The 143,351-nt window shown below is 45.7% G+C and overlaps 3 protein-coding genes and 2 long non-coding RNA genes across 12 annotated transcripts in view; 2 read left to right on the top strand and 3 right to left on the bottom strand.

The window, feature by feature from the left end:
• Positions 1 to 50,354, top strand: part of AK8 (adenylate kinase 8) — a 102,774-nt gene extending 52,420 nt beyond the window's left edge. For 3 of the 4 annotated variants that reach the window (XM_083485211.1, XM_083485212.1, XM_083485210.1), the window contains 4 exons: positions 217 to 306; positions 20,396 to 20,537; positions 48,756 to 48,836; positions 49,969 to 50,263. In XM_083485211.1, the coding sequence (XP_083341337.1) occupies positions 217 to 306; positions 20,396 to 20,537; positions 48,756 to 48,836; positions 49,969 to 50,224 (569 nt within the window). In that variant the 3' untranslated portion in view covers positions 50,225 to 50,263. Of the gene's footprint in view, positions 1 to 216; positions 307 to 20,395; positions 20,538 to 48,755; positions 48,837 to 49,968 lie in introns of all 4 variants that reach the window. The other variant, XM_083485209.1, reaches the window with a different exon arrangement.
• LOC310698374 lies at positions 11,360 to 13,261 on the bottom strand. 2 transcript variants are annotated; one of them, XR_014521472.1, is made up of 3 exons: positions 13,135 to 13,261; positions 11,711 to 11,984; positions 11,360 to 11,622 (listed from the first exon to the last, which is right to left on the bottom strand). It is a non-coding gene; the product is annotated as an uncharacterized lncRNA (long non-coding RNA). The 2 variants fall into 2 exon arrangements; XR_014521471.1 differs by having other exon boundaries at positions 11,360 to 11,984.
• On the bottom strand, positions 16,939 to 19,044 carry LOC310698379. Its single transcript, XR_014521478.1, has 3 exons — positions 18,469 to 19,044; positions 17,481 to 17,666; positions 16,939 to 17,141 (listed from the first exon to the last, which is right to left on the bottom strand). It is a non-coding gene; the product is annotated as an uncharacterized lncRNA (long non-coding RNA).
• An 11,918-nt stretch (positions 50,355 to 62,272) lies between the features above and the next one.
• GTF3C4 (general transcription factor IIIC subunit 4) lies at positions 62,273 to 76,107 on the bottom strand (the record flags this gene model as incomplete). Of its 3 annotated transcripts, XR_014521369.1 has the most annotated exons (6): positions 62,273 to 65,199; positions 65,251 to 65,743; positions 66,507 to 66,595; positions 68,625 to 68,755; positions 71,272 to 73,095; positions 75,607 to 76,017. XR_014521369.1 is itself a non-coding variant. In XM_083485063.1 (5 exons), 5 exons carry the CDS (start codon positions 75,593 to 75,595, stop codon positions 65,679 to 65,681), a joined length of 2,205 nt encoding a protein of 734 aa, XP_083341189.1. In that variant the 3' UTR covers positions 62,273 to 65,678. The 3 variants fall into 3 exon arrangements, 2 of the variants coding, with proteins under 2 accessions (XP_083341189.1, XP_083341188.1); XM_083485063.1 differs by having other exon boundaries at positions 62,273 to 65,743; positions 75,500 to 76,107; XM_083485062.1 differs by having other exon boundaries at positions 62,273 to 65,743.
• A 233-nt stretch (positions 76,108 to 76,340) lies between these two features.
• On the top strand, positions 76,341 to 141,263 carry DDX31 (DEAD-box helicase 31). 2 transcript variants are annotated; one of them, XM_083485115.1, is made up of 20 exons: positions 76,341 to 77,248; positions 79,042 to 79,289; positions 79,812 to 79,887; positions 81,492 to 81,535; positions 82,567 to 82,637; positions 83,863 to 83,927; positions 84,370 to 84,414; positions 85,878 to 85,919; positions 87,666 to 87,730; positions 89,732 to 89,851; positions 90,192 to 90,298; positions 90,901 to 91,142; positions 92,182 to 92,343; positions 94,438 to 94,497; positions 101,544 to 101,594; positions 104,606 to 104,745; positions 112,342 to 112,423; positions 122,917 to 123,028; positions 130,397 to 130,574; positions 140,692 to 141,263. In XM_083485115.1, exons 1-20 carry the CDS (start codon positions 77,138 to 77,140, stop codon positions 140,831 to 140,833), a joined length of 2,163 nt encoding a protein of 720 aa, XP_083341241.1. In that variant the 5' UTR covers positions 76,341 to 77,137; the 3' UTR covers positions 140,834 to 141,263. The 2 variants fall into 2 exon arrangements, with proteins under 2 accessions (XP_083341241.1, XP_083341242.1); XM_083485116.1 differs by having other exon boundaries at positions 76,369 to 77,239.
• Positions 141,264 to 143,351: the final 2,088 nt, after the last annotated feature.

Raw genomic sequence — 143,351 nt, 5'->3', positions numbered from 1 at the left:
AGAGAGAGGGGGGGGAGGGTTGAGATGGAGAAACCACCTCAAGCCCCCATGTCTTTTATTTTATTCAGTGCCCTTTTTCCAATATGCAGCTTCTTTGCCATTTCTTTCTCTCTCTGCCCTCCCCACAATCCACCTTTCCCCTCCCCTCTACTTTTGCTTTCTTACTTCCTTTTTAAAAATTAACCTTATGTCTTTTTTGTTCCTCGTTCCTCTCAGTTTGCTGCGGGCAATTGCTAAAGGAAGCTGTAGCCGACGAGACAAAACTTGGAGAACTCATTAAGCCATATTTTGACAGTGGTTGGCCAGGTAAGGCACTTCCCATGCAGTGCTTACAAATCTGTGGGGAGGCGGGGAAGTTGGGGGGAACGGACGACAGATGCATAATCTTGGGGTTTTGAGGGGGGCATCTTTGTGGCATGATTGGAGCTGAGGATGCATCTTGTAAGGCAGGGGAAGAAATTTGGTTCTGTTTGCGAACTTACTTAGTTTACTCTTTCTGAAATAATGTGCTAACTGAAACCCAGCTGTCCTCTGAAACCCTTGTACCCCTAAATTCTACTGTGTTGTTCTGTAGTCAAGTTGTGTGCACAAAAATGCTCTTGCTAGAGAAAAGCATCCATGACAGTACTTGTAAAAATGATGTACAAAAGATTAGTTATATTTGGGGGAAACGCTTTTCAAAAATATATGTATACTAGGAGCTGTGCCCCTGCTTGCTTCATTTGCCAGCCCTGCTACCATTCTTTCCACAGATGTCCACTTTGCTCCCCTATCTATCCTTCCCAATTCCTTCTCTTTGCCTCCCCCCCATCACCAGAGAACTAAAACTCCCATATTAACCTGCCCTCTCTCCCCCCTGCTCAATTGTCACACTGTTTTCTCAGAGCCACCCCACCCCACTCCTGCCTTTAGAACCTCAGAAAGCAGCTAATGAAAACAGAGTGATAACATCTTACAATTTTATTATGCAGTAAGATTAGTCAAAATTATACTTGAAATGTGTATATTAGGAGAGATTAGCACTAAAATGCTGTTGAGTTTTCATGAGGAAAAAATATTTTTAAAAAAATATTGCAAACTGATATGGATATGTGGAGCACCAAACTTAAGATTGGAACAATGAGAATCTGAGAGAAAGTGAAATGGACGGATTTGTCCATCCATGACATCTACACGTGGCTTATTGAGTACCATCACCAGTCATCAAATAATAGGGAACTCTGTTCTCTCAGAGTGGATCCATAGGTAAGCCAAAGAAGTACCGTCTGCACATGAGGGAGTGAATAATAAGCAGGGTTGGAGGAATCCCAAAGTTTCCAGAAGTAAACAAATAAACAATTTTTGGGGATTGTGGGGACCCTGAGAGAAGAGGGAATTTGAAACAGCCAATGAGAACTGAGCATGCTCAGCAAACATAGAATGTTGGCTGATTATCAATCGGGTGAGGGGCAAGAAAACTGGAGAGCAAATGGAATAGAGTTTGCTGAAAAGTGTCATTGCCAGCTGGCTGGAGCTGTGACAAGAACACTCCTCCTAGCAACCTTTTCTTGAAATGCCCACTGGTGATGGTAGTAATAATAGTACAGTGGTACCTCAGGTTACAAACACTTCAGGTTACAAACTCCACTAACCTGGAAGAGTTACCTTCAGTTGAGAACTTTGCCCCAGGATGAGAACAGAAATCGTGTGCTGGTGGCACAGCGGTAGCAGCAAGAGGCCCCATTAGCAAAAGCACACGTCTAGTTAAGAACAGTTTCAGGTTAAGAACGGATCTCCGGAATGAATTAAGTTCGTAACTAGAGGTACCACTGTAACAGTAATACCATCAACATCTAATAAAATGCTCATCAATACACGAAAGCTAGGATATACATAAGGGAGAGTTTTGCCTACTGTAGGGGGCCATGGAGGAGGCTGCGATGCCTGTGTGCTGTGCACACAGAGTGGCATTTCCCCTCACTCTGGTATTATCCATCAGTGGCGGCTGAATCACACAAGGGTAAGGAGAAAGGCTTGCATTTGTTGCATGTGTGGCTGCATACACACCATACATTTAAAGCACATGTACAGTGGTGCCTCGCAAGACGAAAAGAATCCGTTCTGTGATTCTCTTCGTCTAGCGGTTTTTTCGTCTTGCGAAGCAAGCCCATTGACGGATTAGCGGATTAGCACTATTAGAGCTATTAGCAGCTTTTAGCTGCTTATCTGCTGATCGGATCAGCTGATAAGCGGCTTAGCAGCTTAGAAAAAGGGGGGGAGGGGAAAAAACCAGCAGGAACTCGCAAGACATTGTCGTCTTGCGAAGGAAGCCCATAGGAGATTCGTTTTGCGAAGCACCTCCAAAACGGAAAACTCTTTCGTCTAGCGAGTTTTCCGTCTTGCGAGGCATTCGTCTTGCGGGGCACCACTGTATTCTCCTATTCTCCCTTCCCTGTTGGAGACAGCATGGCCCCTGAATAACCATTGCTGGGAATCACGAGTGGAGAATGTTGCTGTCACACTCAGGTCCTGCTTTCTGGCTTCTCATTGGGGCATCGGTTTGGCTGCTGTGAGAACAGGCTATTTGGCTGGATGGGTCCTCCTTTGGCATGATACGGCAGCCAGGCTCCTCTTATGTCCTTGCTAGATCAGGATGCAAGGGCTATCTTGTCCAGCCTCCCTGTTTCCCAGTGCCAGGCTATTTTGCACCCCAGGCAAGGATAGCTACATGCACACATGCCCCCCCCCTAAATTGCTAACTTCGATTTTCAAAAACAGATTCTTGTAGAAAAAAAGGGAAAGCACAAAACTTGAAACTGCTAAATTTGTTTAAAATTGCAGGAATAAGTAGTACAACAATCTTTGATTATCTTTCTCAAATACAAAAGAAAGTGTTTTAGCATACAAATCGTTTTGAATAATCTTGTGAATTACGAAGCTCAAAATGAATCTCTTAAAAGTTTCAATTTCAGGCACATCAAAATCTCACTTTGTGTGCAAATTTTTGCCACCAATTCCTTCTGGTCAAGGGCTGATGCTTGGGCAAGTCCAGTTAATATAGTTGCCAAGCCAACTAATCTCTTTTGCAACATTAAGTGTAAGTTTTTATAAGTTTGAGCTTTGAGAAACTGGACGTGTGAGAAGGATCCTTAGAGCAACAGAACCATTAGGCACATTATCCAGGTGTTTTTGTTGTAGTATGAAGAGAAGTACTCCTTGTGGTGGTATCGACTTTGGAAGTCTTTGAGATATTGCTGTAAGTTCACAGCACAAACCTGAACTTACAAATTGCATCAGCAAGGGCCTTAGCTTCAATTCGGGAAGCATTTCCAGATAAACCTTTTAGGCTTGTGTCATCAAAGATCTCTATTAAAGCATCATATATACTTCTAAGATTATATCTCAGTGGTTTCAAAGCATCAATCTGACTCTCCCATCTTCTTTCGCTCAGCAGCTTAACAGTTATACCTAAGTCTGATACATTGTTAGTTAGAATTTGCCAACGCTGAGTCGATGCATAGAAATAATTATAGATCTGTTGATCTAAACTGAGGAAACTGAATTGCTTTCAGACAACAGTGGCATCACTGACAACCAAGTTTAAAGAGTGTGCATTGCAGGGCACAAAAAAGGCACATGGGTTTATGTCCAGGACTCTCTTTTGTGTGCCATTTTCTTTGCCTTTCACAGTGCTGCACATTGACAATACGGATTCTTACTTGGTAATCCCATTTGCTCAAGCTGTCCAAAAGAGTTTCTGTCATAAAGGCACCTGTAGTCTTCTTTAGTGGAACAAATCCTGAGAAATGTTCTCTTTTTATAACCTAAGGCTCAGATATCTCATTATCTGATGGTTTGATTATATCAACAAAACATACAATCATTGTCATTTGTACAATATGACTAACATCAGGTTTGCAGTCCAAAATAATTGAATAGTATTGGGCTGCGTTTTCATGTGCTCCCCCCCTGCTTTATAGTACCTGCTAGAAGCTGTATAAGCTCATTTTGGATATCTTTTCCTAGGTAGTGAACCATTGTTTCTTGATCTTTAACTCTGTGCAAATGTTCATTCATGATGGGATCAAAAAGGGCTAGATATTCTACAAACTTCAAAATATTTCCACTGTGCAACTAGCACCATACAACTTTTTAGTTGTACCATGGAATGCCACGTTTTGTATGCCAAGAACTCTGACCAAAGCAATCAAGTGTTCCAAGATTTGCCCTCAGTAATGTTCTTCTTGTCTAATTTTCTTCATGTTAATATCACCAATGTTTTTGCTTTAGATAAGTGCAATTCAAGTTATTTCCAGGTCTGATAGTTTTCTAAATGGTCAGTATTCCTCTCATGTGAAGACAGTATTTTTGGTTTCTATGGTAGCCGCCCAGAGTGGCTGGGGAAACCCAGCCAGATGGGCTGGATACAAATAATAATAATAAATTATTATTATTATTATTATTATTATTATTATTATTATTATTATTATTATTCAATGTTCTTCCAGTCTTTTGAACCTGTTTCTTGTAGAGGTAGTGCACGATATTTTTGCCGAACAACTTACACACACCATATTTTGAGGCTGAATATATCAACCTCAATTGATATTTCTTCACCATTTGCTATTCTTCCCTTGTAGTGTAAAGGAGATAACTTTTTCTTTTTTTCTTTTTTCTTTTACTCTTTGGGGAAATCATGTGATACAACCTGCTGTGGTCCATGTTGTATTATAAGCTGTCACAAATTATCACTGCAATAGTTAGACCAGTTGGCAGGGTCACTGTAATTCAAGTCAGGCACAGTACCATCTTCTTTTACAGACTTGGTGGTACTCTCACTTTCCTTGACATCCTCTTTTTCCACTGTGTGTTTTCCATAAATATTTTCAATTTGTGAAAAAATTCCAATGTATCAGTTACTTCAAAAATGATAACATTCTTCAGAATTTAAAATAAAAGTAAAATAGTATCAGAAATGTATAAGATATAACAAAAACTAATCTCCATAAAACTGTGCTCCTCAAAGGTCATTACTGTGTCCCACTATGGTGTCCCACTGACACAGTAACCTACCTTGCCCCATCCTAAAGGGAAGCACACATGCAAGAGCTTAAGGCAATAGACTTTCCCTGCTAATTCTCAGCATCTCTTATCCAGAGGATGACTGGGTAGATCCTTCTCTTCCTCCTCCTTCTCCTCATCTATGAGCCCAGGGCAGCAAATACACAAGTAACAAAACAATCAAAACATCTGAAAAACAATTCCAATGCAGATGAAGAAAGATCTCAACTTTGAAATGCTTGTTGAAAGAGGGATGTATTCAAGAGGTGCTGAAAAGACAACAGAGACGGGACCTGATATTTAAAGGGAGGGCATTCCAAAGAGTAGGTGCCATAACACTAAAAGCCCAACAGACCTCCTGATAAGTTGGTACATCTGCAGAGGCCCTCACCTGCAGAGCACAGTGATTAATTGGGTAAATGGCCAGGTGTGTGGGGAGAGATGATATTTTAAATAGTCCTTTGGATCCTGGCCATTCCCATGGTTTAAATGCTAGGGTTCTCTACTAGGCAAAGATACTGTAACGTGGTCATAACAAATCCTAAGGACACCCATTGGAGCTTTATCTTCTGTCCACATGACCAATAAGTATCCCAGAGTTGTTTTTCTCCAAGTTTGTTTTGATATTTTTTTGCATCTATGTGGCTTTATGGCTTAAGTGGGGCATATCTTAGCAGAATGAAGGGATGCATCCTAGCCAATATTTATGCTGTAAGACAAATAATAAGTCTGATCATTTTGCTAATCCACTCCTCCTCAAGATAACAAAGCATGAATTTGCATGAGTAAATACTAACAAGAATTCATTAGTGGCTTTGCAGAAGACCTTGGGGGAAATGAAAGAGAGTTAGGCTACTTGGTGAACCTTTTTTTTTTAAAAAAGTCATATTAGTCAAAGACTGTAGTACTCCTAACTTCAGTGCCCCTTCTTCTGTCACTCCTCTTCCACTCTTAAGAATTTTCCCCACACCTTTTTTTTCTGATTGTTAAGATCACAGGCTCCTCCAGGTTGCTCCCCCAGGTGTAGGTAAACCTTTCTCAGCCTGAAGGCTGCATTCCCCTTTAGCCAGCTTTTCAGGGGCCATATGCAAGTGGCGAGCAGAGCCAGAAGCAAAAGTAGACAGAGCAACAAATGTTAGATTTTACCTTTGCAAGAGAGGATAGTTGCTATGCTATCATGCCTCTCACTGTCCCCCTTCCAGGAAAGCAAGAGACAAGAGCAGAGTTCCAAGGACACACCCCAGACAGACAAATGCATCCAAGGAAGGTGCAAAGTGGGGCTGGTGAGGGGTGTAGGCTGGGGGAAAGGGGTCATGAAGGAGGCTCCCAAAGGCCAGAGAAGGCCTGGAGGGCCAGAGTTTGCCTCACTAATTGTGAGGTTTCCCAGCCTGGTGTCTATTCAGAACCGATCTGGGGTCTAGTCACCCTCTTTTCTCCATTTGCTCCCCATCACTGGAGCTTGTGGACAGGCTGGGGCCTTGGCATGCTCTTGATTGGTGCTATTCACTTATGGTCAGAACAACTTTTAGTCTGACAAGAGAGATGAGAAAGGGTGGTATACAAATTTAATAGACAAAACAAAACAAAAGCAACGAAAAGAAAGATAAGGTCTCCCCCCATTTTTTGTCTCAAGCCCCATTGAGCTAGACACAAGCTCTCTGTGTTGGTGTCTTCCCCACCTCTGCTACTCTCCATTTATAAAATAGTAATATTTGAATCCATCCCAGTGGCTTTCTCTTCTTGCTTTATTGGCTGGGCGGAGGGAGAACAGGGAGGAGTAGAAGAAGGGGGATTTGGGAATCTCCTAATTTCTGCTATTACTAACAAAAAAAACCCAGTCTTTACTATAACAACATTAACTTTTCTTGCAGAAAAAATGAATAAACTGGGATGTTTCTGCCCCCCCACTCCCCAATGATTTACTTTATTCTCTCTTTTCATTTTTGCAAGTTTGGATGTCATGGTGGCCCCAAGATCACAGCTTTTCTTCCCCACCCTCATATTTATTTATTTTTGACAGTGAAATTAACATTCTTATCTCTAAAGTGGCAGCTTAAAAAATTGACAATAGAGCCTTCTTTCTCTTCTTATGAAGGAGAGTTGGGGGGTGGTAGCGGATCGTTTGCTATCCGTAAGTTGCAAATAATTTCTCAGTTGAAAGGCTAGGTAAATCTTTCTATCTGAGGAGATAAGCTCGGTTTTATTTCTTATTTTTTCAAACACACACACACACCAGCCAGCCATCCTGAAAGCAGCCTGCAACATTGCCGGAGCATCCTTTGGGGGACCCTCCGCTGGTTTTTTTCCAAGCGCCTCTTCTCACACGTGTGTTTGTACTAGCTGAAGACGCGCACGCATGGCTCTCTAAATAATTTACAAGTTGATTAATAAACTCACAGGGGTATAATTAGGAGAGAGAGAGACAGCGGCTACGGTAACGGGCACAGCACTTGGGGGAGCTGGAGACTCTTTCCTTTTCCTGTCTCTCTCTCTCCCTCTCGCTCTTTTTCTCTTTTTTTCAAGAAACTTTCGAGGGTGCTGGGCGTTTGAAGATAAGTTGGGAAGCGCACAGTGCCTCTCCTCGTTTGATGTGGAAATAGGACAGTTTGAATCCGTCGACTTTAATTTTTCACAAGCTGTAGGGGCCCTGCAGAGAGCTACTTTCTCTTTTTTATTATTGGGGGGTGGGGGAGGATGGAAAATCCCTCTACATTTTTCTTTCATTTTTCTTTCTATACACACAAGTCCAAACAGGAACGAAAAATCAGATTAATTTCCTCTTCTCCTAAAGTTCTATTTATCCACCCGTTGACCGGCCCTCTTCGAGTCTCCTGGTGACGGGGGGTAATTTTGCGATGGAGTTCTCCTGCAGCAAAATGTATATATTAGGGGAAAGTGTACCTGAAAAATGCATATAATTCATGAAAAGGAAATACAAAAGTGCATTATATTAGGGGAAATAATTGCAAAATCATATATATGTCAATCATCTCAGACTCCGCTTTCTCTTGCTGAGGCCTTGTGGGGGGCACTGCCCAGTGGTCTTAGACCCATGGCAGGGTCTCCCCTTTTGGTTCCCTGTTTGTGGAACGCTCTGCTTTTTATGAGGAAGCTTCCTGGAAACTCTGAAATTACTGGTTGAGTGAATGTGGTTGTTTTTAGTTGGTTTTAGAATGTTTTTGGGGACGTGGGTGGCACTGTGGGTTAAACCACAGAGCCTAGGACTTGCCGATCAGAGGGTTGGTGGTTTGAATCCCCGCGATGGGGTGAGCGCCCATTGCTTCGTCCCTGCTCCTGTCAACCTAGCAGTTTGAAAGCATTTCAAAACGCAAGAAGATAAATAGGTACCGGTCTGGCGGGAAGGTAAACGGCATTTCCGTGCGCTGCTCTGGTTCACCAGAAGCAGCTTAGTCATCCTGCTCAGAAGCTGTATGCCGGCTCCCTCGGCCAATAAAGCGAGATGAGCGCCGCAACCCCAGAGTCGGCCACGACTGGACCTAATGGTCAGGGTTCCCTTTACCTTTAACTAAAATGTTTTCGATGGTGTTATTATTAATGTGTGTGGTTCCCTGGGCTCCTCTGGGAGGGCAGGTAAGATGATGATGATGATGATGACAATGACAATGATAATAATGATAATAATTGATGATGATGATGATGACGACAACAACAACAACAACAACAACAACAACAACAACAACAACAACAGAAATGTGCCTTAAAAGGCAGACAAAGTCTCGTAAGGGCTTTCTAAAAAATTTTTTTGCAACAGAACTGGAAAAGTGGTGAGCTAACGTAAGTTGGGATGATCAGAACCTGAAATGGATAGGATGTTCCACCTTTAGCTCCATTGGCTGTTTAGCAGTGCTATAGAAGTAATTCCTTGCCCCCACCTGCTATTTGCTATTCTCAAGTCTGACATTTTGCACTAGGGAATTACTACAGAGTTTTCTTCATGGGGCTATGTCTGTCCTCCCAACCCCGGTGACAAAAACTGAGGGTTAGAGGAACAAATAAACCACCTGCCAGTGGATCTTCCCTTCTCTCTGTCTTTATTTCTGTCTCTGTATCTGCTTCTCTCTCTTTCTCTTTCTCTCTCTCTCTCTCTCCCCAATACAGTACTAGCTTGCCTTAACTAGGCTGTTGCAAGGGTCACTAAAGTATTGTCTAAAACATGTGTTCCCTTACCCTATCCTATAGAAAGCATTATTCAAAAACAGTGATTTGCTCGCGAAGGACAATAATAGCACAATATAATTCACACCAGTAACAATTAATTGCACATTTATTAAAAATTCAATTTAAAGTGTTTGGTTTAATTAATTCAACAAAACTGATGAACTTCATCCAGTAATGCCAGCTTTTCAATGTCTGATAGTCATTTGCACCTCCAGCACACTCTCTTGCCTTTTAGTACCCCCTGTGTAATCCCACAGGGATGTGGGTGGTGCTGTGGGTTAAACCACAGAGCCTAGGACTTGCCGATCAGAAGGTCGGCGGTTCGAATCCCCGCGACGGGGTGAGCTCCCATTGCTCGTTCCCTGCTCCTGCCCACCTAGCAGTTTGAAAGCACGTACTGCTCCGGCGGGAAGGTAAACGCCGTTTCTGTGTGCTGATCTGGTTCGCCAGAAGCGACTTAGTCATGCTGGCCCCATGACCCAGAAGCTGTACGCTGGCTCCCTCGGCCAATAAAGCAAGATGAGCGCCGCAACCCCAGAGTCGGCCACGACTGGACCTAAGGTCAGGGGTCCCTTTACCTTTACCTATGTAATCCCACAGCCCCACAAGCAAAGTGGTACTGTCCACTTAGGGGAACAACTGGTCTGAATGCTAAGAGTTGTTACTATGAACCAAATGCTCTTGTTGTGACAATTATTTTATTTTATTTTGTATTTAATTTCTATCCATCTTTCCTCCAAAAAGCTTAAGGTGGCTTACATAGTTCTCTTACCCATTTTATCCTCACAACACCCATGTGAGGTAGGTTAGGCTGAGAATGAGTGATTGACCCAAGGCGGGGATTTGAAGCTTGGTCTCTCAGGTCCTAGTTTAGCACTGTAACCACCATGCCACGCTGGATCTCATTGGGTGAGGTTTGTGTGAAGAAAGGGTGTTCAGGGCAGAAGGGCCCCTTGTGGGGAAGATCCAAGTGTGTCTTTACATGGTGGGAAATATTGCCCCTCTCTTCCCCCATCAGAACATTATCTATGAAGGCCGCTAGCCGAGGGCAGTCTCAGCATTAACCCTGAAAAGGGCAACAAATGGCCACACTAACACCCACTGCAGTATTTTATCAGTTAATGTTGGGGCAGGGAGCCTGTGGCCCACCTGAATTCCACTTTTCCCAGATTAAGGCCGGCTCAGCACTGAAGCCGATATTTAAAAACATTCTTAAGTATGTTTACCAGCATCCTGCCTCACAGTGCCCAGCCAGGGAGAAACCAGCAGGCAGGAGCTGAGCGCAAGAGGACTCTCTCCTCTTGTGGTTTCCAGAAACTGGTTTCCAGAAGCATTAGTGCCTCTGCTTGTGGTGGCAGAGGATGGACATTGTGGCTAGTCATCATTGATAACCTTCTCCATGAATTTGTCCAATCCTCTCTTAAAGATCATGGCCATTACTGCTTCCTGAAAGAGCAAGTGCCCTTGTTTAACTGTGCGCTGCAATGCTAGGTAGCCATAGCTCTGATGTAGCAGCTGTAACTGTTGTCTACTCGACACACACACACTCTAACACACACACACCCGCTCTGTCTTGGGGTAGAGGCATCTATCCTATTCTGTAAAATTCAGTCTTGGCACCCAAAAATGTACCTTTCTTCCTTCGGTGAGCGCAGCTCCACATTGCAGCAACCATGTATCACCTGCAGGTGGCGCTGCTTAATAAACAAACTCACTTCGCCAAGAGGTTTGCCTCTGATCACCACTGTTCTGTTTATTAGTACATCATAGGCAAACGTTAGCAAGCTACATAACCAGAGCCTCCATCGGCAGGACTCAAAAGCTGTAAAAACAGCGGTGGTGTTAAGGAAATAATGATTGTCTTAGATGCCTCCTGTACTTATTATGTTAGCCACACTTTGAAGGGCCTGGACCTCAATTTCTAATGGAAACTGGAGTTTACATGAATTCTCATAATGCAGACTTTAGACCAGATGCAGCCTTAGATGTCATCTTCAAAGTGGGAATCTAGAAAAATCTTCAGACGAGAAAAAAGAAACACCCACACGTGAAGAGACAGAAAATGGAGAATAAAAGGCAGCTGGACACGGGGGCAGGAAGTGGGGGGGGGGAGAAGAAAAACCTTGCAGACTAAAAGAGGTGCAAGTTTATCATCTTTATTCATGCAAGATAAAATCCCCACACTTAGAAGCTGAGGAGGAAGAGGAAAGGAATGCTTCACCAAGAGATTACTGCAGGCGCGAGGATGATCCAGACTTGGGTCTGTGAGCCGCTCTTGCCTGAATGCAAAAACAGACCTTTCCTGACCTGATGGTCTCTTGGAATGGAAATGGCGATGATGGATCGCTGGATCACAACTGCCCTCCATCCCCAAAGCAATTCTATTGCAGGCTTCTCAATAGCCTGGTTTAAAATAAGGTTCAACTTTTTAAAAATTGCTCACAATTTCCCTTGTAAGGAAGAGATGCAATGGCATTGGTGTCACACATACTTTTCTTCTTTCTTTTGAAGTGTCTCACATCCATCTTTAGATATATGCCTCTTCAAGTTCTTTCTGTTGTTTTCTGTTGTTTGCTTCTTGCATCAACATAGTTTTAGATTGTTCATCCATCACATAGGTGGTTGTCCCCTTGGTCTTTTGAAATAGTATGGTCTCAGTTTGACACAACTTTAATCAATTGGCCTAAAGGAAGAAGGGCCCATTCCAATCTGCAGTTAGGCCAGTTAAAGCTCTTTCATAATACAGTAGGATAAAAGAATCTAATCTAAATAAAAACAAAAAGAGAAAAGAAAACACCAAAGGAAAACTGAAAAAGAGGAAAAAAGAGAACAAAAATAAAAAGGATTTCTGATTTTCCATCAGTTACATAAAAATAAATTATTCAAAATATTCACTCTAGAATGACACCCAACTGATCTACTTTCTGTTAGACAATATTTTCCCAATCTTCCAATCCAAATAGATTAATTCATTTTGGTTTTTCCCCACAAAAAGTTCAAAAGGGGTTCTCTAATTATTATTATTAATAATAAATGTAAGCAATAATTTTTCTCTAATCAAACATATCAACTTTATCTCCAGTAACTTCAACATATTAAACAATAATAAGTCTTTCTGTCTTAGTCCACACAAGATTCTTTCTGCTGTGATTATACAGTATATTAACTATTCCATAGTTCTTTACTTATTATGCGTTTCTTAATTCGCACCTAGTTCCATATCTTCCGTTCCCATTTCCTGTTGTATGTGCTGTGGTGTTCCATCTTGATTTTTTTTTTTTTAGTTCCTTTTCCATTTATGCTTCTTCCATTCTTTTCCCAAGGAAAACACTAAAGTTGTAAACAGAGTCCTTTCTCTCTCTCAACTCTATCTCAGCCAGCTCAGGATGTCTTCTCATCTATCCATCCATTTGGCTGTTTCAAATACCTGTATGGAGGACTTCTCCATTTCACCATCTGTTGCATCCATTTCACCCTCCTGTTCTGACAATCCTTCATCCATATTTTTCTCTGAAGTCCCTGTGTCTTCTTTAATGCCACTTCCCATTTCATCCTTCTCTGGTCTGCTTTCATTCACCAATCTCAGCTCTAATCACTTTTATTTACTCATCAGACAATTGCTGAAGGACACCAACAGCCAATGGAGTGTCCAGCAATTTATCTGCCATACTGAATGTTCTTGATATTAACAATTCAGGCTCCACTTTAAGATCTTCACAGTCTCCTGTCTTCAACCCCCTGTCATGACCTTAAGATCTTTGTAACATTATCTGCTATCAAACCACGTTCCCACAAAGGAAATAAGAAGTAGCAACATTAGTTTTGATTTCAAGGCAACACTTTCACTGAGAAAACAAATTTAAAGAAAATAAAAATTATTAGCATTCAAAATACCCTTGATCGTTTAAAACTTACTTGGTTCAAACGGAGCATGCTTTTTGTTCTGGCTTCAGCCCTTTAATGATAAACTTTTCTTAAAGCCAGAAAGTAGCTGTAAATTTCAACAGTTGTAAATTTCAACCGGCAGACAGAGAAACCTCTCTCAGGCAGGATCTAGACACATCAAAAAGGCAATTCAGTTAAACTTGTTGTAAACTTCATGCAGGGAAATCTTGTTGGCAAAAGATGGGACTCCACAGCGCCATGTGGTGTCACAGTGTTATAACACATATAAAGCACTTTATCTTTATGAATGTAGCTGAGTCCTCAGTTGTAAATTATAAACTTCTCAAAGATAATTAGAGAAATTGAGGCTTTTGCAGACCCTTTGCCCTTCAGTGCTGTTACATGGCTTTTGGGCACAATGTTTATTCCTGCGCTTTAAGTCGCTCACCCCCATCTGGGTTCCCAGGAGTGGACAGCTTCTCCGTCTCTCAGTTTAGAAAATGGCTTTTTCAGAGTGTCAGAGGTTATTTCCCTGTTTCTGTTGGCAACCTGCCAGGCATGCCAAGATGAACAAAATAATGTTGGGGCCCAGGTAAGCCCCTTCCCACATAATTGATCACGTGACACAGTCCATACACCATTTGAATGGGAATGCCCCACCGGCCCCTAGGAGTTGTCTCCTTTGCAGCCTGCTGACAGAAGATGTTCAGTCCACCATATTCCTCCCCTGGAAGTCAAGGCCTAATAACTTCAGTAAATTTTCCATCTCTCTCTTTCTTTCTCTCTCTCTCTCTCTCTCTCTCTCTCTCACACACACACACACACACACACACACTTCCGTGGTGATCTCATGCACATTCTGGAAAGCCAAGAGGGCCCCTGTTCATTTACCTGTGGACAGATATGCCATGCAACTCAACTATTTTTCAGCCCTAGCTCCCAAACTGACTATAACTGCCCTGTTCCCACCACCACAGCTGTGTGGCTTAAATTGTGGTGCCCACATGGACCTCAACTCCCGTTGGCTCCAACCAGCATGGCTGATGGTCAAGGACTATATGGGAGTAGTAGTCTAGCCATGTTGACCTCCCCTGACTTAGATTTTCCTCTTAACCACAAGAATGGAGAATGGCCCAACTGTCCAACGATAGACAGCTAAGCTAATTGATGTGTTGCAATGGCTAGGCACCAACTAGGAGGCTTTATAGCTGCCCCTGGTGCCTCAGTCTTTCCTGGTGCATCACAACGGCTGTACTCAAGAGTAGGTTTCATTCTGGCTTCCTCTGAAGCAGGACTAGAAGGATGGCCTCATGCTACCATTAAATTGGCACTGTGCCACCATTTTTGCTCCTGGCAGTGACATTACAGTTTCTACAGCTGGAAGGGGACATACCAGTCAGCATGTTGGATTCCCTGGATTTGTCACATCCCTGAGTGGGGCACCTTCCTGGATAGTAGGTTCAGAGGGGTTTTCAGTTTCCACTGACTCCTCTTGAGCCGCTTATGTGCTAAGAACCAGCAATGGGATCTTCCTTCTCTGAGGAGGCCTTGTCTGATTCTGGCTCTGCTGCAAGAAGCTGTTGGGGTGTGACACTGCATACCCTCCTGAGCCAATCTTCCCATTGAATGTTCCAGCCCAAAGACTCATAGGTGTGTCAGGGCCCATAAATGAGCCCTGGATTGCACAAGCAACATCACCACTGGTGTGTGTGTGTGTGTAATGTTCATTTATTTATTTTTAAGAGGAGGGCAATGGAGGAAGAGAGAAAGGAGAGAAAGATAGACAGAAAGAGTAACTCAGTCTCCTGTTGCACATTAGGATTATAAAATTAGGAAGACCAGTGGTCTGCCTCAAGGCTTCTGCAAGTATGAGGCTGGCCTCCCTAAGAAGACCCTATAAGCCTTTTCTCTGAGGATGCCCATTGTGTTGAAATGGATTGAATGTTTGAAATAGAGACCTGAGCTTAGGAAGCTCACTGGGAACATTGGAAGCTGCCTTACACTGAGTCAAGCCATGGATCCATATGCTCAATATTGTCTATCCTGATTGGCAGTAGCTGTCCTGGGTTTCAGACAGGGGTCTCTCTCCCAGTCCTAATCAGATATACTTGGACTGATCCAAGAGGGCTGGACTTATGCTTCCGCTAGCAGAGAGCCTTAGAATGAGCATACTCGTGAATGGCCACCAGAGTCTGGGTCATGAGAGCCAATGGGAAATTGCACACTCACCAGTTTGTGGACCACTAGCCAGTAATAGCTTCTGCCAAATGTGATATTCAGGCTGTTAATAAGTTTTGCTTAGTGAGCGTTTGTGTCATTATTCCAAAAGCTGAATCTCATGGTGCAGCAACGGAGAGGTATCCAATCGTCTGCTCCCATGCTGTGCCTACTTTAGATTAGGCCAAGTGTTTCCAGGGTGCTGGTAAAGTCTGAGGGTGTTAGACTTGGAAGACAGCAGCAGTTATCTAAAAACCTATGAATAGCTTTCTGGATCAGGCCAATGGCCCATCTAGTCCAGCATCCTGTTCTCACAGTTACCAACCAAATGCCCCAAGGGGAAGTCCCCAAGCAGGACCCAAGTGCAAAAGCACTCTCCCTTCCTGAGGTTTCCAGCAACTGGTATTTAGGAACTTACAACATAGCCATCATGCTTACCTGGTAGCAGAAAGATTTCTATGCAACAGGTCAGAACCAGGTTATTCAGGACCTAGGATAGCTCCCAGGGGGTAACAGGTGTTGCTCCAGCAAAGGTCAGAACCCAGGTCTTGTCTAGTTTTGTCGTTCTTGGCTGGCCACATACTGTAACCAATAGACTATCCCTTCCTGAAACCATTTGTTAACAAAAAGAAATAACTCCTGCGAACTTCATGGTCAGCAGGAAAACTGGGGATTTCCCTGGAGGACTCAAATAATATTAAACCAATTTGACCTTTGTGGAATAATAAGGTATTCTGCTCTCACACTTTGCTGAATTTAGGGATGACAGGCCGATCCAGGGAAAGTAGCCGTTGGCGGTAGCTGGTATTCAGGGCAAGATGTTAACTGTCAAACCCTGAGATCAACCCTCAGGCATCTGAATTAATGTTGGAAGGCTTTAGACCTAATGGGGGAAGGAGGGAGAAAATATCTAAGAGGAGGGAAAAGGGTAAGTGGACAGCACTATCAAAGAAGCTTCTAACTTTCACCTGCTTAGAATGGAGAGCTCCTTGGACCTCCACCCCAAGAATGTAGTTATGTGTCTCTTGGATATTAAGGATTTATAGGTTTAGAGTGTAGGTCAATATATGTCAGAAATCTTTTCCTTTTTTCTAAAGGAGGCAAAGATATTGGGTTAGGAAAGCTTCACATGTGAATGCATGTGAATTTTAGAAGTTTTGCATCCCAAGAACATTGTTGTATGGTTCTTGGATTATCAAGGATTTATGGGTTTAGAGTGGAGGTCAAGAAGTGTCAGGTTGCTTCTTTGCTTTCTCCTTCTTTTGCACGAAAATATATTAGGGTAAAGCCAGTGGGGTGTAATGGTTAAAGCAACAGACAGGGACCCAGAGGAGACCCATTGGCTGACCTTGGGCCAGTTACTACCTCTCAGCCTAACCTACCTCACAGGGTTATTGTGGGGATTAATCCCCCCCCCCCAAATCAATTTTCAAGATGTAGTGATGACCACCAATGTGGATGACTTTTTAAGTGGATTAGACAAATTAATGGAGGATTAAGCTATCAGTGGCTACTGGCTACAATGACTAGTATGTTCTCCCTCAATTGCTGGAGGCAGTATGCCTCTCAATGAAGGATGCTGGCAATCCCAAGCAGAGAGAGCACTGTTATGCTCAGGTTCTGCCTTTCGACTTCCCATAATAGGCACCTGCTTGGCCACTGTGAGAAATGAATGCTGGACTATGTGGGCCTGTGGGACCTGATCCAGCAGCCAGGCTCTTCTTTCTGATCTTACATAGTCTTGAACATCTGGAGGGCACCAGGACAAAACAAGCTGCTCTGGGAGGTTGGTTTTTTCCCCCTGGCCAATTTTGTTGCCACTTTATATTTGTTTGGGGACGTGGGTGGCGCTGGGGGTAAAACCTCAGTGCCTGGGGCTTGCCAATCGCATGGTCGGCGGTTCGAATCCCCGCGGCGGGGTGAGCTCCCGTCTTTCGGTCCCAGCTCCTGCCCACCTAGCAGCTCAAAAGCATGTCAAAGTGCAAGTAGATAAATAGGGACCGCTTTATAGCGGGAAGGTAAACGGCGTTTCCATGTGCTGTGCTGGTGCTGGCTCACCAGAGCAGCTTCGTTACGCTGGCCCCCAGCCTCTTAAGTGAGATGGGCGCACAACCCTAGAGTTGGACACGACTGGCCCGTACGGGCAGGGGTACCTTTACCTTTATATTTGTTCAGGTCACACAGCTGAGGTCCCTCCCATTTCTGCAGGGCATTCACAACTTGACAGGTAGCCCTGTTTGTTTATCTGAGTATTTTATGCTTCTTCTTCTTTACAGTGGGTTCTGTTTTAACTTTCTTTTTTAGCCTCCTATTTCATCCTTATTATTAGCCACTCAGTGCTCTGTCTGAGGAAGAAAAAGAGAAAGGAATTGATTAATTAATTAATAGAAGGAGCATACAGAGATAATAGATCTAGGTAGCTGGCTTATAGAGTAAAGAGAATTTAGCAAGAGCTTAAGTGGCATCCTTCAGAAATTATTGTTGTTACTACATTTATTTATATTCCACCTTTCCTTCAGGGAGCTCAAGGTACATGCTTCTACTCCCTCCCTATTTTATCCACACAACAACCCTGTTGGGCAGGTTAGAGGAAGTGACTTCATGGCTGAGTGGGGAATTTGAACCCTGGTCTTCTGGGTCCTAGTCCAATAACCCAGGAGTAGGGAATCTCCAGACTGCAGGCCTCATTGGGACTTGCAGAGGTCCCAGTTTGGCCGAGGCCATTTTCCCAAAACCTATGCCCACCTGCCCCACACGTGACATCATATGTGGCATCAGGTGAGGGGCAGGTCACATGGCATCTAGTCAGAAGGTCACTGCCTAGTCAGAAGTCACTGCCAATCAGCTGATTGGTGGGGAGGGCAAGCCTGCTGGGATTGGCTGCACTACAGGTGCTGGCTTCATGCTCCCTGGGAGCTGCAGCCAATCCCAGTTGGCTTGCTTTCACTACAAGTGAGCTGAGTGGGCAGCTTCTTTGCATGGTAAGAATCAAGCATCTTGGGGATTCCCACAAGCCAGGATCCTATTCTTCAGTTTGGCTCATCTCCTGTGCACACACTCCCTTATGATCACCCCTGATGAATACTCTCTTTTTATTTTTTTAACCAAACATTGCCAGCCATTGGGCCCTTTCCACTAGAAATCTACCTTTGGACTTCTCCAAAGACCGAAAACCTCTGTCTGTAGAGATTCCCTTACACACACAACCCCTCTAGCTCCAAGACAGAGGCTGAAGACTCGCACACATTTAGGATGAAAGAGAACTGATGGTTTGAAATTCTCATGCATCATAATCCCCTTAAAGCAGGCGGATTGATGACTTCATCAGAAGGATTGTGAACTCAACTTTGCTAGCTAGTGGTACACTTGAGGCTGAGAGATCTAGGGCTAGCTTTTTAGTCTTACCCTAATGGCAATTACAGAGACTAGCCAATTTTCCCGACAACCTCAAGGAAGCCCCATGTGAGAAGATCTACCATACGTTACTGCCTCCTCATTTGTTTTAATCACAGGGAAATAGAAGTGATGTAGATTTCATCTCTTCTTCATCCTGGCCTTTTGAAAACCTGCTAAGATGTTTTCTTTAATGCAGCTGTTCTAAGTAGTGCAGTTCTCCAAATTCTCAAAAGATTTGTTCCCCTCTGAAAGTGGATTCTAGGGTTTTTATGTTTCTGTTTTATTTGGGGTACTATCTCATTTCTTTAGCAACCCTTACAACAGCCTTTTAAGGTAGGCTAGTATTTATTTATTTATTTTGAGGACGGCAGGGCAAGGGGGAGAGTGGGAGGGAAGAAGAAGAAATTTGATTTGGTTCACATTTAAAGTTGCACCTATGAATCTGCACTTTCCAAAACATGACTGTTCTTCAAAACGTACACTTCTCTGAATTTTTACAATTGTCTAGCCAAGTAATGTGCACAAAAATGAATACATTTGGGAAATGTGTGCATGAACAAATACGTATATTAGTGAAACTAACATAAGAAAACGAATTCTATTGACTGATGGGAAGCCTTCAAGCAGGACCTTAATGCTAAAAGGAGACCTTGTTTCCACAAGTAAGGAGACTATCACTAAAAAGGGTCTAGTCACCTGCCATCTTATCACATGATCCTGTGTGCTGGTGAAGCATCGTGTCCAAGAGTGTGAGTTGTATCCCCGGGTTTGACTCTCACCCCAGGAATTCCTGGGTTCAGATCTCATTCCAGTCACCAACGCAAGCCTAGTCTTCTGGGTTCAGTTCCTTGTCCCCTTGTACAGTGTGGGGATAAAAAATAAATGCTAGCCTACCTCAGAAGGCTGTTGTAAGGATTACTAATGCAAATTTGTTATAATGCAATTGAACCCTTGGCAGTTTGCTCCACTGATGATGATGATGATGATTCCGAAATAGCAAGCTATTTCTAGGCTCTGATCAGGGACAGATTAAGATATGTTGAGGACTGACCCAGCCCTCACCTGGCACTAGTGTGGTTTGACACCTTATGGGTACCTGGTCGGATGAAAATTTGATACAGGTATTTCTGCACAGGTTTATAAACACAGTATGACAAGTATATAACCACTAAGAATATTTTTGTCATATCAGAACGCTAATGACTGCTTTAGGGTCTGTTTTCCCATTTCCTTTATTTTTTAACCAGCTATATAAAACTTGATATTTAGTCATTTATGTGTGTGTATAGGCTTCTCACAATCCAAGGCCCTAAACTGTAGCTCACTTAGCCTGTGTATAAATTCATCACTTCCTCTGATATCTAGTCAGGTAAGGCTCAAGCAAATTCTAGTAACTCCAAAGCAAGGGCTTTAGTTAGAACATTGGTCTCTTCTTTGCTTTCATCAGTCTGGAGAACATCCCGAGTATGAAAAGATCTCGCAGACCATCTCTCCACCCCACCTCCTCTACCTTGACTACTGGCTCGGCATAACATTAGCCATGTCCAACGATCCCACCTAATTCACCTTCACTTTTATCAATGTAGGGTGCTTAGCTAGGACCCTTAATTAACTCTCCTGTGCTTTCATTTCCATGATGTCAATTTCCAGCATGTTCTCTCCAAATCTCTCCATCCAGTTGCAGACAACATTGTTGTAAAGATGCTGTCAGAGCGTTTGAACAGGCTGGACTGCCACATCCGAGGCTGGGTGCTCCACGGATTCCCTCGGGACGAGGACCAGGCAAAGCTGATGCAGCGTGCAAATATTAATCCAAACAGGTAACAAATAAACTTTTCTTCAGGGACATTCTATGTGTGAGTAACTCAGAGGCAGAGCAGTGATCTTTCCTTCACAGCCGGCCCTGAGGCAGTGGTGGGTATTTGTGCTCCCATAAGAACATAAGAAGAGTCTGCTGGTTCAGGCCAGTGACCCATCTAGTCCACCATCCTGTTTCTTACAGTGGCCAACCAGATGCCTGTAGGAAACCTATAAGCAGGACCTGAGCACAAATGCAACCTGTCCTCCTGTGGTTTCCAGCAGCTGGTATTCAGAGACATAATGCCTCTGACAGTGGAGGCAGAGATTAGCCATCATTAGCCACCTCCTCCATGGTCTAATCCTCTTCTAAACACACCTAGGTTGTTGAGCATCACTACTTCTTGTCCTGAATCTTCCCTCCTGCCCTGCCCCCAAATCTGTGTGTGAATACCCTCTGTTATCCCTGCACTTCTTCCCTGCCCACGACAACCCTCCATAAGCCATGGCCCTCCAGAGGCCACACTCCTCCCCAGCAATGCTCTGTCTCTGAACTGTTACCATGGCTCTCGCTTACCTGTGTGGAGGATGGAGATGTGGGGTGGTGCTGGTGGGGTGGAAGCCTCTGGATTTTGATTGGCTGGAATGTCAACCATGGTACAGAATGTATGAGCGGCAACTGTTGATCTGTCTGCTTTCACCTGTGGCCCCACCAATCACTGGCATGTGGCCCCTGGGAGCTTGTCCATGAAGGAATGTAGACTGAAAAAGGCACCCAGGCCATTCTCCAAGCTGTCATTCCTGTATAGACCTGTGAAGCCTCAGGAGAATAAGCCTTGCATGTGCAGAAATGGGACATCCAGACCATTAAATTAGAGGAGTCTGGATGTGCCTCTAGTTGTAGGGGGCACCTTTTGCCACAGGTAGGGATTATTGATGTGAATGCAGTGGTGTAATGCTGTGGGGTCAGTGGGGGCAGGGATTTCAAAGGCCTGTTACTATTTCCAGAGCATGATCCCTGCCTCTAGCATCCTAGAGCCACCCCATTAGCCACTGTAAGCTCCAAAACTAAGCATTTAAGTGTTCTGAAAATACAAAGTGCTTAAGTATCCAGAGAGTGGAGTGCAAGTTCTGTTACATAGACTAGAACTTCAAGGGAAACAGATCTTAAGCCACTCTGGAAGAAAATAATCTGAGCACACCAAATCATTTGGCTATGTACGTTTGCAGAAAATAGCAGATCTGGCTGAAAAGCAGCACATGGAAGCCTGCATTTGTTGTTGCAATGCATCTGTAATTACTCTTGTGCAGTTATAAGATTATTTCATCATCTCAGAAGGTTGTATAATCTTAGAAGGGGGCGTGGCTACAACTCCCACAAAAGGTCCCTTCACTTCTGAATTTGCCACTACACTCCTGCATGAGTGTGGAAATTCCTGAGTATGATGGGAGGGGTGTATGTGTTTTATTAGGGGACGGAGAAACTGATTTGATTCTGAGACTGATGCCCTCCACATACACACACAAAGCTGTTGACAAGCACTGGGCGAGAGAGAAACAATCGGTGGAAGCACAGCTAGCGGTCTGGTGGAAGCTGGGCTGTAAATCAGTTGCTTCTGGCACAGGTTATAAAACACACTGTCTGCAATGGAGTGTGATTTCAGCGGGGGAGGGGCTGCGGGAAACCCAGATAGAATTAGTGCTTGGAAATCAATCTGGGAATGGAAGTGGAAAGGTATAAATCACAGCCTGAACCAATTGCATCTCCCCTTCTGCCTCCTCATTTTTAGGTGGGCTCAGGTTGATGAAATTAGATTAAAATAAATTTACATATATATCAAGTTTTATTATTAAAACCCCGTCACATCAGTAAACAAAGTTATTGGTGGAAAGGTCCGTTACTCTGTGCTGGGAACTCCGAGTAGACCTCTCTGGTTGATCAAAAGGCAGAATTATTGTCGGGACATAAACTTGTGAGTCTGTTTCTTAGAAGTAATAAATGGTTTAGTGTTCAACTACGATGTTTTATCTGACTTCCATCTCATAAACCTGGTGCAAATAATACTGAATTATATACCTTTGAGCAGTATCAGTCTCTTGGCTCTCCCGTCTTATGGAAGAGTAGAGGAAAGAAACTCAGTAATTGATGGCAGGGAAGAATGAAAAATCAAGTTATTTGAAAGGGTGGGGAGGAACACCCCCACCCCCCAAACTACAAGGAGCAAATTGGACTATAAAGTTCCTTAATATGTAATAATAAAAAAGAGAGATCTCTTGCAACCTCAGGAACAGCACCCAGAGATCTGCCCTTAAAGCAAAGAAGGAAATAATGTATTTCACACTGCCAACAGAGAAGGTATTAAATTTTGTTTAAATCAGCGTTGGCCCCCAAAGCAAGATGAACAACGGCAGGCTCACAAAGGACATGCAGGCAACCCACATTTTGCACGGGGGTTACATTCCAGGTCATTGTGCACCTCGGTGGAGCATGCATAAGCCCTCCCTTGCCCCCGTTATGCCCTGTTATGCCCCATCACATCCTCCTTCTGGTCCGAAAACAGCTCGCGCATATATTGTCACTAGTTTTTGAACATGCACAAAACAGGAGTTGGCTGTACTGACAGACAATCAGGGAAGTACTTCTTCACACAGCAATGTAATTTTTAAATTATGGAATTCACTGCAATACCTGGTGATGGCCACCTGCCCCAAGGGCTTATAACAACGATTATATAGACACCTAGAGGATCAGTCTATCAAGCATAATAACAAAACGGAGCATCCCTATGAGGAAGTAGTATTCCACTGAATGGGACGGGGGGGGGAATGTGATTCAGTTTGCATTTTTTTTAATGATATTTATTGAAAGTTTAAAATTACAGAGAATAAAAAAGAGAGAAGGAGAAGAAGAAGAAGAAAAAGAAAAAGAAGGAAAAGAAAAGAAAAAAAGAAATATATATATATATAATCAGAAAAACAAGGAATTAATCAATACAAGTCAATAAAAAGAAAAAAAAAAATACAAAACACACAATACATCAAAACCAACAACAAAAAAGGAAAAACAAAAAATTTAACAACAAATCCAATATTCCCAAATCTTTTATCTTTCGTTAACTTATTTCATCGACTCCTCACACCTCCCTTTTTTGTATTCTAATTATTAATTATCTCAGCAAATCCTTTCCATCTTTCACTATATTCTATCATTAAATTACCTTAATTTATTTTAACCTTATCTTACCATAAAAAGCCCTAGAGCTTAAAACTTAAAACTTATTTATACATAATTCCTTATAGTATTTCTACTAAAGCCAAATAGTTTCATTCCAGCATTTTTCTAACACTCGTTAATTTTACACTAACTCTCTAAATGAATTTTTAAACTTTCTTACAATCTTCATCCATCGTCTCTTCTTCCTGGTCTCGGGTTTTGTCAGTCCTTTCTAGCCCTTCCATCTAGTCCATTAACCTGGTGACCTTCTATCCGAGGCTCTTAAGTCTTTTCCATGTCCCTTCTGCAGGTCTTCTTCATGTTTATACCTGCACTTTACTTTATCTTCTGCTGATCTTATTCTTAATTTCCTTCCTTTCTCACTGCTGGGTAGATCTCGGGGAGACTCCAACTTGACAATGTCTTTATCCCTTCTCGACAGGTCAGCCCACTCTCCACAGTCAGCACTGAAATCCAAAAGATATTTGAAGGCATGTTTCAAAGTCCCTCCAAAGTTAAGGGCCCCCACAACTCCAAGCTCCCCCTGGCCCACAACCAGATCCCAAAAGTCAGAACATTCCTGCATAGGGGGATCCATCCAGCTTCCCATCTCCAAACCAAACAGTACTCCATCTCTCCCAATCTGACTTTCTCCAGGTTCAGTCGTCAGAAACAACAACTTATTTTCCTGCAAGGCTGCGGCTCTCTCCATTTCTATTACTTGAGGTTCAGCAGCAACCTCCTCCTTTGTCTTCTGCACAACTTGCCCTGTCAAAGCAAATTCCTGAGATGGTTCCTGAGTAGATTCTATGTAGGTATTCACCGTTTGTCCAAAATTGCTAACTGCAAGTCATCAAATCCATCTTTTCATTTAGCTGTTCCAGTAAAGCGCTTGTCTTGCAAAGAGCAAGCACTAAAACTTCTTCTAGACACATTCTTGCTCAAGGTCAATGTCAGGTCCCCACGATCTTTAATCTCTGCAGCTGTAAAATTCCCCAGATCGATTCCAGCAACAGTATCACAAGCTCCCTCTAGAGGAAACAATTTCTGTTTGTATCCGTCTTTTTGAAAGCAGCTCCAGCAACAAAAGTACTTTCGTTTTCCAGATATTTTATTCCTTTTTATATGCAGAAGGAAACATTGGAATCAATATGTTTCTCTTTTTTAACTATCTGTCAAAAAGCGTTTTATTCACAGTCAATGAACTTCCCCAAAGCGTCTGTCTCTGACACCCCGTTCCCAGGTTCAAGACGGTGGAAATTTATCTTTCTTTACTCTCCTGCAGGTTTAAACAATCTAAGATTTCCCCCCTCTTCTCCTGCTTCCAAGGGGGGTTTGGTGTTCTTAGCTGATGAAAATTTAGTCCTTTACAAACGACTTTCCAGACTTTAGCTTGCAATGTCTTTGCTTCAATCTGTTTACAAAAGCGGAAGGCGGACTTCCTGTTTAGACCTTCCCGCTTCAGTGCCAAATTAATTCAACTTTTAAAACTCCAATTCTTCACTTTACTCACGGGTAGTTACTTTTAAATCCAACTGTCCACAGGAAAAAGTCAGCACTCTCCGGCAACAGCTGTGCGGCTTCACTCCGTGAAAGTAGCAATCAGTTCGAAGCACCACGCCGCTCACCCCACGTCGCTCCGGAGCCCCAAAATGGGTTTCCCCGCGAGTAGGGGAGGCGCTCTTGGTGCCCGCCGAATCCCACGTTCCCAGGCTTCCTCCGCCTGGGATTTTTAAGGGGTCCCCGCCTTCGTCGCGGTGGCAAGACCCGATTCTCACGGAGCGGGTTCCTCTCGGTCAGAGGAACTCCGCCATTGCCGATGGCGCTAACCCGGAAGTCCGTGATTCAGTTTGCATTTAAAGGCGGTCTTACCAAATTCTCACTTCCCGAAATGAAACTTGAACCGACACGGAGCTATCCTTCAGGATTCACACTTCTCAAAATTTCCAAAGTGCAGTACTCTGGCCAGGTAATGTGTGCAGCTGCAGACATACTTCTGGAAGCGTGACCTGGTTTTTGGAAGTACATCTGCAGCTGGATCTGGCTTCAGTGGATGCTTCGAAGTGGCAGTGGAGACCTTGGTCTACTTGCTGTGATGGTGGCAGAGAGCCAGCAGAGGGAAGGTGCTGGGTGGCTGGGTGGGCAGATGGTGGCATCAGTTTGGGGCAGTCTGAGCCACATTCGTAGGTAGGGGGTGATGGTGGCAGGGCATGCCACGTGGCACACGCATTGTCAGGATGAGGCGCACATTGTTGGAAGGAGGCCTCGTCCATCCCCTCAACATTTCGGGGGCTTCGTCCCCTGCTACAAATATTGAGGGGGCTGATGGCACCTATGCTTGGATAGGAGATGAGTTTGGCTCATATAGAAAAGTGGCCCTGCCACTAAAAAGCATCAGAGGGGCCAGTGGAGAATGGCAGTGCAGCCAGTGAGGGACCCTTCCAAGCTCTTGGGGGCACTCAGAAAGTGCCCAAATGGGCTGGCAAAAGGCTCCAGGCCCAATTCCAATAAAATTTAATTTGTCTATACTTCTCTCTTAATATTTCACAGATTGAGCCAATATTAAAAGGCTCTGGTGGGTCTCTCTAATTGGATCACTCCCCTAACCCCCAGCATTTCTGCTTTGTTGGTAATATGTTCCACTTTCCCAAAACCAGATATAGGATGAGTGTTTTAAATTTTAAGAAGAAATTTTAAGTGGTGAGGGAAGAGTGGGAATTTGGATGATTCTTCCTGCATTTTTTCTTTTGGTCATTATTTAGGCCTTCATCTTCCAGCATCTGATTTTCAGGTTGGATTAGGGATAATAAACAGCCTATTAATGGAGGCCTGAACTAGGAGATGGAGTTTGAACCAGCAGCAAAATTCAATGGCTGAGAGAGGTTAATAACTCTATTACTACCAGCTCTATTCTTTAGCCGTTTGAAGAGCTAGGTATTAGCCCTATCTTACTCCTCTATTAATTGAGCTAATAGAACCCCAGTGACCTTCACATGGTGCCATTATCCGTGAGTTTGCCAGACGTGGGCAGGAATACTTATAGCTGAATATGTATTCTGCGGATGCTCCCGTTTCAGTTGGAAGAAAGATTTTGGTTAAAGATCACCTAACTTCAAATCTTCTGTTCTTTCCTCCTCTTAACATTTACCTGCTGCTTTCCGTGGCCAATCGAAAAAATATTTTAAAAAGTGGAGAGATGAAGGTACGTGACTTAATTAAGATCCCAACAAGTTAATGAGGGATGTTTTTGGAGTCCAGAGTCAAAAGTGCTCGTGTGTATGTGAAAGAGAAAGAGAGAGAGAGAGATTATTTTTGATGGCTGGATTAATCAACACTTGAATAAATTTAAAAAACTGGGCTCTTATCCCATGCTATACGCTTGCTTTGCAAAATGGCACCACACAAAGATCAATGAAGAAAAGAAGATGAGAAATCATTAATTTTATAATTTACTGAGTTTGTAACCTGACCTTCCTCCTCAAGGATTGTAGGGCAGTTAATAGAGATACAATTTTTAAAGATGAAAATGAAATAAATTATAAAACAGATTTAGACATTCTAAAAACAGTTGCAATCAAAAGCATCTAAAAGCAGTTAGAGTTTTTTAAAAAAACATTGTAAAAGCAATTTCAGTTAAAAACATTCTTCCATCCTATGACCTCATGGTTTCCAGGATCAGTATTCTTCAGCCACTCAATCCCTAGCTAAATGGGAATGTTTTCACATTCTTCCTGAAAAGTTACTAATAATGGACACATGCACACCTCATTAGGGAAGGCATTCCACAATCTTCCATCATCATCATCATCATCATTATTATTATTATTATTATTATTATTATTCTATTATCCTGCCTTCAGCTATTCAAATCCACTTTGCCCCGACAGCAGCCCAGTGATCAGCATCACCTGCACCTTAGTTTCCAAAGGCTGGTCTCAACAGGTAGGTCTTTGCCTGCCAGCAGAAGGAAAGCAAAGAGGCAGCCAGTCTGACCGACCTCTTTTGGGAGAGAATCCCACAATATGAGAATAGCCACAGAAAGGGCTCCCTCTCTTGTCTACTACTGAAAAAGAAAGAAACGAAACAAGAAGAAATTTTTCCTGATTGTAATTTTTCACCAATATCAAAGAAATCTCTCCACTTTACAGTTTTTCTTTTATTTAAGAAAGAGAGGATGTGGGTCTTCATACCCACAAAGGGTTGTTACGTGGCATTTGGGCATGGTGTTGACTCCTCAGCTTACCAGCTCGTTCTAGCCCCCTTCCAAGCTCCCAGGTGCAGACTCCAAAAAATGACCTTGATCAAAGCATTTGAGGTTCTATCTACCTGGATCACTCTTATCTCTAGAGTGGTTTATAATAGTCAGACCATCTGTCTGACTGTCATCAACTACCACATAATCATCTTCTGTCGGCAGAGAGCTAACAGAGAGACAGTCATCTGCCATTCCTTCTCCCCAGAAGTCAAAAGATGCCCAGTTTTTCAAACTCTCAGGGGAAATGGTGGTTTTCTTGGGGGCGGGAGGGAACATTGGATCAAATCATCTCCCCAGATCTTCTGCTGGTCTTGCTGGAATGACAGTGGGGGACTAGACACTCTCCAAAACTGGCTGCCAGGATTATTCTCAGTTGTTGGATCTTTTTGCTCATCATGCCTGAGAGCTGATGCTTTCTGCCCACCAAGTCACTAGCAGCATAGGGAGGTTCTGGCAGGTGTTTCTGCTGCCACTGCTACAGTAATCATCAAGCAGGCCCAGGACAATTCAGTGACTGGGATGTGGACCCTGTGGTTGCCTTGCAATTTACAACTCTGTTTTCATCTTTAGCAATAATGTGAAATGCTAAGATCCAAAGGACTATTTGTAGTGTTCCTCCTGGACAGGCACTGTGTGTTTATGGGGAGGGCAGGGGGCTTCCCATTACAGCCCCTTGAGCCCCAAGATAGCTGCTTCTGAAGGTCAGAGCATTATCCAATATTGCGGTTCAGAAAAGGACAACGAAAATGATCAAGAGGATCAAGTGACCCCCTGTGAAAGTTGCAGTGTTTAGGAGTTCTTAGTTTAGATAAAACGTAAGAAGTGACACAATATAATTTTATAACCAGCATGGCCTGGAGAAAGTAGGTGGATAACAGTTTTTCTTTCCCTCGTAACACTAGAACTTGTGGATATCCAGGGAAGTTGAATGCTCAGGGCAGAAAAAAGGAGGGACTTATTCATGCAGTGCAAACTGTGGAACTGCCTCCTGCAGGAGGCAGTGATGGCCAACAACCTAGATTGCTTTAAAAAAGGATTAGACAAGTTCATGGAGGAGGAAGAGGAGGAGAGGAGGGCTATCAAGGGCTATTAGCCATGATGGCTCTGCTCTGCTGCTGCAGTTTGAGGCAGCATTGCTTCTGAGTACCTGTTGCTGGAATCCACAGGAGGGGAGTGCTCTTGTGCTCCAATCCTGCTTGTGGGTTTCCCACAGGCATCTGGTTGGCTGCTGTGAGAACAGGATGCTAAATTAGAAGGACCAATGACCTGATCTAGCAGTCTCTTCTTATGTGCTCTGGGCTGCCAGCCAAAATGATCAGCCAGATTGGGTGGTGAGGGCCAGCTGCCCATTGAGGCAGAGGCCTAATGCCCCACTTGTACAACACTTGTACCGGCCTTGCAGGATGTGGAAATTGAAACCTGGAAAGCATTGGAAATTGGGTAAAGAAATATTAAATATATTATTCTCTGGCACCTTAGATTGAGAGAAACAATATAATGTGATAATAATTTCATATTTTAAATTAACAGCATCCTTTGGGGGTTTAAGACTCAGACTGGGAAGGTCAGGGTCTTTTTCACACGTCGTAGGACAGCGGCACATTGTAAATGAGAGAGGAAAAAGAAATATATGAGAGGGAAATGAAGCTGTCCTGTTATTTCTAAGCTGTTGACATTTGACTATTTATTTCCACTGTTTGTGCTTGTGCTGGAGGGCGGGGAGGGGAACTGATGAATATTATTATTCTGAGTAAATGTGGAAAGGTCGTTCTTGCTTCTTGAAGGGTTAAAACTTAGTTTAAGGAAGTCTGTTACTAGGTTTGCTATCTGCCTTTTGAGAGCTGGGGGGCAATTAACTTTTGAAGCAGCTACCTCAAAAATGTAAATTACCTTTGAACCTGGCCAGCTCCCAGGAACTTTGGGAATAAAAGCAGAAAGCCAGATTCTGTTGGCTAAGTGGGAACCTTAACTCGGGGAAGTTCTTTTAGAACAGATGGGACTTTGCCTGGATAAGGCAGCTACTCGAGTTGTGAACTGGGAATCCTTTCTCTGGCTGTATGCAAGTGTTGTAAAATTAGGAACATAGGAAGCTGTCTTATGCAGAGTTAGGCCCTTGCGCTGTCAAACTCAATACACTTGCTGACAGCAGGTCAGTTGGGGATTGAAGCTGAGACCTTCTGCATTCAGAACATGTGCTATATCTTTGAGTCTTTAATCTTTAATCTTTAATCTGAAAATAAAATAAGACTTCAGTTCTCATGATTCTGAATAGGAGATGCTGAGGAGTGAACCTTGGAGCTTCTGCCTCCATGGCTGTTCCCTGTATGCTTCAAAGTTTGCAGACTAGCCTTTTTCAAAGAGACAGTGCTGTTACTATCAACAAATTGCACCATAATACATAATCAGCAGTAGGGCAGGCTCTTAACATTGGGTAGGAAGAAGGAGGTGAGCTGTCCCCCCCGCCCACACACACAAAGGCTGCCAAATGCTATTCCTTCTAGGTAGTCAGATAGCCGTTAATTAATAAAACTGTCAGATTAATTGTCCCGGTCTGGACATCCTTATCCATTCTGTAATTCTACCTTGCCAGCATCACTCCCTGCCCCCCCACTACTCTTTGCCCTATAGCTTCCAGCTCAATTAACTTAATGCTATGCAAATGAAAGGCTCTCCTCATCATTAGCTTCTAGCCTGTGAATGTTAATAGTATAATTGGGTCTTCAGCAAGGTAATTAGACACGATTTCTTCCATTAGTCTTACAAGGCCTAATTATTGTTGATAGGAGAGAGGGGACCAAGTCCCACAGCTGCCAGCAAAGCGGGGGCATCTGGGTTAAAGCAAATATAGACAAAACATTGACAAGGTAAAACAACCGTTGAGATCTATAGTGGGGGTCAGATAGAGGGGGGGAGGGGGGAGAGCGAGACACTGTGCCACAAGCAATATAGTCATCACAGATGTTGCAAGAGCAATAGGACTTGGATACAGGGATCTCTGAAATCCCTAAGAATGAGCCAGGAAAGAGCAACGTTTTACCCACACGTTCTCTCCCTCTCCCTCACTTCTCTCCCCTGCCCATGGGGCTGCCACCTCTGTTCACTCCACTTCCAACCCCACTTACCTTCCGACCTTTTTTCCACTCCCTTCCTCCACCCCTTCCCAACCCCTCCTCCCTTTATACTTCCCCTACTCCCTCACAATTTGTCCCAACTCCTTTCAAAAGGTGGGGGAGGCACCTCAGAAAGTTTAATGGGGGGCAGTTAAAAGAGGGGTTTGCCAAGCCTCTCTCTGAATCTTCTTCATTCTTTGGTTAAACAGCTTGCTTGGACCACCTGCCACCCATGCTGTTTCCTCACCTGCCTGCCTATTGTTCATGGCTGTGCAAACCACATAATGACAACAGCCTTACACTTTTATGTATATAGGAAGATACACACACACACACACACACACACACACACACACACACTCTCTACAGTACACACACACCACCACCAACATTATTTTGCAGTCCAGCTCCAGCAGTGGAGGCTTGCACATTGGAGTGGGGGGCACTGCCCCACTAACCTCAGTCTGCACTCAGCTGGACCCCACTTGCTTGCCTTCTTACAACCAGCCCAGGGGGTGGCACTGTCCAGCAGCTTCCTCCTTCTCCTTAGTCTCAGTGTTGCCCCTTGGAGGACATAGCAAAGAGGAGGAGGGGTGACCAACTACCAGAACCCAACTTTTATATTCCAGTTACAAGGCTATAATAATAATAGTTGGGCTGTAGCCAACCATTTAGCTGGGGCTGATGAGAGTTCTAGTCCAAAACATCCGGAGGGCTCCATGTTGATGAAGGCTGCATTAACCTGTGTAACAGAAGCAGAAAAATAATAAGATAAGATGAGCCCTTCTGGATCAGACCAATAGACTGTCAAACAGTATCCTATTCTCACAGTGTCCAACCAGACGCCTGTGGGAAACCCTCAAGCTGCACCTGAGCAGAAGAGCTTTTCCCCCTCCTGGAGTTTTGGGTAGCTGGTTCTCAGAAGCATTCCTCCCTCCAGCTGTGGAGGCAGAGCACAGTAGCTAGCAATAGCCTTATCCTCCAAGAAAATCAATTCCAGGCTTGGCTCTCGCTGTATCGCATTGTGTTTATGCAACCAGAGCGCCTCACAGCCACCATCTCTGGCTGAGAAATATTCCTTGTCTGCGAACAAATTCTCCTGTAAGGGGTTTTGAAGCTGACTCGTATAAAGGGAGAGAAATGCCACATCAAGCTGAGGTTTGATGGAGCAAGAATTATGTTTTTTAATTCAGAGTTGTGTACAGAGTGCTCATAAAACCTTGATCATGATGGAGGGTTCAATAAACATTGGGGAGCCATAAATATTTCTCTGGGAAATGGCTTTGTGAAACATTTAGTTGTTGAGTAATAAGCAGATCAGAGGAAATCAGATGAGTGAGAGTCTCAGGGTACTAATCTTGATGGGTTATATATATGTTGCTGTAGTGATAGGAGGATTGAGAAAAAGGTTGTTTGTTTTTTAATATATATACAACCAAGGCAATGAGTTGCAGAGCTTTTTCCTAATGCCGCTGTACTGGCTGTGTTTGGACCCATCAAAATGGAGGGGTGTTGGCTTTCAGATAACTTTTGCTCTTGATTTTTGATCTGGGCAGTTCAGTGACCCATGAAAATTAAAATCTGACCAGACTTGAATTAGGCATTGTTGATGATGTTTTGCAAAATAAAGGCTGCAAACACGCTTTACACTTAAAGCACCCCCTACTTCTGGGAACCATAGTTTGCTAAGAGTGTTGGGAATTGTAGCTCCATGGGAGGTAAACTACACTTCCTGGGATTCTTGAGTAGAGAGGGTGTACTTTAAATGTATGGTGTATACATCTCCACTGAGGGCCTTTTTATCTAGAGATGTAATTAGGCATGTACAATGATGAGGAGCGTGAATTGGCCATCGTGCATATGTACATAGCGATGTAAGGAGACAGCATTTACCAACCTATCTTGACTTTGCACCAACCAGTGCTGTTTTTGTCCTGCTGCACTTTAGCCTCCACTTTAACTGATGTTATTTGTCCCCAATACACGCTGTGGTTGTAACTTAACGAGTTACATAATGAACTTCCATGTATTTCAGTGGAAAGGAAACGTCAAAAACAATACAGTAAGCATGATTGTCTACTTATCATTTGCAGACTTAAAAAAAATAGCCAATACCACTCATACTCACTTGCCTGATTTCTGTTCCTGACCTTGTATGAATGTGCAAATCGTAGGAATTTTCACTCCCATTTCTGTTTCTGACGCAATTCTCAGACATTCCTCCCCCAGCACTGTATTAAAGGCTTCTGGGCATGCAGTCCTGGTGGGGGGTAGAGAGGGGCTGAAATATTCTTGGCATAAGGAACCTCAGGCCTGGGAACTAAATACAGCCCTCTAGGAGTCCCTGGACTCTCCCCAGGCAACACAGCATGTGAGCAATACCTCACTTTCCTGGTGAAAGATAAAGAAGGAGAAGCTTGGGTGTTTTCATGCTTGGAATGTAGCTTTCTGTAAAAAGGTAAAATTCACATGTTTTGTTCTCCTCACTTTCACCCACCACTGGCACATTACCTGCAAAAGGTCCCCCACAACAGAATGCAGCCCTAGGACTGAAAGAAGTTCCTCACCCCCGTTCTAAGGCTCCTATCACTATGAGGGGCTGCTGCTGATGACCCAGATCCCTGCCCAAATTGGGATGGAGATCTGCCCCACCCCCAAATGCTGACCCAGCAAACAGGTTTCAGTCTTCACTCAGCCATATAAAGATTTCAAAACACTTGCCTGGCACCAAAAAAGCTTCTTCTTGGACAGTTTTTCTGGCTTTCTTCCCCAAACCAAGGACAGTTGGCAAACCCCGAGTTCTATCAAAGCCTCCTAGCTTCACATCTTGTACTTTAGCCAAGAGACTGCACCAGGATGATGAGCCTCTTTTTCTCCTGAGTGTCCAAGCCTGTACGATACACAAGCAACTGTTACTAGAAGTGCAACCCTTTGGCACTAGAGGAGCGTCCTGAAAGATGGCGATGAAAAGACAAAAGGGTTTCAGTTCAGAAATGAGACATATTGGATGTGTTTCGGTGGAAATAACACTCCTCACAGTCCATCCTCGGCAAGCGGCCAGTGAGGTTGACTGCGTGGTAGGGTCCGGCGAGAGACAGCGGCTAGAGAGATGCAATAGAACAGATGCTGCCGAACCAGGACAGTAAAGTAGGCTAATGGACCAGTGGGAAAATCAGTATTTTCTCCCCCTCTTGCTCCCTCCTTCTCCTTCTCTCTTCCACCATAAGCACTTCTTCACACAACTAAATGACAAAATTTGCACCTGCAAGAGGTGTCAATGGCCACCAATTTAGGTGGCTTCAAAAGGGGATCAGACAAATTCACTATCAGTGGCTGCTAGCTACAATGAGAGCAAGTATGGTTCAGTGGTTAGAGCATTGGACTAGAACCTGGGAGACCAGTGTTCAAATCCCCAGCTCAACACACGAGGTGCACAAGGTGATCTTGGGCCAGTTACAGTCTCTTAGGCTAATCTCACAGGGTTGTTTTGAGGAAAAAAGGAAGGGAAGAATTGTGTACTCCACCTTGAGTTCCTTGGGGGAAAGGTGGGATATCAATGTTAATTACACACCCCATTTTCATTGTGTTTCTTTTGCATTTAAATGAATAGGGTGAGATGAAGTAATAGCAGTGAAGTTTACACAATTAATTGCATAAATTATGTAATCTCACCACAGCAGACAGACACTTGATGTGGCTTTCTGCATCAGAATGGAAACAGGGCTGCAGGTGACGAATACAAGGAAGAATAGAAACCAATGCTTTCTTACACCCCTTGATACCATCCAGTGGAAAACCCAGTGGGTACCATCTCCTGCACACACACACATCCACCAAAGTGAATGAGACCTGTTCAGAAGCACTGCAATTCTTTTGAAAGAAGGCCCTGGTCATTTCAGTGATGTTTGTTCCAGCCGTCTGGTGGTGCCCCCTGATAATTCTGTAAATTATTTAAATGCCATTTGGATTTTCTGACTTGGTCGCCAAAATGCCTTGCTTCCTCCCATCTTAATTGTGTCTTGGGAACCATGAAGCTGAGAGCAGAGAAATGCAGCTAGCTGGAATCAAAGGAGCTGGAAGTTTGACCTTTCAAGATGAAAAATCCATCTCAAAAGGGGGAATAAACCTCTAGTAACCTCTTGGAGGGTCTTTTGATAATGCCCCTGTTCAATGGGCAAAGGGAGACAACTTGGTCCAGTTTCGTCATTTGAATGCCGAATGAGCTCATTTGAAAACATGGCCATTCAGAAATGTTTGAGCTGTATACATGCCATACATGTAAAGTACATTTAAAAGCACATTACTTCTCCCAAGGAATCCTGGGAACTGTAGTTTACCCCACACATAGAGCTACAGTTCCCAGCTACTATAGATCCCAGGATTCTTTGGAGGAAGTCACATGCTTCAGATGCTTGGTATGTCCACAGTCCAGAAGGAAATGGAAATATTACAAACAAATAGGAGATATTTTATATGAAAGGTCTTTGAAGAACTACAGAGATAATACATGTGCATGGCTTTCAGCATTTGCAGAGAGTTTCAAGTATTTACGAAGAGTGCAATCTCTCTAGAACAGTTGTCTTATTTATTTATTTGTTCTCTTGCAATGTTATATATCTTTTTTTTTGCTCTCCTTGGATACATGCACACATGCACGCACGCTTGCAGCTGTTTAAATTGCCGCTGTCAGGGGCTCTCGCATGCTCTCAGTTATGTCATCACAAAGTCGAATCCAATTGATAGCAGGAAGCTTTAACTGATGTCCAGTGACATATTCATGCCACATGTTAGGTTGAATCCTGCACCCTGATGGGATGGGATGGTTCATTTGATATATGAAGAGGGGTGGGAGTAGGGATATGTATTTTATTTAATGAAATGTATAAACTTGGGTAGACTTGTCTAAACATAAATGTTTTTAGCAAGTGCTAAAAAAGGTACAGCAGAGACACAACAGGCAGGAGTTCCAAAGTGTAGGCTCTGTCGCACTAAAATATTGATTTCTTACAAATGTGGAATGGGGGGAGATGCCCAGGAATGCTCATGTCAGCCTCCTGTTTCATTGTGCTGTTCTATATTGCCCCGTTCCAAAGGGAGACTAAGATTGTCAGCATGCAGGACATTTGGGTTACGGTATTGTTTAGCTGGTTTCAATTTTGTTATTATTGCTCCAGTTGTCTAAATTGTTTTAAATTGTTTTTAACTGTTTCTATCTTGTATGTTTTTAAATTATTATTTTTTTGTGGGATGTGCCTGGGAAGAGAGGAGCTGGGGAGAGCAGCTCCTCCTCCGTCCCAGTCACTGTAGTTCAGGGGAGGTATAATATGGGGCAGGGGTTTGAGCAGGCTGGGTAAGGGGCACACAGCACAGGCAGCCAGTGACTTTGCCATGTTCCACACCCTCCTCCAATCTGGGGAGTTGGGTTTATCTTATCAGCCAGCACTTGGCTCTGTGGCTGCTGTTGTTGAATGCCAGGTGGGCTTGGAGTAAGACCTCCCTCATCCATGATCTGATTGTGGATGAGGAGGCCAATCTGTTCTGCATCACTGAGACCTGGGTGGGTGAGCAGGGTGGGGCCAGCTGTACCCACCACCTGGCACTCAGTACAGCAGCAGAGCAGATCTGAAGGGTGGGAAGGGGGAGTTGCTGATTCCATCTCTCTTTCCAGGATCTCTGTCCAGTTAGAGGGAACTAGAGTGTATGTTCCTGGTATTGGGAAACATGGACAGATTAGGGATTCTGCTGCTTTACCACCTGCCTTGCTGCTCAGCTGTCTCCCTGTCTGAGCTGACAGAGCTGGTCTCAGAGGTGGTGTTGAGGCCTCCCAGACTGTTGGTTCTGGGGGATCTTCAACATCTATACTGAGGTGACTGGCTCTGGGGTGCCTCAGGACTTCATGGCTGCCAAGACAAGCATGGGACTATCCCAACATGTCAGTGGCCCAACACTGTGGCAGGCCACACTCTGGACCTTGTTTTCTCAGCTTGTCATGGTATGATCACTGCCTGTTGACATTTAGGCTTTCAGCACCTTTCCCTCTCTGCAGAAGGGATGGCCCATCCTTGGAGGCTGATGGATCCAATGGGTTTCCAGATCGCTTTGGGAGATTTTCTGGCTGATATGACTGGCACTTCTGTCAAAGCCTTGGCTGACCTCTGGAACATCTGAATGGATCATCCAAATGGATCAGACTGTTGACACAATTGCCCCTGACCTCCCTCTCCCACCTTGTGGAGCCTGCTTAGCTCCCTGGTATCCTCCAGAGCTTAGGGTGAGGAAATAAAATGGGAGATGGCTTGAATGCGAATGGAGGAAAGATCTGATCAAATGCAAGTGAACACTGGTGAGGGCTCATCATCGAGCCTACCTAGTGGCAATGAAGGCAGTAAAAGAGGCATACTTTGCTGCCTCCATTGCATCCTCAATATGTCATCTGGTGGCCCAGCTTCCCCCTATCTGGACAGGAGTAGCCTTACTAGTGTTGCCTATGCTCTGGTAACTTATAGGTCTCACTGCAGTGGTTGATTACCGTAGTTTCCATCCCCAATTCAAAGTGCTGATTTTGACCTATAAAGCCTTAAATGGTTCAGGACCACAAGAACCACCTCTCCCCACATGAACCAACTTGGGCCCTGTGTTCATCATCTGAAGCCCTTCTTGGTGTGCTTCCTCCATGAGAGATCCAGAGGGTGGCAACACGAGAACGGGCCTTTTCTGCAGCAGTTTCCCATTTGTGGATTGCTCTCCCCAGGGAGAATCAGATAGAGCCTTCTTAATATACCAGTACCTTTAGGTTTCAGGTGCAAACATTCCTTTTCAACCAGGCCTTTGGCTGACTAACATCCTATACCCCTTTGTACAGGGGCAAAGACTATATCAAGAGTGTGCCTTGCCTGATGTGCTGAACCATTTGAGAGAGACCCCTGGTTGTCATGGAGGGCATGAAGTCCTGAGCTTACCCAGTAGTAGCCTCCACATGGATATTGAAGTCACCCAGGACTATCATCCTGGGGTCCTCCAGCAATACCCTAGAGGCCACTTTGGCCAGGGATTCTCAGGGATGCTTCTGGGCAACAGGATGGTCAGTAAACCAGCAGTATCCCCAATCTCTCTCTGTGGCCTGGCATCCAAGGGCAGATCCTCCAACCCTGTCCCAAGATCAAGAGGCTTTCTGTTCAAGGGGATAGTGCTTTGATGGACAATAGCACACCTCCTTCCAAGTCCCCCCCCCCCAATTCTAGCCTAGCCTAGTGCTGTACTGAGTACCCAGGTGGACACAGCTGCATAAAGCAAGACAACCCAGCTCACTTATCTAAGTCACAGTAATGCCGACTAAATCAGCCCGTTCATCCATGATCCAGTTATGGATGAGCATGGTCTTATTATGGATTGATCTGGCATTTAGCAACAGCAGCACCAAACCAGATTGCTCAGTGGATATGCTAACAGTACCTTCTAGAGGAGAGAAGGCTAGAACAAGGAGCAGAGACTAAGCATCTAGGTCTGCATCCCAGATGGAAGTCAGACCCTGCAACTGTACCTCCCCCCCCCCCCCAGCCAACCACTGAAATTGGGTATCACTAAATAGCACGTCAGGAGAAAATGGTGGTACTTTCCAGTGTCATCAAAAGGAGGACTCTTTGCACAACCTATCCCCCCTGCCCCCAGGGAAATTCCTACCCCACAGAAATATCAAGTAGTTTTTGCTTTAAATTCAAACCAGCAAGCATTGGGGCCAGCTCTATTAGAGGAGAGAAAAATCCAGAAGTTATAGAAGAAATGCATAGGTTTCTTCCGAGAGCATAAACTCCTGATGCATCTCGTCATTGCCTCTCAGGAGAGCAGTACTAAAATTCCACTCATCATTTTATCATTCAGCTCAAATCTTCTTGGCTGTTTTTCACACCACAACATTTTGTGTGAAAAGCAACATTCTTTTCATTCTCGTTAAGAATCAGTTTTCTCTTAAGCTTCCAGGGCCTGTGGCTGGTCAGCTTGAGCCAAGATGGCAGGCTCGTTTTGCCAAGTGCCCTGTCAGTACAAAGAGGGGCGAGTGAGAAACATGCCTCCTAAACCAGCCAATATAGCAATTCCTTTGCCAGTCCATTGCATGTCCACTTTGCAGAGCTATGAGCTCAAGCATTGGCCCAAGACATCAGACATGATAAGATAAGAAGGGCCTGCTGGATCAGGCCACCTACTCCAGTAGCCTGTTCTCATAGCAGCCAAGCAGGACCGGAGACAGCGTATAGCTAGAATGAGCAGTAGCCATCAATAGCCTTACCCTCTTCCTAGTCTCAGTCTTAAACCCCCAAAGAATGCTGTTAGTTTAAAATATGAAATGATTATCACATTGTATTGTTTCTGTTTCTCCCAATGTTAGGGTGCCAGGGGATAATCTATTTAACATTTCTTTACCCAATTTCCAATGCTTTCCATGTTTCAAGGCTAGTACAATTATTATTGTACAAGTGGGGCATTAGGCCTCTGCCTCAATGGGCAACTGGCCCTCACCACCCAATCTGGCTGATCATTTTGGCCGGGAGCCCAGAGCCCAGAAGTCTCTTCTTAGACTGCTGGTTCAGGCCAGTGGACCATCTAGTCCAGTATCCTATTCTTACAGTGGTCAACCAGATACCTGTGGGAAACCCCCAAGCAGGATTTAAGCACAAGAATAGTCTCCCCTTCTGTTGTTTGCAACAACAGGTATTCAGAAGAAATGCTGCCCCCAACTGCAGTGGCAGAGCACAGCCATCGTGACTAATAGCCCTCTCCTCCTCCATGTATCTCGCCAATCCTCTTTCAAACCCATCTAAGTTGGTGGCCATCAGCGTAAGCCACAGAAGGCTGTGCTTTCTGGAGTGATTTGAATCCCTAGTTTTTCATACCTTTCCCCGTGCCCCTCACCACCCCAATCTCTGTTATTAAAAAAAAGGGGGGTGGAGGAAATGGGAGCATTTAGCAAACACAGTAATAAATTTGGAGAGAGTGCCTTGCAAACAAGCATCTAGAAAAGGCCACACCGGAAAAGATGGCTGTGTGTGTACGCCACACTTTTTTAATCACGTAATTGCTGAGTGACATTCAATTCGGTGGCCTTAAGTTTCTCTCTCCTCCCCCCCCCTCAAGCATCGGGCACCTGCTCCTCTCTACCTGGTGCACCCCCACATCCTCCTCTTTGGCCTTTGAAACGGGGGAGTGCCTTAACTACACCGAAATTTGGCCGGGCTTCTGCATCTTACAGTAGAGACACGCATGCAAACAATTGAAGTCTTTGAGAACAATGAAATATGCATGGCTATCTGTGACAGCCCTATAAAGCAGAGCAATTAGCCGCGTAATCCGAGAGAGCTGAGGCGGGTGGGCGGCCCGCGGTTCCCTATTAGTTAAATGCTTTTTGTATTTGCGCTTCCCATCAAATCAACTAACACTTCCTTTAATTGGTTCATGAATTATACAGCTCCTCCTGCATTATAATTTAATCACCAGTAAACATTCCTGGGGCCCCACTGTAAAATGGATCGCACTCATTAATTCGTTAATTTCAGCAGATGGAAGGGGAGAGCGCCGGATGTACAGTGTGGCAAAATACCGACCGCCTCCGGCAATGGAAGAAGGGGGGGCCGTTTAGGGTCTTTTTTCCCTTTTTTTTTAAAGGGCTGTCAGAAACTCAATCTGTGAGCTGTCAGCAGCCTGGACCCTTTCTCCCCCTGGCACCACTCCCCACTTTTGCTTCTGCCATCCCTCCCTTCTTCACCCCACCCACTGGCTGGAAGTGACTGACGGATTCATACGGAGCCTTGTCAACCCGTCTTTAAACATCAAGCCGGCGGGTAAACCGAACCCAATGTAAATTATTTCTTGTCTTAATGGGCGCCCGTCTCTCCCCCCCCCCCCCGTTTCTCTGTCCCCATGAATATTTCATGGTGGGCAGCATAAATATTAATTCTAATAGCTCTGCACGGTGGTTATTATTTCTGTCTTATGACAAATATTCATAAAATATTCAGCACCCTTTTTTGGAACACTTACACACTTGATTGTGAAATTTCCTTTTCTCTGGCTTCCTGGGGACTCGCTGAACATATTGGGGTTCTCTTGATGGACTGCTTTCCTCCCCACTCTTTCCCTCCCTCCTGCCTCTTAATTAATACTATGAAATATAAATATTTAATCCGATTTATTTTGCGTTTTCCCCAGAAGCGAACCCTATTAGGCTGGAGAGGTTCTGTTTGACAGTATTTAAATGGGGGAAATTTATTCCCTATTAGGAAATTGGTTACTCTTGACACGTGTGTAAAGTGACACATCATCGGCTCTTTTCCTCCCCCCCCCCTTCTCCCTCTTTTGCATTTGCAATGTGTCTCCTTTTCTTCTTCAAAAAATTAAGACTATTCAAGGGCATAGATCTTGCCCCTGGAAAAGTTTCTGCCACAATCGTTTGGCCAAAGGGATTAACTTTGCTTTGTGGACACAGACAGTGTTAAAACACGCTATTTCTTTATACTAATACTTGGCAATTTAAATAGCATTTTTCAGGTATTTAAAGCGGGTGGGGGGCGTTGCTCTCTGAATGCTTCTGAATTACAACTCGCATCAGCTCTCACTAAGCGTGGCTGATGCCCCAGGAAAGTGATGGGCCAAAGCAGTGGCTTACAAAGGCCAGTGGATGAGGTTGTGGCCGAGGTGACACCTGAACCTGGGACTTCTCAGCTTGCATTTCAGCTGTGCCAATTATCATCTTATTTTGATGTTAATGTAGAAAATTGGCACAGGTGATGTAGCCAAAACAAACATCTGCGTTCTGATGCTGTTCAGTTGTCTTGACCTGCTTTTCCCTCACCTTATGGCTGTAGTGATGAGAGGTTATCTACTGGCCCTTGTGTGATTGACCAAACTTAAGCACTCAGGCCTCTTCAGACAGCATGGTAGGCTTGGAAGGCATCTGTTGGGGCTGCCGACCGAGAGCCAGGCAGGTAGGGAAGCAAGCAAGCCAGCTGACATTTCAGTAGCAGCCCCAACTTCAGGGTAGAAAGTCTGCTGGGCAGCCCAAGGGGAACATAAGAAGCTGCCATAGTGAGCCAGAGTTTTGGTCCTTCTAGCTCAGTGCTGTCTACACTTACCGGAAGCAGCTCTCCAGGGTTTTAGGCAAGGAGTCTCCCAGCCCTACCTGGAGATATTGAGATGAGATACATCCCTTCCCTGTATGTGTTCAGGATCATTTGCAGCATCACAAAAGTTCTTTCCTGGCATTGTACAGGATCCAGATTATGCCTGTGGCTCCAACAGCAAAAGGCTCTGTCTTCTCTGCTCCCTTCCAAGCCACAGAAGCCCCCTCCTTGCCGAGACGAGCTGCGATTAAGCTCACAATTAGGGGAAATGGGGCCAGCTCAGTTGTCCACCGAAGGAGCTCCCTGCTGCTGCCATCTTTATTCCTGATCTGTGAAGTGCCATTGGAGCAAACTCTGGGGGGAATCTGACAATGATGGAATAACAAACGAGAGGAAGGAGGAGGCAGAGAATAAAAATGAGAGAGGTGGTGTGTGTGTGTTTGTGTGTTTGCGCGAAGAGATGTGATGTCATTTCAGGAGCAGTTGCTGATACCACCGTTCCTTTCTTTTTTAAAAAGTGGGGCATTATGAGCAATTTCTCTAAAGAAACTTTATGGACATCTTGAAAAGCCTTTAAAATGTTTGCATTGCCTGTGCTTCCCCTCCCTCCGTATGCTTATATAACACCCCCTCAGTGGATGATGGGTTGTATTCAGTGCTTTACGCAGAGCAGACTTATCAAATTAGTGGGTATGGTTTACTTAGATCTGGTAATTTCAGTGGGTTTGCTCATTGGCTACAACCAGATATTCCTGATTCCTAGCAGATTTAGTGATTGGAACGGGGTGGGGTGGGGTGGGGAGGAGGATTAGACTGGGCATGTTTGCCCTGAAGCTGATTGATCCCCTATATAATATTATCAGAACAAAGTTGTATATGTTCAGGATTTGGTAAGATGAGAGAGAGAGACTTCTCCTGTATGAAGGCCATGTCAGTTTTTCCGCTTTGAAGTACAAAAAGCTGTGAATCAGTTGGGCAGATTGTGATGTCCTGAATAGGCTCTTTCCCCCTTCTTCGGTTTGCCAGTCATCAGACTCAGCAAAGAGGAGAGCCTTGTAACACTAAACTGTAGTTTGGCTGTAACCACAGTTACCAAGTTCCCACTGAGAACTGTGGTTAGTTTAAAAGCTGAAGCAAATTCTCCTTGCATTTTTGTACACATCACTTGGCTAGAGAGGACTGCATTGCAAAATTTGGAGAAGTGTGAATTTTGAAGGAAAACTATGTTACAGTTTATGTATTGTATCATAAAGTGTGGATTTTGAACGTGAACTGCATCAAATCCTTCCTTCCTAATTAGAAGCAGAAGGGGCAAGGCAGAGCAGGAAGTGTGTCTGTGGGAACCTCTTAAGCTATTCACTCTGCAGTGTCACCGTAGATCAAGGGGGAGGGAGCCCTTGGCCCTCCAAATATTCCTGAACTGTTGTCATCATCCCAGGCCATGCTGGCTAAGGCTGATGGGAATTGTAGTCTAGCAACATCTGGAACACCAAAGATTCCCTGCACCTGCCCTAGATGACAGCCTTACATGGCTAAGAAGGAAGACTGGATTTCACCGCCTCTTTCCTCTCTGTGGATTTGTATTGTTCTGGGGCCATGGCAAGGCAGGCCTGAAACATTTGGCAACTGAATAGTTAACAGCAGTAATCCCTCTCTCTCTCTCTCAGGTTTAGGCACAGCTGGGGGAAGTTGTGGCATTATCAGTTATGCTCCCATTTTAAGCAAGTATCAGCCAGTGCCCCCCACGCCCCCACCCCCCGCCGAGTGCAGAGCATGCAGAATGGAAAGCAGGCAGCTGGTCCCTGCTTACCAAGGGGAAGATGTATAGGCTATTTTAGCAAATTGAGAACAAGATGAATGGCCTTCTATTTTTGAAAGTTGCTGTCTCACAATAAAAGCAGAAGTTTAAAAGTAGCTTTTAACCAGAGGAGGCTGGTCCATTAGGGCATATAGGGGCAGTGCCCCACCAACCACAGCCTGCCTGTGCCCCTCTACCCCACCTGCCTGCTTTTTCTCTTTAGGGGTTGGCTTTGCCAGGCAGCTTCTTCCTCCATGGTTTCAGTGCTGCCCTTGTAGGGAGGAGGATGGGGACAGAACTAGAATGAGTTGGCCCCACCTCTGATTGCTTCCAGCCTCACCTGTCATTGGCTCTGTCTCTGTCTACTGGCAGGGTCACTGCCTTCTGCCCTACAAGGCCCTACAATGGGCAACAACCACCACTAAAAACATGAGAAGAGCCTTCCTGGATGAGGCCAATGGCCCATCTAGTCCAACATCCTGTTCTCCCAGGACCCAAGCATAACAGCTCTCTCCCCTCCTAGTATTCAGAAGCATTACTGTCTCCAACTGGAGGCAGTTTAGCCAGAATGACTCATAGTCATTATCCTCCTTCATAAATTTGTCCAGTCCTCTTCTAAAGCCATCCAAGTTGGTGGCCGTCACCAACTCACTTCCTGTGAAAGTGAGTTCCATAGTTTAGCACCCAGGAGTCCCAACTTGTGCCCACAAGAATGTTCCCGTTCCATCTGGTCCACATCCAACAGATTTCCATTGTCCAACCCAGGGCCCAACACTCAGCATCCCAGTTTGATTGCATCCACTCCTGGTATCTATTCAGATACCTGCTCTACACATGTAGAAAGAACCCTATACATTTTTTGGAGGGAGGGCATTTATAGGGCACTTATTAACCATGCCCGCTGGGGCTGGTTCAAAAATTTTAAACAGTAAAAATACTAATGTAATCTATAAAAGCTAAAACAATTGGGGAAGGGCTGTAGTTCAGTGGCAGAGCAAAACTTAGTTGGATACAACTCTTTGTAATTAATTTTTAGCAGACAGTGGGAGTAATAATGTAGGTTTAGTGGAAGCTGAACCCTAGCAGAATGGAAACAGTGCTGATTGTGAAGAACGGAGTACTGGATGGAAATTGCTGCCTGATTACATCCGTATCCCCCCCCCCCACAAGCACCTGCTGCTCTTCCTAATGGTGGGGCTGGAGCTGTCCTCTGTTCTCCAGCTCCGAATCTTCTGCTCAGGAAACCAAATTGATTATCCCTGGAGACCAATAAATAGGATGGGCTGTGTAGTTCTGGCAGCATGGACAGATGCCTTGTAATCCTCTTCAGAATGTGTTTGTTTGTTTGTTTGTTTGTTTGTTTGTTTGTTTGTTTGTTTGTTTGTTAAATTTGTATACTGCCCTTCATCCAAAGATCACAGGGTAGTTCACAACATAAAAACACAAAATGAAAACCCGAAACACAAAAACAAAAGTGAGCAAACCAATAACCCCTCTCTCATAGACACATTTAAATGGCCTCCTTCTTCAACTGCTGGGTGATGCCAGGATATAGTAGGGCAGGCTTCCTCAACCTCGGCCCTCCAGATATGTTTTGGCCTACAACTCCCATGATCCCTAGCTAGCAGGACCAGTGGTCAGGGATGATGGGAATTGTAGTCTCAACACATCTGGAGGGCCGAGGTTGAGGAAGCCTGTAGTAGGGGCTTGGTGATGGCTTGTCCCTTGCTTGTCCCATTGACCCTCCAGGTGTTACTAGACTACAGTGCCCATGATCTCAGGCCATTGGCCATGCTTCCTGGGGCTGATGGAAGCTGTTGTTCAGCAACACCCGGAAGGCCAAACGTTCCCCCATGGCTGATTTAGGCAACGAACACGTCTGAGTCAGGAATTACCCACCTGACTCCCTACAACATCCCCCCCCCTCCTTCCCTCTGCTTGTCTTTATTGCTGACACCAGACTGAATAATAAGACACGCTTTCTCCACACACAAAATGTGTATTTCCGACAAGGCTCTTCCACTGTTCATCTTCCTGGCAGCTTCTTACGAGGGGTGGGTCTTTGGCTTTTCCTTCTCAGTTTCCTGCTACATTTCTCTTTTTCTCAACTTAGTGACTATGAGTAGCGACAAGGCTCCTTGATATGGCAGGTTATAATCCTTTCCTTCTTTTTTTGTTTTGTTTTGTTTATTTTGGAAAATAATAGGGGGAGCCGTATCAATTATCAGGACTGTATAAGCAGACATTGTTGCCTCCCCCCCCCCCCCCGCGTGTGCCTTTCCCTGCCTTCTGCTAGAATATTCATCTCAATACACTTTATCACTAGTTACCCGTTGTGACAATCACAATTCTAGACGGTTGTTGGGCAACAGAAACAAAGCAGAAACAAAATGTTTGGAGTGTAAAGGATAAAAGACTGTTGAAAACTGTTATATTCTCCTCCTGTCTTTGGAATCATTGAGATCTTCTGCTTTTTTTATTTTTAATGCTGGGCTGAGGTGTGTGTTTTTGTGTGTGTGTTTTTTTTAACTCAATGCAAGTGGAAGTCATTATCTGTAAACATTTGAAGAGCCAGCGAGATGATTTTCATAACTTTAAGTTCTACAAAGGAGCCAAATAATCTTGCTACGTGCATGCCACGGTGATAGAACCCTCTGGCTTTCATCTGATCTGATTCTCCCCAGTAAGGATAAAATGTTCCCTTTGGTGAATGTCTAAAGCTTACACTAACCGGTCTGAGAGGCACGTGCATGCCCCCCCCCCCAAATGAATTGAAATGAAATATAAAAACTAAGCAGTATAGCCTTGAAGCCAGCCGCAGGGAGAAATTGCATTCTGAGGAAAGCCGGCAAAATATCCTATTCCCCACCGCCCAGAATAAAATAAAAGTTCATTTCTACAAAGAATTTGGAATGGATTAGGGAACAGGAGAAAGACAGAAAGCTAAATAATAAACAGGAGATTTCCCCCTCTTCCAAGTTACCTCTTCCAATATCCTTTCGGTAAAGATATTTTCTGCATTATGAAGCTTGAGGCATGAGAAATCCTGGGGTGCACTTCATACTTCAGGGTTGGAAAGTGGTGGCTGTAGTTATGAATGAGCATAAAAAATTCCCCTCCGTATAGTAAAGAAGTGAGAGAGGGTTAACATAGTCATCTCCCTCAAGTGCTGGCCTACTACACACGGGGAGCTTTGGGCTCAGGGGAGCATCTGAAAATAGGAGCACACTCCTGTAGTCAGTTGGGATAGCCCAGGAGTGTAAGTCTTGGTGCTTTTCTCCCAAGGGTCAAAATGATATACATGATGAATGAGTGGTGGAACAGATTGTTCCTCTTCAGCCTGTGGGTGGGGGAGTTCCAGATTCAAATGCTCCTCTCAGTACTTTCCCTTACAAAAACACACACCATGCAAAGAGAAAACTAGCAGATCAAGGACAAAGGTTCAGTCATGGCCTTTGTTGTGCTCATTTTAAATAAACAATATTTATGTGTGGCAGGGAGTTTTTAATATTGGGGTGCATTTAAAAATGCGTAACTCCCTCAACTGGCAGTGATACAGGGCAGATTTCTTCCAGCTCATCCCTCTGTGTAGATTGGACTTTAAGGCATGCTCAGAAACAAAATCTAGGGAAGGAGCCAGCACAGGAAGGAACTCTGGCACATCCTCTATGGAGAGGTCTCCTGCCTTTCCTTCCTTTGAAACCCCAGGTTCAAATGGACTGAGCTTCCTGGGCTCCATGAGGGCTTACTGGTAATGCCTGAAGAAGGATAATAGCCCAACATAAGAACAGCCCTTTCGCATCAGGCCAATGATCCCATCTAGTCCATCGTCCTGTTCTCACAGGGGCTGAACAGATGCCTGAATGGGAAGCCAGCAAGCACTTGTGACCTCCAGCAGCTGCCATTCAGAGACATCACTGCCTCTGAGAGTAGAGGTAGCACACAGCCATCATGGCTAGTAGACATCAATAGCCCTCTCCTCAATGAACCTGTCTGATCCTCTTTTAAAGCCATCCAAGTTGGTGGCCACAACTGCCTCCTGTAGGAGCAAGTTCCACAGTTTAACTCTTAGTTTCAGTTCCTTTCCTAATGATCCCTAGCATGGAATTCACCTTTTTCAAAGCTGTGACACTCCAGTTTGCCTTAAAGGCCATCATTTTAATGATGCTCCAATGAGGGCAATGTGGGAAATTAAAATGGCACCTAGACACAGCACTTTGGTGCTACTGTGAACATTCCAGCCAGATAGCACCACCAGGGTCCCTTTGATGGAAGAGAAATTATCTCTCTTAACTTGGAGGCTAACTGAGAGAGACCGCAGCATCCAAAAGGCTTCTGCAGGTTAGAGGACCAAGTGCAGGCAGGTGACGGGAACAGACCCTGGCCCTGGACTGAGGCAGCTTCTTGTATTGTTAATCAAAGATCATTATTCTTTAGGATACAGCATGCCCGCAACTTGGGTGCATTTAATTTGTGTGCTTTCAGCTTTACTTGCATGGCAAAAAAAACCTATTAAAAATAAAAAAGGGGGGCAGAAACAGGTGGAAATGACTTTGGCAGTCCCACCAGCCACAGAACCCAATGTGTTTTGACTATATGTGATTTTGGCATTAGGCTTGATCCCTGGAACATAACCCCTGCATAAGTTGCGGGCCTACCATATAGGAAGAATCCAGCTGTTCTCAGAAAACAGTCAGTGTGTTACTGCTAGTGGCATTAACTGAACATTTTCCCCTCTCCTCTCTCTTCATAGGGTGTTTTTCCTGCACATCACACCTGAGTCCATTCTGGAGCGCCTGTGTTACCGTATGCTTGACCCAGTCACTGGAGAAAGGTTAGTAGCACCAATGCAAGTGTGCTGGGGATAGTTTCCCTGCTTTGGAAAATTTATCCAAATCTAGGGGGGCGGCGTGTTTTTTGTTTTTGTTTTACAGAATACAGTTCACTTTTTAAAGGGATGTCTGGTCTAAATGCAATTCAAAGACAGCCCTGAGTTACCCTTCCCAACAGGCAGCCTCACCTGGACAGCAGACTGAGCAGGCATATGCACCTAGTCACAGCCTTCACCACTAGGGCGAGATGAATTTCCATTGGAATGACAGTGACCCTGTCTGCATTTGCATTTACTCCAGGGGTGGGTCACCCTTCTTAAGCTGAAAAGCTGCCTTCCCTTCTAGACAACCTTGCAAGGGCTGCATGCCAGTGATGGGAGGAGCCAGAGGCAAATGTGGGCAGATCAATCAGTGTCAGTTTTCGCATTTATACAGCAAGCTAGTTTCATCACACGCTCACACACACTGCTCTGTCCTCCATCCAGACAAGCAAGAGGAAGGGAGTTTACCTTTGGGGCAAGGCTGTAAACTTGAATGCAAGACTTGCCATTTAAAAACAAAAAAATATTTGTTCAGGGGCTAGAAAACTGTAGGCCAAGCCTCCCCAGCTTTGGTTGGTTGGTTGGTTGGTTGGTTGAATTGTGAGCACTTTTGCCAACAATTTTCCTGTGTTTTTAAAGAGTATTTTTTCTGAATTATGGCTATATATTGTTATGTCAGCATTGGGGGACCTGTGGCTCTCCAGATGTTGCTGGACTCCAACTCCCAGCATCCCCTGACCATTGGCCATGCTGGCTGGAGCTGGCGGGAGTCCCACAATATATGGAGGGCCACACAGTTGCTGATCGAAGAAGAGGCACTCCCCTCTCTCAAATGAGAGACTGCTCTTCTAAAGAGAAGCATCCTTCCATGTATTACATGCAGTAGGGAATGCTGTTTATTAAAACAGGTGTGGTGGACCCCGTGGCCTTCCAGATGTTTTACTTCAACTCCCTTCATCCCTGGACCATTGACTGTTGTGGCTACAGGTTCTGGAAGGCCACAGGTTCCCCATTCCTGCTGACACCAGGACACTCTTAAAAAGGTAGGGTAGAGCTTCGTCTCTGAGCTTTTTATGTTCTGCCCCATTTCCAGGTACCACACACTGTACCAACCGGCAGCCTCCAAGGAGGCCAGTGAACGCCTCCTGATACATCCGAGGGACTTGGAAGAGGCTGTGAAACTCAAAGTGGACGCTTACTTGAGGATCGCTGAAGGCTTGGAGACTGTATTTGAAGATGCCATTTTCATCAATGGCGACCAAGACCCTCAGACAGTATTTGAGTACATCGAAAGCTACATTGTCAATCCCCGACCCACCACCCTAGGCTTTCCACTAGAAATGGCTTGAAGTGTCTTCTTGAAAATGATTAGGCAAGTGCTTGGCTTGGCTTTGTTTTACGTTGTTTTCCTTTTTAAATTTTTTTAAAATTTATTTTCAAATTTTTGCAAACAACAATTAGAAAAGAAAAACAAAACAGTACACATATTCCATTGGACTTCCCTCCCCCCTTTTGTGGATCCATATATATATCCAAGAAGATGCAGGGGAAATCTATATCTATCTATCATCTATCTATCTATCTATCTATCTATCTATCTATCTATATGGATCCACAAAAGGGGGGAGGCGGATATATGTGTGTGTGTTATCCCCTGCATTTTACACCCACCCACACCCTGCATATATATATATATATATATATATATATATATATATATATATATATATCCCCACAAAAGGGAGGGATATATATATATATCCCATGTATTACATATATAATTACCATCCTTAACTGTTCCTTATTTCAAAATTTTAACTACAAGTTTTACATCAATCCTGCACTAACCTTTGCTTTAAGCTACCCCGCCCCCTCCACCCAGGAGGTTGCAGACGCTCAACAGGGTCAGGAAACACAAGTTCCCCACAGCCTACAAAGCCCTCGATGGATTCCCTATAATAAGAGTGGGGAACTTGGGGCCCTCCAGTCTGGTCAGGCTGGAGGGCCAGTTTCCTCACCACTGACTTAGGTATCATAAACTTTCTGGATCCTCTGGGCCTGGTATATATAGCAGAACTGTGAGTGCTTCCTCCTGCCTTTGTCTAATCAGTGGAGCAGGGTCTTTTGGCTCCACCTACTCAGGTCACCAATCTCAGGGCTAGAGATAAGGCACCTTCCTGATCTAGATTTAAGTGTTGCTGCAAACAGCCCTGCTTCTTACAAGAGGGTGGGGAACCTATGGCTCTCCATCCCAACCATTGCCCTGCTGGCTGAGGCTGATAGGAGTTGGGAGTCCCAGTTTGATCTAAGAAGAGGCATCGTCTCTCACATGGAATGCCTCTTCTAAATAGAGACATTCTTCCACTCTCTGCATGCACTAGGGAATGCTGCTCCTTAGATCAGGAATGGGGGACATGTGACTCTTCAGATGTTGTTGGAGTTGGGTGTGTAACATCTGGAAGGTTACAGGTTCCTCAAACCTGACCTAAAATAGCTGGTGGCGGACTGCTAGTATCCATATGTTGAGAGTTAGACCTGAGAGCATCCAGTTGGACTAGAAACCCACACCTCCCCCTGTAAATTTGATGTTTTGTTTTCCCAAGATAAATTAAAGGGGTGGTAACATTCTTGAGTCGGTCACGACTGGCCCGTACGGGCAGGGGTACCTTTACCTTTACTTAACATTCTTGATTATCAACCAATCAAGATTTTTCTTTTTTCTTTTTTCTTTTTCTTTTTTTTCCTTTTTTTTTTCTTTTTTGATTTTTGTGTCCTGCTCATTCCCATGGTTCAGTGACAGAAGAAAAACCTCTTCCCTACCCCATCCTGTCCTTTCCTATATGGATGATTGTTCAAGGCAAGCTGTAAATCTGATTCCTCCCAAATTTTGCCTGATGTGTTCTTGGGTCAGAAGATGTAGAACAGACTATTAAAAGCTCTCTGAACTTACGTTCCAGCCTCCTTATTGTGTGATGTTGGCCGACTTGCACTGGAAGAAAAAAATTAAAAGGTGCCATTGAAATGTTGGGGGAAGGAGGAAAACAGAACATAAAAGCCTTTTATAAAGGAAATGATAAATAATAATGGAAACAAACAATAGGGCCACAATCCTGTCTCAGAGCCAGACATATTTGGGGGAAGGGTCTGTGCATCTCACAGCAGATGGCTGATGGACTCCAGTTGTGCCCTTTTGGTGACACCAGGCGTCTTCTTTGGTGGAGGGGGCCAGGATCCTGCTGAGTCAGCAGATATTTGAGTGGGACTCCAGAGAACCCATGAACTGTCTGTCTGAGCTAGAAGTCCCCTTTCCTTTCCAGCAGGTCTCCTCTCCGGTCTTTAGCCAATGACCTGAGGAATTTATCTACACACTGCCACATCGCTTCTGACCAAAGGAATGGAGAGCATGAATTGAGCCATGCAGGCCCAGGCAGCCTCTGCACTAAAAGGCCCCCAATAGGTCCATCTTTCTCTATAGCCCACGGTTGACTGTCTTTTTCAGCCTGAGGGCCACACTCCCTTCAGGGCAACTTGCTGAGGACCATGTGCTAGTGGTGGGCACAGTCAGAGGCAAATGTGGATTTTACACTGTGTGCAGTAGGCCAGTTTCTACACAGACTCACACACCCCTCTCTATGCTCCATCCATGCAAGAAAGAAGCATTATTAGAATTCAAGGATACATCCCAGCCAGGCAAAGGCATTCAGGGGGGAGAGGTAGGGCCAGTGAAGGGTGTGGCCTGGGGACAGTTGGCGTGGTCTGGAGGACCAGCTCTGGCCCCTGGGCCTGAGGTTCCCTACCTCCTATTATAGCCCCCTGGCTCTCTTTTATATGTGCTTCCAGCTCAGACCCCAATGACCTTTTCATGTTTCCTGAAGGACCATCTTTGCCCCCAACCTCACAGGAAGCGAATCTGACAAAGCTCAATATGCTGCTTTACATTCTTACCCTCCCAGGCTGGTTACTCTGGCTTCAGCCCATTGCCATGCCTCTGTGCATGGGCTTTCGACTGCAGCTCCAGCTCCAGCCATTGCCACCTGGCTCCCCCTTTGCCATTTTGCTGTGGACGTAGTTGCAATCTCTGGCAAGGAGGCCAGGCTCCAGATCAACAGTAGGTAAGGACTTCTTTCCTTGTCCTCCCCAGCCCAACGGGTGTGGATGTGGGGGGTGTCACCTAGCAATCCCCGTGGCCCACTAGCCCCTGCTCACCTCTTGCTTCTGGCTGTGACATCAGACCAAGGGCAACCTTTGGATTGCTGGAGCTCAGCAGCATGACGTCAGCAGGCACCTGTGAAAGGGCTGCAGTGGCTTGACCCTGGGGCATTTCTGACGGGTTTCCCCTTACCGGTGGGATGCGTGGCTGCTTACCTCAGCAGCTGCCTCCTCTCCACCCCAGGCCCTGGCCCAATGCTTGTAAAGCTACACTGCCGCTCCCGTGCATAAATTGGAATGGCGGCTATTAATAATAAATGGAGAGTACATCTTGCTAATATCACCTCCATCAGAGTGTTCCTACTAAATATTGATAGGCGAAACGGCTCGGCCGCGCATTTAAATACTGTTTGCCGTGCAAGTGAGGGTACAAAGGGGACAGTGGCTCTTTAATTAGACAGGTACATCTGCTTAATTAATTTAGCCATAAAGCTATTCCCTCCCCCCCCCCTTCTTTCATCTATATGCGTCGGCAATATTAGTTCCGCTCAGCCAGTCGCAGAGAAACCGAATGAGGCCGGCTCATTGAGATGCAGCCGGTGTGTCCGCCCAGAGAGTTCTCGGGTCAGTGGTCAACCCCCCAAGGGCTTCCGCCAGGCCTGGAGTGCAGGCCGTCTGGGTTAGCAGAACATGCTAATACTCTTGTAGGACTCTCCCTCAGAAACAACTAAAACAATTGACATTCATTTAATTACTGGGGAAACGAAAGAGGCCTTTGCATCCACTTTGCATAGTAAGAGGCCCTGTTAATGCTACAAAAGGTTCAGCGGGTGAGAGGAGGAATTACTTTTATAATTGGAAGACGATGCTTCAAAACCAATTTGGGAGCTGGGCTGGATTTGATTAGCATCTGATTCCAGCCAAATAAACATTTGGCAAGGAGAGCACAAGCTCAAGAAAGAAAGCTAGGAGTGCATCAGGTGACAACAACTAGTCCTTGGATGTTTGTGTGGCCCCTAAAACATGCAACTCTTGGCCCATCCACCAACTTGCTACATTCTCAAGAGAAATGTTTCCCAGATTCTGCTAGGAGGCACACATCTTCCTGTCTGATTTGGAATTGGAAGCGCATGCCATGCACAAAAAAGGTCTAAGAAATAATCTGACTTCAGAAGGAGGCAACCTGTTTTTGCCCTGTGCAAAAACACATCACTGTTTGTGAGTGTGTCTCCTGACCGGATAGAGGAATGCCAAACAGAATGGCCCCAGGCAGAGGCTGAAGAGGCAGCCAATTTGCTTACATGCCTGCATTATGAGGGCTTAACTGATCTCATCATGCCCTAGGCAGAGACATAGCGGAATCCTTTATGCAGCAGGGGCAAGGCCCGAGCAAAGTCATTCAGAGATGCAACAGGCAGACTCCCCTGTGTGGGTGAGAGGTTTGGGCTCATGGGAACCTGCAGGCATGGAATTTATTACCCCTTGCAATCATGTCCCAGAATTCTGGTGGGAATTCCTGCTGAAGAGAGTGGGGAGGGGGAAAAGGCTTTCAGTAGAGGATTGGCTGTGTCAAGGACTTCCCTTGCAAAGCAAGGCAACCATGGTTACTCACCTCGTCTTGTGACAATATGCAATATGCTCAAGCACAAACCATCATAATACCCAGTGGCGTAGCGTGGGTTGTCAGCACCCGGGGCAAGGCAAGTAATTTGCGCCCCCTAACCTGTGGATTTGCGCCCCCTAACCCGTGGATTTGCGCCCCCTAACCCGTGGATTTGCGCTCCCTCACCCTAACCCCCAGATGTTGCGCCCGGTGCGGCCGGCCCCCCCTGCACCCCCCACGCTACGCCACTGATGATACCAAAACTGCCTAAGCTCAGTGTGCATAGAGAAACACCAGGTCCTGCACATACCTCCCCAGTCATGCTGTGCACAAGGTTCAGTCATCAGATTGAACCAGATTGGCTTTGCCAGTGTGTTCATACCACACCAATGTTACTTCACACCTTCTGGTAAGCAGCAGTGGCTTGCATGCCAGGTCAGGGAAGAGTCTCCACTTGACCAAGTCATGCAATGACTTTAGCAAGTCATTTAACAGGGATGGAATAAAGCCTGTACATGGATGGGGCCTCTCCCCTTCAATAGATACTGATGGGGTGGGGCTGAGTGTTCAGTCCTTAAACATTCTTCCTCTGGTTCTTAAAGTGGCCATCAAAGTAGTACTGCTTTCAGCTCAGTAAGACTCTTATTTGTCTGGTTTTCATGGAGTCCTTGCTACTAGGGTTACAGCTTAATTCAAAATTTGGGGCTTATTTGATGGAATTTTTGCATGCTGAGAAGCAAGAAGGACCTCTATCTAGTAGATGAAAGGAGAATAAAGCACAGAGAAAGGTGGCAGGAAGTGCTACTACTGTCCCCTCCAGCTTTCTCTGTTTTGGCTCTGGGAGCCCCTTCAGAATCCTCCGTCTCTTCAGTCCCTGGCTTACCCATGGCTAGCTACTGCACATAGGATGGAAGTAACATATAGTCAGGCTTGCTGTCCCTTCTGTTGGGCTAATTGTCATAACACAAGAAAAACTGATGGATCAGGGCAATGTTCTATCTAGTCCAGCATCCTGTTTTCACAGTGACCAGCTGGATGCCTGTGGGAAACCCACAAGCAGGACCTGATTGCAACAGCATTCTCCCCGCCTGAGGTTTCCAGCAACCAGTATTCAGAAGCTTTAACGCCCCGAACCATGCAGGTAGATCAGGCTTCCTCAACCTCGGCCCTCCAGATGTGTTGAGACTACAATTCCCATCATCCCTGACCACTGGTCCTGCTAGCTAGGGATCATGGGAGTTGTAAGCCAAAAACATCTGGAGGGCTGAGGTTTAGGAAGCCTGAGGTAGATCATAGCCATCATGGCTATTAGATGTTGATAGCCTTCTCCTCCTTGAATTTGTCCAATTCTCTTTTAAAGCAATACAAATTGGTCAAGAAATCAGCAGAATGCTTTATCGGCCAAGAATCCAATGTTTGATCACCCATTCTCCTTCACTTTGCCAAGGCACCTATTTAAACACGATACACAAGTTGTGTGTTTCTTTATTTAGAAAGAGATTAATGTAACAGTGCTACTGTTGCAGTATACAAAACACATTCTCCAGATTCTGTTTCACATTTACAAAAGAAGTCAACCATATATACAGCATTAATATTCACAGTAATGTACCGTCCTCGAGGGAACCAGAGCATTTTCATAACACAGTCTTAATGCGGTCAGCTTGGTAACACAAGAACCAGCTAGTTGATTAACATTTCTTTTCTACAACACATCGATTTTGTTTTTTGTTTAATAGCCAAGATGCAAAAGCCCTAACTGGATTAAGGAATGAACCCTTAATCAGACTCCCTTATTGCACCATAGCATTTTAAGAAATCAACAACGCATAGACATAACACATATTTTATATTTATGCTGAGCGGGTGGATAATTAATGTCTTTACAAATGACTATAATTTTTGATGGCTTTTCTCCTCGGAATTGATGGTTTGGTGTGTCAGACCTCTGGCTCTGCTAATTTTTAACTTTTGTAAAAGAGAGCCAGAAAAGGTGAGCTTTTACAACCAGAAATCTAATTCAAAAGGAAATCTCAGCCCATTTTTATTTGGGACCGATATCGTGAGGGTTGGATAATGTTCCTCCTCACCCCATTTCCGCAGAACAGCAACACAGAAAACATTTTCTCTTCTGGCTCCATCTTGCAGTGTCATCAGACCCAGCATCCCACATACCACCAAGGGGGGTTGGAGGGATATAGTGTTTTGGGGTGAAGGGTTCCTTCAAGACAGTTATTTCTGTATTGCAGAGACCCCACCACCTTCTCTGGCAAAAACTTGCATGAAGTGCCTTGAAACAGAAGGAACTGTTCTTTTGCCATATGAAATATGCTGTTAAGGGTTAACTGTATCCGTAATGGGTAGTTCCCAAGGTTGCTCTGTCCCACTATAGCAGGATCTCCCAAAGTGGTCAATATTTCAATATTCACAAACATGGTCAATGGGACTGTGCAGTGGCTGAATAAGCAGTTGAAAGAGGGTCAAAACCTGGGGGTTGTAAAGAAGCCTGTGGGGTACAGTGTGAAAAATCGAATTAGGAACTGTGAGTCTCAGAAATAAAGAATGTGGGCATGTGCAGAGTGCACCCCTTCTCACCAATGAGGAACCTCTGGTAACATTATTTCTGCTTGTTTCACTTCCTTATTTTTACATGCTCTGACTCCCAGTAATGGTAATTAATAAATTTAAAAATGTTGACTATATATTGATCTTTCTTTATGGTACGAATTTGGGTTGGGTTGGGCAATGATCATAAGCTCATTGAGGCTGGATCAACAGAAGTATAGCGTCCAGATCAAGGGAAGTAATGGCCCCACTTTATTCTGCCTTGGTCAAACCACACTTGGAATACTGTGCCCAATTCTGCGCGACATAATTTAACATGTACAGAGGAGGGCAACCAAGATGATAAAGGGTCTAGAAAGCAAGCCTTATGAGGAACGGTTGAGGAAGTTGGGTATGTTTAGCCTGGAAAGAGGAGACTGAGCCGAGATATGGTAGCTATTTTCAAATACCTAAAAGGCTGTCACATGGATTGCAGAGAGAGTAGGACCTACTTCAGAGAGTAGGACCTGAACCAATGGATTCAAGTTACAAGAGAGGAGAGTCTGACTAAACACCAGGAATAACTTTCTGACGGTAAGAACTGTTCAGCAGTGGAACAAACTCCCCATGGCAGGTAGTGGACTCTTCTTCCCTGGAGGTTTGTATGATCTAGTTGAGATTTCTGTATCACAGGGGGCTGGACTAGATGACTCTCACAGTCCCTTTCAACAATTCTACAATTCTGATTCTAAATGAACTTCAGGTTCACACTTTAATGGGACCACTGGGGGCTGGGACCAGATTAAGGCTCCCTCACAAGCCTCGGGTGCCATTCACACCCATGGAGAAAAACAAATATTTGTTTTGGGGAAAACCTGCAGTAAAGACAAAGTTGCACTTCACCCCAATATTAGGTGACATGTCTCACACTCCAACCTTCATTGCAGCTTTTTAAGCATAGATTGGAGAGCCATCTGTCACAAATGCTTTAGTTGAGATTCCTGCATAGCAGGAGGTTGGACTAGATGAAACTTGGGATCCCTTCCACCTCTACCTTTCCATGGTTCTATGGGTAGGCAACTTGCATCCCTTAGCCTAATTTCATGCAGCACCCCTGAAATGAGTGCTTATTACAGTGGTGCCCTGCAAGACGAATGCCTCACAAGACGGAAAACTCGCTAGACGAAAGAGTTTTCTGTTTTGGAGGTGCTTCGCTAGACGAATTTCCTATGGGCTTGCTTCGCAAGACGACAATGCCTTGCAAGTTCCTGCGGTTGTTTTTTCCTTTTCCTCCCCTTGTTCTAAGCCGCTAAGCCGCTTATCAGCTGATCCGATCAGCAGATAAGCCGCTAAAAGCCGCTAAAAGCCGCTAATCTGTCAATGGGCTTGCTTCGCAAGACGAAAAAACCGCTAGACGAAGAGAATCACAGAATGGATTCTTTTCGTCTTGCGAGGCACCACTGTACTGGCAAGAGTGACCTATGTTGTCCCCCAGAAACCTTGCAGAGAGGGGAGGAAAAGCACAAAAGAGAAGAGGGGAGAGGAGTGGTTGCACCCACTGAGTGAATGTGGCCCTTGCCAACCTTGTGTTACAGCATCCTTGGCAGACAGAAGCCCTATCTCCAGACCCACGCTATCCATCAGACTGGCAGGCATTGGTTTCTATTTCATAAAAATAACAATGAAGCATTCCCCACCCGTCCTTTAATAAAGGAGACCAAATGTTAAGCTAGTTGAGAATTTGCTACATTTTGGAGCTGAACACAACATAATAGTCACCTCTGTGATTAAAACACCCCACCCCAATGTGACTGGGCAGGTTTATGAACTCCATATTGCCTATCAGAAATATCTGCCCTAATTCTTGCAAGACACTCAGTTCTTTAAGGAAGAGCAGTCTGACTTTGTCTAGACAGTCAAGCTGTGCTGGCCTTCATTAAATCTTGAGCCAACAACCAGTGTTCAGAGAAAGTACTGGGAGCACAGCCACACTGATATTAATTCAATACGCACAAAGTTCTGTATTCACCTGTTTCAAATGAGGTGTATGAGTCAAAAGAAATCTATTCAAGCTTTTGAATGTAGCTGGAAAGAAAACAGGATATCCATTCCAAGATTACAGGTTAGATCCGTCAGATACTCCTAGAGGAGGGGTGGCAAACCACTGGCCCTCCATGTTGCTGCTGGACTCCAATTCCCATCACCCCTGAACACTGGCCATGCTGAGTGGGGCTGATGGGAGTTGGGAATCCAACATCTTGAGGTCCACAAGTTAGTCACACTTGCCCTAGAGCATTCATGTCCAAAGTCCACATTGGGGGCCTAATCTGGCCTGCCGGTTGGTATAATCTGGCCCCTGTGGCAGTTTATTTCCTGGGGTAATATCCTAAAAAAACCTGAACAACTTCAATCCTAAAAAGCTCAACAACTTCAATTCAAAAATTTTAAAAAAGGTCAACCACTTTGGTTGGCCCTCACGGCCCTTCACTCCATCACTTCATCAAATCTGGCCCCCTTCGAAAAAAGTTTGGACAGCAGTGCCCTAGAGCCTTTTGGGCTCATTATTGCTATCTGTATGAGAGCTTCCTGATGCCTGGCCAACTGTTGTTAGACCAGAGGGACAACTGGCCTGATCAAGCATTAACATCACTTAGTATTCTCATCTCTTGCTTCTAGTTTCTGGATTTTTAAAAGAATGAAACTCCAAATAACTGTTCTTGGAGGTTGGTCCCATCTATCCTCTGTAAGCAAGATGATAAAATAATGGAAAGGATGGTTTTCATTTTCACTCTGAGCCTTGGAAGAAAGGTTGTGATCTGCCCCAATTTCATCTTCAACTTAAGCGGGATGTGATAAAGGGGAGCAGTAAAGGCATCCTCGTCTATTTGTCTATTGGTTAGCTTTTCTAGTAAGGCTGTTTCCCATACTACACCCTTGTGCAAATCAATTGAAACAAACAATGAATTTAAGTAGTTTATTGTACAGTACAAAACTCACATATACATGTAGAAAACTCACATATATGTACATTAGTAATGGATATGACCTCCGCTATTTTTAAGCAGCATTTGAACACGGTTTGGCATGGAGTCTACTAATTTCGAATAGTCACTGTTGATTTTCGGATCCCTGTATCACACTTGAATCAGCGCCTGAATGAGCTTCTCCATAGTCATACAGTCTACAGCACGGAGGCGACTTATGAATATAGCCCACCAATTGTCAATGGGATTTACGTCTGGGGAATTCTCCAGTACCTGTATTTGCTGCTCTGTCATGGATTTCTTCACCACTTTTGATGTGTGACGGGGGGCTAGGTCCTGCTACAATATCCCAGCACTGTCAGGATACCTCTTTTCTAGCTCAGGAATAACTCTCTTTCGTAGAACCTCAACATATTGTGGCGAGCGCACCATTCCTTCTATTGGCTGCAGGCTTCCAACACCATAATGATCAACTGAATTTTAATGTTTGTTCTGAGTACAGGATTACGAGTAAGATAGAAAACATGTTTTGTTTCAATTAATTTGCACAAGGATGTACTTGATACCAGTGTTCCATGTTTATTCCTGACAGGTCCTTCCAGTGTCTGGCTATGATGTTTCTGGCTGCTCAGGGGTTTATGAGCTCTTTATAGTGTGAGTGGGCATTGTTATCTTGGAAGATGTTCAGTAGGGCCAGTTCTGGGGTGACTTCTAGTATCTGTTTAGTTATTTTGCTTATTTCTTGTATGACTGTTGTCCCTAGGCCACCCCAGCCTCTCTCACCACCAAGGAAACATAACAAGTGAATAGAAAGAGAACCTACCCAAGTGACACTGACACAAAAACCCCAAGCATACACTAAGTAAAAGAACATAAGCTTTACCATCCCACCCCCTCTCCCATCTCCCTCTTTTCTTCCCAATCCTATACTGCATATAACACCAATGTCTCACAACAAATGTACCGTATTTTTCGCCCTATAGGACGCACCGGCCCATAGGACGCACCAAGTTTTTGGGGGGGAAATGAAGGGGGGAAAAAATTTATTTCCCCCCCAGGTTTGCGCAGCTTGCTTCTCCCCCCCACCAGCCTCCAGATCAGGTCCGGGAATAGCGGGGTGGCGGCGCTCCGCCTCCCCGCTATCCCCCAAGCTTGTGGGGCTGGCGGGGGGGGGGAGAAGCAAGCTTGCTCCCCCCCAGCCTTCAGATCAGGTCAGGGAATAGCGGGGTGGTGGCGCTGCGCCTCCCTGCTATCCCCCGAGCTTATGGGCTGCAGGCTGCTGCCTGCAAGCCTTGCGACCCCGCAGGACCTCGCGCCGGGATCCGGAGGGTGGCGCGGAGCTGCAAGAAGCCCTGGAGCGCAGGCAGCTCCGCGCCACCCTCCGGAGCCCCGCGCAGCTTCGCGCCGGGATCGGGAGGGTGGCACGGAGCTGTAAGAAGCCCTGGAGCGCAGGCAGCTCCGCGCCAGCCTCCAGAGCCCCGCGCAGCTTCGCGCCGGGATCGGGAGGGTGGCGCGGAGCTGCAAGAAGCCCTGGAGCGCAGGCAGCTCCGCGCCACCCTCCAGAGCCCCGAGCAGCTTCGCGCCGGGATCGGGAGGGTGGCGCGGAGCTGCAAGAAGCCCTGGAGCACAGGCAGCTCCACGCCACCCTCCGGAGCTCCGCGCAGCTTCGCGCCGGGATCAGGAGGGTGGCGCGGAGCTGCAAGAAGCCCTGGAGCACAGGCAGCTCCGCGCCACCCTCCGGAGCCCCGCGCAGCTTCGCGCCGGGATCGGGAGGGTGGCGCGGAGCTGCAAGAAGCCCTGGAGCGCAGGCAGCTCCGCGCCAGCCTCCGGAGCCCCGCGCAGCTTCGCGCCGGGATCGGGAGGGTGGCGCGGAGCTGCAAGAAGCCCTGGAGCGCAGGCAGCTCCGCGCCACCCTCCAGAGCCCCGAGCAGCTTCGCGCCGGGATCGGGAGGGTGGCGCGGAGCTGCAAGAAGCCCGGGAAAGCCTGCATTCGCCCCATAGGACGCACACACATTTCCCCTTCATTTTTGGAGGGGAAAAAGTGCGTCCTATAGGGCGAAAAATACGGTAACTGATCTGTAGAAAACAAAACCTGAAGAAAGAGACAATGAATGTGCTTTTGTAAATGAGGAAAATCTTTAATAAAAAATATTTATATATATAAAAAATTAAAGTGGGATGGATAAACTCCTCCTACATTCAGTGTGTGGGTTGTTGTTTTTTAAACACACACAAACACACAGCAGAAGTGGGAGTCGTTTGGTTATGAGGACAGCATTCAGAAATAAGTCACAAGACAGAAGAATTTGCTAAGTTGTAAACATTTTGTCAGCAACAGCAGACTGGTGCTCCTCCATTTTGATTCTACAATGTTCGTTCATCAAAAATTGGCCCCTTCAACTGCCATGGGCTTGAGTCAGCCACTTGACAAGTTTTGTCACAGTCAAGACAGTTGAAAAACAGAACTGAGTCTGAACTCAGCTCTCATGTGCTTCTGAGGGTTCAGTGGGTTCCTCCCATTGTTAAATCTCTCTGCAACTAAAGATACTGGGCATTTACCTTTGGAAGGAAGTAGAAAGTCGATACAGGAAAGAATTGAAGTCCATCTAGCAGAAGTACAGGTGCTGTATTTTGCCCGCATATAACCTCCCACACAACACCAAATCTATTACAGCAGTTTGTGGAGTTCTTCAGTAGTGCTGATTGATGAGAATTCAGCTCCATACACTCTACTCTCTTGCTCAGCTTACCATAGCAAGAATACATTGTTCAATATTTAATTAGCCTTTTACACTGTTTTAATCCAATTAACCCAGCATACTGCCTAATGCGTACTATTTAAGTCCTCTCAATAGGCTGAGAATGGGCTCCAACAGGCAGAGCTAGGGGTGGGGGGGTGGGGAGTGATCGCTGGGAAATAGCACTGCCTCCTCCAGCAGGGTCTACTCATCTCCAGAATAAAAAACAAAACAAAAAGTAGATTACTTTGCCATCAACCTATTGAGCCCAGTGTTGTCTACACTGATTTGTAGTTACTCTCAAGACTGCACTCACTGTTCTATTCAAGATCCCTTTAAACTGGAGGAGACCTTCATGCTGGAGTTGTGGGGCGAGGACTATCATCTTGACCTGCTTACATGGATCTTTCATACCCACAGCATGAAAGACCTTCTTGGAAAGTACAAGGGGAGCAGTAGATAACTTCAGGAGAAAGCATTAGAACAAAGTCATCAGAGGCACTAAAAACATCAGCCCCAAAGCACAAAATGATTAACATAACCAACAACATTTTATGATCCCTTTCGGTTCACCCTGCCAATAAATTCCTATTTCCATGAACTGGTTGATCAATCCAAATTGACCTCCACCTTTTAAAGTGCAGTATTTTGGTCAAGGACAACTAAAAAGTGTACCTACAGCCTATGAACAGAGTCCTAGAGAATTCCTGCTCACTCCTATGAAGGGCATGTCCTCAGAGGGCTTAGCCTACATATGCAGTAGAATACTTGATTTTAACCTGCAGGAACTCTTTACTGGTGACTTTATTATTTACAGAGAGAAGTGCTACAAATGTGCTCCCCACTGAAGTAGGACCTCTGATTTATTCTGCTGCAGCTTGTAAGAACCTAAGAAGAACCCTGCTGGATGAGGCCAATGACCCATCTAGTCCAGCATCCTGTTCTCACAGTGGCACAGCCCCTTCTGGGAGGCCCATAAGCAGGACCTGAGTACAAGAATACTCTCCCCTCAGGGGTGCCATCTTCTAGGAGCTGAGCCCTTTTGCCCTCCCAATTTTTGGGGGAGGACCCCCAAGTCCAAAAGCAGCAGAGGCGGCCAAGCGTGGCATGGCTTCAGTAGCTGGCTTCTCCTCCTCCAGTCATGGAGAAGAAGGAGCAGGGAAACAGACCCTGATGGTGGCAACAGCAGCAGCAGCAGGAGCAGCAGCAGGAGACACGGCCATTGAAGCTGGGCTGCCACTGAACTGCTGCCACATTCGGCTCTGCCCCCAGCTCCTCCAACATCCTGACATCATGTACCACAACACACTCCCCCATTCACCTTCAGAAGCTGGCGCCTCTGTCTCCCCTTCCCTCTGGTTTCCAACCACTGGTATTCAGAGGCATACCACCTTTGACAGCAGAGCGAGAACACAGCCTTATCCATCTGTCTAATCCTCTTATAAAGCTCTGCAAGTTGGTTGCCATCACCACCTCCTGTGGGAGGGATCCAGCTGCAGATTCTGCCACAGCAAGCTGCAAATGTTTTAATTTTATTTAAAACATTTACACCCCACCTCTCTGCAAGCAGAGCCCTAAGCAGCTAAACTGAAAGAGAAAATGGATTTTTACAAGTGTTAGTTCTCTGGCTGGATAGCTTCATTTCATAAGACAAGAGTGAATGGCCACAGAACTTTGGTGGGAAAGTTAGACATTTGCCTGGTTGCATTTTCTAACGTATTGACTGCCAAAGCCAACAGCTACAAATAATGTATCCATCTATAATGGGAGGAAGAAGAATTCCTGGCAAGCATAATTGCTGCTAAAAAAAAAAAAAAGGCACTGGCAAAAATTTGGGAGGGGATTATGCGATTAGAAGGGGGAACTGGGCTGCAAGGGGTAAAATTCACTGGCAAGAAGAGTTTGATAAAAAATGCTGATGCTCAGACTTTTAGAAAAGAGGCCCTTTGTGACATGCTCCATTGCTGAAATAGCCTTTTAAATTAGCCTTTTAAAACTTATCCTCCCACATTTGGCACAGAGGGATTAACGTTTCCTATAAGAAGCCACTGGACTTGATTGCCAACCTCTGTAGGAGTGAAATGGTCAGGATTTTCACCCTCATGTAATGGGCATGCAGGACATTTTAAAAAATATTCTTAAACCCGCATGTTATTTCTAAATATTTAATTGTCTCCGGCACAGTGAGCACCATTGTTCAAAACATTTATTGAAAAATAAATGAAAAAGCAAAAAGCAGGCTCAAATCCTGCTGTCCTATGAATTTCTATGAAGTCCTATGAATTTCTATGAAGTCCTATGAATTTCTATGAAGTTCTATGAATTTCTATGAAGTCCTATGAAGTAGTAGTAGCAGCAGCAGCAGCAGCAGCAGCAGCAGCAGCAGCAGCAGCGGTATCACCCACTGCTGGGATCTTTGCACGAAAAGCATCCCATTGCCAAATGAAGCAGGCTGGAGGGTGGTGTGAAGTCAGCCCCGGTGCATTTCTCCAATTCCAGACCCTACTTGACAAGAAAAGAAAGGAGTCAAGTACCAATGCTTAATTGGGATGGGTCAGGGCTGTTTCCAAAGTGTCTGTGCTGAAGTTTTCCCAACAGAAGGCTTTTCTGCTTCCTCTCAGGTTTGAAATGGGATGCTGGACCACTAAGCATGTCCAGCTCACTGTCTTCTACTCAAAAGTTCCTTTCTGGGTAATTTACATGCTTGCACCTTCAGGCAGTTTCCAGGGTTAGAGTGGTGCTTTGTGCGCTGGAAAAACATACATCAGGCTCTCAATCTTGTTCTTTAGAAAACAGGAGAGTCACAAAAACTGCAAGGCCCCTGCAGCAACCTCTTGATCCAATCAGGATCTGAAAATAAGAAAACGGGTTGTTGGAGAACTAATGAGAAAAGGCGATAACGAAAAAGAAGGCCAATCATGAGACAATAGGGGGAAATGCCTCACAGTACAGTACACAGAATACTATCATATTTTTCCATATGTAAGACTAGGTTTTTTAACTAATAATAATGTTTAAAAGGGGGATAGTCTTATACATGGGGGCAACCCCCCCCCATTTTCTTAATTTTGAGTCTTATACACGGGGGCATGTTATACACAGATAAATACTGCCTACCTAAAGTGTTTTGAAGAAAATAATCTGGGAGTTAGGGTGGTGGGAGGCTCCACAAAGCACATTGTTCTGTGGTCACAAATATTCTTCACACATGTAATTATTTGCAAACTGTTATTGGGGAGCACAGATTTGCTTCAAAACATATTGGACCAAAGAAACAGCATTATGTGCAACTTGGGATCTTCTTGCCTTTTCTTTCATGGATGACTTCAGTCTCATTATGATACACAAAAAGAGGATGACTCCCCATTCCAAGAAGTGCAGCTTCTGGAATGAAATCTCAAGTGGATTTTGAAATGGAGAAATGAGAATCTATGACCTAACAAAAAGGTCAAGGTAAATCAATATCTGGGGTGTTTAGGCCTCACCCAGCTGATAGGAATGCTTGATAGGTGCCTAGGGTGGATCAATGCAGAGCCTGCATCTTTGCCCAGATCAGAAACTCAGCCAGACTCAGCCGCATCATCCACTCCTAGGTCTAAAGGAAAGAGCTCACCTTCTGGGGTTGGATTCCGGGCGATGCTGTCACGAAGCAAGCATCTTCTGTACACCAGGCTTTGGCAGGCTTGATAGGTAAGGAAGCACCTGCAGAAGTGGGAAAAGAATTATGGAAAGGCCTTTGTGGTTAAAAGGACCAGATGCTTCTCAGAATGCCATCTGTGCCATCCTTTGGATCATAGCTGGAGGACATGCAGCCCTCCAGATGCTATTGGACTCCAACTCCCATCAGTCCCAGCCTGTAGAGCCGACTGTCAGGGTTGTTGGGAGCTGGAGTTCTGTAGAACTGCATAGGTTCCCTAGCCCTGTTTCAAATGATACCAAGAAAGGAAATACTGGACTGGATGAAATTAATTGAATTCTGCTCCCATGGGAATAAATAGGACGAGTAATGAGTAACTTGCCGAATAATTTCAGTGGGGCCTAAGATGAACTAACTTAGTCTAGATCCAAACTCTTCTAAAAAGAAATCACCAGTTGGATGTAAATGTAGAATACAACTAATGAAAGCAAATCAGATTATCCAAGTCTAGTACAGGAAAAATATGAATTTCTTGACTGGGCAGGAAAGCAGGTAAGACACATAATTCATCTCTCCTATAAAGTGGGAAAAGAACACATTTAACCACTGTAGCTACAATGATAGGCTTGCCTCCAAATCTCAAAATTTTGTCAAGCAAAATTTCCACTAGTTCTGCCCTGAGGCTTCAAGATCAGTTTTGATGGCCTGGGCACAGAATGTTAGCATCTTTTAGCAAATACACTCAAAATAATGATTCGGATGACATTATTTTTCAAACATTGTTGGCATGGTAGAACTATCCTGCATAATCTGAGGTAGTGATGTCAGTTACCCACCTTACTGAAACTAGCTGGCCACGTTGCCCACCTACCAGTATTTGAGACTACCACATTGTTGGTTTACACACATGTTTTTAGGGGTATACAAAAGTTTTTAAAATAAGTACATTTGAAAATACTGGGAAACTGTATCAAAAAATACTACATCACTGTCAGGGAGGCAATCGGGAAACACTAGTTTCAAATCAGAACAGCCAAGATTCAACAGCACAATCAAAGGCTTACAGGTCTATAATGACAGGAACTTTGGTGGAACAGAATACATTTGGCCAGATCTACCACAGGTTTCAAATCAATCTGGCAGCAACAAACAATTCTCCAACAGAGTTTTACTTGAGCACAGGCAGGTAACATACTCCAAATAGGCTCAATATTCAGCTTCAGCACTTGTAGTTTCATGGTCAGATTCCGATTCCTATCCCTTTGGCTAATTTCTTTCAACTTAATGAATCTATACCCTTTGTTTCAGCCCATCTTAGGCTGCCAAGGCAATTTCTTGAGATAAAACACATTTCACACACACCGAGAAACAAGCACAAAGTTAAAACCATTTTAAGTTCTGACACAATTTTAAAGACAGTTTGGGGGGTGCAGATTTACAGGTCTGTCCAAAACAGCACAGGCTGGGAAACACCTCTGGGTGTTGAATGCCCACTTGCCTCCCAGGAACCTCAAAAGCGATATAGTGGTACCTCGGGTTAAGAACTTAATTTGTTTTGGAGGTCCGTTCTTAACCTGAAACTGTTCTTAACCTGAAGCACCACTTTAGCTAATGGGGCCTCCTGCTGCTGCCGGAGCACGATTTCTGTTCTCATGCTGAAGCAAAGTTCTTAACCCGAGGTAATATTTCTGGGTTAGCAGAGTCTGTAACCTGAAGCGTGTGTAACCTGAAGCGTATGTAACCCGAGGTACCACTGCACACCACATTCCGGTGTCTGTTGTGAACAAGATGGCAATGAGGGAAGTGGCAAAAGTTAGACACTCAGGCACACAACTGCCAACAGGCTGAAATAGCATTGAAAAGGAATTTCAAACTGTCTGCTTAAGAGCCATACTTCTCCAGCCCTTGCAAGCAAGCACCCTGCCTGTTTGCAGACTTTCTCAGGCAAACAGAGATCAACAAGATTCTAACTCTCTGCTCCCCTGGCATGCAGAAAGGCATTTCACAGCCACTGATAAACACCTGCCCCCTCCCTCCACTTGGCTAAATCAGAAAGAAGGGAACCTGACAGCGCTTGCTTGAAGTTGGGCTTACCTGAGCCAAATGTGTCCGTTGGAGCAAACTGCCTGCTTGCGATCTGTGAACGGCAGGATCTCTTTGCACAAGCTGCAGTGCTCTGGGAAAGTCTGTTTGTTCATTTTCTTTAAGATATGCCCAATCAGCACCTGGGAACACACAGCAGCAGCAGTCAGTAGCAGCACTTATAGGAAGAGACAGCTGCCTGCTGAAAGGTGGGGAAATCTCACAGGAGTTGTGAGGCGGGCTTTCTGAAGAACACAAGATGCAAAAGCCCAAGCCCTGCTTAAAACGGAATACAACAGAATGAAAAAGCAACAAAGGCGTCTCAGGCATGCAAAATGCAGAGTGAATGACTTCTCCGCATGCCGCTCAGGTAGTCTGAGGAACTTAATTGCCCTAACCCCCCACGCATTTCGGAAGAAAACTGATGGTTGAAGGTAAATCGAAAAGAGAGGAGCTTTGCCTCAAAGCGCATGTTACCACTCAAGAGAACATGATAAAATATTTTTGAACACTCTTTCTTATGTCAGCAGAGTTTCAAGTCTTAGCTACTTAGGAAGCTGCAGAAAAATACGGGATTGTGGCAACCACGGCACTGCACAATTGTTATTTATGTAGAACCATCAATGGAGGCAGGGCTCTATGGACCACCTGCTCCCACATCAACCAAGCAGAAAGATCTTTTGCTGTGGCTCTTTAGAGTTTTGCAATCATCACAGATTAAAAAGGAAACAAAAGAGACGGCTTCTTCATCTAGGGTATCCCAAGCTGGGGAACTCTCCTGAAGTCAGGAGTGGTCAGTAGGGCAGGGTGGTAGTGCTTACCTGGCTTCCCAATTCTAAGGTTGCTGCTAGTTAACAAGAGGAAGAAGGGAGGTTGGCATGGTGCAGGCATCAGACTGGTTGCACCCTCCCAATGCCAACCTCCTGGCCACCTGCACCCTTCCCCTGGTACCTGGCAACGATCTTGGTGTTGGGAATCCAAGTAGGCCTTGCTGACTGCTCCAGCCTCAAGGAAGCTTACCTGGCCCCCACTTTATCATCTAGAAGGCATCAGCTTCATACATTTTTATTCTCTCAGACACTGTAACGGTTTGTACTTTAAGATCATAATGGAAAGAATATACATTTTAAAACCACTGGAATTGAAGTTGGGTTTTTTTGTGTGTTTTTTTACTTTCCAGTTTAATTGCTATTCTATGTACAGGCAGCCCCCTGTTTATGCACATTCAGTATGTCTGCTCATGTATATGCGAATCACACCAAACCTGGAAGTGACTTGGAAATGTCATAAAAACATCACTAAAAGGGTTGGATGAGGGCAGAGCATGGGTGGAACATGGTGTTTGCAGGCTTTTTCAATGGGTTTCAATTACACCCCATTTAATCAATGTGTGCAGTGCCACGGAACATAACTCTGCGTAAATGGGGGGCTGCCAGTATTGTGCTAATTATGCTATTTGTTTCCTTCTTTTGGTTTATTGCATATTTTATTACTTTATGTTTTAAACTGTACTGTAAGCACCCAAAGTTGAATATTGTGAAGGACTATATATATATATATATATATATATATATATATATATATATACATTAATGAAAGTAAGTAAATAAGACATAAGCAAAAGGTCAGGACCTCTGCCCCAAGGATCTTACAATTCGTATGTCAACTGGAGAGGCAGCAGGGGAAGGCCCTAGCACTCCCTCCTGAAAAGTGTGATGTTTTGACTTCTACAAATATTTACTGATTTTATTTAGGATATTAATATACCACTGGGTAACTCACAAGTTTTGAAAGCAGTTTATTTGTGAAAAAGTGGCTTACAAGTAGGTTTCAAGAAAGTTGCTCGCAGTCCAGTTTAGCATAAGTAAGCAGCCTCCTCTGCCTTACAGACTGTCTATACAGGTGCCACTTGTCTTGGGGGGACCAGCAACCCTTTCCCACCCCAACCCCGCCAGACCAAATTCAGTATCAGATAATGCCCAGGCCAGGAGGACAAGGCAGCTCCTGCCACACAGTTCTTTCCTGAGACAGGTGATTTGATGGTAGTTAGAATCGTCACAGAAGGGGAGTGACGCAGAGTTGACTGTGGTAGTTCTGGCCTTAGCAAAGAGCACCTCCCCTTTGCTCCCTGATGAGATCTGGCATTAGATCAGATCAACAAGTCCACGATATTTACAGAAGCCAGTAACAGAAGTTGTGATCCTCTGGCAGACCTTCAAGAACTATTAGGAATCCAAACTATAACTTGCTAATATGGGCAGGTGGGACCTGCTTTCTTTGACAGGAGCACAGTCAGTGCTACCAGATCTGCCTAGTGGATAAGGACAGATAAACACTGAAGGGCATCAGAAGCCTGCACCAATGACCTAGACACAGTAGCCTTTGACTTTTCCAGATTAGAGACCATCTTTTTAAAATTTTAATATGCACCAAGATTTACAGTTGGCTTTTGAATTGTGGTTTGTTTGTCACACATAACGAGAAACTATGGTTGCTTTGCAGATTGCACAAAGAGAGGAGCAAAGTGAGAGAAATGGGGTTGTATGTGCATACATGAAGCTGGTGCATATCCTGGTTTCTTAAGCCAGGATTTGATAGGGCAAACTAAGACGTGCTATCCTACTGCAACCCAACAGCTTTTATGCTGGGATGCACTTACCCTTGCTGTCCTGTCATCATAACTTTCATCAGACATTAAGAAGTCGCAGACTCCCCTCGTGGGAATGCTGGTGTTCTCCGTAATCCATGTGTGCAGGTAGACTTCGCCCAACACTTGCTTCATATGTTCCCGTGTCAAATGCATTTCTACTGCTTCAATCTGAGCTTGGATTTCAAGAAGCTTATCTTCCATTGGCTCCCGTCCTCCTATGTCACTGGAGTAGACAAGAGAGTCATCTGCCAGATCATCCACATCTGCTCCTCGGATTATGTCACTTGGATTCTGCTTGCTGCCCTGTTTTGAAGTGCCTTTGTCTTGTTGATGCTCTTCACTGGTGCCCATCCCAGGGGAATGTGCTATTAAGACTTTTGTGTCCTCATGGGTTGGCTTCCACAGGGCCTCAGAGGGAGCCTTCTGCAGTGACTGGTACAAAATCCGCAAGAGAAACAGTTTAAAGCGCCAAAAATAAGTGGACCCAAAGCTCTCAATCTTTTTCTCCAAGGCTTCCTGTAGGAATCGTGGAATGTGCTTATCTTTCAAGATCTTCCAGCGGACAAGATCCGTGAGGTCAACTTGCTTGAAAAGGTTTTGGACAGATGATTCTAGCAGCTGGGCTGCTGCCTCCTCAAATGTTTTAAGAGTCACAAACTGGACCTGGTAGCTCTTGGTGATAGGGTGGAGGCCATTGGTCATGCCTTCTGTGGTCACTACCGCAAGGTACACCCCACATGGGCTCACTGCGATCCCATGAGTCCGCACAGAGCCAAGCACTTCAGACAACTTTATCAGCTGGTGCTCAAATTTCAATGCAACATCCGTGAAGATGGGAATCAGCTGCCTGACCTTCCCATCAATAGAGCATGTGTAGACAGTCCCATTCTGTTTGTCTGTTGTCATGGAAATGATTGGGAGAGAGTGGAGCCCTGTAACATGTGAATTATGAACATTTAAACCTGCTTTGGAGATTAAAAGAAGACACCAGAACACATAGCATCCTCTTGCGGCCACCACTAAGCTACAGCTGCATTTCTGATACGGGTGGTAGAGAGAAATGCTCTTGATGCTGTGTACAGGCAACTGGTCCATCTCTTGCCACAAAACCACCGGTTGCCTGAGGGTGAAATAGCCCTTGACCGCTTTAAGGTTGACGGGGAGGATTTTAACGGGTCCAAAAGCACTCCCAACAATGAGACCACTCATCTTCCTATTATTGTGCTCATATTCCCACCATGACAATACGCTGGGGGAAGTGATTCCTGACTCAATAGTATTGCAAGAGGTAATTGATTCCTTGCCCATAAATGGGAGCTGGAACTGCCAGATGGCAATATTGCCATTGTCAAAGATTCCGGCTAGCAGCACGCTGCCCACATCCCGGCACTCATTATTATGCTTCACCTGTTGGGTGGTGCAGATTCCAGACCATTCCATGCGCACCAGGGTCTGCATGCTGTGCCTTCTCTGGAATTCGGAGAAGTCCCCTAAATCCACCCGGGGACCCTCACCCTTACAAAGCCGGTAGCCGTTCTCAAACAGGCGCTCTCCATAGAGCTCAGTCAGGTCAACCAACTGCACCCACTGAAGTCTGTCAAGGTTAGCGTGGATGGTCAACCTGTTGTCCATGGTTAATGCTGCCAGGAGGCACCTGCTGTTTGCATCACAGCCCAGCGGAGACCAACTGGAGTATCTGAAGCCTCGCATTGACGGCAGCGACTTCCCTTCGGGGTTAAACACCCTGTCCAACATGAACGTCTGGCTCACAGTTGGATCCTTAGAACTGGCAAACTTTTCCTTACATTCAGTAACTTCCTTTTTGGAACCAACCTGAAAAAGAATAAGTGTGTTAAAAAAAAATAACAATTAAACATTTTACTAGCTTGTTCAAAATGAAGGCTGGTGTAGCAGCTTAAAGGTATATAAATGAGCTACTTTTAGCAAAAGCCTGGTGCAATACTGGTGAAAACATCTGATCAAGCAAGTTCTTGCCACAACTTTGAACACTCTAGCATTAAATACCGTAAGAGTAGCCCAGTAAGATCAGACTGAAGACCTATCTTAGGGAGGTCCAATGTTAGCCGCTTTGAGACTCCTGAAGGGGAGTGAAAGGCGGGATATCAAATCCAAACTCTTCTTCTTCTTCTTCTACGGCCAGTGAGCTGCTGAAGAAAAGGCCCTGCCTGGTATTTCCAACCACCAAAACCTGTTCAGAAGGTGATTGTAACCTATGAGCCATTGCAAATGAGAGGAAGAACACTTTCAGATATCCTGGCCCCCTTGAAGAGGGCCTGGAAACAGAAGCCATTGCATTCCTATCACCATCAGTCCCAGCCACACTGGAAAATGGTCAGGGATGATGGGAGCTCTAGTCTAGCAAAATCTGGAGAGCAGTAAGTTTCCCATTCTTGATTTGACTAAAAGTCATTGGACATGAGCAGGAGGGAGGGACTGTGGCTTTCATTTAAGAGCCCTCTTACCATCTCTCCCCACGCCCAATCGTTCAAGAATGAGACTTGCAGTCAAGCCCACATCTTGCAGCAGTAAGTTCCACATGCTGGCCATGCCTTGTTCTAGATATGTAAAGCATGGAGGTGCACAGACTTCAGGTTTGTGGGATCTACTTTGTTTTAGTTTTTTTAAAAAAATAGAACTCTGAGTTAATAAACCAAACCAGCTATGATGTGGAAGACAAGCACAAGAAAATCTGAGCCTGGAAATGAAAAGAATTCCTAACTTTTCACCCCAAAATTCACTTCTGATTACCCAAAGTTTTCTTCGTTTCAGTAGTAGCAAAGGGTGGGACTCATTTCACTGCTGCCGTTAAAACACCTGAAATCCTTCCAGAATTATTGCAAACCACCCAGAGATCTGGTGGTTCCACCTGGTACGCAGGCTAAGACCCTACCTGCCTGCAGACTGTCTCGCCAGAGTGGTGCATGCTCTAGTTATCTCCCGCTTGGACTACTGCAATGCGCTCTACGTGGGGCTACCTTTGAAGGTGACCCGGAAACTGCAATTAGTCCAGAATGCGGCAGCTAGACTGGTGACTGGGAGTGGCCGCCGGGACCACATAACACCGGTTCTGAGAGATCTGCATTGGCTCCCAGTACGTTTCTGAGCACAATTCAAAGTGTTGGTGCAGACATTTAAAGTCCTAAACGGCCTCAGTCCTGAATACCTGAAGGAGCGTCTCCACCCCCACTGTTCAACCCGGACACTGAGATCCAGCTCTGAGGGCCTTCTGGCAGTTCCCTCACTGCGAGAAGCCAAGTTACAGGGAACCAGGCAGAGGGCCTTCTCGGTAGTGGCCCCCACCCTGTGGAACATCCTCCCTTCAGATGTGAAGGAAATAAGCATCTATCCTATCTTTAAAAGACATCTGAAGGCAGCCCTGTTTAGGGAAGTTTTTAATATTTAATGCTGTACTGTTTTTAACATTTGATTGGGAGCCGCCCAGAGTGGCTGGGGAAACTCAGCCAGATGGATGGGGTATAAATAAATAAATTATTATTATTAACCAGGAGATCTATCATGTGGTGTAGTGGTTGGTGTTGGACTATGGAAGAGGTGCAGGAAACCCTTTTCATCCCTTCATAGGGAGGATATGGCAGTGGTAGATGGGGCCAGAGGACAAGTGGGCAGAGCAGCAACAACAAAACTTTTGCACGTTCCAGTCATTCAAATATCAGAGGTTTCAACCATCTGACTTTTCTACCCAGGCAAGAAAGAGGCAGTTTGAAGGCACATTTCAGTGAGGCAAAAAAAAAGGTGTGGCGCAGGATAACTGAGGGGGTGTGGCCTGAATAGGGGGTGTGGTCTAGGGAGAGTTCCAAGGGCCAGATTGAGTGGGGCCTGGGGCCACATTCATGCTCCTGAGCCTGAGGTCCCCTAACCCTGGACTAGGATCTGTAAGACTCAAATCACCACTCAGCCACATAAAGCTCATTAGGTGACCTTGGGCCAGCCTCTGTTTCTCTTTGCCTAACCTAACATGCTGGATTACAGTGAGAATAAGGATCACTTACTTCATTAAGCAGAGAGTGGAAGAACCATGTTAAGCTTTTTTATCTTCTTGCAGAAAAGGCAAGGTCTGCATGCGATTCCTGCATTGCAGGGGGTTGGACTACCTGATTGGGGGGGGGGGGTCCCTTCCAACTCTATGTCATTTGAGAGCACAGGCTGCGCTTAACGTTAGTCCTACTGAGAGTGAACTCCTTTAAAACAGACACACCTCCGCATCCTGTGGCGGTGGGTTCCGCTGGTTGATCATGCACACGCCGTGCATGCCTAGACGCGGCCGCCCATCCCACCCTGCAGCGGTCGCCATCCATTGCCCACCTTGAGGTAACAGGCGGCGGCGGGGGCCGGCACGGCCGTGCGGTGGATGACGAGGTCAGCGCCGCTGCTTCCACCTCCTCCTCCTCCTCCGCCGCCGCCCTGGACGTCGCTGAGCTGCTCCAGGACGGCGATGCTGCGGGCTGTGCAGACCGACACGCGGTGGTCCTCGGACCAAGCCAGCGGCTCCACACCGCTCACGCCGTGCTGCAGCCGCACTGCCGGCTCGCGACGCACCGCCGTCAAGCGGAACCCCGCGCTGCCGCTGCCGCTGCTCGGTCCCGCCGCCTCGTCGTCTTCCTCCTCTTCCTCTTCTTGAGGCGGCTCAGCCTCCTCCTCGTCGTCGTTCCCCTCTGTCAGCGGCGACGCTGCCGGCTCCACTGCTGGGCTTCCCTCAGCCGCCGCCATCGCCATCTTATCGCCGCCTTAAAGGCCGCGCGACCCTCCCCTTCACCCCCGCGACGCTCCACCGCCGCCAACCGTCACTGCCCACCATCCGAGCACAGAGAGCCCATGCGCCGCCGCGCTTAGTGGGGCCTGAGAGGAAGGACCTTAGTTTATCTCTCGCGTGTATGGTGGTGAGGGAGAATCCCTTCGAGGGGTGTCTAATTAAGTGCCTGAGAAAAGGAATTTGGATTTTTGAGAGTGCGGGTGCTTTTTGGTATTAGCAGAAGAAGGCAATTACGGTATTTTTTAGTATCCCTGGGGGGCTTTAACCAAGCATTGGTTAAATTTTTTGTTATTAAAACTGGCCTAAAAAAGTAGAGAACAAAAGGAGTGGCTATCCAGGCGTTGCTAGGTTACGCTATTATTTTATGTTGCTTTTATTTATACCTCACCTACTTTTCCTTCTCCCCGTTTTGCCCTCACAACAACCCTCCGAGGTAGGTTAGTTAGGCTGAGAGTGAGTGGCTGGCCCAAAGTCACCCAGTGACCTCCATGGCCGAGTGAAGAGATTCGAAGATTGGTGTCCCAGGTCCTAGTCCGTCACTAGATCCACTACAGCACACTGACTCTATTATTAACATTATCATTTATGAGACCACCAGCCTCAGGTTCTAGGACAGGATATAACAATTAAAACACTATGTTAAAAACGACTTGGAATCACGTAAAATGGGTCCTAAAAATACACCTTTCAATTGTCGAAAACGCGGAGGGGAATAAAGCTCCTATTATCATGTTTTTGTGTGTCTGTTGTGAGTGTCCGCAACCAAAGTAACACGATTCAAACAGGAAAAACGGCCCTGCGGCACCTTAAAGACTAAGGCACTCGCGATTATGTATAACTTTTCCTAACACAGAATCCACTACACTTCTGCTTTTCTGCAAGGGATCTTATTAGACACCTATGTTTGGGGTCCTTCTACTTCCAACATACGCACGTGGGCGCTGGTGGGGTAATGACTCAAGTGTGCAAAACTCTGGGAGTCTGTAATTGGGAGTTACTACTGCTGTTCCCCTAAAAGCCTGGTATTAAATCGATTTCTGGGTCCCCTAACTCCCTGTCAGAAGTGCTTCGTTTCAACCAGCCATGGATTGCGATGAGGGGCTGTTCATCAACGTCTGCCAGCGTCCTTCAGGTTTGCAGCCCCGCACTCAGCAGAGGACAGCCTCAAAGCCACAGCATGGCAAGGCAAAAAAGGTATGCTTGTCTGAGGTTGCTGGTGAGGGAGAAAGCGTTTTGGGGGAAAGGGGGCCGCCAGAGTGAACGGAGTTGGAGCAGCTCCTGTACCTACCTCAGTTGGGGCGTTTTAGTTTAGGTTGGGAGTTGAGTAAGGATGTGGGTGAGTGAGATGTTTAAAAATATATATATGATCAAGGAGCTGGAGGAATTCCCCTAGTATTAGGAAAGGCTGCAACATGTTTAAATGTGTTTTTTTTAAGATTTTACTGTGTTACAAAAGTACATACAGTGTCTTTGATTTAAGTTCATAGAGTTGAAAGGCTGCAACATTTGAGGCTAATTTATTTAAGGGAAAAGGCTGAGTAAGGGAGGACATGGTAGATGTGTATACAATTATGCATGGTGTGGAGAATGGGTTTATCTCCCCTTCTCATAAATCTAGAACCTGAGGTCATCCAAAGTAGCAGAAAGGTGGGAGATTCAGGGCAGACCGAAAGAAGGATTTTTTCACACAGGGCACCATTAAACTATGGGATTTGCTCCCACAAGTTGTACAGTGGTGGTGGTCAGGACAGTGATCTGGCTCTGGGGCCCCAATCTCAATTGGGGGGGCTCTCATTATGACACTTGGTTTTTTGGAGAATTTGAAAAGTTCCTCAATATGAATTAGATCATATTGGAGAGCCAGTGTGGTGTGGTGCTTAGAGGTGTTGGACTAGGACCTGGAAGACCAGGTTCAAATCTCTTCTCTGCTATGACTTGGGAACCAGTCACTGCCTCTTGGCCTAACTAGCCTACCTCACAGCATAGTTGTGGGGATTAAACAAGCAGGGAGAGAATCATGTACACCACCTTGGAGAAAAAAGATGGGATATAAATGCAGCAAATAAATCGTGACACACTCATCTTATAGCTGCAAATCTAAGCAAATAAGAGACGTGATTTTGTAAAATATGCACAAGTTTTGTTAACTGATATAGAACCTAGGGTCATAGAATCATAGTGGGGAGTTCAAGGGTCATCTGGTCCAACATCCTGCAGTGCAAGATTTTGTTCTGTACCTAATATCAACAGTGCTCTGGTTGGTGAATTTCAGGGTTTGCGTTAAAAAAAACCAAAAAAAAAACCCCTGCAGAAGTCTGCCCACCCTTGGTTTAAGAGAGCCAGATTCAGTATCTCTAACAGTAGAAGAGCTGTGCTCAATCAGGGTAGTCCAGCATCCTATTCTCACAGTGGCCTACCAAGACACCCCAATGGGAAGCCTGAGAGCAGGGCCTGAGCACAAACAGCGACACCAGGGGACAGCAAACTTTTTCAGCAGGGGGCCGGTCCACTGTCCCTCAGACCTTCTGGGGGGCCGGACTATATTTTGGAAAAAATATATGAATTCCAATGCCCACAAATAACTCAGAGATGCATTTGAAATAAAAGCACACATTTTACTCATGTAAAAACATGCTGATTCCCGGACTGTCCGCGGGCCAGATTTAGAAGGCTAATGAGCCGGATCCGGCCCCTGGCCCTTAGTTTGCCTACCCATGAGCAACACTTTCCCTACTTGTGATTCCCAGCAACTGGTATTTAGAAGTATATTGTCTCAGACAATGGTTTGAAGTTGTTGGTTTGAAACTAACCATACTTTCCATGACCATGGTTTGTCAGTCCAAATGCCATGACAAATATGGTTAAGCAAAATCTTCTGAATGCCAAGTCCCAGCCACGTGGGAGGTGGGAACCACATAAGCCTAGGCTAATTCTGACATTCGTTGCTGAATCTGTCCCCCTGTTTCATCTTGTTTTTCTTCCTTAAGTCTGGGCAAATAAAATTTGAATGCCCCCAGGAAGGGAATCCACTAAAGCGGAAGCCAGCTCCACCTTCGCCCCAAACCAGGAGACCACAGAAGAAAGCTAAAAGTGGCATCAGAGAAGCAGGGTTGCCAAAGTTTCCTTCACAGAAGCCTTTATCTGATGCAAAGGACAGTGACGCCAGCGGCAACAGACCTTTTGTTAAGACTTCCTGCCTCTTCAAAAACAACCCTGAAATTCCAGACATTCAGAGGTACTTATTTTTAATCCCGCTTTTCTGATAAAATGTGGGTAACCAAAGGGAGGGAAAACTTCATGCCTAGGTGCAAAATGTGGCCCTCCAGGCCTGTCTGTCTGGCCCTAGGAGTTTCATGTAGACCACCTTCCCCAGCCACACTCTCTTTTCTTAGGCCACACCCTTAACTAGTCTTTCTTCACAGCCCCCTTTGATGCTTTTGCCAGTCTTGATTGTGCTAAGGACTCTTGCTTGTCTGGATAGAGAGGGATGTGTGAGTGTGTTTAGAAGTAGCCTACAAAGGTTAACAAAACAACAACAACAGTAATAATAATAATAATAATACATGAATTGCTCTGCCTACTTTTGCCTCTGACCCTGCCCTACCGAAGTGCCTGTGGCCCTTGCCACAAATGCATGTTTGTCTCGGGTTTGGTGTTCCTCTAGCACACTGGAAGCGCTCTCCCTTCTACAAAGTTGGAACCATCCTTTCTAGCCATGTTTCAAGGTTGCGACTTAATAAATTAATTCCTTCTACAGAACATCAGTGAAGCAAGTGCAGGAGAAAGTTTTCACTTCAGACTCCTTTGATCAGCTGGGCCTCCATCCCCATTTGGTGGGTACTTTATTTCTTTGTGCTATATTTATTATTTATTAAATGCCTTTCCTCAAAGATCCAATGCAACTTTACAAAAGTTCCTGTTCAGTTCCCAGCATACAGCACTAAAGCATTATTTACAATGTCCGCAATACTATTTTGGTGTGCAGAGGGGCCAGCTGCCTCATTTGGAATTGTTGTTGTTGTGTTAAATTATTTTTTTATACCACCCTGTATCCATAGCTGTCAACGTTTCCCTTTTTAAAAGGGAAATTCCCTTTTTCCGAGTAGGATTCCTCGCAAGAAAAGGGAAAAGTTGACAGCTGTGCCTGTATCTGAAGATCAGAGGTGGATGCTATGTTTTATCTGGTCCAGGGATGGGGAATTTTAAGTCCTCCAGAGGTTGCTGCGCTCCCACAATCTCTGACCATTGGCTCTGCTGACTGTGGCTGAAGGGAGTTGGAATCCACTAAATATATGAGGAGCCACTGATTCCCCAGCTGTATCACCCTGTGGGGTGGGTTAGCTGGACCTTTCCCCTCCTCTGTTCCCCAGAATTAGATCATTCTCATCATCGAATTAGAAGGGACCTTGGAGATCTACTCTAACTCTTTGCTTAATGCAGGATTGGAATTGCAGGATGCAGCATCTACAGCAGAAGTGGGGAGCCTTTGTCCCATGGGCCAAATTTTCTCATATGTTACTCCTTTAGTACAAAGTGGCTTGCATTGAAACTGCAGCTAAAACAAAAAGGGGTACTAAGCTCATTTTTAACAATGCCTTCTATGAAAACTTTGGCAGGTAGATGGGATGCCGCCCCCCTGGCCCCCCGTCAATCATCTGAAGTTACTAGGGATTTGGGGGGGCCTGGAACTCACTGGAACTGATTTCTGCCACCTCTTTGTAGCGTACTGGCAGCTGTGTCGGAGGCTTCAGGCTGCATGCAGCTCATCGCTTTGTGTCAGAGGCTGTGGGGCAGCGCATTGGGGTCGATTGGGCAAAGAAGCATTTTTTTAAGGCTCCCACTCACCTGCCATAGTTGGCCCACAGATGTGGAAGCAGTCAAAATATCTGATCCTGTAGGCCTAAAAGTTTCCCTCTTCCTGGAGAGATGGCCATCCAGCTTCTGATTATATATATCCAGCAAATGAGAGCCCACAACCTCCTGAGGGAGTCTTTTCTTAAACAGCTATTACACTCAGGGGGTCAGCAGACTTTTTCAGCAGGGGACCGGTCCACTGCCCCTCAGACCTTGTGGGGGACCAGACTATATTTTGGAAAAAATATACGAATTCCTATGCCCCACAAATAACCCAGGGATGCATTTTAAATAAAAGGGCACATTCTACTCATGTAAAAACATGCTGATTCCTATACCGTCCATGGGCCAGATTTAGAAGGCGATTGGGCTGGATCCGACCCCCGGGCCTTAGTTTGCCTACCCATGCTTGAGTTTTCCCCTAATGTTGACTGTTCCCGTTAAAATACTTGTTGCTTCTTTCCCCTTCTCCTCTCTGTTTTAACATTTTTGACATGATACTGGTTTGGCTATTTCTGTCCTATTCTAGGATCAAACATGTTATGCCCTAAATGTTTTATTTTTCTCTCTACCTCCCCACCAGGTTTCAACCCTAATCTCTGTCTTAAAAATATCTAGCATGACCAGGTAAGTGTGTGTAATTATTTCATGAATAGAAGTTTTTATTGTAAGTTGCCTAGAGGCTGTCCTGGGTTTGATGACTTAACAAATCAATTAATCAAATTCATTTTTGTTTGGAGAAAAGGCAGATTGGAAGAGACATGATAAATATGTAATTCTACATGGTGTGGAGTAAGTGAATCTCGTGATACTAGAAGTCTGGGATATCCAGTGAATGTTAATTTTGGGTGGCTGGCAAACTCTTCTTAAGATTTAGACCCAAAGCCTGGTTACAGCACTGAGAAGGTCTCGTCCTAGGTCCCAACAGGGTGTGTTCCTGGGGATGTTGGAACACACAGGACATCCCTTTGGACATCCCAGTTACAAACAATAACAGGCCTTTAGAAGTCATCACCAGCACTTTGGGTTGGTGTAGGAAGCAAACAGGAAGCCAGTTTAGCTGTTTCCATAAGGGAGTTGCATGCTACCCATCAACAGCTTAGTCACAGCAATTGGGACCCTTTCTAATTCCCAGACTGGAGGTTCCCACTGCTGCACCACAGTATTTAGTTAACCTATTATTGTCTTAACAGATATTAGTTACTTAACCAACTATTATGTATTGTGAGGGATTAGACTAGATCAGACATGGGCAAACTGAACCCTCCAGATGTTTTGGGACTACAACTCCGATCATCCCTAGCTAACAGGACCAGTGGTCAGGGATGATAGGAATTGTAGTCTCAAAAACATATGGAGGCCTGAGTTTGCCTATGCTTGGCCTAGATGGATTTTGTGGTCCCTTACAGCTGTACAGTTCTAGGATTTTATTATTTAACTATTAACTGACAATTACTTAACAGACTGACTATTATCTCATTGACTATTATCTAAGTATTAATTAGCTATCACCTAAGAGACTGAACCAGCATCTTTCTAGCTTACACTAATGACCAGCCAGCACTGTTAGATGAACTAGCAACTGTTACATTCTTAATACTTCGACCTAAAATAGAACGTGTCTTGTTTTTTCTTAACTTCTCCTTTTGTTGCAAAAGTGTTCAGAAGCAAACTATTCCCATACTATTGCAAGGAAAAGATGCACTGGTGAGATCGCAGACAGGTTCTGGTAAGTGTGGGGGAGGGGTTGTGTGTGCATATGTAGGCTGTTTGTTTGGGCTTTGCTTTAAAAGGGGGCCTACAAATAATTTTAAATACAGTCATACCTCGGGTTGCAGCCGCTTTAGGTTGCGTTTTTTCGGGTTGTGGACTGCCGAAACCCAGAAGTACCGGAATGGGTTACTTCTGGGTTTCGGAAGTCACACATGCACAGAAGCGCTAAATCACGCTTTCCGCATGTGCAGAAGCGCCGAATCGCAACCTGCGCATGCGCAGACGCGGGTTGCGAACGCTGTGGGTTGCGAACGTGCATCCCACACTGATCACGTTCGCAACTCGAGCATCCACTGTATAGTATAAAGGAGTAGGAGGTGACCTTTGACCTTACAGATACTAGGCAGGGACTATTAGAGTTGTCTTTCAGCAACACGTGGAGGGGTCAAAGATTCCCTCCACCTGGTATAAAGTGACCCTTTGGTTGTACTGCATTGTGTGATGGTCAGTTGTGTGGGCACTCTGTTGTCTCAGGGATCTAACAGAAGTAGGGCAGTTGATTGATTCTGGCCCACCATGGGGAAAGAACAGTGTTGATGTCATTAGCAAGCGAGCAAGCTCTGTGCTAGATTTGGGAAGCCTCCTTTGACATGGCGTGTCAATGGCTAAATGTCTGGTGCAGGGACAGGGAACTCGCTGCTCCTGTCAGTTCTAGGCAGCGTGGCCAGGGAAGATGGAAACTAGAGTCCAACAGCATCTGTAGTTCTCTTGAGTCAATCCCATATGTTCCCACTCAACCACTTCAATCACTGGAACTGGCAATGTTACAGGTGCCACAAAATACTTGTTCTGCACTTGTAAGGAATCAATCTTGTTGTGTGGTGGCACCTCCTGAGAGATAGATGGATGCAAAAGATGGAAGAATGCCTCTTATTTAGAAGAGACATTCCCAAGAGAGACAGAGAGAAACAGAGGGAGGCTGTGGAACCTGTTTCCCTCTATGCATTGTTGGACTCCCAACTCCCATCAGCCCCAGCCAGGATGGCCAACAGACTGAGGATGATGGGAACTGTAGTCTGGCAATATCCAAAGGGTTCCCCACTCCTAATCTGAAGAATGAGGAGATATGTGAAATTGGTCTTTTATAAAGGCCTATGCTCTGGGTGTAGAAGGCAACTGTGCCTTACTCCACACACAGTTTTGCTTATGACTGTTAAAATCTAATATCTTTTCTCTTGAAGGTAAAACTCTGGCCTACGGAATCCCTCTAGTACAGGCCTTGCAAAGAGCAGAGCCAAAAATAAAGGTGAGTGTGTTGAAATGGGCTTTCTCTCTCTCCACCTTGTAAAAAAGAATAGCCGGTTTTCTCAACCACTTCATATTTATCAGTAATTCTCACAACAACCTTGGATGATGTCTTTAAGGCGGAGAGCATCCCCCCCACCAGGACCAAGGACTGCTGTTCTCGTGCCTTTCACTTATGGGAGGATGCTTGCTGTTTTAAAAATGACTATGAAGGTTGAGTTCATTGGCATGACTTGTGGCTCCCTCAGAGATTTTCTGATAGTCCCTAAAAAAGCTCTTCTGGAAGCACCATGTGAGAAAAGAGAGTGATCCAAGCAGACTCTGGCACTGCGGGGAATTGTGGCATGCTGGGTCGGTCGAAGATGACAAGGGCTCTTTCCCTTCTCTCTCGCGTTCCTCTGTGTCCAATGTTGCCACTTACCCTACGCCTCTTGTTTCCATAGCGTAGTGATGGTCCGTATGCTCTCGTACTGGTCCCAACCAGGGAGGTAAGTTGCTGGGCATTTGTGGTTAACTCCTAACCACACCGGTTTCATGGTTAGTAATGTTGCTAGGGGGGCAGCAGGCAGGCTTCAACCTAATTGCATGTGGGTAACAAAGAGAGAGGCACAGAGAGAGGGAAGGGGTGGTCGAAAGGGGGTAAGGAGGGAGAGAGAAGGGGTGGTGGTGAGAAGGGGAGGAGAGAGAAAGAAGGGTGGTAGAGAGTGCTTGCTCTGCATGCAGAAGATCTCAGGTTCCATACCCAACAGGTCCTGGTAGGACTGGGAAGGATTCCCTGATTGAAACCCTGAGGAGCTGCTGCCAGCCAGTGTAGACAGTGTTGAGCTAGCTGGACCCACTAGCCTGACTGGGTATACCACTGGAAGGAGTGCAGAAAGAAGAAATGCCATGGTGCATCTGCACTAATGAAACCGGACACCTTCAGTGGCCCCACCTGCAATAAAACATGTCTCTCTCATATTGGCCTCTACAGCCATAGCAGATGCCGTAACTCTCCAGTGGTTTGACTTTACCCCCTATGGCACAGTCTTCCATTGTCTCTTGAGACAGACAAATGCAAACAACAACAATAGCAAGAGAGCCAATGGCTTTCAAGCTTTTGGAGTCCATGGCTGCCTTGACCAACTCCATTCCTTCTGTGGCACCCTGTGCAGGTCAGGAGCCCGGTTATGTCACCCCTTGCCTGCAGAGCTGGCAGCCTCTCACCCTCCTTTGTGGAGTGTTCCCTCAGCCTCTTTCCTTCTCTGTTCTCGGGGGTCCTCCGGGCAACTACTGTTACCGCCATTGATCTCTGAGCTGCCCCCACCCACCCCAAGGAGAGGTACCTCCTCACACTACCCCACAACGGCCTGGGAAGAGGATGCTCATAGCCTTAGTGGCCCATCAGAGATTGACCAAAGGTTAACATGGGGCCAGCACCTTACTTTGGGTGGCAGCAGTGGGTGCTGCTGGGCCTGCATGGCGGAAAGGCTCCCCTTCAGCACCAGGCACTCGGCTCTCAGGCAGGCCATGCACACAGCAAGCACAAGAAAGGCCAGCACAGTGCCTGCCTGCTTGCCCGGCCTCCCACTTGTCTATTCATTCCCAACAGCAAGCTGGTGGCTGGCTGGGTTCCCTCACCCGCTTGCTTACTCTGAGGCCTCCTCAGCTCCTGGCAACCAGCACCCCTTGGTCAGCCCAGAGGCACTATTCGCCTGGGGAGCTTGTAGCCAGGGCTGCTGCAACAAACAGCTGTGCAAGGCAGAGATGAGAGGGCATCGAGGGAGGGAGGGAAGAAAAGAGGGACAGAGGCCAGTGTTGCCTGTGGCACCCCTGAGCATCATTCAAGGAGCCCCAGGGTGCCACAGCACACTGGTTGAAAACCACTGGTTTATGCCAAAGGAGAATGATGTTTTAATGCAGATTTTGTGTGAATGTGTATTAATTTGGTTTAATCCCTTCTTTTCTCCAGCTAGCTCTGCAGAGCTTTGAAACTGTCCAGAAACTGTTAAAGGTAAATATTTACTTTTGGGGAAGTAGGAATCATTTTAAGTTCTGTGTTGTTCAACTTTTGATTTCCTGATGTTGTTGGACTGTAACTCCCATCATCTCCAGCCAGCTTAGCCCAATATTCAGGGGTGATGGAAGTTGTGGTCCACAGGTGTCATGAGACCCATGGTTGAAGATACTGTTTAGAGAAGGAGATATGAGATAATCGGAGAGAAGCTTGGGGTGCAGAGAGGTAGCTAGAGGTTCCTCAATCCTCTTCAGTTTCCCCCCTCTGTCTTGGGATGGGGATTCTGAATGGTCAAATTCAGCATACATTGGCCATGCTTGCCCAATAGAATGTAAAGTTTAGCAATGGTTCTGATATTGCACAGCCTCTGTATAGCACTGTATTAACGCATACTATAATGGGTGCAGGTGTCTCTCTGTACCTACAATAGTTCCCTGGTCACTTGGAGGCAAATGCATGCTTGCCATAGGTAATCAGCTGTGCTGTTTGGGGGCAAGGGGTGCATGTTCATGTAACATTAAGCCATCGTTTAGCATTACTTCCTTACAAGACCAACATCATGGACAAAGGTGGGATCTTGTTCGCACTGACTTGTCCGTTAACTAATGGTGACTGGTGTTCATTGGGACTAGTGGGACAGAAGGCAGGGACCCCAAACAGTATGTGGAGGCAGAGCCAACTCATTCTAGTTTTGATCCCATTCTTCTCCCTGCTAAGTTCTGAAAGGGCAAAACTAAGACCCAGGAGGAGGAAGCTGACAGGCTAGATGAAAGTAAGAAGGCAGGCAGTGAGGGCTGGCAGGAGGAAGATTGCGGAGGTGGGACTTGAATTAGTTGGCTCTGCCTGTCTTAGGCTCTGTCTCTGCCTACAGTTGGTCTCCCTGCCTTCCACCCTACCATTCCCATCAGCCACCACTGCCTGGCTCTTTACATCTCTGTGTGTACTGGCCATGCCTCCTGATAGAAAGGAGCACGTTAGATCAGTCACATACAGAGAGGCAGCAGAGACACTCCACTGTGGATAAGTGCCTTGTGCTTACATTATTCTACAAGGGGCAACACTAGAGGCAGAAGCTGACAGCCAAGGCTACCACCCCTGGATGGGTTGTAAGGGAAAAGGCAATCAGGGGTGGACTGTCTGGGAGCAGACTGAGGTTAGTGAGACATTGCCCCATTCATCCTAATGGGCCAGTCTCCACTGATTTGAAATAACCCCTGAGGATTCTGGAGCATGTTCTAGGGCACCCACTTGATTCACATCACATCCTGGCCTGTGCCCCTTCTATCTTAAGCTGTGTGAACTGAGGGGGCTTGCTAGAACATATCCAACTCTCCCCTGAGCTTTGCAGATGGCATGTGGATCATATATAGAGAGCAAGTTGGGTAGGGGGTTTTGACCCTCCAGATGTTCCTGTACTACAGCCCCCATTATCTTTGGCCAGGCTTGCTGGAGCTGATGGGAGTTGTAGTTCAGCAGCAGCAGGAGGGCCAAAGGTTCCCCACACCTGATAATAGAGTCAAAAGGGACTTCAGAGATCATGTGGTCTCCTGGTCAATGCAGGAATCAGTGCAAGAAGACCACTGGGGTGTTGCTGGACTGCTTTTGTTTTCAAAGGAAAGCCTATCTGCTTCCTGTCGCTCATTGTCAAACTCCCTGCCTTTGCAACTTGGTTTGAAATGTGAGTGCCCCACTTTCTCAGTTATCCACCACACTTCCTTCCTTCCTTCCCCCTCCTCCATTTAGCCCTTTACCTGGATTGTTCCTGGCGTGTTGATGGGAGGAGAGAAGAAAAAGTCTGAGAAAGCCAGGTAGGACATCACTTTCATAAAACCTGTAGGGGTTCTTTTTTTTTTTAGTTCACTCTTTCCCCTCCAGTCCCTTTCATCTGCCACTCTCTCTCTCCCAGGGTGCCTTTTTTTTTATTAGTGGGGAGAGAGTGACTTTGGATCAGGCTGTGAGTACCCCCCACTGTGGATCTTACAAAAAACGGACAGCTGAGCCAGCAGGAAGTGTGTTCATCTTTCTCTCTCTGGTTGTAAAATGTTGATGAGCTTCTTTAGCCTGTGATCCCTGCCGGTGTGTGTAAGATTCTTTCTCTACTCTTCCCCGCTCCCCTCACCCCCAAAAAAGATCTGCTGTTCCACCCAGGTCTCTTGCAAGCTCTTCTGTTTGCTCAACTGATGGGACAGGGAAGGACTATAGCTCAGTGGCAGAGAATCTGTCCTTTGTTCAACCTGCAGGTTGGACTGGGAATGTTCTCAGTGTCTGATACTGAGCTAGATGAACCCAGTTGTCTGACTCAGTATAAGGCAACTTCTTATGACAAGAAATGGGATCTTAGAAGTTTTTTTTTATAGGAAAGGACTGTGGCTCAGTGGTAGAGCATCTGTTTTCCATACAGGAAGTCCCCCGTTCAATCCCTAGCATCTCCAGGTACGGTTGGGAATGTGCCCTGCCTGAAACCCTAGATGATGCTCAGCTAGAAGGACCAATTGTCTGACTAGGTATAACACAGCTTCCTATTTGTTTGGAACTATGTCATGCTTTTTTAAGAGGGAAGGACTGCACCAACAGTGCTAGAGCATCTGTTTTGCATGCAGAAGGTCCCAGGTTCAATCCAGATGGGTTTGGGGATGACCCCTGCTTGAAATTTTTGAGAACTGCTGCCAATCCACAAAGACAATACTGTGCTTGAACCAGTGGTTTGACCTCTGTATAAGGCAGCTTCCTATGTTGCCATTTTGCAGTAAGAAAGTGTGTGTGTCTTTCTTAAGAGTCAGAAAAGGGCAGCTTAGATTCCACTCCCATTGGGCCCTTCAAGCATGACTAATGGTCAAGGATGACAGGAGCTCTTGCACAGCGACATCCAGAGGATCACCATGTTGGGTATCCTTGCCTTAGATCTTCTGGGGAAATTCTGCACAAGCAGAATTTAGCACCCTATGATATTCTATGAATATCACAGGGCGCTAAACAAGAAGCAGCCACCCCTGTACAGACACCCTTCCCTCTGCCATTTGTGAAGCAACAGCCATGAGCTGCTTTAAACATCTTGTGAAGACTAATCTTTTTCCTGACCCGTAAGATTGTACCCCTTTAAAGTTTATCTTGAGTTCCTTATTTTTAAATTTGTTCTTACGTGCTTTCATGCTACTGTTTTACTGATTTATGTCAATTTTTTCTTTCAACCATGATGTTTGCTATCTTTATGCTGTGTTCTATTTAGAGGCTTTTTGGGTGGGGGGTTCCCATGTTTGGAAAATGGGAGAGTTACCTGTTCTGGATGGGGTTGTGCTCCCTCTAAAGGACTAAGTTCATGGTTTGGACAGGGGTAGCCTCACCACTATAGTCCATGCACTGGGAACCTTGAACCTAGATTACTGTAATGCGTTCTATGTGGGGTTGCCCTTGGGTCTGATTCGGTAGCTTCATCTGCTGCTGAATGCTGCAGCCACATTGCTGATGGGAGTTTTGGGTCAAAAACATGTGACACTAGTATTAAAAAAGCTGCGCAGGCTGCCTACCTGCTACTGAGCCAGGATCAAGGTTCCTGTTTTGATTTGCAAAGTCCTGAACAACTTGGGTCCAGGATACCTCAAGGATTCTGATATGGAAGCAGATTCACCTGCGAGACGAAAACCATGAACCTTGGCAAACAAAGAGGTGCAGTGTGTTGTATGTGTCAGGATTAGAGATCACAAAGGGAGGGAGGAGCTTATGAACGAGGTGTGATCTTTTGTTAACAGTTAGTCTGTTTTACCCATGTGTTCAATCACTCTTCTTCTGATTTTTTTTTAAATTTAAAATAGATTACGCAAAGGAATAAACATCCTAATTGCCACTCCTGGCCGCCTGGTGGACCATATCAACTCCACCAAATGCATTCACTTCCGCCACATCCAGTGGCTGATCCTGGATGAGGCAGACAGGTAAGCAGTCCTGGCTGCATCCTCAATTGTTGGAAGTAGCTGCCCATGAGGGAGGTGGGATCTTTGAGACAACACACAGCAGGTAAGAACATTGGAAGCTGCCTTATATGGAGTCTGTCTAGCTCAGCACTGTCTACATTGACTGGGGGTGGCTCTCCAGGGTTTCCCCCAGCCCTTCCTGGCAGGAGATGGTAGGGACCGAGCCTGGGGCCTTCTGAGGATGCTCTGCTACTGAGATCCCATAATGCCAGGTTGCCACCATGAACCAGGAAAGTTGGATGTGTTACTTATCCTCGTGCTGTTCCTCCCCCCCCCCCCTTATCTCTCACCTGTGTTTCAGGATCCTGGACCTGGGTTTTGAGAAGGCAGTCACTGCGATACTGAATGCCATAAATGCTGACGGTGAGAAGCGGCAAAACGTTCTTTTGTCGGCAACGCTTACAGATGGTAAGTGCTACATAGGTGCTCGTATTTTCATTGCAGCAGCCACTGTGGGAGGAGGGGCAGATGGGGAAGTTCACCAGAAAGTTATTGGTTGCAGGGAACTTCTTCCCCCACCCCTACCTGCACCCACACGACAGACCTGAGAGGGCCCCCAGCAGCTCTGGCAGGGGTGAGGGAACTTTTTTCGCCCAAGGACTGAATTCCTTTCTGGGCAGCTTTCTAGGGGCAATATGCCAGTGGTGGGTGGAGCCAGAGGCAAAGTGTGGGCTGAGCGCAAATGTAAATTTTACCTTTTTAGAATACACTAGTTTCCACACACACACACATGATCAGAGTTCAAGGATACATCCCAGCCAGGCTAAAGCACTCAAGAAGGGTATGGAGCAGAGCCAGTGAAGGCTGTGGTCTGGGGAGAGTTCCCAGGGCCAGACAGAGGCCTAGAGGGCCACATTTGTTCCTGGCCCTGAGGTTCCCCACCCCTGAGATACAGTTTTCAACCAGTATCTCATTAATATTTGCAAGCTCCTCTGGGAGCCATTTCATGTTGAAGAACAGGATAAAGAAACAGTGATACTAAATAAATATTCCTCCCCTGCCTGAAACAGGAGTCTCGAGGTTAGCTGACATCAGCTTGCATGATCCTGTTTACATTTCCATTGCGGAAGGATCACTGGGGTCAAACACTTCCAAGGCAGAAGCGTGTGCTAAGGAGGATGCCGGTGTCGCTCCAGTGAGCTTGGAACAAAGAGGATTTGCTGTACCGGAAAACCTCCAGCAGAATGTTGTGGTTGTCCCTAGCAAGCTAAGGCTTGTGACGCTGGCAGCATTTATCCTTGGGAAGTTGAAGGTGAGGTTCTGGTTCTGTTGGCTGACAGGTTAATGGGTGGGCCTTCCCCATATCCTTTCCTACAGTAGACTTAACATGACCCCTCTCTTAAGGGTTTGTTGTTTAGAATGTAATAACATAAGAAGTGATCAAGCTAGTGACCCATCTAGTCCAGCATCCTGCTCTCACGGTGGACAAAAATGAGGTGCCCCAGTGAGAAAGGACCTCCTGTGAGCAGGACACAAGCACAAGAGCAGTCTCCCATCTTGTGGCTTCCGTTGGCCAGTGTCCAAAAGCATTACTGCCTCTGACCATGGAGGCCAAACATAGTCATTGTGATTCGTAGCCACCAATAATAACCTTCTCCTCCATAAATTTGTCTCCTCCTCTTTGAAAACTACCCCAGTTGGTGGCCATTCTTACATCTTGTGAGAGCAAATGCCATAATTAGAGCGCTGTGCAAAGCAGTCCTTCCTTTTGTCTGCCCTGAATCTCCTGACGTCAGTTTCATTGGATGTCCTTGAATTTTAGTATTACAGTGGTACCTCGGGTTGCATACGCTTCAGGTTACAGACGCTTCAGGTTACAGAGTCTGCTAACCCAGAAATAGTACCTCGGGTTAAGAACTTTACCTCAGGATGAGAACAGAAATCGCGTGGCGGCAGTGGGAGGCCCCCTTAGCTAAAGTGGTACCTCGGGTTAAGAACAGCTTCAGGTTAAGAACGGACTTCCAGAACGAATTAAGTTCTTAACCTGAGGTACCACTGTATATGGGGGGATCTCTTTCCACTTCACTTCAATCCAGCTTGGATCAGCCCGGTGGCCCATCTAGTCCAGCATCCTGTTCTCACAGTGGCCACCCAGATACCCATTATGGGAAGCCCACAAGGTGGACCTGAATTCAACAGCAACTCTCCCCTCCTGCAGTTCCCTGCAGTTGGTATTTAGAGGCCTACTAGTAGCCACCAATAGCTTTATCTTCTGTTAATTTCCCCCCACCCTCCTGCGGAATTCCGCAGTACACTCAGCCCTTGATTTGTGTCTCTTCTTATTCCCACAGTTTGAAAAATGCAACAAGATGATTGTCTTCTTCTCCAGCTGTGAGCAGGTGGAGTTTCACCACACCCTCTTCCACAAAGTCTTGGCTGCGGACCTTGAGCAGCCATGGCTTCCTCCTTCGCCCTTGACGTTCGCACGCTTGCATGGTGACATGAAACAAGAGGTGAACTGCCCACTCTCCCAACTTCCCCATTCAGGAGCCAGCCAAAATTGGCTGAAGGTTTTCAAAGGCAATCAGGAATCCTGCTTCTGCCACGTGCCATTTTTGGGATATTGTTCTTTAAAAAGAAATGGGGCTTATTCCTACTCAGAGTAAACTATCGGATAGCCCTGACTAAATTAGGTCTGTTCTTTCAGTGGCTCTATTCTCGGATACGATCCACTATCCACAGCCTAATAGTGAGTAAGTGGTCTGTCTAGCTTCAGTACTGACTGACTGGCAGCAACTCTCCAGGATTTCATACAGGGCACATTTCCCAGCCCTACCTGATGGTCCCGGGGATTGACCTTGGGACTCTCTGCATGCAAAGCAGCTGATCTGCCACTGAGCTGTGCTCCTTCTTGCGTGTGAGAGACAGAAGAAATGTGAGAGCTATTGGGTAGTGGTTAGAGAGTCAAACTAGGGCTGAGACGACACTGGGGTTCAAATCCTCACTCATCTATGAAGTTGTCATTGGACAACTTTGGTTTTCGAAAGGACTTGGGGGGGGCTCAGTGGGGTGCCTAAACAGGAAGAGGCTCTGTCACATTTCCAAGTTGTGTTGCAACTGGTACACCTTGAGAAATAAAGAAGCTGCAGTTATGCCCTCGTCTGCTCCTTTCCCGTGGCACCTGGAAATGTGCTTTTCTTGCCCTTGGAATTCCCAACCTCTCTCCAACCCGAGAGAGGCAGAGTAGGCTTGGCCTCGCCTGATGCAAACCCCAGCTGTTAAGACAACCAACATACCATTCCAAAGCCAGCAGCAGAGGGAAGATCCTGTCTTTTAGGGCCCAATGTGCAATTAGCCCTCTGTATCTTCGAATTAAGGGCATTAATGGAACTAAATTGTGCCTCCCATACAGCACTGCTGGGCACAGGCTGGTCTCATCAATACAAGTTCCTTTGCTTGGGGTTTGAGGGCAGCTTGGCCTAGTTGCTTTCTTTGGCACACACTGGTGCATCTAGTTCTATCCTCTTCCATGCCTATTCTGCTCTCATTAATTATCAGCCCTGACCCCAGCTGGCAGAGTTTATTTCTAAAACCTCTGCACTTTAGGTGCAAAAGTGCCTTTAATATGATATGCAGATTTGGTTCTTAGGAAATTGCCTTATAATATATCGAGTGACACCATTGGTCTGTCAAGGCTTTATTGTTACTGCCAATGGACAGCATTAAGTAAACAAGAACAGGTGAGGTCTCTGCAGACTGGAGGTAGCCAAATGTTCCCATCTTCACAAAAAAGGGGAGGGGGAGAGAAGACCCAGGTACTTGACATCAGTACCAGGAAAGGTCCTAGAACAGTCGGTCTGTGAGCACTTAGAAAAGGATATTGTGAATACTAAGACCCAGCACAGGTTTCTCAAAAACAAGTTAGGCCAGACAAATCTCATTTCTTTTTTTGATAGAGTTACCAGCTTGGTGGAATTCTGTGGACATAGTATATCTTGATTTCAGTAAGGCTTTTGACAAAATTCCCCATAATATTCCTGCAAAGAAGGTGGTAAGATGTGAGTTGAATGAGGTAACTTCTTAGGTGGATTTGTAGCCAGAGCCCATACTAGCCCTTGAAGGCTAGTGTGACAGTAAATTAGTTAATTTAAAATCTACCAGTCACTATTAGAGGGGAAAGCCATGTCATCCCCGTTGCAGAACTAAGGTAGTATCTAACCAACAAGTTTTCCCATTGCCCAGCCCCTTGTGTTGAAATCCCCCTCAATGATTAACCAATTAAATGGCTTTAATTAATCTACTTATTTGTGTAGCACTATCCAAGTACAGTTTTTGTTACAGCAGTATAAGATAGGTCCCTGCTGCAAGGAGCTTACAGTATAAATAATTTAAAAAACCAATTAAACATGCATCATATTTGGTTATTTATAATTAGTTTGCATAATCTTTTTTTCCTCAGCCTCTCACATTGACAGGTCTCATAGGCTCTATCCAAACCCCCAAATCCTTTGTAACCTTTCATGATCCATGTCCTGCCCATCTACAGGATTCATTTTGCTCATGAAGCACATGGATGCTTGCTTCATAAATCCCTTCATTTCTTTTAGGAGAGGACGTCTGTCTTCCAGGACTTCTTGCAATCAAAGACGAGCATTTTACTCTGCACAGTAAGTTACTGGATAATAAGTTGACAGGAGCGGTTGAGCAGTGTATCGCACCATGTAAGCTGGAGTTAACTCTACATTAGCAAAACAGGATATGCACAGGAGTGGCATGTCTGATGAGCACAGCAACTCAGGTCTTGTCCCCATGAGGCAGTTGCTGAGACTAAAAGTCCTGTCTCTCCACAGCCGGTTATGTCTCCTCCTCTGCAGGGTTTTTTCCCAAGCGGTCAGAGACTGTTCCTGCGTGCCTGTCTTTGCTTCTCCCACTTTATGCCTCTCCTGGTTCTGGGAGACTGGGGGGGCGGGGAGGTAACTTATCGCAGCAGGAGGGGGAGACACTCATACCTCTTCACAAGCCTGACTCATCTCTGCTTCTTTGCTTCCTTCCTTTTCTACTGATTCTGGTCTGCTGTCTGTCACAGGCTCTCCCCGCTCCCTAAGCCCTGTTACCGCTTCAGCTTCTGGCACCTCCTCCTCCTTCCTCTTCTCTCTCTGACCACTCATCATCATCCAACCCCTACTACCACAACTCTGAGTCTTCTCCCCTTGAGGTTTCCCCAGCTGGTTCCTCCCACCATTCTTTAGCATCCAACCAGTCCCTGGCATAGCTTTGAATATGAGCAAGTATAATTGACACCCAGTTTATCTTGTCATCTGGCAGGGAAGGGCATGGAATGTATTCAGGGTAAGAGGAGTCCAAAATAGAGGAGTGAGGACTGCATGCCCAGTGGATTTCCAGTTGCCATGTCTGTTGTCTGTCTAGTCCTGATTAACTTAGAAAACTAAGAATACTGAGATCAAAGCACAATAACCTGTTTTATTATAAACTCAAACTCGCTTCAAGGGCGGATAGAAGACCATCACTGCTTGTGGGATGCTAGTAACCTTTCTGTCTACTGCTTCAGACTGCTGCATCACTACACAATTTGCTCACTTAGCCATGGCAGCTGTTAAGCCTGGGAAATCTGTGTGTCTCAGTGATGGCTGCCTACCATAAATGTGTAAATTAACAGCAATCAGGAGCCATTGGAGCTGAAAAGTTCTGGCCACCTCTGACATTCTGGGTTGCCATAACGTGGCTTTGCTTGATGTTTTTTTTTTTTAAATTGGAAAATGGTTGCAAGTTTTGGGAATAGGAGCAAGGTGGGCATCAAAGAGTCCTGCTGGATCAGGCCCAAAGGTCCAGCAGCTAATTCCCTTCCACTGCTGATAATTTCCAGTGCCTTTAGTTGCTCACTAACCAAGCAGGAAGAGTGTAGCCTTCTCTTCTTGTCTGTCCTCTGCATCCATATTTAGCAGCAGACTGCCCTTGGGTATAGCAGCTGTATTTCCAATTGCCAGAGCTGTAATGTGGCTAGTCCTTATGGATTTCCAGTTGCCATAGTTGAGGTCCTGTTTGTGGGCTTCCCATTGGGACACCTGGTTGGCCACTGTGAGAATGGAATGCTGGAGTAACCTGACCTCCCTTTATTTGAACAAGCAGGATTGGCCAGCCATACTGTTTGGGACCATTTGGTGCAGCTACAGCAGTCTACCTCCAATGAAAGACTTTTTGTGTGGTTTTTTTTGTTTTGATTTTGCATTCCTACTATCTGAGTAGTGAGGAAAGCTGCTTGGATTTTCTGCCTTCAGGTCTCAAAATTATCTTCTCCTGAGGAGTATAAAGCCTATGCTTCAGACTTTCTCTAGAGTGTGTGAGTCCCATGAGCTTGTGTTTGCCACTTGCTGTCGTAACCAGTATGTTTCCCCTGGATCTCCTGTTTATTTCCCTGTGCCAGTTTCTATGGCACAAAAACAATAATGGCAACCACACCCCTCCAAAACCATGGAATTAATAGTAGAAGCCAACCTTTATTTGACTAGTGGGCATTTTTCAAATTTTCAGAGTGTTGGGGGTGCCAGTTAAAAAATGGCTGCCATGGAGTGGGCATGTCATGACACAAAAATGATTTCTGTGGAGCACAGCATAACACAGAATTGAATAGAGAGCCACCCCCAACAACTATGCTTACCATGGGAAGTCAGCTATGCCCTATTCGTCCTGATTATGTACATCTCACACACACACACACACACACACACACACACACACAGACTGTTGCTGTCTAATAACAAGGAGCATTCCTCAGTATGAGGGAAAATATATGAGGTAGCCATGCAGAAATCGCTTAGTGTGTGCCTGCACATTTTGCCGTATAACTTTCTTTCTAGAAGGGCTGGAGACTTGCTTTTTGTAAAAATAAAAATGAAAAATCAGTCTGGGGCACCTGACCAGAGGCAGCCCTGAAAACCTTCAAGGTTGATAACCCCTGGTGTAGACAATACTGAGCTAGATGGCTCACCAGAGCTTACTATGCTGTTCCTATGCAGTAATTGTAATTTCCCCCCTAAACACGCCAATTAACGTTTGAAAAACAGACTAGGGCTTCTCTTGCGAAATGTCTGTGCTTTCTCCTTCACTGAAGTTCTTTGCTTGCCTTTCTCAGGGAGGTGCCTCTGCTTTTTTAAGGGGGGGGGAGCAAGTTCAGTGAGAGGAAGATCATTTTGGAGATTTGTTTGCCTGTTAACTCCATCACGCTAACTCATCCTGCCAGTTTTCTGGCGGGCGCGGCCAAACGCTTTCGCCCTCTGACAGCTTTCTGCGCTCTCCCCCTCTCCTTCCTCCTCCAATCGTGCAGCCCAATCTGTCACTTGGCCGACGGGGGTCCCTTCCCCGCTGATGGCTTTCGACACTCAGCTGTAATGACTCTTGGCAGGCTGGGAAGTCATGAGAGCTCCTACCTTCCGCTTGGCCCTCTCTCTCCCCACCCCCCGACTCTGCCTCTCTTTCTCGCTTCCCCCTGTTTTAGCTAAAGCGCTTTGTGTGTGCCTCTTTTTGGTAAATAAATGAGTCATTTTAATCCAACTGACAGCCTGGCACCTGAACGAGCTGCCTTCCATCTGCACCTTCTAGGCCTTGCGGAGGCTGCCAATTGTCAAGACTAAGGCCTTCAAGGCCTCACCACTCAGTGCCCTTTCAGGAACGACTTCATCAGATTTCTTTCTCTCTCTTCTGTCCCTAAATCTTGGGGATGTTGGTGGGTCCTGAACATTGGGGTTGTACACAGGATCCAAATTTGGAAAGATTTTTAAAACACCCCTGCCTCAGCTCCAGAGCTCCAGCGGTGGAGATGGAAGTGCAGCAAAGACAGAAAACTGACTTTGAGCCCCTGCCATTCATGGTATTTATACCAGGCCAAGCCAATCTAGAGGCTTCGTACTACTGGTAAGACATGGGTGCTGCTGTTCCTTTCTCCACCTAATGGGGGCTTTATGTGCACATAGTCCCAGTCACTGCATGTAGACCCCCAGCCTTTGCTCACAAGGGACCTTTTTGATTGCAAGGTTGCTGATAACAAATTTTGTGGCCTCTTAAGCCACCAAGCTCACTGATTTTTCTTTTACTTCCTGTGCGAAAACTCCAGCCTACTAGTCTCCCCAGATCCCACCCCTTCACAAGCCCCACCCTCTTTTTCTGCAGGCCACACCCTCTCAGCAACCTTGCTTCAAATCCTTCTCTGGTGTTTTTCACCTGGCAGAGATGTGTCTTTGAACTCTAATACAGTGGTACCTCGGGTTAAGTACTTAATTCGTTCCGGAGGTCCATACTTAACCTGAAACTGTTCTTAACCTGAAGCACCACTTTAGCTAATGGGGCCTCCTGCTGCCGCCGCGCTGCCAGAGCACGATTTCTGTTCTCATCCTGAAGCAAAGTTCTTAACCCGAGGTAATATTTCTGGGTTAGTGGAGTCTGTAACCTGAAGCGTATGTAACCTGAAGCGTATGTAACCCAAGGTAATACCTTTGCTTTTCTGGATGGAGGATAATAAAGAGAAGTATGTATGTTTAGAAATTAGCCAGCTGTACAATAGTAGCTCCAGAAGGGTATCTCTTTAAATTTCCAGAGAGTCATATTTCCCTCCTGGTGCTACAGTTCCCAGAGTTCCCTAGGAAAAGGGACTGATTGCTAACACATGCTGGGAATTTTAAGTTTGGAAGGGGAATTGGTGGGTGGGTGTTCCCTAACAACTCTCAGTACCTTTAACAAGTGACAGTTCCCCCAATCCTTGGGGGGGGGGCTTGACTGTTTCAAGTGGTATTATGTTGCTTAAGTGTATAGTGTAGATGGGGCCAGATTCTCTGCGAACAGCAACAGCACTCCCATAAAATGTTATGAGACTTTAACTTAATGGTGTGTGTATGTGATATCACACACCAACTGAATCATCTCATTTGGCTAAAGTTCCCTGGAGAAGAGAAGGTGGCTGGACACTGGTGGCGAGAACTAGGGTTAAATGAGCATTCCAAGTAATCAAGATCTCTGTCCTACCACCCTTCAAAACAGGCACAAAACCACAAAGGAGGACGAAGCCTGAGTGAGGCCTTGAAATGAAATCTGAAACAGGCCATGAGGGCCCCATTCCCTCAACCAGGCAAAGCAGAAAGGATCAGGACTCTGGTATTTATACCAGGCTAGCCAACCCAGAGGATACATTCTGCCAGCCTGGGGTAGAAGGTGCTTCTCAATTAACCTCCTCCCCTAACGCACCAGTCAGGGCACTGACCGATCTAGATGCTTCAAACAGCTAGCCAATGGTAGGAGCTGGAGTTGTAGGCTGCTATTCCCTTCTGTGCCTGATGAGGACTCTGAAGCCCCAGGGCACATAGTCCATGGCATGAGTTTACTGGCTGAACCCTCTTCCTCTCTCTCCAGCATTACACTCACTGCTGAACTTTTGTTTAAGAGGAGGATACAGCTTCCAGGACCACGGAGCGTGCCATTTTGGCAAGGAATGAATAGATTGTGTCTCATTTTAGAAGCCAGTTCCTAAAGGGTGGTGTGCGAGACAACAGGTTCTAGCTGCTGCAATGCTCATTCAAGATTCCTTGTCTTGTTGCACCAAACCAGGGACAGGAACCCAAGGGCCACTTTCTCCTCTGGACAAATGTTCAGGGGCCTTGTGCCAATGGTGGGCAGACAAGGAGTACAAAAAATTGCCTTTGCCTGAGAGCCCTGGGAAGAGGAATTGATTGTTAAACTTTCTCTCCGGGAGGGGGAATAGGGTTTTCATAACAACTCTCAGGACCCTTAACAACAAACGGATCCCAGGCTTCTTTGGGGAAGGTCATGGCTGTTTAAAGTGGCATCATAGTGCTTTAAATGTGTGGTACAGATGTGGCTCTAGTTGCACCTGCAGAATCAGAATGACCGTGTGTGAGGGGTGTGAGTGAATGCAAGTGCGATTTGTGTTGGGAGGCAGCTGGTTTTAATTGCAGGAGAAGAGAGCGAAAACCATGCTGGCGAAGAGCTGTAACCAGAGATGATATATTTGCATACTCATTACGGCTTTGCATGGTGTTGTGCCTTGATCTGCTTAAACTAATAACCTCTTTTGGCAGTGTATCTGCTTCATCAAGTGGACTGGGAACAGGCGGCGACTCGACGCCGGTCGCGGCTGGGTGTAATAAATCCCCCTTCTTAACTTGGCAGCTCCTTAAAACTAAATCCAATATCTTGGCATAATGGCATCTAATAAGCTGAAGCGATCGGTCAAATCCAATTTAAATCCCTTAACCCCCCCCTTTTTGGGGGGGGGCGCTACGAAAGGAAAGCTCAACTAGGGTTGGGTTGAACCTGGATGGAAAGTGTTATTTTATAGTTACGCTTTTTTATATATATATAAAAACAAAATTTGGAATTCCTCTTCCAACACTTGTGATCGCTAATTGCAGTTCCAGTTGGAGAGGGCTTTTGTGGTTGGATCCTGCTTGCGGGTTTGCTAGAAGCATCTGGTTGGCCATGTGAGAACTTGAGGCTGGTCTAGATGGGCCTTTGGCTTGATCCAGCAGGACTTTTCTTGTGTTCTTATTTGGCGTTAGGGATTTCTCACCCGCCAGTATAGGTTTCCATGCTGAGGAATGCATGAGCCCCAGAATCTGCAGCTGTTAAGATCCCAAGTTTTGTTGGCATATGGCTGGAGCAAACCTTTAAACAGACAGTGTTCAGGCTGAGACTCAGTATGAAATAAGAAAGCTTCTGTTTATTAAAGAAAGTCCATTTTTTGATAGGAAGTCTCTGGTGCTAGCTAACTTATCAGGAGAAACAAATGAGCCAGTTTGCCCCTCAAGAAGGTATATCCAGGTAGACTTCACAGCTAGAGGTCCAAGAGAAAGTGGAAGAGGGTGCAATGTAACTCATACAACTTGGGCTTCAGCACAGAGATCCTGCTGTGCAGGATGGTTCTTAACAGGTTAGGACTCACACCTCTGGCTTGGTTCAGGTGTAAACTTTTGTTACTCTGGGAACAAGTTCTTTGCTTGCACACACTTCCCCTTTCCTGCTTGGCTTCAAGAGAGTTAATTCCTAGTAAACAATGGTTTTCACTTTGCCTTGCAAAATCTGCTTTAAGTTAGTGTTCAGAAACAAAATGCAAACCATAGCTGCCGGTTCAGATGTTGTGTGTCATTTGTTGAAATCAAGCATGTAGGTGGAGAAGGGAGTTAATGAGCATAGGACTCATTCTTAATATTACACTTTTTTCGTATTTTTCCTGAAGTATGTTATTTAAAGGGCTGTGGATATGCATTCTTCATAGTGCATTGGGTTGAAATATCTTTTTATATAACAACTTATGAACATAAGGTCATGCATATATTTATTTGATTTAATTATACAACTTATTGGGAATTTTGTTCACGGGCCCTTGCTAGCATTTTTGTTTAGCTCTTCCATTTTGTGGGTCTATAGGGGATGTTCTTATTTGAGTTTAGAATTGTTTCCTTCTTTATTGCAATAGCTTTTTGGAGGCTAAGGTTCTCCCCTTTCTCTACACCCCCGCCCCAATTTCCCATAGAGTGCCAAACCCCAGTTTAGTGTAACATCTCCACCGTTGATTGATTGTAATTTGCTCCTGAACACCTTGGATGAATGACAGGATAAACGATAATAAATGTAGTGAACGTAAACCTTTATAAAAACTGAGCTCATCATACATTATTCATTTTCAAAGGACGTTGCTGCTCGTGGATTAGACCTGCCACAGGTTACCTGGATTGTACAGGTAAGCTTTTCTTTCCTTTATTTCCTGTGCGCGTGTGTGTTGTGTGATTGATGGGTGGAGGGATCAATCTTCAACATCACGGAAACCTGGTGCAGAGCTCTGGTATGCTCTAGGTTGTGCATCAGAAGTGGGCAGGCATCAGGCGTGTTGATTCTACTTAGGTTTTTAGCTAGACCTCTCAAGATCTAAAATCAGCCTCTGGCATAATTATTTCCCAAAGGTCATTTGCTGTGCAGGATGGTTCTTAACAGGAGAAACTGGAAAATTGAGCCTAGGACTTTCTGCATGCAAAGCAAGTGCTCTGTGATTGAGCTACACCTCCATCCCAAGGCAGCGTATTTTGGGGGCGGGGGGCGGGCGGGAATGAAATCCTGAAATCCTGTAGATGTGCTGCCAGTCACCAGCTAGGTGGACCGAATGCTCTGACTCAGTCTAAGGCAGTTTCCTATTCTAGGCATCAGAGCAAGGACATATCCCAGCCAAGCAAAACTGCTCAAATCAGGGCAAGTGAGGGGTGTAGTCTGGGGAGTGTCCAAGGGCAGAGAGGCCTGGGAGGCTGCATTCAGCTTCCCTACCTCTGGCATACAGGCACACACTTGCCCCCGTGTATGAGCATGCACATCTCACCAACATACTCTTCTAAACATAAATGCTTTCGCCAGTCCTAACAGCAGGTGTTCCACTGGCCTGTAAATAAGAGAGCAGTGCTTTTCTGCCATCAGATCAAGGGTGGTTTAGAAATTTATTAAATAAAATAAATGCTGCCTCCTTCCCGAATGGTCATGCCTCTTTTCAGGTGCAGGATTGGCTTGCAGGTTGACACCCCCCCCCATATTAGATGACAGTGTTGGAGACCCTGGGGAAGTTGCTGCTTGTCCAGAAGGCTTGGCTCGGTCATCCGGATAAGCCCGAGGAGAGACTTGTGGGAAGCAATTAGCTTACTCTCTGTGTGTCTCGGGTGGCCCTGCAGCCTGTCGAAGGCATGCCAGAGGGCACAGGGAAAAATGATGGAACGGGGCTGTTGCTGATCGGTCTTTATGTTTCTGATGAGGGAATAAGGAGACGGTAGAGTAAGCTCATACAGTGGTACCTCTGGATGCGAACAGGATCCGTTCCGGAGCCCCATTCTCATCCAGAAGTGAACGCAACATGCGCGGGTCGCGATTCACCACTTTTGCGCACGCGTGTGCCGTCACTTTGACCGCAAGTGCGAGTGGCGAAACCTGGAAGTAACACGCTCTGTTACTTCTGGGTTGCCGCAGCGTGCAGCCCAAAAATACTTATCCCGAAGCTACTTCAACCCAAGGTATGACTGTACTAGATAGGAACATGGGAATCTGCCTTATTCTAACTCAGGCCCTTGGTCTAGCTAAGTACTGTTTACACTGACTGGCAGCAACACTTCAGAATTTCAAACAAGGGGTCTCTCCCAGCTCTAGCTGGAGATGCCGTTGGGGACTGAACCTGGGACCTTCTGCATGCAAAGCAGATTCTCTGCCACAGAGTCTATGTGGTGCTTTCCAGGAACATAGGAAGCTGCCTTATATGGAGTGAGACCCTTGATCTATCTAGTGCAGTTTTGCCTGTACTGACCAGCAGCAGCTCTCCAGGTTTTCATGCAATCATAAAATCATTGAGTTGGAAGGGATCCTGCAGGTCGTCTAGATTCCAATGCAGGAATCTCAGCTAAAGCATCCATGGCAGATGGCTGTCCAACTCTGCTTGAAAATCTCAAGTGAAGGAGAGTCCACCACCTTCCAAGGGAGTCCATTCCACTGTTGAACAGCTCTTACTGTCAGAAAGTTCTTCCTGGTGTTTAATCGGAATGTCCTTTCTTGAAATTTGAATCTATTTGTTGAGGTTCTAGCCTCCAGAGCAGCAGAAAACAAGCCTCCATCTTCCATGTGACTGCCCGTTAGATATTTGAAGATGGCTATCTCCTCTCCCCTCAGACTGCGATATCTCCCAGCCCTGCCAGGAGATTTCGGGAATTAAACCTGGAGGTTTCTGTGTGCAGAGCAGATTCTCTGGCACTCAGATACGGACAGTTCCCCCCTCCTCCAAAGAAGGCAGTTCAGAAATTAATTTAATAAATATGGTGCCGCTACAATATGACACTCACCTTCAGGTGTCATTTGAGTTCTCTACCCTTGATTCCTTTGCTTGCTAATTAAAAGCATAAACTGGAACCTGTTGCAAAAAAGAAGATGTGTGTTTTGAAATGATTTTTTTTTGGGGGGGGGAGCAGAAACCCGATTCGCACATATGAGTGATTGCCCCGTGTTGTAGTCCATCCTAAGGAATTGACCTTGCATGTGTGAAGCGGTTCTGCAAGTGTATGGAATGCAGCTCCCCCCCCCCCCCCGTTTGTCATTTTTTAACATTTTTGAAGCGTGCACTCAGTGTACGGTACATATACGGTAGCAGTGTAATGTGTGAATCAGCCATCAAATGCCATGACACTGTAAAGCTAAGCCTATGTAAATGCATCTCTCTGCTGAGTAGCAGGTCTCGGAAAGCTTTAAGCAAGCCAATTACTGTATACTTAAGCCAATATAATATTAAGGGGAACCAACTCAGGTGCGCTCTCTGGGTTTATTTGTCTCGCGCCTATGGCGAGCAGCTGATGCATATTAAGAAAGGAAGCAAATAGGTCACTGATGCCCCCCCCCCCCCGCATAGAAACAAATTTTGTTTTTTTTAAAAAATTGGTGAGAAGACAGCTTGGCCAATGTGTCATATTCATATGTCAAAAAAACCCTTGTTACCACTGTAGCTGTGAATGATGGTTGCGGGGATATGAGGATGATGGGTTCTGATAAGCCATTTCTTTCCTTGGAAAAGGAAGCTGATATGACCTGGGATTTATTTTTCTAAATGACCTCAGACACAGCACTCTCTCTGATAATTAACCAATCATGCAATCTGTTAATTCCTTTTCTTCCCCTCCACTCTCCAAACTTCCTCTTTCTCTCTCTCACACACATTATTTTTTCTTTTCTTTTTAAAAGTATAATCCTCCAGCTTCGCTTGCCGAATACGTCCACCGTGTTGGGAGGACAGCTCGGATTGGCAGTCACGGGAACAGCCTGCTCATCCTTACACCTTCAGAGGCGGAATATGTCAACTTCTTGGCTTCTTGCAAGATTAAGTGAGTCACAAACTCCCCCCCCCCCCCACTCCTCTCCTCTCCAACCAAACTTCCTAGCTAAACCAATAATAAGGTATCTGCACTGCTGTGTCTCATTACAAATGGATGGTAGTTGCTACCTTCTTTTTAGAAGGATGCTTTTAATGACAGCTGAAGTATGATTCTCAAAGAGTTTTTTTTAAAAAAAATTCATTACAAAAAAAGAATTAATGAAATTCTCAGTTGGTTGGCATCCTTGTGTCTTAGGAGACAATTGAGGAATGTGCCTTTGGGGGTAAAGGCAAGCAAATGGAAGGTTGCAGCACCTGCTGTGGCTGTAGAGACCGATACGGGAGAAATGATGATGATGATGATGATGATGATGATGAAAACAGTGCTAGTCCTACTCACAGTAGACCCACTGAAATTGGTGGACATGACTAATGTGGGCCCATTAATTTCAGTGGGGCAATGCAGAGTAGAACTTAGTTAGACACAACCGATTACTTATAATAATTAATTGTTATTAATAGTCCATTAATAGAGACCATTGCATGGAAGCGAGAAGGTTTAAAACAACAGGAGAGGTTTGAATAGATTGGGGAGGAAGAAATACTGATTTGTTTATTTAATGTTTTAACAAGGAGATATAGTGGAGATGGGTACAACACAGAAACCAACACCAAAAAGCTTACACAACAAAGCTGTTCTCAGTTCCCTTCTAGCTGTACTGAAATCTTGCTTAAGACCACCACTTTATTCCTCTCAGTGTTTTTCTATCCATGCCTTATTAAAACCTCTGCCATTGTTTTATACAGTCATACCTCAGGTTGAAGTAGCTTCAGGTTGAGTGTTTTCGGGCTGTGCTCCGCGGCGACCCGGAAGTAACGGAGCACATTACTTCCGGGTTTCGCTGCTTGCGCATGTGCAGATGCTCAAAATGACATCATGCGCGGAAGTGGCAACATGCGCAGACGCAGCTTGCGTTCGCTTCAGGATGCGAATGGGGCTCCGGAACGGATCCCGTTCGCAACCAGAGGTACCACTGTACTGCAACTTTTTCCTTCTCATTGTCCTTCCGTCCCTGCTTTACTCAAAGCTCCCCCTCTTCCTTTCCTCAGCTGCCGCATGGGTAAGTGATAAAGTAGTGCTAAAATATCACTTCACTCCTGGTAGCAAATGTTGCCTTCAAGATGAAGTTCCAAATAGAATGTAGTAATTTACAGCAAGTATTTTATTAACAAGCACACACTCATGTATGCACACCATCCATCACTTAGCCTTCTCTAACTGAACGAGCTTGCTTTTAAGATGCTATTCATCTTAAACTTGTAGGAACATAAATCTGCAGATGTAGGAGAATAGGGAGGTGGTGGTGTGGAAATGGTGGTGGTCTGTTTGCAAGGGGTAAAAGGAGGCAAAGAGGAGGGGGAGAAGGTGCAGATGAAAACGGGGGAGTGCAAAGGAGGAGATGCAGAAAAGGACAGCAGGGGAGACGTGCAAATGGGGACAAAGATGAAAATGGAGGTATGAGAGAGGCTGCAGAATAGGAAGAGAAACAGAATAGGAGGTGGCCTCATAACTGAGTAAAAAGTGAAAAGAGTACTCAGTAGTTACAACATGTGGTAGAGGAGGAGACTTGTTGGGTTATGCCTTCTGGATTTGTATGTGTAAAGCTTTTCTGTTGATGGGAGGCCCCATCTTTACTGATGCGATAACTTTTCCCCCATCTAAGTGGAACCTGCAACAAAATGTTGCAGTGCGGTGATTTCCTGTTCAGGGTGCCAGCCAGTCAGCCATGTCCTCTACCACTATAATCCATTCCATCTCCCCAGTTGGTCTCAGTTCCCCATCATTTCCCACCAGGAGTCAGTCGCCACAATTCCATGCCCCCTGTGTGTGTTTGGAGGTGGGGGGTGGGTTCTTCTTAAATATTTATTGTACTCCTGCAAGTCTTGAGATCTCACCAAGCCTGCTGCTACTTCACTCTTCTTCAAAGATGGTGCTGTTTGGTTCGATAAACTGGCCTAGGATAATCAATTTGCTGTATACTGTATAGGATTAGGTGGTTCAGTAGCTCTAAAGTGTTCCACAATTTCTATAGATAATGCTGGGATTTCATTACTATCAATGGCAGCAATAGTAATAGAGAGGGGTGTGTGAGGTAGTGTAAGATAGCCTATTGTACAAAGGTGAATTTTTGCATTTGTTGTTCCTCCCACTTTTGCCTCTAGCCCTGTTCGTCATGGGCATGAGGCCTCTGAGAAGTTGCCCAGAATTGAATGTGCCCTTGAGCTGTAAAATTTTCCCACCCCAGTTAGAAAAGGCTCCCAGTATCTCCCAGGAGGACTGGGGGGAAATCTTAAGGGGACAGGAGTCGGACCCCTTTGTTGTGGGACAGGACCTTGGGTTAGTAGAGTGTTTATAAAGTCCTCATTTCAGAATCCATGAGCCTAATTAGGACAGGTAGGTGCTTCTTACTGTGTGATAGTTATCTATGTGGAACTGGATTATCCCTGTGTGTAAGTAAGAAGGGACTGATAGCAGGCTGTGGGCTTAATGGATTACAGATCAGATCCGGATAGACAGTTCCAAGCCCAGGGCAACGCGTGGCATCAAATCTAATTGCCCTTTCCGTTCATAAATGGAGCCTGGTGGAAATTTATCCTGACAATTTCAGTGTGGGAAACGAGGCAGAAGAATGGCCATGTGCTGGTCTGGCGCATAAACTATTGTGCTTTGAAAGCAAAGCTGTTCCGCCACCTTCTGAAAGGTTGGTCGCCTGCCTCATGTCTCTTTTTTCGCATGCCTCTTGTCTCTTTTTAAACTAATAAGCTTAATGATGTAACTGACAACAGTAATAATACGATTTGGGCACATTCATGGCAGATAGCAATTTGCTCTGAGCTAACTAACGCGAACAAATTGCTTTATGTGTCTGACAAGGTGGTCTCTAAGTCCATGAAAGCTTATGCTGTAATAAATTTGTTAGTCTTTTTATTTATTTAGAGCATTTGTGTCCTGCTCTTCAGGTGAAAAGAGTCCCAGCACGATTTACATACAATCAACTAAAACATGACCATTCCCACGCAAAGATTTAAAATCTAAAAGATGCAACACAAAAGGAAAAGGTGATGGAGAGGGAAGAGGAAAAAAGCAAATTTAGGTACCACTTTTGTGGACCAGAGCCCACTTCATCGGATTCATGAAATACTATTATTATATTGACAGATACATTGACAGGTACACATGGGTGGAGGGAGAGAAGATGTTAGCAGTGTCATCATGTGGATATATTATACAAGGAACACAAGACTGTCGTAAGTGCTCGTTCTGCTCAGAGTAGGCCCACTGAAATTGATGGACGTGACTAACTTCAATGTGCAACCCACAGACTGTGATAAAGCTTAAATGTACATAAGAGCATAGAATGAGCTCTGCTGGATCAGGCCAATGACCCATCTAGTCCAGCATCCTGTTCTCACAGGGGCTAACAAGATGCCTGTGGGAAACCAGAAAGCAGGACCTGCATAGAAGAACACTTTCTCTCCATGTGGTTTCCAGCAACCGATACTCAGAAGCATTGCTGCCTCCAGCTGTGGAGGCAGAGCATAGCTGTCTTGGTTAGTAGCCGTCAATAGCCTTCTCCTCTATGAATTTGCCCAATGCTTTTTTTAAGCCATCCAAGTTGGTGGCCACCATTCCCTCCTGCAGGAGTAATTCCATAGTTTAACTATGAGCTGCATGAATAAGTTCTTTCTTTCTTTCTAGTACATTTTTGGTAAAATTATATATAGTCATTGCTCAGAAAGCAGCATCGTCGCTTACATACAGGCATTGGTAAACCAATGAATACCTATAGCAGGATTTAAAAACAGATTCAGGCCACAGGTGATGGAACTGAACTTCTCAATAAGCTGTAATTCAGCAGTTTCACACTGGAAACCGCCCTCCCCTTTATCTTGTTCAAGACTGGCTTCTAGCAGCAGAATGTTCTTGCAGGACGAAATGTTAGATAGGAAACTGCTTTACTGAGTCTGACCCTTGCTCCTCCCTCTGGCTCACTTTTGTCTGCGCTAGCTGACAGTGGCATCCAACGCCTCTTGTCCCAATATCAATTACAAGATCTTCAGGTGACCATGAAGATGGATAAGAGGCACTTAAGAGACTATCTCTTTAGGTCCGATGCAGAAAGGGATCTAACTGTGATTGCTTCTACCAAGAGCTCACCATGGTTCCCACTTATCAAAATGGAGTATGCCCAAGCCAGATACCTGACAAAGCTCCCACTTGCCCTACTAAGAATCGCTTTTACAGAACTACGATTCCAAACGATGCCCTTGGCGGTGTTGGATGGACGGTACAGCAAAGTACATTACGAAGAGAGACTCTGTCTGTGTGGACAACCCTGCGTTGAGGACCTGTGCTAGCTGATAGCAGCTCTTTAGGAGTTCAGACTAGGAGTATTTCTCCCACCTAGAGATGTTGGGGATTGAACTTGGGACCTTCTGCATGCAAAGCGGGTGCTCTACCACTGAGGTGCAGCCCTTCCCCACACAATAGTCTTTATAAAGGGCTGCATTAAGTAGGAACATGGGAAGCTGCATTACACTGAACCATACCTTTGGTTCATCTAGCTCAGTTCCTGGGAATCGGGAGTGAGAAAAGGGCTGGTGCCCTTATGCCCTTGCTTGTGGGCTTCCCAGAGGCATCTGATTGCCATTGTGGAAAGACAGTGCTGAACTGAACAGACAATTGGGTTTCATCTCGCAGGGCCCCCTTACTCTTAGGAGTTCGTAGCAGAGGCAAGAGACAAAACCAACAATTTTGTGATTCATGGCACAGTCTAACCTGGGGAAGGAAGGCCCACCGAACCTGGCAGGACTGCCCTCTGAGGAAACATGGTCCAGATCCATCATTCCTCACCACTGCGCTAGATCTCAATAACCCCCTTTTGGTTCTTCTTGATTATATTAAGTCATAAAATTAAGATATGAATGGCAGAGCGCTTTTCTTTCTTTTTTTAAAAAAGAAGAAGTGGTGTTTTCCCCACTGCTCTGACACATTTGTGAATGAAAATGTCAAAGCCTTCCCCCCACCTCCCCACTTGACAGTGATTTCCTGGAGATATAAAGATAACACCCCCCCTCCCCCAAAATTACTCCTGCTACCCCTGCCATTTCTCTCCTCACGCTTGGCATGCTGCCAGCTTGCAACCTTGCATATAAGCGAACTTCGTTCACTCAGCGGGGAGCACGTCACAGAAAAAGGGGCTGAAGCTGGTGTGTGTGTGTGTGTGGCTTCATGCCTTCACGGGGATCCACTTTCTTTTATAAACTTCGTTAGGCAGCTGTTAGGAAATAAAGCAATTGTCTGATGAGCTGTCGGCGAGGAAGCCCCTGTGCTGTTCTTACAACAATGCAATCCTTTTCAACCCGTCTCCCCCGCAACCCCCAAACAACCGCAAGTCTCAATCGAAGGAACCAAGAGAGACATAAGCAAACACACACACACACAGCAAAAGAAAAATTACACTTTAGAGCTGACTTCCCCTCCACTTTCCTTGTCTATTTCTCCTTTGAAATGTCAGTTTCATTCCATGTGGATGCAAAAGGAAGCTAAATTTTAAAGGTGTGTGTATGTGTGTATGAGAAATCGGGGGGGGGGGGGAGAGGCAGGATTGTACAAAATGCTATCATGGTCTTAAGGGAAAGGTTAATGGAAGATAATCCAAGGTTGAGATAACAACTACAAAACCCAGTTGCACTGAGTTGATACCCAGTACACTGGGTGAGGGTTTTATGGATTGGTCTCTTGTTTGCTGCTCTGGGCTCTTTAGGGAGGAAGGGTGAGATAGGAAATGAGTAAATAATAATAATTTTTAAATGATTATTGACTATATGGAATTGTGAACAATTTTGTTTTTCACACATCATTTGCCTCTCATATTATTATGAATCTCTGTAATTTTTTTAAGCCTGCAGATGCGCCTGCCATCATTGATGAGCAGCAAACCGACCAAGCTGCCATCAGTGGTGGTTCTTACCCTCTGTAAAATGGATGCAGGGTCTGTCCTCAGAAGGATTGCTGGAAGGAGGAAGGGAAGAGGGGGGATGGCTTGGTGGCTAGCCTGAACTTAAAGCAAGAGTTGTGGGATTCAGCACTAGCAACTCTACAACAATAGCCTCATTTTAAAGACATTCCATCCCTCCTACCCCACAGAAAGGGCAATATTCAGAAACCATAGGTAAACATTTTGGCCGCATTTATGAGGAAGGACTGTAGCTACTTTCCCTACACCTTTCTCTTGGTCCTTCCCATCTGCAATATGGAGATGACAATACTGGTGTGCCTTACAGGCTCGTGGGCATTTTGGATTGTGTGTGTGTTTATGTGTGAACACATGAACACCAGGGCAAGATGGTTTGATCATATAATGCCAATCCTGACCTGACTATAATGGCTGCCAGTTAGTTTCTAGGCCCAAGTCAAAGTGCTGGTTTTGACCTATAAAGCCTTAAAACAGCTCAGGAGCTCAGTACCTCAAGAACTGCCTCTCCCCGGACCCTGTGATCATCATCTGAGGCCCTTTCCTTGTGCCCAACCCCCATGAGAGGCCCAGAAGGCGACAACATGATAACAGGCCTTTTCTGTGGTGGCTCCCTATTTGTGGAAGTCTCTCCCCAGGGAAACTCATCTGGCACCTTCATTAAATAACCTTAAGCACTAGGCAAAAACATTCCTCTTCTCCCAAGCCTTTGGCTGATGAAACAATCTATGGCCTCTTAAATGTGTCTGGTGTGTGTGTGAGGGAAAGCTATTGCGCCCCCCCCCCCCGTTATGTAATGTGTTTTTATGTTGTAAACCGCCCTGTGATAATAGATAGATAGAATAAGCACCCGGTATTTTGTGTGAAATACCTGGATGGAGGATAGAGAAAGAGTGTATTTCTATAGAAACTAGCATACTGCGCGGGTGGCGCTGTGGGTAAAACCTCAGCGCCTAAGATTTGCCGATCGCATGGTCGGTGGTTCGAATCCCCGCGGCGGGGTGAGCTCCCGTCGTTCAGTCCCAGCGCCTGCCAACCTAGCAGTTCGAAAGCACCCCCGGGTGCAAGTAGATAAATAGGGACCGCTTACCAGCGGGAAGGTAAACGGCGTTCCGTGTGCTGCGCTGGCTCACCAGATGCCGCTTAGTCACGCTGGCCATGTGACCCAGAAGTGTCTCCGGACAGCACTGGCTCCCGGCCTATAGAGTGAGATGAGCGCACAACCCTAGAGTCTGGCAAGACTGGCCCGTACGGGCAGGGGTACCTTTACCTTTACCTTTAATGTTTATATTTGTTGCTTTCTTACTCATGGCCCCGCCCACCACTGGCATGTGGCCCTCAGAAGATTTCCCAGAAGGGAAATGTGGCCCTCAGGCTGAAAAATGAAGCTACACACCTTCATTATAGCCCAGCAGAACCTGAATGGCATCGCCTTGGGCTACCCTTGATGTAGCGCTATTTTATTTTATTTTATTTTTAAAGTGCCATTTCCAGACATGATTTAATAAAATATGCGCTAAATAACAAAACATGAATGATCTTTCCATCCCTTGTTTTTCGCCTTCCAGTGTTTCAGAGATGAAGATGGAATCTGTCCTGTCCAGCTTGATGAAAGATGACCGTTTCAAGGGCAGCCAGAGGGGAAATAAGGTGAGTTCTTATGGAAGAGGGAACCCCTCTCTCCCTCCATGTTTCCTTCCTTTCTAGGGAGGAAAGTTAAAATGTTTGCAGTCCTTCCTCCTAGTCACAAGAGGCATTACTTCCTGGGATGCTCAATGAGAATGGACCTAAGATTTGGTCCACCAGCTCTGTTCTTATACTCTTCACTTAAACCTGGGTTTGAGGATTAGGTGAATGACCTGTTCTGGAGGGAGATGGGCCTCTGAAGGACCAGGTACACAGTCTGGGGGTTCTCCTCCTCCTCCTCTTCCTGTTGTTGTTGTTAAACTTATTACCTGTCCTTTACCAGCAGATCCTAGGGCTGGTTACGGCAATTCAAAATTCAGAATTTAAAACAGTCTAAAATGAATTGCAGTCCCAGAAATAAGGTGGGCCCTGAAAGCACACACTTATCAGGTGTCAAAGGCCTGGCAGAGAGGTGCATCTTCAGCATTCACTGAAAGCTGTATGGGAAAGTGGCAGCCACACGTCTGTGGTGAGGAGATTCCACAGAAAAAGTCCTCTGCAATCAGTTCATGGTGAAGAGTGGGATCTAAATTGGACATTTCATCACCTGAGGATGCTACTGTTTGAGGAAGGTATAGTGGGAAAGATTAGTAAATGTCTTCCCTGCTACACACCTTCCTTAAGTGTTTCTACCTGGCTGGAATGTGTCCATGGACTCTAGTAATGCCTTTAGCTTGCCTGGGTGGAGGATTGTGTGTGTGTGTGTGTGTGAGAGAGAGAGAGAGAGAGAGTCAATTAGCATTTGTTCCTGCACCCACTTTTGCTTCTCTCTCTGCCTACTGCTGGCATGGGGCTGCTAGAAGGTTGCCTAGAATGGAATGTAGCACTTAAGCTGAAAAGGGTTCTCCAACCCTGGTGTAAAGCAAACTATTTGCTTGCTCATCTATGGTGAGTCGGAAACTCCGTTTAGGAGATGAGGCTTGGAAAGCATTGCAAAAGTGGCTTTTTTCTTTTTGGCCCAAATGACTAGCATCAATACATGTTGCCCATTGTTAGCTACTGGGGATTGCCTTGAACAGCTGTGTTCCAAAGTTGACCTTGACCTTGCAGCAGATCAGAAACTACTTATTATTTCTGCAGAAGGTTCCCTGTCCCTGGTATCCTAGAGCCACCCAGTCAGCATGGAAAGGGACCTTTTTTAGCCACTGAGAAGAAGTTTCCTGACCCTTTGTGCTGATTAGAGCTGATCAACTTGGAAACTGAGTGTTCTGCCTTCTTCCAGTTCTTTGCGTGCTTCCAGTTTTTTCAGTGCTTCCAGTTTTTTTCAGCTTTACCGAATGAACCTCATCATAGCTTTCTCTCCTTGCAGAAGGCTTCACTGATGTCCATTATAAATACCCCTTTAGAGTGTGTGTGTGTTTGGACTTCTCTGAGGAGCTGATGGAGGAAAAGATGCCGAAAGCACCTGTAAAATGTATTTTTTATCTTTAGGCACATGAAATATATATGCGGCCGCGTCTGGGTGTGTGAATGTTCACCGGCCTACAAAGAGAATACATTTGATCTGCCTGCACTTTTTCTGCCAGGCTGGGGGAGGCTCCGAGCGGGGGGCATGCTCTGTGTGTGAGAGAGAAGCTTGGAAGGTGCAGGGCAAAAAGTTGCTAAAAACAAAAATCTTCGTTTTGTATGTATCCCTTTAAAAAAAAAAATCAAGAGAGAAGGCATTGCAGTTCTCACCTTGCCTCCTGCCCACCACCAACTGGAAGGAAGATGCCTCCCTTTTATAGTCAGGACAAATAAAGTCCTTCATGCAGCGCATAGTTAAACTATGGAACTCACTGCCACAGGAGGCAGTGATGGCCAACAACTTGGAAGGCTTTAAAAGAGGATTAGACAAATTTATAGTAGAGGACTTTTTAATAAAATAGCGTCAGTCAGTTCCAACAAAACCTGTACATGGTTACATGCTTACTTCAGTCGCATCTAAAAAGAAAAGTTGCGTAGGGACTCTTAATCCAATAACTGAATCATTGAATGTAAGCATGAATGGCTGGAGGTTTTACATTTAATGTCGTGTCTGTTTACTTAGCTGATATACAGTGACCACACCTTATCATGATATATATAGCTATATTATTATGTGAGCCAGTGTGGTGTAGTGGTGTAACATCAGGTTAATCTCTAAGCTAATCAAAGAGACATTCTTTCAATATTCCAAATTTTGATCTATATAGTTCTATAGAGCCAGTGTGGTGTAGTGGTTAAGAGCGGTAGTCTCGTAATCTGGTGAACCGAGTTCGCTTCCACGCTCTTCCGCATGCAGCTGCTGGGTGACCTTGGGCTAGTCACACTTCCCTGAAGTCTCTCAGCCCCACTCACCTCACAGAGTGTTTGTTGTGGGGGAGGAAGGGAAAGGAGATTGTTAGACGCTTTGATACTCCTTCGGGTAGTGATAAAGCGGGATATCAAATCCAAACTCCTCCTCCTCCTCCTCCTCCTCCTCCTCCTCCTCCTCCTCCTCCTCTTCTTCTTCTCAGAGTGAATGTATTTATTTTGACCTCTGCCAACCCTCCTGTGTTGCATTAGGTGCTCAGAAACAGCTGAACCCCAAACGCCATCAGAGATGGTCCTTTGGAGTCTTTCCAGTGGGAGGCTATATCTAAACAGGCATCTATCCTAACTTACGGATCACAGCAGGGTATGAATGCAGGGTCCAGCTACAGCAGGGGTGGGGAGACTCAGGTCCAGGGGCCAAGCCACACTCCTTACTGGACCTGCATCAGGTGTTTTTGCCTGGCTGTGTCCTGTGATGTGACCTAGTTCCTTGACAGTCCCTCTTCAGTCTACCTAGATGAAGGATAGATGGGTGAGTGTGTGCAGAAACTAGCCTGCTGTAGAAAGGTAAATTCTACATTTGCATCTGGCCCGGCCCACCACTAGCATGTGGCCCTCAGAGGGTTGCCCAGAAGGAAAAGTGGTCCTCAGGCCATAACTGGTTTCCCATTCCTGAACTGCAGCTTCCTGACATATGATTTTAAACTGGGGATGGGGAACCGAGGCTCCTCCCAGACTGAGGTTGCTCCACAACTCCCACCATCCTGGACCACTGGCCAGGCCTCCCCGCAACATCTGAAGTTGCCTTTATACTGAGTCAGACCATGGGTCCATCCCGTTCAGTGTTGTCTGCATTGACTGGCAGCATCTCTCCAGGGTTTCAGACATGGAGTTTCTCCCAGCCCTACCTGGAGATTGCCAAGGATTGAACCCAGGACCGTCTGTATGCAAAGCAGTTGCTCTCCCATTGCTTTGTGGCCTCTCTCCCCCTTGGGATATATAAAGCTACCTTATATTGAGTGAAACCCTTGGTCCATCTTATTCAGTGTTGGATACATGGGCTGCCAGCACCTCTGGGGTTTCTGGCAGTCTCTCCCAGCCCTAGCTTGCAACGCCATTGGGGATTGTACCTGGGCCCCTTCTGCATGCAAAGTAGGTGCTCTACCACTGAGCTATGGTGCTTCCTGAACTAAGCTTCTAGTCCTCATGTTTCTGAATTAAAGGCTGTTTTAATTTGAGTCAGAACCAACTGAACATCTAGTTCGGTATTGTATATGTGGACCGGCAGCAATTCTTCAGGGTTTCAGAGATATCGGGGATTGAACTTGGGACATTCTACTTGCAAGGCAAATGTTCTGCCATGAAGCTGTGGCCCTTCCCCTAAACTGCAGGTTCCTGGTCCCTATTGTAGAGGTTCATACCATAATGTGAATACTTTGTGGTTGTGTTTATTTTTCCTGCAGTGTTAAGTGCAGCTTTAGCCAGTATTTCTTTAGGTGTGCGCCTATGATGTGTCAAGCATATACCTGGAAGTTTGAGGTCAAGTGCGAATGCAGCAAAAATGGGGGGGGGGGGATTTTTTTGGGGGGAGGGTTACAGGTGTGGTCATTGGCTACAACTCTACCCTATTTCCAGGGTGGCAAGTAGTACTTTGTGTGTCTGTGTCCTGCGTATTTTCCCTTTTCAGCTCTGAGTCAGTTTTTAATTTTAGATTTTTCTTCTTTTCCCCAGACCAGCCACCCTGGAAGGCAGAAATCAAAACATGCCCATTAGAGTGCAGTTTTTAAAAATAAAATCGCTCCGGGGGGGGGGTGGATGAGAAGATGTATAAAGAGAATGGTGGAACTGTGTGTTGGCGGGGGGTTGATGCTAGTGGCGTGGGTTTCTTTTTTTAATGTGTTGTATCTCCCCCCGCACTATTTCCTTCTCTTTTCTTTTTTTCCTGTTTGTTTGTCTCTCTCTGACCCCCAAACTTGCTTCTCTACCTGCTTGTACATAGGGGTTTGTGTGTGTGTGTATACACCCTTGATGAAATTGTTTTTTAAATAGATATATATAAACAAGTCTTCCTCCCTTCTTTTTCTGGAAAAAGGAGAGATGCCTCATTCTGAAACCTAAAAGGTGGGAAGATTTTTTTGGTGGGGGGGAGAGGGAGAGGAATGGTGTGGAAGGAGAGAGAGAGAGAGAGAATGAGGAGTCCTTTGTAATATATTGCCATATTATCACTAAATCCCCAGACAGTTGTGGCATAGAAGCAAGTCACCTGTCACTTAAGTTTGAGGTCTCTTTAATTTTCTCCTGGAATTCGCGCCGGGCTGTCTTTAATTTGAGGCCTTTATTGGAATTCGGGAACCTTTCCTGCCTTCCCTGGTGCTCAGATCTATTCTGAGCTCAGATACAGAATGTATACAATAACCATCAGAGGGATTTGGAGAGGGCTGAAGCGCTGTTTATTTAACACTCTGGAGGGATTTTCGGGGTTTATGCCGTCCTCGCTGCCCGCTTTCAATAACGCTTTTGACAACCGTTCTGCCCTTCTCATTAATTTTAAACAGTTAAAACACCGGGAGGGGGGTGAGAGGGGAGGGGGGAAAGTTTTTCATTATTAAAGTGCTTTACTTTTTAATAACAGAGGATTCTGTCCACCGGGGGAAAGGGCAACTCGCTTAATTTCACATTCATATTAAAAAGATGGCAGGAGGGTGACACTCTCTTGCCACCCAGGAGGCTTAAGGAAAGAAAAAAGGTGGATCGGGGTGGTGTGGGCGAAGAGCGAGGGGGGAGCAGGGGGAGAGAAGGAAAGGAAGTTTTTGGCGTTTCACAACAGCTGAGACTTGACTCACTTTAAAAATAATAATTGTATGTCGCTTGTCCACCAGAATGCACAAGGAAGTACATAAATGGACATATATTCATATATATAAATAAAAGAACATTGGGTTGCAACTGGTCCTACTCAAAGTAGACCCATTGAAATAAATATGCATGACTTTTTGTAAAAACCAGTGTGGTGCAGTGCAGGTAGAGTTTTGGACTAGGACCTGGGTTCGGATCATCACTTGGCCATGAAGCTCACGCTGCCTGACCTTTGGCCCATGACCTGTCTATCTCCCAGGGTTGTTGTGGGGATTAAATGGGGTTGGGGGAGAACCATGTACGTCACCTTAAGGTCCTTGGAGGGCGGAAATTGTGGGATATATATCCACTAAACAAGCAAACCATGTTGTGGTTTTGTTGCTGTCAGGAGGTCTGGGAATCCTATGAAATGTAGGCTCATTATTTTCAGTGAGTCTGCTCTGAGTGGAACTTAGCTGGAGACAACCCATTGTGTGTATGCAGATAAAGACATAACAGTAGCATTAATAGTAAAAACATTTTTTAAAAAAAGTCAGGACTAACACATCATAACTTTAAACAGCTGTTAAAAACAAAGGTTTGCTGGAAAAAAAGCAGGTCACATGGCAGAAGGGGTAAATTATCTGAAGCAAGGATGGTAAGATTGTGGCCTTCTAGTAGTTGTTGGACTATAAATCACATCATCCCTGACCGTTGACCATACTGGCTGGGGCTGATGAGAGTTGGAGTCCAGCGCCTGTAGGGACATAGGAAAGAAGGCTGGTCCATTAGGGCAAATGAGGCATTGCCACGCCAACATCAGACTTCTCTCCAACAGCCCCTACCTGCTTGCCTGCCTTCTTACTTCCAGTGCTGGTGGTAGCTCTGCCTGTTAGCTTCTTCCTCCTTAGCCTCAGTGTGGCCCCTTGTAGAATTCAGCAAGGAGGAGAGGATGGGGCTGACCCTGCTTGTCATTGCCTCTGGTTCCTTCTACTGTTGGGCTTTCTGCCCTGCCAGTTCCAATAGGCACCAGCTGCCACAGGTTAGTCACCACTAATTTGAACAGGGCAGATAATTCCACATATGGGGCACTGCCCAAGAGGAGGTGCCCTTTGTATATTTATTCTGCTCATGAACTGTCACATTCTGTTTTTAATCACACACACAAACACACACAGCAGCAGCAGCATATCTTAACACTTCCACCCCTTTAACTCCATATTTTGGTATATACAGTGGTGCCCTGCAAGACGAAATTAATTCGTTCCGCAAGTTTTGTCGTCTAGCGAATTTTTCGTCTTGCGAATCACGAAATCCCATAGGAATGCATTGAAAATCAATTAATGCGTTCCTATGGTCAAAAAAAGTCCAAACAAAGCCAAATTTGGTACAACAACAGTTTATTAACTGCTCTTTAAAGTCACTCATACTATAAAGAGCAGTTCAAAAATTGAAGGGAAAATAAATTAACTTTATAAACAAAACATGTCTTTGTTTTTAGACAAAGGAAACAAAGTCGCGAGACGTTTTCGTCTTGCGAAGCAAGCCCATAGGGAAATTCGTCTTGCGAGGCAAATCGAAAACGGAAAAACCTTTCGTCTAGCGAGTTTTTTGTCTTGCGAGGCATTCGTCTTGCGAGGTACCACTGTATTGCAAGACTTTTTCTCATTGCTAAACAATGTAACCAAGCACCCTTAGGTGTTTGAAATCTGAATTGGTTTTCAGCATTGCATTGTAAACAAAGTAAACACCACACAGAAATTGCCCATTTAAAAGCACACTCCTCGAGCCATTGCCACAGAATGTGCTTTTTGGAATATATGGAATTGGAAGTGTCTGAGAGTGTAAAGATTTTTCCACTTTTGGTGAGACCAGCCAGCAACTTGGATTTAGTTGGCACAGTTTAATGCAGTCTTCTCACAAACGATGGTTTGCAAATCCAGATCTAGGCTCGGAAATGTGCGCTCCCTCCTGAGTAGAAATTTATTCTTAGTTCAGGCAAAATGCAGCCAAGAATCATGCACTTCAAAGTTCTCCTGATAAATCAGTAGGATTTGGGTTGCAATCCTATACCAGTTTACCTGGAAATAAACCCTGCTAAACTCAGTGGGACTTACTTTTAGAGACATGTAAATCAGAATCTGCCTTATATGGCATCAGAATGTTGGTCCATCTACCTCAGTATGGTCTACACTTACCAGTAGCAGCTCTCCAGGGTTTCAGGCAAGGGGGCATTTCCATCCCTACCTTGAAATGCTGGGAGTGAACCTGGAACTGTCTGCATGCAAAGCACAATGTTCTACCACCAAGCTACGACCTTTGAACTGTTAAGCCCCTACTTGGCCATTCCCCATAGCAGTCAATGTGAGCTGTTAAAATTGCGTTCAGCTTTGGTTGAAGCGTGCCTTCCTACAGGAGTAGCCCACTGTCTTTTGCTCAACTTCAACCTCCTTCATCCCCTGGCCATTGGCCATGCCATCTGCCAGGGCTCCTGGGAGATGGAGTCCAAAAACATCTGGAGGGCACTATATTGTCTGTCGTTCCTCAACTATATTGTGAGTGACACATACATCTGTCTATCATGAGGGATTATGGAGTGCACCTCTGAGGGTGAAGTCAAACTGCTGGAGAATCACAGCACCTGCTGTGGCTGCAGAGGCCGGTAGCTCATAATTGCTGCCTCACACATTATTTCTGCATCTGTAGCAGTACTGAAGTGACTCTCTGGGGTGCAAGCCTGGGCTGTATATATAGATGACAATAACCCCCTCTCAGCCTCAGTGATGTGGTCCAAAGGAAAGCAGAGCAATACATCTTGCACCAGCTTAGCTGCAGGAGTTGCCAGAAGGAGGCATACAAGACACCATCCAACTGTCTTAGGGACTCAACTCCAGATTTGTGTAGGGTTTCCTCCTTAGCCTTTCCTTCTCCTGAAGATGTCCCACAGGACAGTGGTACAGATTGTTCCTCAGGGTTTCCTATCAAAGTCTTTCTCATGAATGAGTGTAGTTGCAGGGCAGCGGAAGTTTAGGAACAGAGTTTTTGTTCTCCAAAAACACTAGCATTTTATTAAATGCTTATGTAAGAAAAACATTCAGACAAGATGGAAGCTGCTTAACAATTAGATTGCAAAACCCTTAGCTAAGCCTTCCTTGCGCTTGTTTACATAGGGATGTATAAGAGCATGAGAAGAGCCTGCTGGATCAGGCCAGTGGCTGACCGGATGCTTGTCAGAAACCCACAGGCGCAAGGGACTCCCCCTCCTGTGGTTTCCAGCAACTGGCATACAGAAGCATACTGCCACCGATGGTGGAGGAAGAACATGGAAAGAGCCTTGCTAAACCATGCCAGAAGGGGTCCCATTCAGTCCAGCATCCTGTTCAAACAGTGGCCACACAGATATGAGAAGCCTGGAAGCGGGACCTGAGCACAGTAGCTCTCTCCCCTCCTGTGGGTTTCTAGCAACGGGTGTTCAGAAGCATTGCCACCTCCAACTGGAGGCAGAGCATGGCCACTGTGGCTAGAAGCCATTGATAGCTTTCTCCTCCATAAATCTGTACCATCCTCTTCAAGCCGCCCAATCCACTAGGCCACTTCAGAGCAGACCCACTGAAATGAACAGTCATCACTAATTTAGGTGCTTTAATTTCAGTGAGTCTGTTCTGAGCGAAACCTCAGTTGGATATGTTCTTTCATTTCCTTTTCCTCTTTCTACTTCCGTAAGTTATCTTCCCGTTCCTCTTCTTAACAATACTGGCAGTTGCATTCCAAAAAATGGTGTTGTGGGGGGCACAGGGGAGAGACACAGAGTTAACAGGAAATATGCTACCAATGGCATAAATGCTTATTTAGCAAAGGATTAGAAGCTGTGGGGGGGGGGGAGCCTACCGTCTTTGGTAGATTTGCTTCAAAGATGCTGACAGGTTGCTATGTTATGTAAAATTGCACCATCATCGCATAGATATGGTTAGCGATGCTGAAGGCCATGTAAGTTATTTTGGAAAGGGGGCAGGCGATCTGTGAGGGGGTTTTGCTCTGGAAGAAGAGAAATACGTTGGAAGGTGTGCGTCTCGAAGATTGTCAGTGCTGCCCCTAGGATGATCTCAGGAGAAGACTGTGTGTGTGTGTGTGTGTGTGTGTGTGTGTGTGTAAAATATATTATTTTTAATTGATTCAGTTGGTATCCCACCCTTCCTCCTGAAGGAGCCTAGGGCAGCAAACACATCAGTAATATAATTTTTTTTAAAGCATTCTAAAAACAGTTAACAACAGTGATTGCATGATGCCAGGAGCAGTGTATTTCAGCCACTGAATGTCTGGGTGATACAGGAATGCTTTTAGATTCCTCCTCGTTCTGATGGAGACAGGCACATCTTAACAGGGAGGGCATTCCACAAATAGGGAGCAGCCGCTGAGAAGGCCCTGCCACAGGTCACCTCTAACCAAGCAGCCCCTAGTGGCGGCACCAGTAACATCATCTCACCTGCCAGACATACAGACCAGGATGGCTCTGTCCAGCCTTCATGGTGTTCCTCTGAAAGCCAGCTGCTGGAAATTGCAGGAGGGGAGAGTTGCTGTTGTACTCAGGCTGTGCTTGTGGGCTTCCCATTGGGGCATCTGTTTGGCCACTATGAGAGGAAGATGTTAGACTAGATTCACCATCGGCCGTATCCAGCAGGTTTTTATGGTATTGGGGAAGGAGCTCTTTGTTTTAGACATTTTTGCTGTATGGTTGAATGTGAATTTCATTCACATCCCAGGAAGGGGAGGGGAGTTGCAACCCCAGATAGCTTGGTGGCTATCAGTGCAAACTCAAAGATAAGACAGCACAGGCCCTGAATATGGCCCTCTGGGTCCCTCTCTGGCCCTCAGGAGTCTCCCCAGGCAACCCCTCCTCTCCCTGGCCCCAAATATCTGAAAGATATTCTTCCCTACTGATACTTTCAGGCATTAAGATCAGCAGAGGGGACCCTCTTTCTTTGTCCCACCACCTTCTTCAGCTTGGGCTGATAATGATAAAAATTGGTTGACAAGGCAGCCAGCTCATAAAGGTTTTTAAATACTAAATAACTGATCTCTTTTTTTCCTGGAAGTCTGTTAACCTGGAAAGGGTGGCCTCTGCTTGGGACATTTAATATGTGACTTCCTTAATTGGCAAACACTTTTGGTACATTTGATCTGTTTTAATGGATATTTCGTTTCAGTGGTTTTTACTGTTCGTTTCCCCCATCTCTGTCCCCATGACAGAGCGATTCATAAGCTGAATAAACAGAAGTGAAGAACTGGGTATAAAATATCTTTATTCTTCATTCTTCTTCCCCCGCCCCCACTTTCTTCGTCTGTTATAGAAATTCCACAGCGATGACCCCCAGGAAGTGCGGCGCAGAGCCACCATCTTGCAGACTGAATTCGAGAATTACGTCCACTCTAATGCAGAAACTGTTCAGCGGGCCAAAAAAGGTTAGGAGTCTTTTTGTTTTTGATAATCTTAGAATGTAATCTTTTTTTTTTAGTTTTAGCAGGAGAAGAGGGGGTGATGAAAAACATTTTTTACTATTGCATCATTGAGTGGTGTTTCTTAAAACATTATTATATTTTATATTCCATCCTTCCTTCTGAAGGAGCCCAGGGCAGCAAGCAGGGTAACAGAGCACAATTAAAACTCCCCAAAACAACCTTCTGAAACCAGCTAAAACCTTCCAATAGGTTTAGGTGAAATGCCATAGTGCTAACTCTGTCATAACCAAGCTCAGCTTTCAGCAGCCAGCCCTATATAGGGCAAGGACCATAGCTCAATGGTAGAGCATCTGCTTTGGATGCAGAAGGTCTCAGCTGCAGCCCTCAGCATCTCTAGGGCTGAGAGAGCCTTATGTCTGAAATCCTGGAAAGCCACTTCCAGTCAATGCAGAGAACACCGAGCTTGATGGACCAATGGTCTGACAGCTTCCTATGTTCCTAAATGTACACCCTCCCCTCTTCGGCACGAGAATGAATTCCACCCTCTTGCTTTAACCACAGTTAAGCTGAACACTGCAACTAAACTATGGTTAGTTGAAATCAGAAGCAAAATCATATTTTCCTGGGCATCTCAGAAACATCTTTCCATCATGCTACTATGGTTCAGCACAAGGGTAGCTGAACTTTTTGAGCCCAAGAGTGAATCTGCAAACAACACAGTCACAATTTGCACACACAACAACCAATCACAAAAAGCAACATATTCTGTTGGCTGCAAGAGAACACTGCTTTCAGGCCCATTTTCAACAGGAGGAAGAGCCAGGAAGAAACCTTCTAAAATTTGATCCCAAGGCCACTCCCCCCCTTTCCTTTTTCTATTCTGCTGTGGAACAATTGGCACACAACCAGTCTGGAATATGATTTCTCCCCTCACATCCCATTTTACGGACAAGGAAGCAGTGACCCTCCAAATTCTGCAGTCTTCAGGATTTGCTTGGTGGGACTGGGCATAATTGACCAGCAGGCATCTTCTTGGCCGCGTTCTACACCATCAACAGTGGCACAAGATATCAAGGGTGGGGGTGGGGAGAGGCTCTTACATTACCAAACCCATATTGGTGCTCGCAGTTTATGCAGTTGAGGGCTCCATAAAGGCAGATGCGATTCTCTTCTTCCGTGCCAGAGCCTGAGCCTTTATGCAATGCTGGATGACTGCAGAGGGAGAGATACCAACCCTGCATTTCCCATGAATATCTTAAACGCTTCCCTTTCTCTCTCTCTCGCCCTCTGTGTTTTCCCAGTTTTGTGTCCCATGCAAAGGTGGCTCCTCCTTGCCCTTCCTCCATCTTTCTTGCTGTCTGCATATGCAGGATTTCCAAACGCCGGCTGGCTTCCATAAACCTCCCTCCATTCTTCCTCCTCTGTTGAAGCCAAGGATGGTGAATAATTAACGCGGCAGCTGGCTCTCCTGTTTATGGCAGGAAATCAAACGGAAACGATGCCAAATGCACAGTTCTCTCTCTCTTTCTTAGCCTTCTCTCCCCACCCCAAGCTCTTCGCTTCAATTTATGTTTTGACCTGGTCGATGTTGTTGGGAGCCAGCGTTGCCTCACAGAACCCCTTCCCAAAGGAGTGGCTACTTTTAAAAAATATCTGGCTGTTCATCCTCACTCTGTTCTTTAGGAAGGGCCCATAGTTCAGTGGCTAGAGCCAGGATGGAAACCCTTCTTGCAGTCCAAGGGCTGTGTTTCCTCCTGTAGAACTTTTTGGGGGCCATGTGGAGACTTGACCACCACCGTTTTCCTAACTCTCTTTCCCTTGCGGCTGTGGGGGACGCAGGTGGCGCTGTGGTCTAAACCACTGAGCCTCTTGGGCTTGCCGATCGGAAGGTCGGTGGTTCGAATCCACGCAATGGGGTAAGCTCCCGTTGCTCTGTCCCAGCTTCTGGCAACCTAGAAGTTCGAAAGCATGCCAAAAAGTGCAAGTAGATAAATAGGTACCACTCCGGTGGGAGGTAAACGGTGTTTCCGTGCGCTGCTCTGGTTTCGGTGTTCCATTGTGCCAGAAGCGGCTTAGTCATGCTGGCCACATGATCCGGAAAAACTGTCTACGGACAAACACCGGCTCCCTCAGCCTGTAAAGCTAGATGAGCGCCGCAACCCCAGAGTCATCTGCAACTGGACTTAACTGTCAGGGTACTTTTTAGAGCATCTGCTTTGCCCACAAAAGTCCCCAGAGTTCAATCACCAGCATCTCCAGATGGTTGAGAACTCTTGTCTGAAATTCTGGGGAGCTGCTGCCGGTCAGTGTAGACCGTGCTGAGCTAGATGGACTAGTGGCCTGACTGTGAAGGACCTTCCTACATTCCTGTTTGAAGCACCATGGCTTCATTGCAGAGCACCTGCTTTGCATGCAGAAGGTCCTGGTTTCAATCCAGGTAGGACTGGGAGAAACCTCCTGTTTGAGAGTTGCTGGAGAGCTGCTGCCGGTCAGTGTAGACAACACTGAGCTGTATGAACCAATGGGCTGACTCCGTATAAAGCACTGGGAATTGTGTGGGCAGATTTAAAATGGCAGGCACTGTGATTCTCCCAATGGTCTGACTTCACCCCCAGAGGCGCACTCCATTGTCTTTCAAGACAGACGGATGCCAACAAGTAAAAGGGGGGAGGGGAAGAAGAAGAAGAAGAAACCCAAAAGATTGATCATACTCGTTTTAGCATGGATTGGGAATGTGCAAATCAACAAACTTACTCCAAACCTTGATGACAAATTGACAATTTCAACTGCTTTTCATACATTTGATTTTTACGTGCCCAAAGATAATATGCAAAGTTATGCATTACAGTGGTACCTTGGGTTAAGTACTTAATTCATTCTGGAGGTCCGTTCTTACCCTGAAACTGTTCTTAACCTGAGGTACCACTTTAGCTAATGGGACCTCCCGCTGCTGCCGCACGATTTTTGTTCTCATCCTGAAGCAAAGTTCGTAACCCGAGGTACTATTTCTGGGTTAGCAGAGTCTGTAACCTGAAGCATCTGTAACCTGAGGTACCACTGTATAGCTATACTCCAGATCCCACAGAACCAATCTGACGGATGTGAAGTTACTTTGAATTGCATATAACCAAGTTCCACTGAGAGTGGCCCTATTAAAGTTCATGGACCTAAGTGAGCCATGTCCATTAGTTTTAATGGGGCTACTCTGAGTAGGCCTAACATTGGATACCCCTCCCTCACCCTGCAATTCATGGGATCCGTCATATTAGCTACCATTAGTAGTTGCTGCCCTCCCCGCAAAGGTTGACCACGGCATGCTCAATTCTGTGTTCTGGTGGGATGCACATTCAAACTGGGTGCAATGAGAAAGGGGGGACCATTTCAGTCGTGGCTCCAGAATAACCTCCTAAAGGAGGTTTGCCAGCCATGTAGCTTCCTTGCTATTCGGGTGAGAGTCTCTATTGGTAGTTACAATATAGCTCATGTGCACTAGGAACTGTGCATTCATTATTGTAAATCCCCCTTCCAGCTGAGATCAGACAGCCCCCCCCCCCCCGCCTCCCTGCTGAACTTCAGACATTTAATGTAGACCTTTCTATTCAGAGTTGTGTTGTGCATTTTTATGGGGTGGGGATTACCTATGAACTTGGGTTGTTGATTTTTTAATGCCATATTAATCTGATTGATTAATTGTTTTATTGATTGCTCCGTAAGCCTCTTGTGACCATCTACGGTCAGGCTGTTGAGTAGGGGAGACAGTGGTACTGAACCTGCTGGCTGCTTTTTTCATAGTCCACTGCCTCTGCTTTTTTAAATAAGGTTTTTAGATAAAGGTTTCCCTGATATTTTCTGTATTGTGGTCATTCGCCTTGAGCTCAGGAGGGGAAAGCACAGGCGTGCATACCCACGAAAATGGCAAACTCTGACTTGTGTTTCCAGTTTTTTTTTTCTTCCCTGCCCAATATGGACTAGGAACTTGATTTGTGTGGTGGAGCAGGAAAGAAGCAGAGACATGTAGGCCAGCCTGGCAGCATTTCTGTGCTTTGAACCAAGCAACTCTTGTCCATGTGGCTTTTGAACCACCTGTATGATGAAGTTGGGCCTGAAGTCGTGACTGAACATCTTAAAATATCAAACATTACCTTTAGAAAGGTTGGCAACTCACCCCCCCGCCCCCGCCGGTAATTTCCCTTCTCTTTCTTCCTGTGTTCCCCCTCCCCCGCCAGACGGGTCTCTAAAAAATTGATGATGTGAAATGAGAAGAAGGGGTTGCAACGCTCTCTCCTTCGTTACTCCCTCATTGATTGGGAAATGGTGTTCGCTTTGCTTGGCAAACAGAGCTTTGATGGATTCCCAGAGTCCTTCCAGGAACTGATCTCGCTAAAATGACATTTTTATTACTGTTCGTAAACCCCAATCTCCTGCCACCCCTGAGAGATTAGGCTTAAGCTGTGGGCAAACGTGCTGGTCTACTGACTCAGTGAGGAAGGGCAAAAGAGACTGGTGGGGGAGCAGTGTTAGGTTTTGATGCAGTTAAGGGACTGGGGTGGTCTGGGGTGGGGAGGCAGGGGTCTGAGATGAGGGTAGGGAGAGAAAGTGGGGAGGGGTCCTGAGCTCATCGCTGGGATTTATTTGAAAACCAGAAATGTGAGAATTCTGGGTTGAGAATCGGAGGGGAACGAGAACTGGGGGCTAACCCTGCAAAGCACAAAATCTTTAGTGGCCTCCTTTGCAAGTACAGCCATACCTCATGTTACATCCGCTTCATGTTACGTTCTTTCAGGTTGCGTCCCATGGTGACCCAGAAGTACCAGAAAGGGTCACTTCCGGGTTTCGCCGCTCGCGCATGTGCAGATGCGCAAAATGATGTCACGCACATGCACAGAAACGGCGAATCGCAACCTGTGCATGCGCAGACATGCTGCTGCAGGTTGTGTTCTTTTCATGTTGCAAACGGGCCTCTGGAACGGATCCCGTTCGCAACCAGAGGGACCACTGTCTACGTACCTACATAGTTTTATTTGTATGCCAGCTTTCTACAGTTCAAACCACGCTCAAGGCGTCTTACAGCATGAAAAGAATTCATAACTACAACATAGCAGAAGTAGTCATGAACAATAAATAAAACATTTTTTAAAATACACAACCGGACTGAACAATTTCCACATAAATCACAACAAGATCTAAAATAAAAATGTTTTTTTAAAAAACTCAACAGCGACAACCCCCCTAAACACCCCAGGCCAGGAATCTGTTAAGCAGCCTCAGCCCCTGTATCTTATCTGGAGTTGGGCTATACCCCCAGGCCAGGAGGAAAATGGTGTGCAAGTCTTCCAGGACTCACAGCCAATAGTTTAGAAGTACTCAGTGGACATTGCAGTAGCTGTCCCTATGGTGGCCTGCAAGAGTCACACAAGGCATTTGGTTTTTTAGAAGAAGTGTTTGTACTGTTTTACAGCTGCTTTTTCTCCATCTGGGGTCAGCGAGAGGGAGGGGCAAGCCTCAGAATGACACTAAAAACTGTAAGACAAGGACAGTGGCGTAGCGTGGGTTGTCAGCACCCGGGGCAAGGCAAGTAATTTGCGCCCCCTAACCCGTGGATTTGCGCTCCCTAACCCTACCCCCCAGATGTTGCGCCCGGTGTGGCCGGCCCCCCCTGCACCCCCCACGCTACACCACTGGACAAGGATTCCCAAACTATGTCCATGAGCTTCACGGTGTGTCTGCAGATCTCTGGTTGAAGACATTAGGCAGACCTTCCATCACATCAAACATTCGTATTGATTTTTAGTTGCATTTTTATTTCTCCTTTTATTTCTTCTTCTTGTATTTTATCAAATCACAGTTTGGAATTGTCTGCATTCTGTGGGATGCATATCATAACACAATAGATTTCAAAATAGAAGAAACAAAAGGAGCAATAAGAATACAGTTGAAAACCATACAGGCTCCAGCACACTGCTTTGCAATTGCTACAACAGCCAGAAAAATTATTAAGTCGCCTGCCAAGACCTTCAGCGATCTTCAAGTTGGGTGGGGTGAGTTTGGGAGCTACTGATACAAGGGACTTTAATAAAAGTAGTAAGCTGCCCAATACCTTACGACAGGAAAATGACAGATGATAATTCAAGCGTTACAAATAAACAATTCATAATACAGATTGTAGATAATATGCATAGGGCTAAATTTTACTCTTGAGTAGACCCATTAAAATGAACACCTTAAGTTGGTCATGTCTTTCGATTTCAGTGGGCCTACTCTGAGTAGGACTACCATGGGTGACAACCTGCTATCATGAATTATTTGAGACAGATCACACACACACACACACACACACACACGCACGTATATGAATACAAACAACTTCTCATATGTGCATGCTGTACAGTGGTACCTCGGGTTAAGTACTTAATTCGTTCCGGAGGTCCGTTCTTAACCTGAAACTGTTCTTAACCTGAAGCACCACTTTAGCTAATGGGGCATCCTGCCACCGCCGCACGATTTCTGTTCTCATCCTGAAGCAAAGTTCTTAACCCAAGGTACTATTTCTGGTTTAGCGGTGTATGTAACCTGAAGCGTCTGTAACCCGAGGTACCACTGTATTTGTGCAGGAACATGCACACATGCAATTCTGGGAACTCAGAAGTGGATCCCGGAAATGGGGAGCATTCTGGAGAGTCCTCCTGGCTTGCAAGGAGACCCTCCCCAGATCCTGGAGAGGACATTCCCTTCAAACTTTGGGGAGGGTCTCATCAGGAGCAGGATGCCTCACCGCCTAGCAGCTGGCGCGCAGGGTAGCGAAGCAGCAGCCACCTCTCTGCACCTCAGCTGTGCAAGCCCTGCTGCCCCTCCGGTTTGCACATGTGAGCTGGATGGACAGCAGAGCTTGCACAGCTGATGGGCAGGGAAGCTTCTGTAATAAAATTAGTCCCTAAGCCATGCCAATCAGAAAAAAACCCAACATCAAATCACATCTTACGCACTTGTGGGTTTTTTAAAGCAATAAAAATGTGATCCTTTATGTGTCTACCCAGAAATAAGCCCCGTTGAGTTCAGAGGGACTCTTTCTTCAGTATATTAATGTAGAATTGCAGACTCAAGTTCTGAAAACCACCCATGTTTTAACTGCTGTTGTGATACACAGATGTTGCCCAGTGCAGGGGATTTATTTTGGTAATTTGATGGTATGTGACTGGCTTTCTGTATATGCTTAGTGAACATTGCATCTGTTTTGGAGGTGAGCTTGAGCTCAAATGAAGAGTGTCCCAACAGGGAGATAATCTCACCTGAGAGGCGATGGCACGTAATCCCTTTTGCAAAGGGAAATTCCTAACGGCCACATTCATTTTTCTTCCTCCCTTTTCCCTCCAGCTCTGCAGTCTTTCATCCGGTCGTATGCAACCTACCCAGCCAGCCTCAAGCACATCTTCCACGTCAAGTCTCTCCATCTGGGCCATGTGGCAAAGAGCTTTGGGCTCCGGGATGCCCCTAAGAATCTCAGTGCCACCTCTGCCTTCCCAAAGCAAGCAAAGAACCAGAAGCAGAAAAGGTAAAGGCTTTGCTTTCCAACTCAGTGTGCGGGTTTGACATAGGAATAATGGGAAACCGGTGGCCTTCCAGATTCGCACCAGCCCTTGCAGCTAACATGACGAGCCGCTGGGGAGAATGGAAGCTGAAACGCAGGAGCCTGTGGAGGGTCACAGTCTCCTCCATTCCAGATTGAAGCAGCAGCATTGCCTACTGCATACAGCGAATGGAGGGATGCCTCTGTTTAGAAGAGAAAATCCTTCAGGAAAAAGGGGGGATACCTCTTCTTCGATTTGGGGTGGGGAACCTGCAGCCCCTCTAGATGTGGTTGGACTGGTACAGTCCTAACTGTACCAGCTAGCATGGCCCAATGGCCAGGGGAGAATAGGAGCTTGGAGTTCAATATATTCTAGGGATTCCCCAGTTCTGCTTTAACCTGTAGAGCCATAGGGTGGCCTGGGCAAGACCCTTCCCCATTTCAGCTGTTCCTCCTCTCAATACAGCAATGTACATCTACTCAAAGGAAGCCTTTCTGTGTTAACACTTGTTTTGTGTACTTGTGTACAGCATGATTGGTGCATGAGCAGAAAGGACCCCACACTCAATGCCAGACTCATGCACTCCTCTCTTCCGCCACCAGGAGGAGGTCTTTGCCAGAGTTAGGAGTTCAGGAAGCTGCCTCATACTGAGTCAGACCTTTGGTCCATCTAGCTCTGTATTGTCTACCAGGGGTAGCCCTAAGTGTGGTGCTTTTCAGCAGTTTTGGATGGCAGCACCCATCAGCCCCCAGCCAAGATGCCCAATGGTCCAGATCGATGTGTCTGCCTCTCCTTGACCTGCTGCCTGTCAGTGTCATTGGGTCACCTCAGACTCTACCATTCAGTGGATAAAATCCTAAATAACTTAGGCCAAAAATATCTGAGGGACTGCCTCCTTCCATGCAGACCCTCTTGGGTGCTGACATTGGCAGAGGGGATGCTCTCGGTAGTTACACCACCAAGTTGTGACAGGTGGCAGCCAAGGAGAGGGCCTTGCTTGTCTGCAACAGACCCTAAGCTGTGGAACTCCCTCCGCAAAGGGGTAAGTCTGGCTTCTTCACTCTGCAGGCGAATGCTGAAGATGCATCTCTTTATCCTGAGACACCTGAGATGTGCCTTTTCAGGGCCCTGCCATTCCTGTGACCGTAATCTGTTTTAAACTTTTGAATCCTGAATTTTAAAGTGTTGCAGCCTGCCCTGGGACCTGCTCTTTGTCATCATCATCATCATCGTTTTAGAGTGTGAGGAAATCCAGTCTCTCTGCACCTTTCTGAATCCTCACCACTCTGCCACCACATTATTTCCCAAGCCATGAATGCTCTCCTCTTTTAGCATTCATGTTTAGATAAGAGGCCCCATCAGATTGCCCTTTTAAAAAAATCTTCAACTGTGGAGTGTTCTTTTTAAGTGTGCTTTTCTTTTTCTAAATCATACTTTTTAATCCATGCATATATACTGCTCTCTAAACCACCTTTGCTTTAATTCAAAGAAAACCATGATAAGAAACAACTCCCAAACTACTTTCCTCTTCTTCTTCTTTTCCTTCACTTTCTTTCAATTTCTTCCCTTTCTCTTTCTTTGCTGTTTCATTCTTGACCCTTTCTCCCAAGCCCGCCTTCCTTTTCGCAAATATCTGTGTTGCTTTTCTCAGTTTTTCCTTTTATTTCTTTACTTGGGTCCCTCTCTTTTTTTGTATATACTCCATTGCTGCAAAATTGTTTCAAAAAACCAACAACGCTCCAATCTGCGCAAAGCGTCGGCTGTTCAGTTATAAAGGCCCCCTTAATCCATGTCACGATTTGCTGGGGCCGCTGACATCTTTAGCTCGGGCCGTCCGAGAAGCAAAATTAAAGAAACGAAGTATGTTTTTTGGGGGGTGCAGGAGGATTGGGTGGGGGACGGGACCCACGGAGCAGTTGTTGGGAGGGGATTCAGGACAACCGCATTGTCCCTGCCTTTTTTCTCCCTGCGGACTGCTTCTGCTCACCCTCACCAGCAGATGGGCAGCAGGACAGGAATGCCCCAGCGAGCAGGGGATTTAACGGAGCTTTATTTAGCTAAGAATAGCCTGATTAGCTGATAAAGAGCATGTAAGATGGTATGGGGCAGGCTTTGATGTCTCCTTAGCCCAGCAGGCAACGGGGTGATGACTGACACCAGCAGTCTCACTGGATTACAGCAGGTGGGGACAATGTCTCCCTCTGTTCCTGAGATGTTGTTTCTCTGTTAAAGCTATCCCCCCCCCTCGCTTCTTTTCCAGAGGTTGCGTGTTAGGGGGCCCTTTCCATCCCTCCCAGTTGGGGGGAGGAAAGCTTGCATTGCCATTTCGACAAACTTAGCAGAGAGCAAAAACTGGACAGCAGCTCGGGAGTCATCAGGAGAGATGGGGGGTGATTAATGTTTCCAACCAACCCCCTTCCTGATCTAAAGAGAGCCAGTGGGTGGCATCTTGGAACAAAGAGACCCACCAAGTTCAGATCCCTATAACCACTGCTATTTTTTTAGAAAAAGAGGTGCCGGAACTCACCCTGAACGCCTGCCTCGTTCTCTTAGAATGGCAATGGCACCCACCCGAGAGGTGCCGGGACAGAGCTCCAGTGAGTTTCTGGCCGAAAAGAAAGCCATGCCTGTTATACTCGCCTGATCTTCCTAACCTACCTCACAGGGTGGCTGTGAAGATTAAAGGTGGGAGAAGCATCTCGGCATTCCTGTGCTCTTTGGACAAAGAGCAGGATAAAAATTAGGAGTAAGGTTGTTATGCCCCATCCCCCTTCTCCAAGCTGCTGTTTCGTCCCACTGGGAGAGATATTCATGGAAGTACTGTCATTCTCCCTACAGGAATATAGTACGGTGGTACCTCAGGTTAAGTACTTAATTCGTTCCGGAGGTCCGTTCTTAACCTGAAACTGTTCTTAACCTGAAGCACCACTTTAGCTAATGGGGCCTCCCGCTGCCGCTGTGCCGCTGGAGCACAATTTCTGTTCTCATCCTGAAGCAAAGTTCTTAACCCGAGGTACTATTTCTGGGTTAGCGGAGTAACCTGAAGCATCTGTAACCTGAAGCGTATGTAACCCAAGGTACCACTGTAGATTCAAGAGGGGTGTGTACTTTTGATCAGATGTGTTTCCAGATTGATCTTTTTAGTGCTTTCGCTAGGGCTCAGTACATTTATTTTCTTTTTTTAAAACAAATCAATTTCAGGGGGTGTACTCTTGAGGAGGGCTTACATTGGATCTATTCCATTGCTTTGGGGATGAGGGCGCTGGGCTGCTTAAAAAGATGCACAGCATGATTTATATACCACTTAATCAACAAAATCCTCCAAGCAGTTTAAGTAAAACAAAGCTTTTAATCCTGATGGATTTTGCCTTTGACCACACCCTTCCTTGGAATTCACCCCCTGAAAGGTTGACTGGGTTTGAATACAGCCCTGACATTGCAGGTGGTTCCACACCTCTGACCTAAGGGGGTCCCCCCTTCCTACTCTCTCTGCCTGTCACTGTCAGAATACCAGGTACTGGTAGATCCACCTCATACATTTGAAGCACATCCAGTGTGCATTTAAGGCACATAATTTCCCCCAGAGGATCCTGGGAACTGTAGTTTAAAAATGCTATGAATTGTACTCTGTGGTGGGACTGCAGTTCCCAGGATTCTTTGGGGGAAGCTATGCACTTTAAACATATTATGTGGATCTGGTTGTGTCACCTGTTAAGTATTATGGAAGTATGCTTTCCTCCTCCACCCCATGAGTAGTTTTTCATTTTTTAATTCATATTCAAGTAGATGCAGGTTTTAATTGAATTGTTAATAGATAGACGGTCTAAGACTTGTGATTAATTGATCTAAAATTTCTTTTAAGTGGGTAACAGTACCATTATTTTGAAAAGAATTTCTGGAGGGTATAATTCCAAGCTGAAAGGTCTGGTAAAAAAGGTCTGTTGCCTGCTGTTTTCGTTATTTTTACAGGATTTTATATTCTGAAACTTTTGCTGCTTTGCATAATTTATTCTGGCTTGCCTAGGCACAGGGTGGGGGTGGGGAGAGAAACTAGTCAGAGGCATGAAACCCCACACTCTGAAAACATTATTCAGTCCCCCTATCTAGCTGACTATCTATTCCAGCTCCCCAGATCTCCCTACATATTGCTCATAGGTTTGGAAGTATGCCTAATTTATTTTATTATTTAGGTAATTTTATTTATTCATTCATTCAGCCGGTCATAAAATTTTAATACTGCTTAATATAATAAGTCTCTATGCGGTTTGCATAAAAATATACCCAATAACATTTAGTAAAAAATCCTAAAAACTAGATCAAAAAACAGAGCAAAGTTCTACATCACACTCTCACACACAAATAACAAATAGTTTGGCCTCCATAAGGACTAGAAACTTGCTCAGTTTTTATTATTTTTAATTGTTTTAATGAAAGCAGATATTCTTCAGAAGCTGCATCCTGCACCCAAAAACATATTCGTTGGTAGTGGTGGTTGTGGTGTCTGCACAGGTAAGCCTGTGTGGAGTTGGCACAGCTGTGGAATGTGTAATTTTTCTCCCTGTGTTAAGAATCAATACCTCAGAAAGGCATGATCTGCGTAGTACAGAGTCCTTTTCTATATCTGAAATCTGGCCCTGAAAGTTTGCCTGATTATTCTTATTTTTAAAAAAGAAGAAATATGTCCAAGACTAGGCATATTCTACAAGTACAAAAACAGTGGCTTGTCTCCAGTTAACATACTCAGAGTAGACCCATTAAAGTTAATGAGCCTAAGTCAGCCATGTGTATTCATTTCAACCGGTCTACACTGAGTATAAATAACACTCTATGCAACTCAATATTTCTTCTCAAATTGTTTTGTTTAAAAAAACCCAAAAAACCCAACAACTATGGTTTTATAGTCCTTCAACTTGCATGATCAAAATGAGAGCAAGCCTCAAATTTTAGCTTTTGCAGATTACTCCCGATTGCCCCCAATACAGAACGATCAGGTCTAATTAAACGCAAGTCACACACAGCCTCTTCTGCATTGCTTTTTGAGTAATGAGAGAGAAGTTGGCCCTTGTCGGGGGAAACATGTGGAAGAGGGTTGTGAGAGAGAAAGAGAAGTACATTGCATGAGCAGACCTAACATCCTAATGCTCTTTGAACTTTTCTCTTTGGCCAGATTATTTTTGGGGTGGGGGGGGAGGCAGGCACAGCCCCCTTAGAGGACGGGCTCTCGCAGGCAAAGAAGCCCTCCCAGGCCAAGCTGCAGCTGCAGAGCTTTCCCCCTGCAAAGCAATCTCCTCGTCGTCAGATTGGAGTCCTTTTTCAGCTGCCAATTTCCTTGTGGCATTTGCTGCTTCCTTAATATCACTTAATTAGTGGCAGGGAAAGCTTGGAGCCTGGCCCAGGGAGGAATTTGGGGCGTTTTTCCCTCCTCTGGATGGTGCTCTGCTGCAGAAATAAATAGAGTCCGGCGGGTGGGGGGAGCTTTGAGACTAGAGAAGAGCTGGGCCAAGTGCAAGATCAAGAAAGGGGTTCGTTTTGCAAGGGAGAGGGTGGTATCATGGAGGGAGAGGGCTATCAATGGCTACCAGCCACGGTGGCTATGCTGTTGCCCCACAGTTGGGGGCAGCAATGCTTCTGAATGCCAGTTGCTAGAAACTGCTTAAGGAGAAAGTGTTCTGGTGCTGAGGTCCTACTTGTGAGTTTCCCACAGGCTTGTAGTTAGCCACTATAAGAACAGGATCCTGGACTTGATGGGCCATTGGCCTGGTCCATCAGGCTCTTCTCATGTTCTTACAATATGAGACTTGATGGGTGGTTTGAGACACAGAGGTGTAGTTAGGGGGGTGAACTGGGTGCCACACCGCATGGGGCAACACTTGCCGCGGGGCCTGCAGTGCACGCAAGCCACACGTCTCTCCTGGGAGTGACACAGTGGCTTGGGCACCTGCAGGCTCTGCCATGCCCAGAAGGGCAGTGTGGGGCTTGCGTCTGCCTGTTGCCTCCCGCTCAGCTCCTTGGAGGCTTGGTGGCATGCCCCGCCCTATGGGTGGCCTGCCCCGCCCCCGGGTGCAGGGTGCATGCCACCCCAGGCGGCTGAGCAGCTAGCTGCGCCGCTGAGCCTCAGTAGGGGACCCACAGCTCTTTTTCATCAGCGCATTGCTCCCTGCCTAAACGTTCTGCTTCATATTTTCTCCTTTCTTCACCCTTTTCAACCTGGATGGGGAATCTGCAGGTGTCTACATCATGGGCAGTCCAAATTTGCTGTCCCAAAACTCCCACCATCATCCTTGACTGTTGGCCCGGGGCTGAAGGGATTTGGAGTACAACACCAGGATTGGGCCACAGGTTCCCTATGTAATGTTCTCAACTCTGTTTCCATTATTTCCCCCCTAGACTGCACCTCTGCTTGTGCCCTTCAGATGTGGTTGGATTCCAACTCCAGTCGGCCCCCAAACCCCGCCAAAGAGCATGGCCAGTAGCCGGGGATTATGGGTGCTGATTATGGCCTCTGGGGCCTGGCGGTCCCAGTTCAGGAGTGGCCTAAACTGGGCATAAGCACTCCTATTTACAGAAGTCACAAGACTCCAGGGGAAAGATGTAATCTGGGAGCACACCCAGACTGTATAGTTTCCCCCTTCAAAACGATGTACAGCCCCTTAGAGCATACCTGGGGGTTGACCAGTTTGGCCCTCACCAAGGGCCCAGGCCCAGGGTGTGTGTGCAAAAAATGTGCCTCTCCACCCTGGCTCAGAGTGGCTAGGAGCCCACTTTCCCACCCATGCACTCCCTCCGCTGCTCTGGGCAGCCAACATATCCTTGCCAAGGCACAGTGGATGGGAGGGGGATGCACTGGTACAGCTCCTTGTGAAGGGCGCATGGGAGCCTAAGTATGTCTCTGCTTCTGAAAACAAGTTCTTCATCTAATTCCCAGAGTCACAAAACACCCTCCAAAACACCCTGGCATCAGGTTTGTGAGGAAACAGACTCTCGGGCCAAGTTTGGCCCATGGGCCAGAGGTTCCCCACCCCTGACCCTAGGAAGGGGTCGCAGATTGCAGCATTACTGGACCTTTTGCCCTGCAGGCTGCCCCTTTTGCCTCCACCAGTGTGTTGATGATGTGTCCTGATTTGATGAGAACATACTTTTTTTAAAAAAAAAATCTTTCTGAGATATGCCTTTCAGTGTCAGCCAACGTTGCCATGTAGTGGAGACATCTGCTAGGTTGTCTGAAGGAGCATATCTCAGTTGATAGATGCTATGCCCCACTCCTACTGCTGCCACCATCCCTCCCCGTAAGACACTCCCATCCCCCCCCCTTCACAGCACACATCAGCCACAGATGGCTCATTTGACTCAGTGGGTAGAAAAGCAGGTGTTCAGATAGCATTAAGCCAGAGGTAGCCAAGCCTCATTGCTTGGCACTGCCAGCCACCGGATGGGGCAAGCAGTGAGGAACCTCCGTCAAATGGATTGACGGCATGATCCGTGTTGAAAACGGTCCCTGATAAATGGCGGCCTCTTCTCCAGAGACGCACCACGGGTCCAAGAGGGGCGAGCATCACCACTGTGATGAGTTTTTGGCAATTCAAAGCTGGCTGTGTTGCATGTGCATCAGCAAAAATGGCATTTGAGCCCACCACAGGGCTGTTGTCGCTTCCCACCCTTATTTGTGACTGTCTGTTTTTGTTTTGTTTTTAAAGCCATTCTCCTGCACTCAATAGCTAATATCTGCCAAAGTAGTGTACAAAACTACATTTAAAGACCACCAGTTGTATGTGATGTTAGACTTAGAGCAGATCCATCAACTAACCTGGGTAAATTAATTTCAGTGGATCTACTCTGGGTAGAATTTAACTTGAATCCAACCCTGTAAATCCACGTAAAAATAAATGACAGCTCGAAAGCTACTTGGGAAATAATGGTCTTGACCTGCCTTTTGATAGGACAGCAGAGAGGGAAGGGAAGGTCATTCAGACCTCCTGGGGGAGTTCCAAAGCCTGAGGTGATGCAACTGAAAAGACCCTGCTGCCTGCTGAGGGTCTCACTCTAAAATCTGCTAGGAAGAGATTGCAGTGCTGTATATTTATTTATTACATTTACATCCCACCTTTCCTCCAAGGAGCTCAAGGTGGCATGCAAGGTTCTCTCTCACCTCATTTCATCCTCACAACAACCCTGTGAGGTAGGTTAGGTCTAGGGTCTTTTTACCCAGCAAGTTTCATGGCTGAGCAGGGATTCGGATCCTGGTTTCCTGGGTCCTAGCCCAGCACCCTAACCACTGGCTTTCATGCATGTTGCCTCCATCTTCTCCCCAAAACAAGCATGTGGGGTAGGCTGAGGCAGGTGCAGCACCTATGCCTGCCATTCCAGGGCAATAGCCAAGACCCCTCTCTAAGCCTATTTAAAGAAAATTCAGCTAGGCACTCCATGCAAGAGTCAGTGTGGTGTAGTGGTTAAGAGTGGTGGACTCATAATCTGGTGAAATGGGTTCGCGTCTCCGCTCCTCCACCTGCAGCTGCTGGGTGACCTTGGGCTAAGCACACTTCTTTGAAGTCTCTCAGCCTCACTCACCTCACAGAGTGTTTGTTGTGGGGGAGGAAGGGAAAGGAGATTGTTAGATGCTTTGAGACTCTTTAGGGTAGTGATAAAGCGGGATAGCAAATCCAAACTACTACATTTTCATATCACACCCTCTCCTCAGTGTAGTGCTGTTCCAGAGCAGGGATGGAGGAACAACTGGCCCTCCAGATGTTGTTGAACTCCCAACTCCCATCAGCCCCAGCATCCAGCATGGCCAACAGTCGGGGATGATGGGAGATGTAGTTCAGCAACACCTTGAGGGAGCACTTTGGCTGTCCCTTCTTCTCTTCATCACTAGAAGAACAGTTGTTCCAGTGAGGCAAAAATATTGGTCCTGCCATTTTGAGACAGCTGAAAAATCCATTTTACATTGTTTGTTGTTGTTGTATTTATATATTTGTGTTTCTTCCAAGATGGGATCAAGGCAGCTTCCAACATTTAAAAACATCACTATGAAATGGAACATGATAAAAAGAAACTAGTTAATAACAATAGCACATTTAGAGCCAGCCATTCAAATCCGCTTTGCCCCTACCGTAGCCCAGTGATCAGCATCGCCTGCACCTTAGTTTTCAAAGGCTCATCTGAACAGGAAGGTCTTTGCTTGCCAGCAGAAGGAAAGCAAAGAGGGAGCCAGTCTGACCTCTCTTGTGAGGGAATCCTACATTATAGGATGTGCTCCAAACCCAAGTCCCTCTTATAACAGTTCCTGAAGAGAGGGACTGGTGGGCAGGTACAGCATATCACATCTCATATATTTACTACTGGCAGAACAAGGGAGCTCTTTTTTAAAACATGAGAGTTGAGCGAAGATATGAAATGTCTCTGTGGTTCAGCTGTGCTTTGCTTTTTCCTCGTGTGTGAACTGCTGTTCTCTTTCACCTGCACACCTGTTGTGCATTCACACCTCAAGGGTGTCTGCAGTAAGGCTTGCTTTTGGAAGAGGGAACTGTATCTTACCATCTCTTTTGAGAGAGAGAGAGAGAGAGAGATATTAGGATTATGTTGACCCTAAATGTATGATTACTCAGGAGATGGATTTTCAAGGTAAGAACTCAAGAAAGGAGACTCAGCCAGTGGAGTCCGATCCATCAGGATGAATGAAGCTCTTTTCCCACACCAACCTCATTCCATCCCCTACTTGGAGATTCTGGGGATTGAATCTGGGACTTTCTGCTTGCAAAGCATGTGTTCTGTCACCACATTATTGTTCTACATCTAAAAATAATGTTCCAGCCTTCATGATTCTGGGATCTTCTGCATGTACTGCCAAAGTCCTGATCTCCCCCGTCCCCACAACTGCTATTTAATTTTAGAAAAACAAACAAACTTGGATATGTTAATCATGTAATGAATGGCACATCTAGTTTGGCCCAAAATTCCACTAAGTTTTGTGAGACTTTCTTCAAAGTGGGAACGTTGAGGAGTGCACACTTAAATTTTAAAATCCAACAATACCTCCTTGTAAAACCAAATCCTTTAAAAACAGTTTTTTCCCTCCTTATCTCTCTCCTTTCTTTTGCCCAGGCGTGAGTTTCTTCTCAAGAAAGCTCGGGGCAAGCGCCGTCTGGCCGAAATCTTGCAGTCTGAATACTCGAGTGGCTTGGACATGGTTGCATCTAAGGTCAAGAGGAAGAAAAAGCTGGCCAGCCTGGGAACTGAAAGATGAGCCAGAAATTCTCAGCCTCTCCCAAGACAGCTGAGACTCACGGTAGCTGCAATCTGGGAGTATCACCCAAAATTGAGGTGATTCTTCCCCCACAACCCCTTTTTCAAAGCCTGCTCCAGGGGAAGGGGAAGCAAAATTCAGAACAGCATTGTCCTGTATGAAATTTAAGGTGTACTGGTTGTAACAGCTTCTAACCAAAACTTTCTTTTTTGAGGAGTGGGTTTATGAATGCAGAGTGGAGCCTGCAACCCCTGAAACAGTGGTAATGGTGAAAGCGGTGGCCCTCTTAATTATATTCATTGTAATTTTTTAATATGAGCCGCCTTAGGAAGAACTTTATTCTTGAAGGATGCTGTAGAAATATATTGAATGAATGAATAAATAAATAAATGGAAAAGTGTGCGCACACACACACATATGTGTAAACCTCTTTGACTTCTTCAGTCTGCTTTACAAAGGATGGATGGCGGACTCCCAACTCCTATCAGCTCCAGCCAGCATAGGCCAAAAGCCAGGGTTCCTCATTCATTGTACAAAGACAAGGGTCGCACGCATTGCTCTGCCCATGCCCATTACAATGGTACGTCTGAACTTACGAACTTAATTCGTTCTGGAGGTCCGTTCTTAACCTGAAACCATTCTTAACCTGAGGTACCACTTTAGGTAATGGGGCCTCCCGCTGCTGCCGTGCGATTTCTGTTCTCATCCTGGGTCAAAGTTTTTAACCTGAGGTACTACTTCCGGGTTAGTGGAGTCTGTAACCCGAAGTGTTTGTAACCCGAGGTGTATGTAACCCGAGGTACCACTGTACTGGTATGCCACAAGGGGAGTGTGGTCTTCTGGCGGTGAAAACCTTTCCATGCCGCTGTTTATAGAGCTTGAAAAGATGTAGAAGAAACCATCAAGAATATCAGAAGAATGGGCTGTCCAACTGTGACACAGAGTGCCTTGAAGATGGTGGGCTCTTCTTGGCTAGAGGTTTTTCAGCAGAGGCTGTGGGACCCCCCCACCCCGCCCCGGTCAGGGTACTGTAGCCAGTCATACAGAGATACACCATGAAGCCTCCTCAGAGGACAGATTATTCTTTGCATCTTTGAGGGTGATTTGAGTGATTCAGGTATACAGATACACAGTAGAACTGTCCTAGCAGAGGCAAGTTAAAAGTTCTGGGAAGCTGCCTTATACTGAGTCAGACCATTGGCCCACCCAGCTCAGCATTGTCTACACTGACTGGCAGTGGCTTTCCAGGATGTTACATGCAAAGCAGAATCTTCACCACTGAGCTAGGGCCTTCTCCAAGAACAGTGAGTTAAAGAGAGATGCAACTGACAGCATCCTCCATGTGCTTGCTTTTGTGTTTCCATGATTTTTCAAATCCATTTATTTCTTGTGGCTCAATAGTTCTGGAATTTCTGTCCCGTGTTATTTGCAACTGTCCTGTTAGCCTCCAAACTCTTTATCACAGGACATGTGTTCATCCAATGCTATTTGCTACATATCTACACAGAAATAGTAAGTCCCGTTGAGCGTTTCAGCCTTAGACTATTTTATCAATTCCTATTACCTTCAAGTTCATATTTTGATTTACACCAGCAGCTTTGGTCTGTAACCTTTTTTTTTCTAGGGTTGTATGCTTTCACCTACTATATTTCAAATTGATTTTTTTTTTAATCCCTTTGCCGAAGTGAAACCTTTCAACTCATTTCCAAATGTGTCTTGGCGAGGACAAATTTCAATCTTGCCATTTTCCTGTCGTGTTAGAAAGGGTTGTCGTTCATTAACGTGCGAGATGGCATCGGCTGGGAGCTACAAGGGCAATTAAATAGCACAGAACGTCTTTGATTTGCATTTCTGGGCTGTGTAAATGTAAGGAAGGCCGTTGCTGGATTATTCTTTCTCTCTCTCTCAATGAAAAGCGCAAGTTGTTCCTTTGATAGATTTTTAATATGATTTTAAAAGAGTTTTGTTTGGCCTCATTCTTAGGCAATGAGATTAATTTAAAGCACTTATCCCCTGGGTTTAAGTCAATCCATGTAGGCCTTTGGACAGAGGGATTCTTTTAGGGGAGGGGGGACTTTGTTTGCAATGCCTCTGAAAGAGACTCTTTTCCCACTTTATTAACCCCAGAGCTGGGGACAATCCCCTCCTCCGCCCTCTCACACCCTTCTTATACACACACACACTCACACACAGAAAAAGAAACCCTAGGGATTTACCAAATTCAGCCCCTGACCTGGGCTTCTGGGCTTCCTTTCTCATGTAAAATCAACACCTTTCAAAAGGGAGATGTTTGACTTAATGAGCTGCTTCTGCTTCCTTGATGTTTTGTGGGGGGGTTTTAAAAAACAAAAAAAGGCAAGAATCCACCAAGTAGAGCACCAGAAAACTCCATTCTTAAAATAAAAAACGACAGGGGAACTTTTAATGGTAATCTAAGGCTGCATTTGCACCATGTATTTGAAACACTATTATACCATTTTAAACAGGCATTACTTTCCTCCCCCCAAAACCCCTGGGA

The sequence above is a fragment of the Podarcis liolepis genome (genome assembly GCF_965112155.1).
Source record: "Podarcis liolepis genome assembly, chromosome: Z".
NCBI lineage: Eukaryota > Metazoa > Chordata > Lepidosauria > Squamata > Lacertidae > Podarcis > Podarcis liolepis.
The sequence above is the reverse complement of the archived record's forward strand: the minus strand, read 5'-3'. Positions and strand labels throughout refer to the sequence as shown.

Excerpts from the sequence above, each read along its gene's own strand:
- DDX31 (XM_083485115.1), top strand. The coding sequence starts at position 77,138 with ATGGATTGCGATGAGGGGCTGTTCATCAACGTCTGCCAGCGTCCTTCA. Across the intron at positions 84,415-85,877 it reads TACTGGTCCCAACCAGGGAG|CTAGCTCTGCAGAGCTTTGA; the intron begins GTAAGTTGCTGG and ends TCTTTTCTCCAG. Across the intron at positions 91,143-92,181 it reads TTATCCTTGGGAAGTTGAAG|TTTGAAAAATGCAACAAGAT; the intron begins GTGAGGTTCTGG and ends TTATTCCCACAG.